Source organism: Coregonus lavaretus, assembly GCF_964263955.1.
Source record: "Coregonus lavaretus genome assembly, chromosome: 9".
In the NCBI taxonomy this organism is placed as follows: domain Eukaryota; kingdom Metazoa; phylum Chordata; class Actinopteri; order Salmoniformes; family Salmonidae; genus Coregonus; species Coregonus lavaretus.
The window spans coordinates 48683989-48786492 of record NC_139996.1 but is presented as its reverse complement, the minus strand read 5'-3'; the positions used below and the strand labels follow the sequence as shown (position 1 = coordinate 48786492).

The 102504-nt window shown below is 43.4% G+C and overlaps 2 protein-coding genes across 2 annotated transcripts; both read right to left on the bottom strand.

The window, feature by feature from the left end:
- Positions 1–8392: 8392 nt before the first annotated feature.
- hapln3 (hyaluronan and proteoglycan link protein 3) lies at positions 8393–26099 on the bottom strand. Its single transcript, XM_084168544.1, has 5 exons — positions 26008–26099; positions 13785–13930; positions 12822–13202; positions 10075–10377; positions 8393–9740 (listed from the first exon to the last, which is right to left on the bottom strand). Exons 2-5 carry the CDS (start codon positions 13897–13899, stop codon positions 9463–9465), a joined length of 1077 nt encoding a protein of 358 aa, XP_084024670.1. The 5' UTR covers positions 13900–13930; positions 26008–26099; the 3' UTR covers positions 8393–9462.
- Positions 26100–40900: 14801 nt separating this feature from the next.
- mfge8b (milk fat globule EGF and factor V/VIII domain containing b) lies at positions 40901–94240 on the bottom strand. The gene is made up of 10 exons (XM_084169168.1): positions 94101–94240; positions 71857–71979; positions 71045–71176; positions 51208–51321; positions 49065–49246; positions 48358–48513; positions 47753–47897; positions 44640–44842; positions 44083–44238; positions 40901–43689 (listed from the first exon to the last, which is right to left on the bottom strand). Exons 1-10 carry the CDS (start codon positions 94180–94182, stop codon positions 43546–43548), a joined length of 1437 nt encoding a protein of 478 aa, XP_084025294.1. The 5' UTR covers positions 94183–94240; the 3' UTR covers positions 40901–43545.
- Positions 94241–102504: the final 8264 nt, after the last annotated feature.

The following is a 102504-nucleotide window of genomic DNA, read 5'->3' as shown; positions in this document are numbered from 1 at the left end:
ATTTTTACGCACTACGCACTACAGCACTTGGTAGTCCCGTTCTGTGAGCTTGTGTGGCCTACCACTTCGCGGCTGAGCCGTTGTTGCTCCTAGACGTTTCCACTTCACAATAACAGCACTTACAGTTGACCGGGGCAGCTCTAGCAGGGCAGAAATTTGACAAACTGACTTGTTGGAAAGATGGCATCCTATGACGGTGCCAAGTTGAAAGTCACTGAGCTCTTCAGTAAGGCCATTCTATTGTCAATGTTTGTCTATGGAGATTGCATGGCTGTGTGCTCGATTTTATACACCTGTCAGCAACGGGTGTGGCTGAAATAGCCGACTCCACTAATTTGAAGGAGTGTCCACATACTTTTGTATATACAGTGCATTCGGGAAAGTATTCAGACCCCTTAACCTTTTCCACATTTTGTTATGTTACAAACTTATTCTAAAATTGATAAATCTTTTTTTCCTCATCAATCTACACACAATACCCCATAATGACAAAGTGAAAACAGGTTTTTAGAAAGTTTTTCAAATTTATAAAAAAAAAAATAACAGAAATATCTTATTTATATGAGTATTCAGACCCTTTGCTATGAGACTAGAAATTGAGCTCAGGTGCATCCTGTTTCCACAGATCCACCTTGAGATGTTTCTTCAACTTGATTGGAGTCCACCTGTGGTAAATTCAATTGATTGGACATGATTTGGAAAGGCACACATGTCTATATAAGGTCCCACAGTTGACAGTGCATGTCAGAGCAAAAAACCAAGCCATGAGGTTGAAGGAATTGTCTGTAGAGCTCTGAGACAGAATTGTGTCGAGGCACAGATCTGGGGAAGGGTACCAAAACATTTCTGCAGCATTGAAGATCCCCAAGAACACAGTGGCCTCCATCATTCTTAAACGGAAGAAGTTTGGAGCCACCAAGACTCTTCCTAGAGCTGGCCCCCCGGCAAAATTGAGCAATCGGGGGAGAAGGGCCTTGGTCAGGGAGGTGACCAAGAACCCGATGGTCACTCTGACAGAGCTCCAGAGTTATTCTGTGGAGATGGGAGAACCTTCCAGAAGGACAACCATCTATGCAGCACTCCACCAATCAGGCCTTTATGGTAGAGTGGCCAGACGGAAGCCACTCCTCAGTAAAAGGCACATGACAGCCCGCTTGGAGTTTGCCAAAAGGCACCTAAAGACTCTCAGACCATGAGAAACAAGATTCTCTGGTCTGATGAAAACAAGATTGAACTCTTTGGCCTGAATGCCAAGCGTCACGTCTGGAGGAAACCTGGCACCATATCTACAGTGAAGCATGTTGGTGGCAGCATCATGCTGTGGGGATGTTTTTTAGCGGCAGGGACTGGGAGACTAGTTGGATCGAGGCAAAGATGAACAGAGCAAAGTACAGAGAGATCAGACTGGGGCGAAGGTTCACCTTCCAACAGGACAACGACCCTAAGCACACAGCCAAGTCAACGCAGGAGTGGCTTCGGGTCAAGTCTCTGAATGTCCTTGAGTGGCCCAGCCAGAGCCCGGACTTGAACCCAATCGAACATCTCTGGAGAGACCTGAAAATAGCTGTGCAGTACTGCTCACCATCTAACCTGACAGAGCTTGAGATGATCTGCAGAGAAGAATGGGTGTGCCAAGCTTGTAGCGTCATATCCAAGAATACTCAATGCTGTAATCGCTGCCAAAGTAGCTTCAACAAAGTACTGAGTAAAATGTCTGAATACTTATGTAAATTTGATATTTCCGTTTTTTATTTATAATAAATTAGCAAACATTTATAAAAACCTGTTTTGACTTTGTCATTATGGGGTAATGTGTGTAGATTGATGAGGGGGAAAAAACAACTTAATCCATTTTAGAAAAAAGGCTGTAACGTAACAAAATGTGGAAAAAGTCAAGGGGTCTGAATACCTCCCGAAGACACTATATGTACATATATAAACTACCGGTCCAAAGTTTTAGAACACCTACTCATTCCAGGGTTTTTCTTTATTTTTACTATTTTCTACATTGTAGAATAATAGTGAAGACATCAAAACTATGAAATAACACATGTGGAATCATGTAATAACCAAAAAAGTGTTAAACAAATCAAAATATATTTATATTTGAGATTCTTCAAATAGCCACCCTTTGCCTTGATGACAGCTTTGCACAATCTTGACATTCTTTAGATTTGTAAAAATATATTTAGATTTGTAAAAAAAAAAATTGGTTACTACACGATTCCATATGTGTTATTTCATAGCTTTGATGTCTTCCCTATTATTCTATAGTGTAGAAAATAGTACAAATAAAGAAAACCCTGTAATGAGTAGGTGTTCTAAAACGTTTGACTGGTAGTGTATATATACTTTTTTGTTTATATGTCTGGTCACGGACCCCCTGCAGTACCTCGGACCCCACTTTGAGAACCCCCGTACTAGAGCATTAAGCAAGTAAACCTATATCAAAAATATCAAAAAGCCTATCAAGCTAGTCTTGCCAAGTATTGTAACCATCAAGATATTCTCTGATTACGAATAAGAGTGCCATTCAAATCAATCCACACCCATTTATAAACCAGTGGCACCTCACTTACCGTAGCTGTGTAAACAGACTCACTATTTAGTATATTTTTACCCCTCCTGGAATCTCAAAGTGAAAAAAGAAGCAAGTAATTATCTCTCTTAGGTCTCTACAGTGCATACCTTCATCGCCTGCAGGCTGACCCAAACAAGCCTGCCCTATGTGTGTATACATGAGTGCATGCATGCGTATCTGTTTGCATTCGTGTGTGTGGGGAGGGGGGAGGTCTGGGTGTGTGTGTGGGGTGAGGGGGGAGGGGGGAGGGGGGAGGTCTGGGTGTGTGTGTGGGGGGAGGGGGGAGGTCTGGGTGTGTGTGTGGGGGGAGGGGGGAGGTCTGGGTGTGTGTTCGCCCTCCACCCGTGTTTAGGCAGCAGTTGTAAGAGCGTCTGATAAATTACGAAAATAAATAAATGTGTATAAATTACGTAAATGTAAATGTGTAAAAATGCCTTTTTGGAGGCATAAAATTACAGGGACCTCTGTTTGCTCCTCAAGAGAGGGAGGGAGTGTGCTGGTGTAGTACTACCTACTGCCTTTGACTCCCTCTCCAACTCTGGCCCCCTCCATCTAAAGTGCTATGCCCAGACTGAGTGTCGCGTGCTGAGGAGGTTCTGTAGAGTGTGGAACGCAAGTACACACACACACATACAAGCACACGCATGCAAACACACCCACACCCACACACAGTGCCCCGTTTGTATGGGTCAGCGTGGCCCCTTTCACCTCTTTGCCCCATTAGGTTGTAGTACCCTACTGTGCGCCCAACAATGCACCTGTGACAGCAGCGCTCCCTAGTGGTGATTATATGAATCACACAGCAGGAGGATCTCTTTTGCAATCAGCAAGGTCATGTTCATTAGGCACAAAACGAAAGAAAACCAACTGAAACAGGGAAAGACTACCTAGACTTACGATAAACACTAATTTTTATTTTCCATTGAACAGGACCCAGGCACCATTGGCAGGCACACAGGATAGAAGTGCTATTATATTTTACAGTTTTTCTCAATTGCTAAAACACAAAACCCTATTGTCTGAACCAAATGCTCAGTTGCCTGAACCCACTGATTGAATCAATCACTCTTTTGGCAAAACCATAAGCACTTTTCACCTGTTTAGACATAACTTGCCAACACATTTTCATTGTGATGCACCCGTGCTGCATAATGGTGAGCACAGGTGACAAAAGTCAAACACAATTAGAGCACAGGTGTCACCACTTGAACACAACAACTCAAAATTGATCACACTTGTGGCTAATGATGTGAGGGAACATATACAGTAAGCCAGTTCAAGAGCACTGGTTTGTGAGGCCCTACAATGGATAGAAATCTGAGAGGAAGAGTTCGTGTGAGAGGAGGTCGAGGTGGTCAGCGAAGACAAAGAACAGTAATATCTGATGAAATCAGAGCTACTGTGATTGACCATGTTCTTGTCCATGGTATGAGCATGAGGGAGGCTGGACAAAGTATACAACCAAACATCAGTAGATTCACTGTGTCCACCATAATCCGAAGATTTAGAGAAGAGAACAGGTAATTACCTTTTTTTGACATTATAGTACACTATGTAAATGTTGACAGCAATTACTGTATGACATACTATATACTGTACCACAGTATACTGTAAGTAAATGTATGTTTCAGTACATCACTGTACCAATGTACTGTAGTATTGTAATGGAGGGTTGGTCTAACTGTTTGTAGGCCTAGTATTCCATGTATATTTTTTGTAACTCCATGTTCTCTTTTTGTAGAATTGAAAGACTGCCACATGGGGGTGGGAGGACAGGTATGTTCTCCCCACACCAAGAGACCCTAATTGTTGATATGGTCCGTGAGAACAATGCCATTAAACTGAGCGAAATTCAGCAGAAGATCATTGAGGACCATTTAAATTTTGAGGGTATCAACAGTGTCAGCCTCTCTACTGTTGATCGTGTCCTCAAGCGCAACAGACTGCGCATGAAACAGCTATACAGAGTGCCCTTTGATCGCAACTCAGACAGAGTCAAAGAGCAAAGATTCCAGTATGTACAGGTTGGCATATATCCAGACACATTCAATGTTGATTACTCTAAGTAGTGATTTACTGTAGTGGCCTAAATCACTTTTTCCGTATCACTTACAAAACTATATCTATTTCTACAGAGGTTTTTTTTAACTGGATGCAATGGAAAGACCCCATCAATACATCTACATGGATGAAGCTGGGTTTAATCTCACCAAAAGGAGAAGGAGAGGCCGTAATGTGATTGGCCATCGGGCCATTGTTGGTGTTCCTGGGCAGCGTGGTGGCAATGTCACATTATGTGCTGCCATCAGCAGTCATGGGGTTGTCCACCATCATGCCAACCTGGGGCCCTACAACACTCACCAGCTCCTCATTTTCCTCAATCACATGCGAGATGCTTTGTTAGGGCAGCAGGATGAGCATCCCATCTATGTTGTTGTTTGGGACAATGTGAGTTTTCACAGAGCCCTCCAGGTTAGAGAGTGGTACAATATGAACCAAGGTTTTATCAATCTTTGCCTTCCACCGTACTCCCCTTTCCTAAACCCCATTGAGGAATTCTTCTCCTCATGGCGGTGGAAGGTATATGAACGCCAACCTTACACCAGGGTAAATCTCCTGCAAGCCATGGGACTTGCCTGTGGTGACATAGGTGTGGAGGCATGCCAAGCCTGGATACGGCATGCCAGGGGTTTTTTCCCCCGTTGCCTGGCCAGACAAAATGTGGCCTGTGATGTGGATGAAGTCCTGTGGCCTGACCCAGTACGGAGACATGATGCTGTGGCTGAGTAATGCACTTATTTGAATATTCTTGTACTTTATTTTTACATGGGCTTACTGTACACAAGTGGCAAACACATAAGATTTCTGTTTGTTTTTACAAGTGCTACATGTAAATGCACAAGATTTCTGTTTTGTCTTTTTGTACAAGTGCTAAATGCACAGTTTTTTTTTGTTTTGCAACATGCATTTAGCCTACAGTGAACAATAAACATTTATTTCTCCAGCTTCATGTCCTGAGCATTGTGTTTTCTATTTTTCTACGTAGTGTTTAGTGACTGTTCAGTAGTGTTTTTTATTTTGATTGACTCGGGGCACGATTTGACAACATAGTTCAGTTTTGAGCACAGATCAGTGGCGGCTCCTGAAAAAATTCTCAGGGGGGGCAATTTTTCTGATGATTTAGGTGACCTACACACATTTTAAAAAAGATATGTCCAGCAACAACATGAAGACAGGGGCAGCATATAAGTCAATACCAGAAGCATTTATTGACTGATCTCAAAAGTGTTGGCTTACCAGGGTTGGTGGAGCCCTCAGTTTCATCTTTGCCTCGCAAAGCTAACTCAAACACTCCGCAAAACTTCACACACTGGATTAGCCGGCTGAGGATGTGGCGGTTCTTGCTAATGTCGTAGTAAATATATTTGTTATAGTGAATATGGAATATGATATGTTGAGTAAAATGTTGTGCTAAGATCTATTTAGGTCAGGAGCTGGTTATAAGTTATGTTCCTATCCAATAACAATGGACAAAAGGGTCCTATCTTGTCAGCCTTGTCAGCAGGTGGCCAAGGACAACACCCACGCCATAGGCCTCTCAGTTCTTCCAACTCACGAGTTCTTGCTCTGAGGACACACACACACACACACACAAACACACACACACACACATCATCACTGTTAAACACACACACACACACACACACACACACACACATCATCACTGTTAAACACACACACACACACACACAAAAATCCCCTCTCTTAGGCTGAACATTTGAAGACAGAGAACCCGACTCAGAGCCAATGCAACAGTGACAGTAGCCTGGAGGGGACCTCGCCCAACTCATCAGGACCAATCAGAAGATCAGAACTACTAGATTCAACCTACTTCATTTATTGCATAAAATGTCTGCACAGTGCACACAATGTTTCGGGGCTCTCTTCAGATAATAATAATATGCCATTTAGCAGACGCTTTTATCCAAAGCGACTTACAGTCATGCGTGCATACATTTTTGTGTATGGGTGGTCCCGGGGATCGAACCCACTACCTTGGCGTTACAAGCGCCGTGCTCTACCAGCTGAGCTACAGAAAGTGGATACTCATGGATGCGCATCGCAATTGTAAAATGTCAACACAATTGGAGACACCACGTCATTTTTGGAGACATGTTATTGACAGTAAACTATTGTAGATGCGACTGCTAACTAAATAAAACATTTTAGCTGGCTAGCTAATCATCTTAGCTAAATGTGGGGCAAACAATTCAGTTATTTACCGTTAATTTGAGGGATTGGGGTGAAAGAAATCGAGTTACATAGTGATACTTTACGATATACTGTATTGACAATATCGCAATATTTTAGCGCTAGTTGGCTGTACCTGCACCAAAACACCATTATTGTTCCTTCATAGCTTGTTCTCAATCTTTTCACATTGGGAGCCAATTTGTTTTCAGCACTTTTATTTCCATGACTGATCAAAACTCGTTCTCATGGCTTTCTGATCCCTCTGCAACAGACATATGGTGCGCAATAAAATCACAGTATCGAATCGCAATACGTATAGAATCATGAGACTCGCAATGCATATATCTTATCGTGAGGTTCCTGGCAATTCCCAGCCCAAGTTCATTTGCCACAACAAATCTCTTCGCTAGCAAACGCGATGTCTTCTCCAAAACGGCAATGTGTCTCCAGCAATGTTTACTTTTTTGACGTTCTATGGCATCTCCACTTTCCAAGCATCTATGACCACATGTAATATTTTGGTAAGTGATGCAAATAGTGAACTATGTAGGGCCAGGATGTAAAATATATGTAGCTGCAGCAATTTCTCTTATCTGATATGGTAAGTAATGGGGCTTAATGTATAGCTCCCTAAGAGTTTGACGAACGGGTCCGTGCACGCGATTCCAGATATCTTTACCTCTGAATAAACTGCCTTTATTATACCATATCCACCCTGTCCAAAGTCTCTACTTGGTCTCAGTTCTCCAGTAAACTTGTGATTATCAACACTAACCTCATCGTTGTGGCGGCGGACAGCTAGCCTGTATCCCTCATCCAGTTGAGTGGCAATGTTATTTTTTCGTTCGTACCAATTTTTGGAAAATCCTCGGGTGTAGGACTTTCCGCCTTTAGTAGAAACCTGTTGAATTATTAAATTTGGTCTGGGAGGTCCTAATTGTTTCGTTGCCAATTTATCTTCATTTGTTCGTCGACAAAAAGGAACTTCTTTCAAAGACACAATCCGCTCTTTTCTTAGTTACGTTCATGGTTACGTTACGTATGACGAAAGCGCGTAAGTGCAAGCCCTCAGACACCCATAGAGATTGTATTGAAAGCTCTGAGATTTGAAAAAAATAGATTTTACATGGGAGTCTATGACAGACTTCTGGGCGATTTTCAACCTGACTGAAATCGCCCCAAAAGGGGGGGTGGCCATTTGAAGCAATTGGACATTTAGTGGCAGTGTGGCACTGTGGCAGATCAGACGTCTAGATTACAACACTGATAACTACTGTTGCCGTGATATAATTGATTCGAAAAAAAATCCCTTCCTTTTCCCGTTTGGCAGTGCGTCGCCCATATCGCCCTATTGAACAGGCCGCCCCTGGCACAGATTGAACTGTTTTGAGGTGAAAGTTTGGTTTTGCAAGAAGAGTCTGAGGTTTTGTGAATGTAGCTTGAAAATTGGGTTTTGTGTTCACAGTTAAGAGAAAAGGAGAGCAGCTTTCAAGAAATGTGTCTTAGCAATCGAGAAAAACTGTAATTCCTGCAGTCAAATGACCAAATCGCCCTCTAGTGGCCTCATGGGTGAAATTTTATTAATATCTTTCATAATTTCATAATTAATTAACATTATTTAAAAAAAACTGCTGAAAATCCAGTGTTTCTATGTAAAACGGTTAGTTAGTTATATTTCAGTGCAAATTAGGATGCAGACTCAAACATGATTTTATTCAATTTAATAAATGCCATTTAGCAGACGCTTTTAACCAAAGTGACTTACAGTCATGCATGCATACATTTTACGTATGGGTGGCCCAGGGTATTGAACCCACAATCCTGGCGTTGCAAGTGATAACGTCAAGGAAGGGAGGATATCATTAATTTGTTAGAAAATGTTATTAATGTCATACAACTTCATTAAAGAGGCATAATATAGATGGAATACTTTAACACTGTGCTCTCTACAAGGGGTAGTCATAAAATACTGTCAAAACACCTTCCATCATGACATAGTCTATATACCATCACCCATCGTCATCAAATTCATCATTCCATTTTAATTCTTATACAAAACAAGACATGGAAAAACATTATAACATATAAGGATAATCCAGAAATCCAGAAAGGTGCCTAAAACTATGAATTACAAACATTGAACTGAAAGTGCAGTAGGAACAATGAGATAGCTACCTACAGTTCAACAAAACACCAAGGAAAAGAGCTTGGTTGGACAACAAAATCACTGGCAAAGCATTATGAGGGCGGCGGGCCTTGCAGTGGTTGAACACCTTCCCTGAGTTTGAACTGTAACGACCCTTTACTGTGAGTCAAACCTGGCAATACAAGACTAAATAGTCCGTTTGTGTATCAGTGCTGGTTGGAGTCTCAGTGGGGACTGGTATTATGTACAGTATGAGGAGATGAAGACAGTGCAGTAGTCGACAGTTCACTAGAACTATACAGTGGACACTATGAGAGCAGAACTGGCTAATGCTAACTAGCATCCAGGCTAGGGTCGTTTAACAGTGCACCGTTTGTGTTGAATGGAGAAGTTGACTAGTATGGGCTATCTGTTGTACTGTAGTTGTGCTCTTTACTATTATTGTCCTCTGGTTTTCGTAGAATGGAAGTTGAGGATAGGTTTACCGATTGCAGTAGACACTGTATTTCCGATGCAGAGGGGGGAAGCCCAAATTCCGCACCCCCGGTTCTGAGGTGCCGCAGTTAGGGCGAGCCTTTGCGATGGGGTAACGGATGCTCCCGTCAGCCAACCAGCCTGCGTCGCAGCGGTCCAATCCCATGAACCGCCAGGCGGCATAGAGCTGGCCCACCTTTGCGATGAGACCGCCGTCTGTGGTGCAGGCCGTCACCGCTTCGGTGAAGTTGAGCTTCTGGGGATGTTTCAGGAAGTATACTGTCCCTATGACAGAAAAGAGAGACAGGAGATAATAGTAAGTACTGAGCATGTCTAAGGAGGGGACAGATTAAAACAAAGTTTGACAATTCCAATCATTCACATTTCTCAATTACAAGTCCTGTTACACTTCTTTTTGCGGAAGTGTTTTGTATGTGTTTTGTTTTCATTTTACATTACATTTTAGTCATTTAGCAGACACTCTTATCCAGAGCGACTTTTACAGTTAGTGAGTGCACACATTTTCAAGGTGAGATGTTTTTTGGAGACCAATACGCACACACAAACACATGCACACACAGACACACACTCAGACCCACACACACACACACACACTGACCCTTTGGGGCGGCTGAGAAACAGAAGGCGTCAAAGAGGTGGAGGTGGCGGTGGCGTTGTCCGTAACTACGGAGACCGGGGGATAAGTCCACGCCCCCACAGGCCTCCCGCGGTGTGGTGATTGGGTACTGAGCAGTCCCGTCTGCCAACCAACCAGCGTTGCACCAGTCTAGCCCCTCCTCCCAGGTGGCAAAGAGCTGCTCAAAGGTGGCCAGGGTTGAGTCCTGCTCCTCACAAGCATGTTGGGCCCCCAGGAAGTTGAAATGGTAGCGTCCCTTCTTGGAACGGTAGGGAAATACCACTCCTATAACGGGGATAAAGTGAGACATTTGCTGGAGGGGTTAAAGTGCTATTGGATCCAGCAACTGTCCTTGCAGTGACAAATGCCAGTCATGACAGTCGTAAGGACAATAGGTTAAAGGTCATTTAAAAAACAGACCACAGCTTGAACTAGGGATGTGAACGTTTAAACGTTTAAACAAAATTGGGATCGTTACCGTTTAGATAAACTCCTTAACCGAATGTTGTTGTTTTTTTTACTAAATTAAAAACACAGTGCAGTTAAAAGGTCCCGATCATCATCATAAACGGAACATGTTTAATTAAACAAATACCTAATGCAACAAAGCTGTAAGGTTAGTAAAATATATATATCTTTCAAATTATTTTCCACGGATATAAAGCACTCCGCACTCCATCGTCGTTAACAGTTGGAAAAATAGCAGAGAGTGAGACAGGGAAGCGACAGCAGCGAAGTCCTGTATGGCAATACTTTGAGAAGTTAAATGAGAAGGTGGTGAAATGCAAACTTTGCGAGGTGGAATTGAGCTACAGTGGCAGTACAGGTGCAATGCTTAATCATCTGAAAGGGAGGCACTGTGAGACCCAAACCATTGCTGGCAGCAGCGCAGGCCCCCAACAATAGACATTAGAAAGGCTCTTCACTTCAAAGAAGTGCGATAAAGGACGGAGTGAGAAAATCACAGCGCTGATTACAGAAATGATGGCAGTTGATATGCAGCCATTGTCAATGGTAGAGGATGTCCCCTTCAATGCCCTGATGGCATGTACAGTGCCTTGCAAAAGTATTCATCCCCCTTGGCGTTTTTCCTATTTTGTTTCATTACAACCTTTAATTTAAATGGATTTTTATTTGGATTTAATGTAATGGACATACACAAAATAGTCCAAATTGGTGAAGTGAAATTAAGAAAATTACTTGTTTCCAAAAATTCTAAAAAATAAATAACGGAAAAGTGGTGCGTGCATATGTATTCACCCCCTTTGCTATGAAGCCCCTAAATAAGATCTGGTGCAACCAATTACCTTCAGAAGTCACATAATTAGTTTAAAAAGTCCACCTGTGTGCAATCTAAGTGTCACATGATCTGTCACATCCTCTCAGTATATATACACCTGTTCTGAAAGGCCCCAGAGTCTGCAACACCACTAAGCAAGGGGCACAACCAAGCAAGTGGCACCATGAAGACCAATGAGCTCTCCAAACAGGTCAGACAAAGTTGTGGAGAAGTACAGATCAGGGTTGGGTTATAAAAAAATATCAGAAACTTTGAACATCCCATGGAGCACCATTAAATCCATTATTTAAAAAATGGAAAGAATATGGCACCACAACAAACCTCCCAAGAGAGGGCCGCCCACCAAAACCCACAGACCAGGCAAGGAGGGCATTAATCAGAGAGGCAACAAAGAGACCAAAGATAACCCTGAAGGAGCTGCAAAGCTCCACAGCAGAGATTGGAGTATCTGTCCATAGGACCACTTTAAGCCGTACACTCCACAGAGCTGGGTTTTACGGAACAGTGGCCAGTAAAAAGAAAACAATAAGCAAACATGTTTGGTGTTCACCAAAAGGCATGTGGGATACTCCCCAAACATATGGAAGAAGGTACTCTGGTCAGATGAGACTAAAATTGAGCTTTTTGGCCATCAAGGAAAATGCTATGTCTGGCGCAAACCCAACACCTCTCATCACCCTGAGAACACCATCCCTACGTGGTGTGTGTGAACAGATGATCTCTGCATGTGTAGTTCCCACCGTAAAGCATGGAGGAGGAGGTGTTATGGTGTGGGGGTGCTTTGCTGGTGACACTGTCTGCGATTTATTTAGAATTCAAGGCACACTTAACCAGCATGGCTACCATAGCATTCTGCAGCGATACGCCATCACATCTGGTTTGGGCTTTCAACAGGACAATGACCCAACACACCTCCAGGCTGTGTTAGGGCTATTTTACCAAGAAGGAGAATGATGGAGTGCTGCATCAGATGACCTGGCCTCCACAATCCCCCGACCTCAACCCAATTAAGATGGTTTGGGAACTCCTTCAAGACTGTTGGAAAAGCATTCCAGGTGAAGCTGGTTGAGAGAATGCCAAGAGTGTGCAAAGCTGTCATCAAGGGAAAGGGTGGCTATTTGAAGAATCTCAAATATAAAATATTTCTGGTTACTACATGATTCCATATGTGTTATTTCATAGTTTTGATGTCTTCACATCATATATTCTACAATGTAAAAAATTGTAAAAATAAAGAAAAAGCCTTGAATGAGTAGGTGTGTCCAAACTTTTGACTGGTAGTGTATATATTATCGTTTAAATATTTAAACTATAAAAAAAATGGCTGTTTAAATGTCAAGAAAATGTTTACATTTGTCACTTCCCTATACTGAACGGAGTGACCCCTGTGATCTGTTGAGGGAGCAGACAGACAGACAAAAACACACACCTCGCAGCTCCAGCTCCACCGTCACGCTCTCGTCTTCCAGCCCGTCGATGACCTCACAGCGGTAGCGGCCCGTGTCGTTCTCGTGCAGCTCGTTGATCACCAAAGACATGTCCCCCGGCGCAGCCCGACGCAGGCGCACCCGCCCCTGGAAGCTGCCGTAGCTACGGTGACGGTTGCCCATGGCGACCATCACGTCTGTTTCGCGGGCGGTCTTACCGGCGCCGTTGGCGGGTAGCCAAGACCATTTGACCCGGGTCCGGCGGGGCCCGTTGATCTCGGGCTCGTAGCGGTAGTGACAGGGCAGGGTGATGTTACTGCCCCTGGCCGCCAACACCGAGGGCTGGGAGGACTCCACGTGGAGACGCACCCCGTTAAAGTAGACTGGAGAAGACACAGACAAGGACAGGACACAGGATAGATAAGAGTTATTTGGTACAGTAGATACTGGATAGGAACCAGGAATTATTCCTGACCATATGATCAGACCAGAGCCCCAGTAGAAAGTAGGAACTTGGGTCTGCCTTCAGTGTATTTGGGTCTTCCCAGGTAATCAGACCGTTTTTGGAACTCTTGGGAATGGTGCACCTATAATATCTAACCTGCTCTCAGTTGTGCAGCTGTATTTACAAAACATACTGTGTAGCACATGTTGAATAAATGAATACCCCTCCAGATGGTGTGTTGTCTGCTACACCTTAGGCATGGTCAGGCTTGTCACACTCAATGGAATGGAATTTGATCCTATATGTGAGTGGGCTCCACTTAAGATCATTATACCCTTTTAACATTTTCGTGCCAATCCAAACCAAACTGTGCTAGCTCTGATATTTTCTTTTCCAGCAGTTTCAGCAAACTTTGGTGGATGCATAATCAGGTCAGCCCAGTACAGCTTGGCTCAGCTTAGCTAGACTCTGTAGTGTGAACAGGGTATCTGTGTATTAATGAATATACTGTATTACATACTCTCTCCGTTGCCATCGCCATTCATGATGTTATGGTAGAAGAAGCCGTTGTTGTATATGGGGGCGGCATGGTTGCAGATCCAGAAGACCAGTAGGGGGTGTAGTGAGCTCAACATCCTCACAGTGGAGCACTGGATCTGACTTCTTCTGAAAGGGATGCATGTCAGCACAGGCTTTAAAGACACCATTTACAATTGGTGAAATGGATGGACTCGACTCGGACTCGATGGTCCAACATGGTTAATTCCACTCAATTGTCTCCTATCTTATCAAATCCATAGCCGCGGGAGTAGTTGGGGGTGGGTTATATTTGGTTTAAAGGTTTGTGGAATGGCGTGTACAATGTTATACTCAACCTCATCATACATAGGCTACATTGACTAATTTAGCCTACTTGTGGAACAGTGCAACATGAAATATATGCATAATATACACTATCAAGGCAAACTCCAAATACTGACATCAATGTGAAATATCAACATCAATGTGAAAGTAACCGGAGCATAAAACAGCTGCCAGCTAAATCCTACACATGCCCTGAAATAAAAGGCAAACACCAAAGGAATTACTCAGGCCTACAATCGACGAAGAGGTATAAAGACAAACAAACTCCACCAAGGAATGAAGACAGATCTACACATTAAGGCAGCGCCCGTGATTCAGCATCGCTGAATGGACAGCGCCTTGGTATAGTGGAGCTCTGTTGGGTGAATGGACAGCCTCTCTGTAGCTAAAATTAGGCTATTCAGTTTTTGGGCAATTATAAATTTTCTGGGCACAGTTCAGTAGCCAACAATGCTTATATGAAAATCATAACTGGCACGCAGATCTTTAGAAATTGTTGGATCAACTGTAAATTGTCACTCATATGAAAAAGACCCCCTGCTATAGGCCATATGAAGTCACCCTTGTGGAACGGCGCATACAGTGTACTATTACAGTGTACAATTACAGTGTCATTGTCTCGTGCTTTTCCCACCAACATTGTTGCTCTGCATTCAGAGATGTTCCTTATACAGTGAGGGAACAAATATATTTGATCCCCTGCTGATTTTGTACGTTTACCCACTGAAAAAGAAATTATCCGTTTATAATTTTAATGGTAGGTTTATTTGAACAGTGAGAGACAGAATAACAACAAAGAAATCCAGAAAAAATGCATGTCAAAGATGTTATAAATTGATTTGCAGGGGAATAAGTATTGGACCCCCTCTCAATCAGAAAGATTTCTGGCTCCCAGGTGTCTTTTATACAGGTAACGAGCTGAGATTAGGAGCACACTCTTAAAGGGAGTGCTCCTAATCTTAGCTTGTTACCTGTATAAAAGACACCTGTCCACAGAAGCAATCAATCAATCAGATTCCAAACTCTCCACCATGGCCAAGACCAAAGAGCTCCCCAAGGATGTCAGGGACAGGATTGTAGACCTACACAAGGCTGGAATGGGCTACAAGACCATCGCCAAGCAGCTTGGTGAGAAGGTGACAACAGTTGGTGCGATTATTCACAAATGGAAGAAACACAAAAGACCTGTCAATCTCCCTCGGCCTGGGGCTCCATGCAATATCTCACCTTGTGGAGTTGCAATGATCATGAGAACGGTGAGGAATCAGCCCAGAACTACACGGGAGGATCTTGTCAATGATCTCAAGGCAGCTGGGGCCATAGTCACCAAGAAAACAATTGGTAACACACTACGCCGTGAAGGACTGAAATCCTGCAGCGCCCGCAAGGTCCCCCTGCTCAAGAAAGCACATATACAGGGCCGTCTGAAGTTTGCCAATGAACATCTGAATGATTCAGAGGAGAACTGGGTGAAAGTGTTGTGGTCAGATGAGACCAAAATCGAGCTCTTTGGCAAACTCAACTCGCCGTGTTTGGAGGAGGAGGAATGCTGCCTATGACCCCAAGAACACCATCCCCACCGTCAAACATGGAGGTGGAAACATTATGCTTTGGAGGTGTTTTTCTGCTAAGGGGACAGGACAACTTCACCGCATCAAAGGGACGATGGACGGGGCCATGTACCGTCAAATCTTGGGTGAGAACATCCTTCCCTCAGCCAGGGCATTGAAAATGGGTTGTGGATGGGTATTCCAGCATGACAATGACCCAAAACACACGGCCAAGGCAACAAAGGAGTGGCTCAAGAAGAAGCACATTAAGGTCCTGGAGTGGCCTAGCCAGTCTCCAGACCTTAATCCCATAGAAAATCTGTGGAGGGAGTTGAAGGTTCGAGTTGCCAAACGTCAGGCTCAAAACCTTAATGACTTGGAGAAGATCTGCAAAGAGGAGTGGAACAAAATCCGTCCTGAGATGTGTGCAAACCTTGTGGCCAACTACAAGAAACATCTGACCTCTGTGATTGCCAACAAGGGTTTTGCCACCAAGTACTAAGTCATGTTTTGCAGAGGGGTCAAATACTTATTTCCCTCATTAAAATGCAAATCAATTTATAAAAATTTGGACATGCGTTTTTCTGGATTTTTGTTGTTGTTATTCTGTCTCTCACTGTTCAAATAAATCTACCATTAAAATTATAGGCTGATCATGTCTTTGTCAGTGGGAAAATGTACAAAATCAGCAGGGAATCAAATACTTTTTTCCCTCACTGTAAGGTGTGCACCCAACTCATTTTTGTATTTGCCTGTCTGCGTTATTCGCCAGGGAAGGGAAACATTCTGCGAATATTGAAGCATTGCATCAATAAGGTGTTTCTGAGAATATTGAAACATTTTGTATCAACAAGACTGCTCCGAGAATATTAATATTGCAGCCAACGCGGAGGCCGCCTGCAAAACATTTTCCTCGGGCCAACTTCTCTGTCGGACATTATTGTGTTGCCTATGCAGCATCTGGGTGCTCAATATATACCCCCCAAAAAACTGCCCTACATCCACACTATAGATAAATAACTTAGCAAAATGTAATGATGTTTTGCCAGCAAGATTGATCTGTTAGAATATCACATTTAATTCAGGAAGCTGGAGAAGTAAGACTGATAGAGTGAGAGGTGGAAATGCATTATACCAGAGGCAGGTAGGCTACAGGTAGGGATGAAGGCAGAGGATGATGATGTTGGCATACAGCAAGTAGTTAAAAAGTTAGCCCAACTAGGTGATCATTAACTATTTGCATTATCTCAATTGTCATTCTGTCACTGCATGACAATGCACAATTGTTATAGCCTACAACTGTTATTGTCTTTGAAGCCAAAAACAAGACATGTATTTTGGGGAAATGCTCTAAATAGCAAGTTGTTCAGTTGTTTATTTTCATACCAATAGGCCTACATGAAACCAAAATTGCACTAGCCTACTGGGCTTATTATTATTATTTCTGGCGGCAGGTGGAGAAGCCCCCAACCAAAACCCAAAGGCTATAGCCGGTGCTGCTCAGATAGAACATGGCATAAGCCATGGCAAAATGTGTAGAATAGCACGAGATGTTTTCCAATTTGTAAGTCGCTCTGGATAAGAGCGTCTGCTAAATGATGTAAATGTAAATGTAAATGTGCTTAAAAAAATAACCCTGGCCTACAGCACATGACAAAAAGTCACAAAATCACATACAGTATGTGCTTTCATGTTGAAGTATTACATTTCTGAAAAATAAAAAAAAAACAGTCCCATAATAAAAAGAAATCGAAATACAGGCTTGAATTGTTCAGTCACAGTGTATAGTCCAGCAGCTAATGCTGTTTTCACGTGCTATCGGAGTTATCGTCAGTTCCTATTTCGGACTGGGAAGTTTCACTTGACCCTCCAAGGGGGCACTGAGAAAATGTTGTTGCCCGAATTGCCGAGTGTCACCACTGACCTTTTACCCTTTCAACCAACGGATGACAACAAGTCGGTTTTTGACAATAATATGGGTAATGTAGCTAGTTTTGCCATAATGTCAATGTTAAGCAAGCTAGCTAACTTTACTATAAGCAATGTTAGCTAGCTTATCAAGCTAGTTAAAATCATATTGGGTGAATATACAGTGGGGAAAAAAAGTATTTAGTCAGCCACCAATTGTGCAAGTTCTCCCACTTAAAAAGATGAGAGAGGCCTGTAATTTTCATAATAGGGACACGTCAAGTATGACAGACAAAATTAGATTTTTTTTCTCCATTATTTGCAAATTATGGTGGAAAATAAGTATTTGGTCAATAACAAAAGTTTCTCAATACTTTGTTATATACCCTTTGTTGGCAATGACACAGGTCAAACGTTTTCTGTAAGTCTTCACAAGGTTTTCACACACTGTTGCTGGTATTTTGGCCCATTCCTCCATGCAGGTCTCCTCTAGAGCAGTGATGTTTTGGGGCTGTCGCTGGGCAACACAGACTTTCAACTCCCTCCAAAGATTTTCTATGGGGTTGAGATCTGGAGACTGGCTAGGCCACTCCAGGACCTTGAAATGCTTCTTACGAAGCCACTCCTTCGTTGCCCGGGCGGTGTGTTTGGGATCATTGTCATGCTGAAAAACCCAGCCACGTTTCATCTTCAATGCCCTTGCTGATGGAAGGAGGTTTTCACTCAAAATCTCACGATACATGGCCCCATTCATTCTTTCCTTTACACGGATCAGTCGTCCTGGTCCCTTTGCAGAAAAACAGCCCCAAAGCATGATGTTTCCACCCCCATGCTTCCCAGTAGGTATGGTGTTCTTTGGATGCAACTCAGCATTCTTTGTCCTCCAAACACGACGAGTTGAGTTTTTACCAAAAAGTTATATTTTGGTTTCATCTGACCATATGACATTCTCCCAATCCTCTTCTGGATCATCCAAATGCACTCCAGCAAAATTCAGACGGGCCTGGACATGTACTGGCTTAAGCAGGGGGACACGTCTGGCACTGCAGGATTTGAGTCCCTGGCGGCGTAGTGTGTTACTGATGGTAGGCTTTGTTACTTTGGTCCCAGCTCTCTGCAGGTCATTCACTAGGTCCCCCTGTGTGGTTCTGGGATTTTTGCTCACCGTTCTTGTGATCATTTTGACCCCACGGGGTGAGATCTTGTGTGGAGTCCCAGATCGAGGGAGATTATCAGTGGTCTTGTATGTCTTCCATTTCTTAATAATTGCTCCCACAGTTGATTTCTTCAAACCAAGCTGCTTACCTATTGCAGATTCAGTCTTCCCAGCCTGGTGCAGGTCTACAATTTTGTTTCTGGTGTCCTTTGACAGCTCTTTGGTCTTGGCCATTGTGGAGTTTGGAGTGTGACTGTTTGAGGTTGTGGACAGGTGTCTTTTATACTGATAACAAGTTCAAACAGGTGCCATTAATACAGGTAACGAGTGGAGGACAGAGGAGCCTCTTAAAGAAGAAGTTACAGGTCTGTGAGAGCCAGAAATCTTGCTTGTTTGTAGGTGACCAAATACTTATTTTCCACCATAATTTGCAAATAAATTCATAAAAAATCCTAGAATGTGATTTTCTGGAAAAAAAAATCTCAATTTGTCTGTCATAGTTGACGTGTACCTATGATGAAAATTACAGGCCTCTCTCATCTTTTTAAGTGGGAGAACTTGCACAATTGGTGGCTGACTAAATACTTTTTTTCCCCACTGTATATTGTTCAGACCAAAAAGCATGTCAAATTTGTGTGAAATCTGTGTCAAGTGTCAAATTTGAGGTGAATTGTGGACTTTGTGATAGAGGCACCAAATTTTATATGTTATGATAGAAGTCTAAAACCCACCCCCTTACCCCTTCAAAAAACAAACAAAGGCATATGGTTTTCAACCTGTCAGTTGGAGCTGTAGTCGGACCCTGAAAGCGACAAACTTCCACAGGTGTGTGGGCTACTTTGTTTTGTCATCAAAATACATCATGCATCCTAATTTGCTATATTATTGTTGTACTGTTTTCAATAAGTCACCAGAAGATGCAGACAGGTCCCAGAACAGCTGATAGAAGAATTAATGACTAATTATTAATGACTAATTATTACACCCTGAAACTGTGTGAAAAGTGTTAGAATCATAAGACTATAATCTGATAATGTGCGTAGCTTAGTTAGAAGTACAATGAGGCAGTCAGAATATTGTGAGAACGCAGATAACTGAGGAATGCAGCCTGCCCGAGCAGGGAGTAAACTATGATAAGAACATGTGTGTGTGACCTGATGGTCAGGAGAGCAGAGGAAAACATGAGCTAAACTCATGTACAGTGGAAATATACAGCCTGCCTAAAGCGGGGTGGGATTTTTGTATGACGTGTGTGTATAAAAGATGGACTCTGAAATTGTGATAACAGAATTCTCAATGAATAAAGATCTCTGACTATTGCAACTGGGAGCTCTGTCCGTTTCTTGATCCAAAAGCCTTACAACCTTTTGGGAGATGCACAGAGACACTGAAATAGTTGAGTTCAACCATTGAGAGTAAAAAATTATCTTAACAACAGCCTGTTTGCAGGGTGGACCATCGTGGCATAACCTGTCTGCTGTCTATTCATTACAGTAAACCATGATTATCTACAGGGCAGACTATAGGCCTAGGCGTCTCAATTTTAGCTAGCTAACGTTAGCATTACTAGCTATTTTTGACGAACTTGGCTAGCTAATAGCAACATTGTCATCGCTCTAAAATAAATTTGACAACATCATAATGATGGCATAGCTGTTTTCTTAAGTGATAATGCCCTCGAAGCCAGTGTTTGGAGGATATACAGCAAACCGTGCCAATATATCCTCCAAACACCGGCTTCAAGGGCATTATCTCTTTTATACAACGGGTTACCAACATATCAATCAAATTTATTTATAAAGCCCTTTTTACATCAGCAGATGTCACAAAGTGCTATACAGAAACCCAGCCTAAAACCCCAAACAGCAAGCAATGCAGATGTAGAAGCACAGTGGCTAGGAAAAACTCCATAGAAAGGAACCTAGGAAGAAACCTAGAGAGGAACCAGGCTCTGAGGGGTGGCCAGTCCTCTTCTGGCTGTGCCGGGTGGAGATTATAAGAGTACATGGCCATTTAAGGCCAGATTGTTCTTCAATATGTTCAAACGTTCATAGATGACCAGCAGGGTCAAATAACAATCAGTGGTTGTAGAGGGTGCAACAGGTCAGTACCTCAGGAGTAAATGTCAGTTGGCTTTTCAAAGCCGAGCATTCAGAGGTCGAGACAGCAGGTGCGGTAGAGAGAGAGTCGAAAACAGCAGGTCCGTGACAAGGTAGCACGTCCGGTGAACAGGTCAGGGTTCCCTAGCCGCAGGCAGAACAGTTGAAACTGGAGCAGCAGCACGACCAGGTGGACTGGGGACAGCCAGGAGTCATCAGGCCAGGTAGTCCGGAGGCATGATCCTAGGGCTCAGGTCCTCCGGGAGGGGAGGGAGAGAGAGAGAATTAGAGGGAGCATACTTAAATTCACACAGGACACCAGATAAGACAGGAGAATTACACCAGATATAACAGACTGACCCTACCCCCCCGGCACATAGACTATTGAAGCAGAGATACTGGAGACTGAGACAGGGGTGGGTCGGGGGACACTGTGGCCCCGTCCCCGGACAGGGCCAACCAGGCAGGATATAACTCCACCGACTTTGCCAAAGCACAGCCCCCACACCACTAGAGGGATATCAACAGACCACCAACCTACTACCCTGAGACAAGGCTGAGTATAGCCCACGAAGATCTCCTCCACCGCACGAGCCCGAGGGGGCGCAAAACCGGACAGGAAGATCACGTCTGTGACTCAACCCACTCAAGTGACGCACCCCTCCTAGGGACGGCATGGAAGAGCACTAGTAAGCCAGGGACACACCATGCATAATAGGGTCAGAGGCAGAGAATCCCAGTGGAGAGAGGGGAGCCGGTCAGGCAGAGACAGCATGGGCGGTCGTCAGATTGAAAACAGGTTGAAAACCACATATTCAAATAATGATTGACAATTTCATCCTTCCATGAGATATAGCCCATAGTCGACACAAATCTAGGGTTGTTACCCAAGGTGGCTGGTCGTTCATTCTATCGGTTAGGTTGCCAGAGACGCGACCCAGTTGTTAAGTATTTTTCTTCTAAATATATGGACACTACCCAGTCGTTTGTTCTAAATTTTCCATTGCCATGATGGCTGGCAAAGTTCTTATCCCTTGTTTGCTAGCTAGCCAACTTTGGCTAACATAGTCACGTCAAACACTGCAGCCAGAATAACAGTAAAGTAGCTGCATTTGCATTTGTTTAAGCTGTTTTCTATTGACATTTGTTGGTATACATACAGAAGAATCAGCTAATGATGCGAGATTTCGCCTGGCTTGTTTCCAAGCCACACTTTCGACTAAATCTTCCTCAGTGCCAATCGAAAATGCATTGAGTAGAACTTTTAGTCGGGCATCAGTCTTCAAAATAACGTTCAAAACGAAACGTGCAACCCATGAATAGCATGTTCTTTACGTTTAATAATATATAGATGAATAACTATCTCTAAACCAGTGTTTCCCAAACTCGGTCTTCGGAACCAAAAGGGGGGCACGTTTTGGTTTTTGCCCTAGCACTACACAGCTGATTCAAGTAATCAACTAATCATCAAGCTTTGATCATTTGAATCAGCTGTGTAGTGTTAGGGCAAAAAACAAAATGTCCACCCCTTGGGGTCCCAAGGACCGAGTTTGGGAAACTCTGCTCTAGACACTTACTTCTTGAATGGTTACTGCCGCTGCTGGGTGAAAGATGGATGGATGGAGGATCAAGCTGCTGGCAAATCCACGTATCTACATAGCCTGATTTGCAATGTAGTCCAATGCGAAGTGTGCTCAAATGCCCATGGATTGAATTTCTCTGGCCAAATCAGACGAAGTGATTGTTCGGATGGAAGACAGTGCAAAGAAACATTTGCTGCCTTGCAGCCAACACAATTTATCTTGGTTTTGCTCATTGCTTTAAAGTAGGAAGTAACTCCAGAAATGTTTGGTCTTTGGTAGCTTAACTCTGCACGCTGCCAACAATGAGGAATGGAATGTCAATATGATCGGGCGGGGCCAGCAGCAGTGTAACAGGATATTTAAGCAATAAGGCCTGAGGAGGTATGGTATATGGCCAATATTCCATTGCTAAGGGCTGTTCTTATGCACTACACAACGCAGAGTGCCTGGAAACAGCCCTTAGCCGTGGTATATTGGCCATATCCACAAACCTCTGAGGTTCCTTATTGCTATTATAAAACTGGTTACTAACATAAATAGACCAGGCACTGTATATGTATCCTTTAAGGTTTATGCAGAAATGTGGTGAAAATATAATAGTGATGCGCAGGTCAGCTCTTTGTTTACCCGCACCCGCACGCATTTGCTAAAAACCCATCCGCAACCGCCTGACTATATGTGAGAAAGTGAAAATCTGATGCTCGCACCCGGCCCTAACCCGCTAATATAGAAAACATGCTGTACAGTCGGAGATGCCAAAGCAATTTTTTGCCAGGGCTTTTTAGATAGGCCTATGTTGCTGCTTATATTTTCCAACAATTTGGTAGGCTATTTGTTTGTCAACTTGTCAATAATTAGATACATGCAGTTTGTCTTCTGTCATTACTTGCTGCTCTAGAAATAAACCCTTGCTTACCAGAATAATGGCATAAATCGATAGAATGAATCCTTGAATCTAGTTGACATTGGTAAAGTTCTCTCTCATCTCTTCTTCTCTCCAGCAGCAAAGACGTAGGTTTGACAAGTTTTAAGGAAATTAAAAGCTGTGAAAACTACCCAACATGTTTCTGATAAGATTTCAGTTAGACTTGGATGCATATTTTATGTGGTTGAAATACTATCAGCTTTTATAAATAAATGATAAACAGCTTCTATCTCCAGGCCATCAGACTGTTAAACAGTCACTACTAGCCGGTCTGAACCATAGTCACTGTTACTAGCCGGCTACCACTTGGCTACCCTGCACCTTACAGACTGCTTTGCCCTATGTACATAGAGTCATTGAACACTGGTCACTTTAATAATGTTTACATACAGTCCCTAACTGCACATTCATTCTCTCAAGATAAATAATATTTCTCCACGCCTGTTCCCAAGTCAAAATGTACATTTGGTGTATAATTTACTGCAAGAAATGCTTAATTCTGCAGGAGTTAATATTATATTAGGCTATGTGCAGTGGCGACCTGTCATTCAGGGCAGGTGGGGCAGAGTATATTATTTTGGCATTAAAACGTGTCACATGTCAGTTTGCAAACAATATACAAAATCAAAAAAATCATTGAGTTAATAAACCCACATACAAACAGTCAATTTTTTTGCTTTCTTGAGTAAGGCAGCTCCCAAATGCAGGTGTTTCAGCCTAGCTAAGTGCTTTCTGTGGTGGTGGGGCAGCTAGCGGAAAATACGGAGCGTAGGGGTTGGTAATGTTTTCTAGTTGCACCGTGATTGGCTCAATGTTCTGTCACTCATGGGGACACTACGTCACTGCAAAATCGATGGGTAGAACTCGAAAATTCAAGCCCCTTGGGTGCTGCCATAGAGTTACATTAGAAGTGCCAATCCAAGAAGGCACAAGGTCATTTCACCACTGGCTATGTCAGAGGTTACAGTCAGTGTCCAGATTTCAGGCTACTATTCAATTTAACCCATCTGAACAGTAGCCTACAGTTCCCTTGACGTGCCATATTTAAGTCAGTCTTGTGACTGTAGAATCTGTATAGCACCTCACAATCATTACATTTTAGTCACTTAGCAGACGCTCTTATCCAGAGTGACTTACAATTAGTGAGTGCATACATTTTTTTTTTTCATACTGGCCCCCCATGGGAATCAAACCCACAACCCTGGCGTTGCAAATGTCATGCTCTACCAACTGAGCTACATCCCTGCCTGCCATTCCCTCACCTACCCTGGACAACTTGTGCGCCACCCCATGGGTTTCCCAGTCACGACCAGCTACGACAGAGCCTGGATTCGAACCAGGAGCTCTAGTGGCACAGCAATGCAGTGCCTTAGACCACTGCGCCACTCACACATAACATAGCCAGCACTGCTTTTATCCTCTTTTACCACTTCACGACATTTTCCCCAAGCATTAGGCTACTGTTCTGGCACTCCCTTCCATTTATTTTCAACTCTCCATTTCACATCTTTTCTCTTACTGAATTCAACTCTTACATTGTTGTTTTTGCCTCAGTGGATGGATGTTAACTTTTTCTGCCTAAGTTCCAGGGCGTACAGTTAAACGCGTTGAAACTATACGCGTTGCATGGTCTATCCATATCTGCATTGACCATGCAGCATTTATGGTGATATGGCCTCTGCAGAAGTCAGGGCATTCATACTTCTGGTGCTTCACAGAAGTTGTCAAGGAAGTGAGTTTGTGTTTATACCTCCTGCCCTCACCTACGGTCAACCAATCATGTCAATGCGGAGCTATACAGAGCCCTCCGCATTGTTTCAAAATTTGAGAGGCGCACAGCGATGCGATGTGGTACCGAGCTCAATTTGGCCTATGGGTGCCCCCGGAGTCTAGGCAATTGTCAAGCCATCCATACCGGGCCTCCGACCACATTTTCGGATCAAGCATAAAATGGCTCTTAGGCCCTAAAGCTTAGGCTTAGGCTACGGAGAAACACCAGATAAAAATAATGAAACAAAAAGCTAAATGTAGCCTATTTATTTAATTGCACAATAGTTATATATTTATGGTTTTTTATGCATTGTTTTCACTTTATTCAACCCACCCGCAACCCAACCGCCCTTCATCCACAGAGTGCGAATTATATCGTGACATTCAGGGATTTCTATTTTTGTAAAGACATGCCATTTAATGGTAAAGATTTGGTGTATCATTTACTGCAAGAAATGCATAAATCTGCAGGAGTTAATATTATATTAGGCTATGTGCCGTGGCTACCCGTCATTCAGGGCAATACATGTTTTCACCTTATTCTTGTCAAACAAATCACTTCAAAATGGGAAATGTTCACCACTCCAAAATAATTCCAGCATCCAAAAGTGCACTGTGCACTCGCGCCATTTGATGAATGGAAAGAGATACCAGAAAAGTGTAATGACATTCGGCTTATAGCCTGAATTAATTGATTCATCTTGCTGACAAAGGACCTTTTTTGTAGAAAGAAAAGTTGGGACACCTGAAAGGGGGCTGATATACATGACTGTCCAGGGCTGACAAGTGCAGCCACATGGGACATATATTAAAAGCTATACATTATTCAATCATCTATTTGGCATCACTCAAAACAGTTTAGTTTAACGTAAAAATAAGACTACTTACAAATTTAAGTTGTTCTCCGGCCAGAAAACGGACAACGTCGTGTCAATTCATGTTCCCCTGATGTTACTTTGTGAGATCTACACTGTCTGTCTGGGCAATTCTTCCCATTGGCATTTTCAGGGAGAACACGAGTTGCGACGCATTGAGAGGAAAGTGACCTCATCGTTCGCAACAACAACAAAAAATCTGGCACAAAAGCATAAACGCTGCAAGACGTTTACTATTGCATTACAAAGTGATTTCACAACAATGAATGTACTTATTGATCTTTTCAATATTCCCTTTACTAGCCTACCCTAATTTACAGGTGAATTTAATGAAAAATGTAATCCAATGATTAATCAATCAGATGTATTTTATAAAGCCCTTTTTACATCAGCAGTTGTCAAAGTGTTTTACAGATATCAAGCCTAAAACCCCAAAGATCAAGCAATGGAGATGCAGAAGCACACACGCATCCAATAGTTTATGGTTTTCCCATTATCATTTTATACATCGGGGCAACCTCAATTAGGATATGTTTCTCATGACGAGCCACATACCTTAATGTTCCTATTCATATTAAATATGTAATATGTATATATGTAATTAACCAACTTTGTTTTATTACTTTGAAACAATATGCCTATGCCACAAAATAATTTCCAAAATGAATTAACTCAACTTCCAGATTAGAATAAATAGATATTAGGCCTATCAAATACTGACAAATATGAATGAGCGATCTGTATTCACATGTTCAAGACTCTCAATGAGGCTTTGGTTTATTGGTATTTTCTCTGAAAATGAAGTGGTTAGCTCAATCCTGTATTTCTGCTATGGTAAGGCAGGCTGATGAAATATATTATTTGATTCATGTTTTGCCTCGACCTTGAATAGCACTGTCAATATTGTAACTTTGGCTCATATTTCAGTGGAGTGCTGAAATAATAGCAGCAGTGGTGGAAAACAACGACAATTCCAGGTCTCCTCAGAGACCTCTGAAGTGTGTTGATTTTCCACTGTAAAGTATAGCAGTTATCATAGTGCAGATGTGGGATGTTTTCATACTTTCCTACACATGCTAAGCCCCATAGGGAGTTAGAAGGTATATAAACACAGCAAAAAAGTGTAAATATTTGTATGAACATAACAAGATTCAACAACTGAGACATAAACTGAACAAGTTCCACAGACATGTGACTAACATAAATTGAATAATGTGTCCCTGAACAAAGGGGGGGGTCAAAATCAAAAGTAAGTATCTGGTGAGGCCACCAGCTGCATTAAGTACTGCAGTGCATCTCCTCCTCATGGACTGCACCAGATTTGCCAGTTCTTGCTGTGAGATGTTACCCCACTCTTCCACCAAGGCACCTGCAAGTTCCCAGACATTTCTGGGGGGAATGGCCCTAGCCCTCACCCTCCGATCCAACAGGTCCCAGACGTGCTCAATGGATGTGAGATCCGGGCTCTTCGCTGGCCATGGCAGAACACTGACATTCCTGTCTTGCACGAAATCACGCACAGAACGAGCAGTATGGCTGGTGGCATTGTCATGCTGGAGGGTCATGTCAGGATGAGCCTGCAGGAAGGGTACCACATGAGGGAGGAGGATGTCTTCCCTGTAACGCACAGTGTTGAGATTGCCTGCAATGACAACAAGCTCAGTCCGATGATGCTGTGACACACCGCCCCAGACCATGACGGACCCTCCACCTCCAAATCGATCCCGCTCCAGAGTACAGGCCTCGGTTTAACGTTCATTCCTTCAACGACAAACGCGAATCCGACCATCACCCCTGGTGAGACAAACCGCGATTCGTCAGTGAAGAGCACTTTTTGCCAGTCTTGTCTGGTCCAGCGATGGTGGGTTTGTGCCCATAGGCGACGTTGTTGCCGGTGATGTCTGGTGAGGACCTGCCTTACAACAGGCCTACAAGCCCTCAGTCCAGCCTCTCTCAGCCTATTGCAGACAGTCTGAGCACTGATGGAGGGATTGTGCGTTCCTGGTGTAACTAGGGCAGTTGTTGTTGCCGTCCTGTACCTGTCCCGCAGGTGTGATGTTCGGATGTACTGATCCTGTGCAGGTGTTGTTACACGTGGTCTGCCACTGCGAGGACGATCAGCTGTCCATCCTGTCTCCCTGTAGTCTTAGGCATTTCACAGTACGGACATTGCAATTTATTGCCCTGGCCACATCTGCAGTCCTCATGCCTCCTTGCAGCATGCCTAAGGCACGTTCACACAGATGAGCAGGGACCCTGGGCATCTTTCTTTTGGTGTTTTTCAGTCAGTAGAAAGGCCTCTTTAGTGTCTTAAGTTTTCCTAACTGTGACCTTAATTGCCTACCGTCTGTAAGCTGTTAGTGTCTTAATGGTCGTTCCACACGTGCATGTTCATTAATTTTTTATGGTTCATTGAACAAGGATGGAAAAACAGTGTTTAAACCCTTTACAATGAAGATATGTGAAGTTATTTGGATTTTTACAAATTATCTTTGAAAGACAGGCACTTCTTTTTTTGCTGAGTTTACTACCTCTACACATGCACATACACACATAAAACCTATGCACACACACACACACACACACCCCTCTCTTTGCCACCCCACCTCAAGATCAAGAGCGAGACCCCTACACACGCTATGGTTTTCCCCGCTGCTTCCTCTGGGGCGAGCACTTTGTACATCCAGCTGTTATTTTAGTATCACTGGTGCCAGTTCTTCTAACACCTCAGTAGTAATGTCACATGATGTATTTAGTCACACGTTATAGTCACATGCACACACACAATAGAAACACTATACACAGCTACTGAGGGAAGGAGGAAAAAACCCATTGAAACTAGCAGGATGTCAGACTACAATCAACTCCCCCTCTCTCCCCATGGACAGACCCCCCCAACCCATCCCCATCCTAGACTCCACCACAAACACGCATGCACACACACTCACACAGAGAGGCATGCACACACGCACAACCCATCCTACACCCTCACCACAACCACCCCCCACCCATCTTCCTCGCTCTGCTTAATGCCCACAGCCCCCGGCTCTGTGCTGGCCTGGGCGACACCCATTTAACTTTGCCAATCTCACTGACACACAGCCATTACTGGTGCGTTTGAAGAGTCCCAGTTGCTGCTCTTCCCAAAGCCCAGATGAAAGCCTCTGCCTGGGGCTCCGAATACCAGGGCCCTATGAACTGAAGGGGTGACTGGATCCAGGGGTATAATTTCTACTGTCAACAGGGAAGCCAGTTTGTGTTGGATGAGGCACTTCCCCCCCCACACACACACACACGCAGTCACACACGGACACAAACACATACATACGCGTGCACGTGCATGTGTGTGAATAACACATAAGTAGCTCGGTGGCCACATTTGTTGACACTCAGAGGAGACACTCACAGACTGCAGGGTTCGTCACAAAGGATTTGTGAGTGTTGAGTTGGGAAGTATTTACAAAGTTAGATGATTAGAGGGTGATAGAGACAGGGGACATAATGGTGAGAAAGACATGAGGATAAAGCAATAAGCTGGATTTCTTCCAGCTTGCCTAAGTATAGAGAATAGAATGAGTCATTTCTTCGAGGGTAGTCTTTAGCAACAACATGTTTTAGATACACCATGTTGATTCATCAGAAATTCAGAGTCCTATACACCATTTCTTCCTCGGAAACTTAACATGCGATATGATGGAAAGGAAACTTAACTTGAGACCTACTTTCCTTGCATTTCTCAAATTTCTAAGGATGATGTGCATGCTTGTACATGGTTATGGATGATTATTACATGAAAGTAACAAGTTATTCACACATATCACAACTCTCTACATATGATACATAAAGACCTACTCACAGCACTGTTTTTATTTTAAACTTCTACCTGGAAACAAATTCCTGTAAATAACAGGAGAAAATAACTGAAGGATAATTTTCTGAGAGACAAAAATATGTGCTTTGGTGGCACATACAGTGCATTCGGAAACTATTCAGACCCCTTGACTTTTTCCACATTTTTTTACGTTACAGCCTTATTCTAAAATTTATTAAATAAATAAAAAATCCTCATCAATCTACACACAATACCCCATAATGACCAAGCAAAAACTGGTTTTTAGAAAATTTAGAAAATGTATTAAACATAAAAAACTGCAATATCACATTTACATAAGTATTCAGACCATTTACTCAGTACTTTGTTGAAGCACCTTTGGCAGCGATTACAGCTTCAAGTCTTCTTGGGTATGACGCTACATGCTTGTACGCCTGTATTTGGGGAGTTTCTCCCATTCTTCTCTGCAGATCCTCTCAAGCTCTGTCAGGTTGGATGGGGAGCGTCGCTGCACAGCTATTCTCAGGTCTCTCCAGAGATGTTCGATCGGGGTCAAGTCCGGGCTCTGGCTGGGCCACTCAAGGACATTCAGAGACTTGTCCCGAAGCCACTCCTGCGTTGTCTTGGCTGTGTGTTTAGGGTCGTTGTCCTGTTGGAAGGTGAAACTTCGACCCAGTCTGAGGTCCTGAGTGCTCTGGAGCAGGTTTTCATCAAGGATCTCTCTATACTTTGCTCCGTTCATCTTTCCCTCGATCCTGACTAGTCTCCCAGTCCCTGAAAAACATCCCCACAGCATGATGCTGCCACCACCATGCTTCACCGTAGGGATGGTGCCAGGTTTCCTCCAGACGTGACATTTGGCATTCAGGCCAAAGAGTTCAAATGTTGGTTTCATCAGAACAGAGAATCTTGTTTCTCATGGTCTGAGTCCTTTAGGTGCCTTTTGGCAAACTCCAAGCGGGCTGTCATGTGCCTTTTACTGAGGAGCGGCTTCTGTCTGGCTATAAAGGCCTGATTGGTGGAGTGCTGCAGAGATGGTTGTCCTTCTGGAAGGTTCTCCCATCTCCACAGAGGAACTCTGGAGCTCTGTCAGAGTGACCATCGGGTTCTTGTTCACCTCCCTTACCAAGGCCGTTCTCCCCGATTGCTCAGTTTGGCCGGGCGGCCAGCTCTAGGAAGAGTCTTGGTGGTTCCAAACTTCTTCAATTTAAGAATGATGGAGGCCACTGTGTTCTTGGGGACCTTCAATGCTGCAGAAATGTTTTGGTACCCTTCCCCAGATCTGTGCCTCAACACAATCCTCGGAGCTCTACGGACAATTCCTTCGACCTCATGGCTTGTGCCTTTCCAAATCATGTCCAAAGAATTGAATTTACCACAGGTGGACTCCAATCAAGTTGTAGGATGTTCAATGGAAACAGGATGCACCTGAGCTCAATTTCCAGTCTCATAGCAAAGGGTCTGAATTCTTATGTAAATACGGTATTTCGGTTTTTTATTTGTAATACATTTGCAACATTTTCTAAACTGTCACGAACGTTGAGAGACGGGTCAGACCAAGGTGCAGCGTGAAAAGCGTACATGTTTATTAACTAAATAAACATACAACGAAACAACGTAACATGAAGTCCTCCGGCTATAAACATACAAGCCAAAACGGAACAAGATCCCACAATACACAGTAGGCAATGAGCTACCTAAGTATGATCCCCAATCAGAGACAACGAGCGACAGCTGCCTCTGATTGGGAATCACACCCGGCCAAACCTAGAAATACACATCTAGATCCTAAACATAGAAATTCTAACATAGATCCTCACGCCCTGACCAAACCAACTAAAGACGACCGGCCTCTCAAGGCCAGGGCGTGTGTCATAAATACCGATGTGGATGTGGTGGAGGAGTCAGGCGCAGGACACAGAGGTAAAGTCCAACAGACTTTAATAGTCATCAAAAAGTAAGTGGAAAACCTCCGACCTCAAAACAAACAACGAGGCGAGGGAAAATTACGCACACGCGTAAAACTAATACACGAAACAAAACGGGAGCAAACACAAAGCTCCGACACAAAGGCAGGAAGCAACAACACACAAAATTACTAGAACAAACAAGGAACTTATAGGACACGTAATAATTACACAAATGGACACAGGTGATACAGACAGACAAAAACAATCAAATGCAGACACATAGAGCGGTGGCAGCTAATACTCCGGGGACGGCGAACGCCGAAGCCTGCCCGAACCAGGAGGAGGAGCAGCCTCGGCCGAAACCGTGACAGCGTGACATAAACCTATTTTCTCTTTGTCATTATATGGTATTGTGTGTAGATTGATGAGGATTTTTCTTATTAATCCATTTTAGAATAATGCTGTAACGTCACAAAATGTAGAAAAGGTCAAGGGGTCTGAAAACTTTCCGAATGCACTGTAGCTGGTCAGAAATAGCAATTGTTTTGGTAAAGAATCCGGGGTGGCCTCTTCAATCTTCCTGCCATTCTTTGGCCCTGTGTTCCACTCTCCCCAGCCACTCCACTGGGGCAACGGGTAGTGCAGTAGAACCTCCTGGTGTAGGAACGCTCATACTTCATCAGGACCTGGTCACTTACTGGGGTCTGCAGGTAAGAAGAACCGCTCGATCCAGGGTTGTATTGATGTGAGACGTTCTGAATGTTGCAGATATACTGAACAAAAATATAAAAACGCAACATGCAACAATTTCTACGATTTTACTGAATTACAGTTCATATAAGGAAATCAGTCAATTTAAATAAATTCATTAGGCCCTAGTCTATGGATTTCACATGACTGGGAATACAGATATGCATCTGTTGGTCACAGATACCTTAAAAAAAAAGTAGGGGCGTGGATAAGAAAACCAGTCAGTAACTGGTATGACCACCATTTGCCTCATACTGGATATTAGGGGGAAATGGAACACGCAGTCGTACACATCGATTCTGAGTATCCCAAACATGCTCAATGTGTGACATGTCTGGTAAGTATGGAGGCCATGGAAGAACTGTGACATTTTCAGCTTCCAGGAAATGTGTACAGATCATTATTAGGCTGATGGCGGCGGATGAATGGCACGACAATGGGCCTCAGGATCTCGTCACGGTATCTCTGTGCATTCAAATTGCCATTGACAAAATGCAATTGTGTTCGTAGTCTGTAGCTTATGCCTGCTCAGACCATAACCCCACCGCCACCATGGGGTACTCTATTCACAACGTTGACATCAGCAAACTGCTTGCCCATACGACGCCATACACGTGGTCTGCGGTTGTGAGGCCAGTTGGACGTACTGCCAAATTCTCTAAAATGACTTAGGAGAAGACTTATGGTAGAGAAATTAACAATCACTTTTCTGGCAACAGCTCTGGTGGACATTCCTGCAGTCAGCATGCCAATTGCACGCTCCCTCAAAACTTGAGTCATATGTGGCATTGTGTGTCTGACAAAACTGCACATTTTAGTGGCCTTTTATTGTTCCCAGCACAAGGTGCACCTGTGTAATAATCATGCTGTTTAATCAGCTTCTGTCAGGTGGATGGAATATCTTGGCAAAGGCGAAATGCTCACTAACAGGGACGTAAACAAATTTGTGCACAACATTTGAGAAGTAAGCTTTTTGTGCGTATGGAAATTTTTTGGGATCTTTTATTTCAGTTCATGAAACATGGGACCAACACTTTACATGTTGCGTTTATAGTTTTGTTCACTGTAGAAATAGAATAAATAGATCTGCCACGATTCCCTATTCTATCTGACAGACAATCATATCTGTTCTACACAATACATTTCTATCTGAATATTCTGTAATGTTACATCCTCCTTAACAGACCCCTGAGGGGTATCATACGAGGCAGGTTTGAAGAGTTAGCGAGGTAACTTTGGTAAACTCTGAGTTCATCTCGGGATAAACGATGACACGAAAGTGGCTCACCTTTTAGCCAGGTATATTTCTATGTCAATAAATCCTTCAGAACTACAGTGAGAGAAAAAAGTATTTGATCCCCTGCTGATTTTGTACGTTTGCCCACTGACAAAGACATGATCAGTCTATAATTTTAATGGTAGGTTTATTTGAACAGTGAGAGACAGAATAACAACAACAAAAATCCAGAAAAACGCATGTCAAAAATGTTATAAATTGATTTGCATTTTAATGAGGGAAATAAGTATTTGACCCCTCTGCAAAACATGACTTAGTACTTGGTGGCAAAACCCTTGTTGGCAATCACAGAGGTCAGACGTTTCTTGTAGTTGGCCACCAGGTTTGCACACATCTCAGGAGGGATTTTGTCCCACTCCTCTTTGCAGATCTTCTCCAAGTCATTAAGGTTTCGAGGCTGACGTTTGGCAACTCGAACCTTCAGCTCCCTCCACAGATTTTATATGGGATTAAGGTCTGGAGACTGGCTAGGCCACTCCAGGACCTTAATGTGCTTCTTCTTGAGCCACTCCTTTGTTGCCTTGGCCTTGTGTTTTGGGTCATTGTCATGCTGGAATACCCATCCACGACCCATTTTCAATGCCCTGGCTGAGGGAAGGAGGTTCTCACCCAAGATTTGACGGTACATGGCCCCTTCCATCGTCCCTTTGATGCGGTGAAGTTGTCCTGTCCCCTTAGTAGAAAAACACCCCCAAAGCATAATGTTTCCACCTCCATGTTTGACGGTGGGGATGGTGTTCTTGGGGTCATAGGCAGCATTCCTCCTCCTCCAAACAAGGCGAGTTGAGTTGATGCCAAAGAGCTCCATTTTGGTCTCATCTGACCACAACACTTTCATCCAGTTCTCCTCTGAATCATTCAGATGTTCATTGGCAAACTTCAGACAGGCATGTATATGTGCTTTCTTGAGCAGGGGGACCTTGTGGGCGCTGCAGGATTTCAGTCCTTCACGGCGTATTGTGTTTTCCAATTGTTTTCTTGGTGACTATGGTCCCAGCTGCCTTGAGATCATTGACAAGATCCTCCCGTGTAGTTCTGGGCTGATTCCTCACCGTTCTCATGATCATTGCAACTCCACAAGGTGAGAACTTGCATGGAGCCCCAGGCCGAGGGAGATTGACAGTTCTTTTGTGTTTCTTCCATTTGCGAATAATCGCAACTGTTGTCACCTTCTCACCAAGCTGCTTGGCGATGGTCTTGTAGCCCATTCCAGCCTTGTGTAGGTCTACAATCTTGTCCCTGACATCCTTGGAGAGCTCTTTGGTCTTGGCCATGGTGGAGAGTTTGGAATCTGATTGATTGATTGCTTCTGTGGACAGGTGTCTTTTATACAGGTAACAAACTGAGATTAGCAGCACTCCCTTTAAGAGTGTGCTCCTAATCTCAGCTCGTTACCTGTATAAAAGACACCTTGGAGCCAGAAATCTTTCTGATTGAGAGGGGGTCAAATACTTATTTCCCTCATTAAAATGCAAATACATTTCTAACATTTTTGACATGCGTTTTTCTGGATTTTTTTGTTGTTATTCTGTCTCTCACTGTTCAAATAAACCTACCATTAACATTATAGACTGATCATTTCTTTGTCAGTGGGCAAACGTACAAAATCAGCAGGGGATCAAATACTTTTTTCCCTCACTGTAACCTTCTCCGGGACAGGCTAACTCACGGCTAACTCCACTTACCGTAAATTAAATGACTGAGCCATGAGTTGAGGACCAATGAAATCAGTTTCCCTCCCTCTTGCATATACTGCTTCATCATCCCTTTCATTTGAGGATTTTATTAACTAAACGTTTTGTAGTGTAAAGAAATTGTGATGTTAAAATATATATCACATTCTGTGGCAACCCGTCATTCAGGGCAGGTGTTTTTTTTAATTATATATATATTTTTGCCAACTGGGAACTCTGAAAAAAATGAGCTCCAACTGGGAAAATAAGTTTTGAACGGTCATCCAACTCGGAATTGCAAGTCGGGAACTCTGGCCTCTTTCTAGAGCTCCGACCTGAAGATCACTAAAGAACAGCAGTAAACTAACGATAGTAAAATAACAATAGTGAGGCTATATACAGGGGGTACCGGCACAGAGTCAATGTGCGGGGGTACTGGTTAGTCGAGGTAATATGTACATGTGGGTAGAGTTATTAAAGTGACTATGCGTAGATAATAAACAGAGAGTAGCAGCAGCGTAAAAAAAAGGGGGGGGGGGGGGGGCAATGCAAATAGTCTGGGTAGCCATTTGATTAGATGTTCAGGAGTCTCATGGCTTGGAGGTAGACGCTGTTTAGAAGCCTCTTGGACCAAGACTTGGCGCTCCAGTAATGCTTGCCGTAAAGTAGCAGAGAGAACAGTCTATCACAAGGGTGGGTGGAGTTTTTGAAATTTTTAGGGCCTTCCTCTGACCCCCTGGTATAGAGGTCCTGGATGGCAGGAAGCTTGGCCCCTGTGATGTACTGGGCCGTACACACTACCCTCTGTAGTGCCTTGCGGTCGGAGGCCGAGTAGTTGCCATACCAGGCAGTGATGCAACCAGTCAGGATGCTCTCGATGGTGCAGCTGTAGAACCTTTTGAGGATCTGAGGACCCATGACAAATCTTTTCAGTCTCCTGAGGGGGAATAGCTTTTGTCATGCCCTCTTCACGACTGTCTTGGTGTGCTTGGACCATGTTTGTTTTTTGGTAATGTAGACAACAAGGAACTCTCAACCTGCTCCACTACAGCCCCGTCGATGAGAATGGGGGCGTGCTCGGTCCTCTTCTTTTTCCTGTAGTCCACAATCATCTCCTTTGTCTTGATCACGTTGAGGAAGAGGTTGTTGTCTATTCTTGTTCTGAGAAATGAAGGCTATTCCATGCGAGAAATTGCCAAGAAACTGAAGATCTCGTACAACGCTGTGTACTACTCCCTTCACAGAACAGCGCAAACTGGCTCTAACCAGAATAGAAAGCGGAGTGGGAGGCCCCTGTGCACAACTGAGCAAGAGGACAAATACATTAGAGTGTCTAGTTTGAGAAAGACACCTCACAGGTCCTCAACTAGCAGCTTCATTAAATAGTACCCACAAAACACCAGTCTCAACGTCAACAGTGAAGAGGCGACTCCGGGATGCTGACCTTCTAGGTAGAGTTGCAAAGAAAAAGCAATATCTCAGACTGGCCAATAAAAATAAAATATTAAGATGGGCAAAAGAACACAGTGTTAAGTGTTATGGACAGACGAATCGAAGTTTGAGGTGTTCGGATTACAAAGAAGAACATTTGTGAGACGCAGACCAAATGAAAAGATGCTGAAAGAGTGCTTGATGCCATCTGTCAAGCATGCTGGAGGCAATGTTTTGGTCTGGGGGTGCTTTAGTGGTGGTAAAGTGGGAGATTTCTACAGGGTAAAAGGGATCTTGAAGAAGGAAGGCTATCACTCCATTTTGCAATGACATACCATACCCTGTGGACGGCGTTTGATTGGAGCCAATTTCCTCCTACAACAGGACAATGACCCAAAACACAGCTCCAAACTATGCAATAACTATTTAGGGAAGAAGCAGTCAGCTGGTATTCTGTCTATAATGGAGTGGCCAGCAAAGTCACCGGATCTCAACCCTATTGAGCTGTTGTGGGAGCAGCTTGACCGTCAAGTGCCCATCAAGCCAACTTGTGGGAGGTGGTTCAGGAAGCATGGGGTGAAGTCTCTTCAGATTACCTCAACAAATTGACAACTAGAATGCCAAAGGTCTGCAAGGCTGTAATTGCTGCAAATGGAGGATTCTTTGACGAAAGCAAAGTTTGAAGGACACAATTAAAAATAATTATTTCTAACCTTGTCAATGACTACATTTCATATTCATTTTGCTTTATTTCCTATTCAAACTCATTTCATGTATTTTTTTCATGGAAAACAAGGACATTTCTAAGTGACTCCAAACTTTTGAACGGTAGTGTACATAGACCGACACCCCTTGTCTTACCAGAGGCTGCTGTTCTATCCTGCCGATACAGTGTATAACCCGCCAGCTGTATGTTATTCATGTCTTCGACTCGGTGAAACATACAGTATTACAGTTTTTAATGTCCCTTTGGTAGGATATACATGCTTGTAGTTCGTCCACTTTATTATCAAGTGATTGTATGTTGGCCAATAGTATCGATGGCAAAGGCAGATTAGCCACTCGTCGCCGGCTCCTTACCAAGCACCCCGATCTCCTTCTGCGATATCTCCTTTTCTTTCTACTGCGAATGACGGGGATAAGGGCCCTGTCGGGTGTCTGGAGCAAATCCCTCTCGTCCGACTCATTAAAGAAAAATTATTCATCCAGTTCAAGGTGAGTAATCGCTGTTCTGATGTCCAGAAGCTATTTTCGGTCATAAGAGACGGTAGCAGCAACATTATGTACAAAATAATTTACAAACAATGCACGGTTGGTTAAGAGCCCAAAAAATGGCAGCCATCCCCTCCGGCTCCATTGATACTGTAAGAACGGCCCATGTTCTGAATTCTGTCGCTGTACATTTCAAAAGTGCTGAACAAATTGTTATATTGACTACGTCCATCCTAGCTCGCTCAATAATGTCTTAATCCTAATCGAAATTACGGATTGCCTCTTATCCGCTCGTCGTCCCCTTATGCCATAGTTTGTGCATCTCAATTGTCAGTAGATGGTGTTCTTCGGCTTGCAAGCCGCCCCCCTATTTCCTCCAAACATAACGATGGTCATTATGGCCAAACAGTTATATTTTTGTTTCATCAGACCAGTGGACATTTCTCCAAAAAGTACGATCTTTGTCCCCATGTGCAATTGCATACCGTAGTCTGGCTTTTTTATGGCGGTTTTGGAACAGTGGCTTCTTCCTTGCTGAGCGGCCTTTCAGGTTATGTCGATATAGGACTTGTTTTACTGTGGATATAGATAATTTTGTACTTGTTTCCTCCAGCATCTTCACAAGGTCCTTTGCTGTTGTTCTGGGATTGATTTGCACTTTTCGCACCAAAGTACGTTCATCTCTAGGAGACAGAACGCTTCTCCTTCCTGAGCGGTATGACGGCTGCGTGGTCCCATGGTGTTTATACTTGCGTACTATTGTTTGTACAGATTAACATGGTACCTTCAGGCGTTTGGAAATTGCTCCCAAGGATGAACCAGACTTGTGGAGGTCTACAATTTTCTTTCTAAGGTCTTGGCTGATTTCTTTAGTTTTTCCCATGATGTCAAGCAAAGACGCACTGAGTTTGAAGGTAGGCCTTGAAATACATCCACAGGTACACCTACAATTGACTCAAATGATGTCAATTAGCCTATCAGAACCTTCTAAAGCCATGACATCATTTTCTGGAATTTTCCAAGCTTTTTAAAGGCACAGTCAACTTAGTGTATGTAAACATATGATCCACTGGAATTGTGATACAGTGAATTATAAGTGAAATAATCTGTCTGTAAACAATTGTTGGAAAAATTACTTGTGTCATGCACAAAATAGATGTCCTAACCGACTTGTCAAAACTATAGTTTGTTAACAACCTAAGTGTATGTAAACTTCCGACTTCAACTGTAGATAGGAGTGGGAAAAAAGGTGCTTGTTTATTGATAAGACGGCATTAACAATAAGTAATAAAATAAAGACGGCACTTCTAAAAGCCTATTTCACACCATAGCCTGCTGAATTTTCAAGAAAACGTTTATTTTCAGCACAAATTAAAAGATAGCACTGACTCGCCCAGCAATATCCACCGTCGTAGTGCTGATGAAGCCTGAGCTGGGATGTGAAGCTAACTGAAGCTGGTTAGCTTTAGAAAACCCTGAGTATATCTAGCTTGCTTCGTGGGATACACCTCTGGGGTGCTCTGTAGGGCTGTCTTAATTGTTTTAAAAAATCTGTCCTCTTCTCCCCTTCATCTGCAATGATTGGAGACTTGACAGGGGGAAAACCATACAGTACAAGCTTATAATTAGGCTAGCTTTCACCTAGTGAGTTCTTTAAGATCAGAGCAATGAAGAAGAGGAGGTGAGGATGGATTTTTAAGGCAATTGAGACAGCCTATGAGTACAATGACACCAATCTGACAACCTTTACACCAAATAGTGCAGGCAATGTTGACTGGCACACTTTTAGACAAGCACAAACACCACACCCACAGTACGTCTTTATCTGGTGGCTCCATCCATGTGATTCCACTGTAGTCGAACTGTAAACAGAGAAATGGAATGACAAAGGAACAGCCATAGGCACAATTAGTGAGACGTGTAAACAGAAATGTATAAGGTATGGAGGCTCTCTTCTGTGTGGAGACACTCTTCTGTCATTAGACACAGCTGTACCCGAAGAGAAAAAAAGTTGAATGGTGATTAAGCGTAGTAGTTTAATTTGTTATTTTTTTGAACCAACAGTGTTTTATTACCCTGGTATTTAGTCACACATTATTCGGGTACATGTTAATGACCTAATATTTACTAATTTCTTTGGGGTTCATTAAAATTAATGCTATTACACCATATTAGTACCATGTAGTTACCAATTGTGTTGAAATTCTTTAAAGCACCAGAAAGTATCCATTGTAATCACATCCTCTTAAATACCAGGTAAAAACGAATTTGAAACAGGACAGTCAAATAAAATGCTACATTTTGAGCACAATGGAATAAGAGGTGGCTATGAAACTATTCCTGTGATATTGCCATGAGACCATCCTCATAGGGATAGCAGTATAAATCTGTATCCATAACAGAGTTAACGTGTGTCCATCCATACAAGAGGATGGTACAGAGGAGGAAATTGCAGGGGGGGGGGGGGGGGGGGGGGTGGTAATGATTTAGATAATACCATGGTATAGGAAGGATAGATTAGCCTTCAGGGCGTAAAAATGCTAAACAGGCAAATTGATCCAAAGATTCCTGCCCTTTAGATCCTCTCCTTTTGAAGTGACAATGTCTGAAATGAATTCAAGTCTAATGGATTAAATGTTACTGTAGGGTTAAAGATACAATCTGGAATTTGATCAGCCCATATGAATGACCAAAAATGCCTGCAAATATCCCAGATTGCACCTTTAATCCAATGAAGGTGAAATGGAGACAGTGAAATTGAAACCAGTTTAGCTACTGCACAATATACAAGCTGTCTGATTTTAAATCCTTTATTATTTATGTCTTGAGAGTTAAGGGAATTCTCTTAAGAAACACCGAAAACAAGAACTGATCAATATTAATAATATCGCATAAAAACATATCAATTGTATATTTTTTCATGAATCATTTAAAACCAGGACATTGTGGAAATGAAATAACCAGAATAACTAGAGTCTGATGAACGAACAATCAGAAAAGTGTACAGAGAAAACAATATAATCAAAACTTCTATGTTGGAACTAAGAAATTATAGTCAATACAATGCATGCAGACATCAGATAATATCACTATTTTGGAACAGTCTACAAAGATCATAAATATAATGCAGTCTTTGACACTACAATCCATCCATAGCCTTGCAAATGCATCGTTATTCACATGCATTTAAAGAGGATATCTATCGCCCATGTTTCCAGCTGTTCATATCAAAACTATCTTATTGCACAAGCCCATAATTCATAATTGATGGGGGAGCTTTACAATGTTAGCTATGACCTAGGAGCAATATGCAGATTGCCATGTCATGTCATACGTTCAGTGCAACCATAGAAATCCTTTTTAATTAGATCTTTCTTTTCTATCTTATCAGTGTGGCCACAGCCTTCGAATTCTATGCATCATTTTGGTCCTCTTGTGATAAATGGATGGCATTTAATTGGTCTGCTGCAAAACATTTACATGTTACAACTTCTAGGAACACATTTTTACAAAAAGTATTTACATTAGGTAGGATAACCAGCTCAGAAGAAAACTGGCAGAAATGTGTTTTTTTGGTTGCTATTGTCTGTCAAAAATCTAAATTGCCCATTGATAACCTATGGAAGCCATATAACTGCTCTCCTATGCAGTGAATTGACAGATTTGTAGAATTACAAATCTTTGTTCTCAAACACTCAATCTACAGGTAACTGCCAAAATAAAGTAAACACCAATATAAAGTGTCTTAATAGGGCATTGGGCCACCAGGGGCTGACAGAACAGCTTCAATGCACCTTGGCATAGATTCTACAAGTGTCTGGAACTCTATTGGAGGGATGCAATGCCATTCTTCCATGAGAAATTCCATCATTTGGTGTTTGATTGGTGGTGGAAAACGCTGTCTCAGGCACCACTCCAGAATCTCCCATAAGTGTTCAATTGGGTTGAGATCTGGTGACTGAGACACACACACACCCTTTAAGCCCCCAATGCTCCTTTGAGACCTCTCTTTCAAAGTCACTGAGATCTCTTCTTCTAGCCATGGTAGCCAAAAATAATGGGCAACTGGGCATTTTTATACATGATTGGATGTTAATTGCTTAATTAACTCAGGAACCACACCCGTGTGGAAGCACCTGCTTTCAATATACTTTGTATCCCTCATTTACTCAAGTGTTTCCTTAATTTCGGCAGTTACCTGTACATGTCTGTCAACATCTGTGCTGTATTTCTTTAATGTAGAAAACTTTGAGGTTCCGCAACCAATAATACAGCTTTGACTCTGAAAGTGCCTTTTAAAGGGAAAAAACTACATCATATTAAGTTGAGCTGTGTATCATAAGGGTTATAACGACATTAGTAGCACATACAATATGAAAAGATCTGCCTGGTTCCAGATCTGTTGTGCCGTCTAGCCAACTCCTATGATCGTGTTTGTCAAGACAGCACAAACATCTCTGGGATCAGGCTAAAATGTATCTGCCTTAATCTGAAAAAGACATCTGGCAGCATCATCAACTTGCTAAACCCCTATTTTCTATGTCACTTTATAATACTAGTCAATTAGTAATAAATGCATTACATTGATGTCACAATCCACAGTGCATTCATTTATAAAATGATGATAGGACAGACATCACAATCAGAGTAAATCGAGTTATAGAACAACACCACACACTGTAGGAGTATTACTGCACTTTTAGATTCCCTTTGGCAAAAAATAATAAACTAAAATTGCATTGAACTATTTTGGGCTTTGAATATACCTGATTAAGAAGCCCAACTAAATATAACACAAACAAAAACTTTCGCAAAAAGCATCTCTTCCAGAGCACTGCAGAATCAAGGAAATGGCTAGGAGATAAGACTACACGAGGGTGTTCGATAATAACACTACTACGCACTTCAGTGTCTCTGGATGGTCAGGTGAAAAACATCTCAGCCAAGTTAGCTACTACTGTATTGTACATCACTAGCGATGGGTTTCAGGTTCAGTCTTCTGTGACCATATTCATAAAGCGTCTCACAGTAGCAGTGCTGATCTAGGATCAGTTTTGCCTTTAAATAATAATTATTAATAAGAGGGGGGACCGGATCCTATATCAGCACTCCTACTCTAAAATGCTGAATACAGGCCCTGTTCTAGGAAGGACAGGTTCAGAGTCCATGTAGTTCCGGCTGACACAGACCTAGGATCAGATTACCCCTACCTAATCCTACCTGTAACTATTAGGTGGGTGAAGCAAGATCTGATCCTAGATCAGTGGTTAGGGGCAATTTTGTACCTTCTCCAGTCGGGGCAGGGTTGTGGTGGTGGCGTGGTGTTTTGCTGCCATCTACGGGTGGGAGCAAGGCAGTGCAGGCGTGGCTCAGGAGGGTTTGGAAAGGAGGAGGAGAAAGAGGAGGAGGGGCGGGGAAAGAGGAGGAGATTTGGGCGAGGACGGGACTACTCATCGCAGCCCAACAGCTCCATTCGCAGGGTGATGCGCTCGTGCCACGCCCACGGCAGGATGCGGACAAATCGGGCATAGAAGGGTGGCTCGAACACATTCTTTTTGTGGACGTTGTTGTCGCTGTTACCCGGGAAGATCTGGAAGTTGGGGAGCCAAATCACAAGCACGGAACCGATGGAAGCTAGTTAGGGCAGGAGACACTGAACATCTATCATACAATGTAAAGAACATCATTAAACCTATGACATGTTGACTTTGCGTTTCAACCCCGTACTCAATAACCCCTACATTTAATATCCACAAAGTAATTCAATTTGGTCCATATTAGTATGCAGGCACACATTTGGTAGGTACATTCATGCTTGGCTCCCTTTTAAATGGATGTTCCACTCAAAATACATAAGGTACGGGAATCAACTCTACTTAAGGTTAGTGGAAAAAACATGTTAGGTTGTAATTTGGGTGGATCATCCCTTTAAGAACACCCTTAGAGAGCACACTACTTTGGAGGGACAGATTTAGCCACTGACCTTGTCTGTGCTGGTGACGTTGTCCTTGACTATGCTCCAGGACTGGCCGTCGTCGCTGTAGGCCACCTTGAAGGCAGAAACAAACTGGACTACCCCAAAGTCCTTGGCCCCCTGGGTAATGATGCCGGTGATCCTCTTGGGGGACTCCAGGTCCACCTGTTACAGAATAAGGAATTGTCAGAACAAGCAGGGTTCAGAGCCGGACTCTGGTCTAGTGGCAACGCTGCCGACTCCAGACTACAAATCCTCCTGGCGACAGGGGTTTGAGCCCTCTGTGTCTCTGCCACTTTCTCATCTGTGCCCTTATTTGTCTGTATCCCCCACTACATCTCCCCATCACACTGTTCTACCATGACAAATATGCATATTGTCTCATCGGAGCATCTTGGGCTTACCTAGATAAATCGAGTTCAAAACAAATTGTCAGTAATTTGTTGGTAAAGTAAACTTTCAGAGAGAATCTTTCAGAACTTCCACCAACACCAACTCTGACCTATCTCCCTCAGCTATAGACCCACACCACTTCCCACAGTTCCCTCTGAACCCCCTGCAGTTACCTGCAGCCACTCGGAGCGGTTGGTGGTGGCCGCTGTCCAGGCGTTGGTCTTGCCCTGCTTGTCCAGCCGGGCGTAGTGGGACTGCCAGGTGAATGCCTCAATGCCCCAAGTGCGGTGGACGCTGGAGGCCGAGATCTGGCGGTCGGAGAGCAGGCGCGACTTCATGCCCATGGGCTCAGAGCAACCTGCCATGTTTGAATACACTGAAGTGAGACGACGAGCACCGGGAGGGAAAGAGAGAAAGAAGTATGATAGACAAGGGACAGACAGGGTAGCAAGGCCCAAGCCAGCCAGCCAGTTAGCAGCACAGTGAAAGCACATGGATTATGACAGCCATTGATGACCAGAGTTGTGGTGAGGTGGAGTGAGTAGTGACAGCCCGTAGCCATACGGTACAGATCAGGGTTTCCGTTAGCCGGTAATAGCCGGCTTTTGGACAATAAAAAAGTAGAAAAAAACAATAAATAAAATTGCGGCGGGCCAATTGTCCGGGAAAATACTAAATATCCCATTGCGAAATAAGGCTTTTTATCCTATTCATTGATAAAAATACCAGTCGATGTAAATACATTTGACCGGTCATGCTTATCGGTGTATAGGTTAATTTGCATAATTTAGTGGAATAAAATTGGCGTGTGTATATTCATTATGCATCTTAGCATACATATACAGAGCCTTTGCGCAGAAAATCTGTCAGACAGCGCAAGAGCATGCTGCTACAGCTCCTCAAAAAGCTATTTCATTGCTGCTGGAGTGAAACATGATGTGCTTTTATAAGCCCAGTCATTGCACAACAATTCTAAATGCAATCCTGTGTTAAAAACAGTTGATGGCCACGATTAAAAAGAGCTACTATTTTTATTTCTCAACTGGTAATTGAAGCACGCTACCCATTTGCCATTCAAATGCATAGGCAACAGAAGGCAGGCTTCATCAGCGCGTCACACACCACTTTGCAATGAGCTGTATGCATTTTGAAAACATATTTACTAAATATTATGAGGCATGTCTTACCTTGCTTCAAAGTATCTAGCCAAAATCCGACCATATCCGTGATGGCAATTATTTTATAAAGACTTCCTTCCATATGCCATTGAAACCAGTAGCCTATTTCTCTCATGTGCTATTAATTTCAAATCAACTTTTTCATTGTCCAGTAGCCAAAGGCACAATCCTAGTCATATTAGCAACCCAAGCTAGTTTTTGCATCTTTAGATCTCCCCTCTTTCAACATTTCTAATGGATATTTTCATCTCGGTCACATGAAACATGTGCGATGAACTTTTCACAAATGGTGTTTTCCCGCTAATTGCATTATGGAACGAACATTCACGCGTAGCCTACTGCCTTGTGCGCATTACTGCTGCGCTTATAATGTGAATAAATAATATACTGTAGTTTATCAACATTTTAAGCTAAACGTTCTGATCTGCTGCATCAGACCCATTCTTTAAAAAATCTAAAAAAGAATGTAGCCTAGGCCTGCAAGTTGTATGTATTTAGGACCTATCATCCCACAACTGTCCCAAAGTCTGTTTGGAATAGGCTATTTCTTTCTTGACAAGCTGACCAATAAAATAAGTAAACTTCTCTACTATGGGGGATAGTAAATTGACATAGGCTTGTGATTTTGCTGTTCGTTACTCATCTTGTTGACTGAGGAAAAGTAAATGTGGACAGTTATTCTAACGTCTTCAAAGTGTGCATCGGAATTCGGTTAGGACGCATGTTGTTGCATCCTCGACCTGCATATTCTGTTAAGAAGCATTACCATAATCGAAATGTGATTTCTGTCATTCTGAACACTGTGGGTAGACGCTCTAATCAGGTTATACACCCAATACATATGGGTCCGGTAAATTAAAATGATGCCAGTCAATGGAAACCCTGGTTCAGCTATACAGCCATAGGGAATTGAGTTCAGCCAACCTGTCTTCCATGTTGGCACACAATGCTCTGTGGTGATGACATAAAAATGTGCATTCCAAGTATGCAAACAGAGTGCAATCGCATGCAGAATGAGAATGCAATTGTCTTGGGGTTTTTGGTGCCAAAATGCCCGCCATTCAAATGATACATCTCAACTCAAACTGAGTTGGCCGAAGTATGTTAATCTATGGCTCTAATGATAATGGGGGAGAGAGAGCAAGAGCGATGGATGCGGCAGCATGCTTGTAGTCTGGCTGAGCATCATTGAGTCGTACTGTGTGTAGAACATGCAAGCCTACAGTAGTACCAGCATGCGTGTCAGATGCCCAAGCGTGTCACTTGTGTACCATGCGGTTTGTATTGCAGGATGCTTTGTGTAACATGCATGTGTGTAAGGTGCCATGCAAATACCATAACCAAGCTCAAACTGGCATAGCATGCTCTGACAGTCAGTCACAGATGGACATTTTGGACCACTTTTAAAAAACACACACACACACACACACACACACAGACAGATCAGTTTCACTTAATTAAATTAAACAAAGCCAGTGTGTTGGCGAGAACTCATGGCATCATTATAAAACAAATAGAAAGTACAGAAACTTTTAACAGAAAGTTGTTACACCAGAGAGAACATAAAGGCACTCCAAAATATCCATCTAGTTCTACTGGCATGGGAAACAAGGCTGTGATGATGAACATGACTTGCATATTATTCCCTGTTACAATCCCAACCTATTTGAATCCTTTACACGACAGGTCTCTGCCAATATTTACGCTGCAAAAAATGTCCATATGTCCATCATTTTTCTATTGTTTTTCTTCCTCCCCCAACAAGACATAACTGATGCAAGGTGGAGAGTATGCATGAGCATCTGGACAGGTACTGAGTCAGACTGTATCAGACTCATTTCCCACAGTATAATTTCCCACAAAACAAACGTTGGTTTTTTTAACACTACTGAAACACTGTTTCAGCCAGACCTAAACCAAAAACCTTCTGGTAAAACTAAACACCTGGTAAAACTAAAAACCTTCTAGTGAAACTAAAAACATTCTGTGTGACGTAACCATCTGACACACACTGAAAAGCAAACCCCATTCAGCTTGTTGACGTTGTTATCAGTGTGTGTGTGTGTGAGCGTGTGAGTAAGTAGACGTGTGTTTGTGTGTGTGTTTACCATTGAGCTCACAGCCCACCAGCTCCATGCGCAGGGTGCAGGCCTTGCGGCAGACCACGGGGATGATGCGGAAGTACTGGCCGATGACGGGAGGGTCAAACAGGTTGGTCTTGGTGCTGTCGTTGTCCACGTTCCCCACAAACACCTGGAGAAATATAATAAATTAAGAAAATAATGTAGCTCAGTTGGTAGAGCATGGCGTTTGCAACGCCAGGGTTGTGGGCTCGTTTCCCACTGGGGGACCAGTATGAAAAAATTATAATAATGTATGCACTGACTAACTGTAAGTCGCTCTGGATAAGAGCGTCTGCTAAATGACTAAAATGTAAAATGTAATGAAAGACTGACTTGAGTGAGTGAAGTAAAAAATGCATTACTTGAATTTCACCTGAGCTTTACAAAACAGTGAATCAAATAGTAAACAGTATAGTTCACCACCCCCAACCAATCTATGCCGTTCATTCATTTACAGGGAAATGGCACCCTATTCCCTAAATAGAACACAAAAAAAGCTCACTACCCAGTGAAGAGGGTACAAATTCTACAACAGCCATTGTGATAGTATGTGTGTGCGCGCGTCTGTGCATGAGTGCGTGTTAACTCACATTGTCCTTCTTCTGTCCGTCCAGGCGGTACACGGTGTAGGTCCTCCCATCCAGACTCGATGCCACTTTGAAGGCCTTGATGAACTCTGCTGACCCCATGCGGCTGGCGCCCTGTGTCACGATGCCCGTAAAACGCATCTTCCTCTGCATGTTTATCTGCACAAAGGACAACACATATTGTTAGATTTATTGCAATATAATAGAGAATGTTTTTTTTAAAGCGTTTTGATTGGTCCTGTAGTCATGGACCTTTCACTGCACATGGAGGGGAATGACAAAAAATGTGGATACAAGGTCCACGCCAAAAACATGCATCCATGCAATGAGCAGAGTCTCCGAGAATTAAACACATTTTAAATCGTGTCAGAATTAAAGCATCTCCTTGTTGCCCGTCTTTCATCTGCACTGATATGAAATAACCAGACAGGTGAATGTTATTACCTTGTAGGCAGCCACAATATATTGCTTTCACCTATCCCCATGATTATGTTTTCAGATCAGTGCAGACAAGGGAGAGGAAGCCACTTTACTATGGAGATATCCTTTCTAGACTAGATTAGGGTTGTGTTCATAAGGAACACCAGATTTGTTTTGCTATGCAAAAAATTTTTTGTCTCTCAAGGTTTCAGTCAGTTTTCTTCCATTTGGTGCCTAATGAACACGAGCCAGACAGTGGTGTTGGAGCCAACCTGTTGTACTGTACTGACCTCTATCCATGGGTTCCTATCGTGGGAGGCAGAGGTCCAGGCATTTACCAGGCCTTTGTTGTGGAGCCGGGCCAGCTCGGGCCCCCAGCGCTGCAGGCCCAGGATGCCGTAGTGCACCGACGAGGCTGAGATCTGAGACTCTGCAATGCCTCCGCCCTCCATGCCCAACAGAGAGATACAGCCTGATCGACAGACATAGGTCAGAAAAAAGAAAACAGACAAACAAGGCAGAGAGAGAGACAGACACAGAGATACACAGAGACTGGAGGTTGAGGGAGTGAAGCAATGAAGGAGAAACTAGCAGGTAAAATGTGTGGTGAAGTTAGTCTGGTTTATTATTTCACATATATGTACACATACATGCCCCACAAATCTGGCAGACTGCTCCCTAACCATGCATAGTCCACTGACTGAACTACAGTGGCTCACACTGCCATTACATGATTCAAGCTTGCCGACAAAAGTATTGACTGTCTATCTAAAGCATCCAAACCCCTTTACTTAAGAGCATCAATTTATCATAATAACAACCAGGGCCAGCTTTGGACGGTCCCCAAATTACATTAAAGGTCCAATGCAGTCGTTTTTATCTCAATATCAAATCATTTCTGGGTAACAATTACAGTAAGTACCTTACTGTGATTGTTTTCTAATAAAATAGTCAAAAAGAAACCAAAATAGCTTCTTAGCAAAGAGCAATTTCTCAAGCAATAATTTTGCTAGGACTAGGGTTGCAAAGCTACCGGTAATTTATGAAAGTTACCGGAATCTTCAGTAAATTTGTAATTAAGAAAAAATCTATGGAAATCTATCGCAACTTTGCTAATTTATACTTTAATAACTTTTCAAATATGGATTCATATATAGTGTTCATTTATTATATCTGTGTCCATATTGTCCATGAGTTTCTAGTAGATAGGAAAAAAGGAATGCTTGCAACTCTGGTATGCTCCCATGGTGATTTAATCAGACGCACAATAAAGGCAACGTTTTGATCCGAGTAAACATTGTCTTTATTGTGTGTCTGATTAAATCACCATGGGACCATACCAGAGCTGCGAACATTTCTTTTTTCTTTGATACGTTCTTCTGTCTTGCACCTGATAATTTGGATGTGCATATTTTTCCTATTTTTTCTATTGTTTCTAGTAGATAGACCAGATGGTTCAAGAGAAAACAGTCTTATTAATGAAAAAAGCATCTAATCAACAATGGCATTATTTTCAGTTAACTCTGCGACTCTTCCAACTATTGACTTTTTTCACAACTGCCAACAGTTTGACGCCAAAACATTATCAAATATATATTGACATAGTAAAATGAATAAACGTTTTAAAAAAAATCTATAAAGGAAATGTCATGCTGAAACCCTCATAATAAACAATGGTATTCACTAAATTGATGGTTTATATTTAGGATAATGTTTTACAGCTTTGTCATTCTAGTTTTTATTTGTAAAATATTCTTAATTAATTATTTCATTTTTTTGACATGTGATAAGGACACACACTGAGGGACAGAGATTATTACAGACACCTGTGATAATCTGGAGTACCCAAATGGGCCACTAGATGGCTTGTGATAGATATTTATTATTTTATTTTATTTCACCTTTATTTAACCAGGTAAGCCAGTTGAGAACACTTCTCATTACATAGAATCCTTGAAAATTACAAAAATTCTGGTAGTTTACTTGTAAACTTAGAAGTTTCCAGTAATATACCGTCCCTTTGCATCCCTAGCTAGGACTGTCTGGGAGTGATCTGAGTGGGAAGCTGAAAACTGAAGACTAGCTGTTAATGGCAGAGAGGTTTGGAACTATATTTCTTATTGGTCTATTAACTAATTTACTGCCAGGCAGGCCAAAACTCCCTCCCACCAAAACAGGCTAACATTTCAAACACCTCTTGCACTAAAAGGGCATTATCATAAGTTTCACAATATTATCTTAACCTCATAGTGCAAATATATATAAAACACAGGAAAATCACGTTTTTGACTGCACTGGACCTTTAACATTGTGTTTTTCTTAATCACTTTCAGCCTAATGTATTTTATTGCTCTTAACAATATCATGGCGGACTAAGGCTAATAGAGAGCCAGTGTGTGTGTGTGTGTGTGTGTGTGAGTGAATGGTACTCACGCAGTTGGCAGTGCTTGCCCACGTAGGGGGACGGACAGCGGCAGTTGAAGTCTCCATTTAGGTCCCTGCAGGAGCCACCGTTCTTGCACGGCTGGCCGGAACAGTCATTCACATCTGTTGAGAGAAATGATGACCATTATCAGTCACTGGCATACAATCAACATAACAGAAAAATGAGTAATACGATTATATGGACAGGGGTGATCGGATCGTAAATCAGTCCTCCTACTCTTGAGATGCTTTTTGAGCACAGGCCCCAAACTGAATCGGAAAATATGTACATACTTAAAATGGATGATTAACTGAAGTTTCATACGGTTTTCAGATTACGTCGTTTCTTGATTTCATCCTATCGTTTTTTCCCTTAATCTACGTTCAGCATTTTACTATATGCGAATGAGCTATGATAAAGCCATTAGTAACAGCAACAACATAATTTCTGAACAATGGCCGCAATGGCTCAGATGAGCTGTTGTGTGGTCCAATTATATGCAATTCCTTGAACTACCCCTAGCTGGGGTAGTTTCAATAGCATACACTGCAAGAGGACATTTACATTTACATTTACATTTTAGTCATTTAGCAGACACTCTTATCCAGAGCGACTTACAGTTAGTGAATACATTTTTTTTTATACTTTTTTTTTTTTTTTTTTTTTTCACCTTTATTTAACCAGGTAAGCCAGTTGAGAACAGGTTCTCATTTACAACTGCGACCTGGCCAAGATAAAGCAAAGTAGTGCAATAAAAACAACAGAGTTACATATGGGGTAAAAAAAAAAAAACATAAAGTCAGAAATACAACAGAAAATATATATACAGTGTGTGCAAATGTAGCAAGTTATGGAGGTAAGGCAATAAATAGGCTATGAGGCTCATAGATGAGGCATGAGGCTAGCTAGCTAGCGGGTAGCTATTGGTAACGATTAGCAACGCTGGAGAGCTGGTTCCAACGGTAATGTACTCCTACCCAACGTTTAACTTTTGCTTAACCATGTATTAGATCGTAGGTAGGTAGCTAGCTGTAGTTAGGTATTGAATTTATTGTAGGTTAGTATTGTGGTTGTAGTAGCTTTCCATAGGTAATTGTGGACTAGTATCGAGGCACGAGGCTAGCTAGCTAGCGGGTAGCTATTGGTAACGATTAGCAACGCTGGAGAGCTGGTTCCAACGTTTAATTATTATTATTATTATTATTATTATTATTTTTTTTTGCTGCGTTGTGAAGGGAACTCGACACGGACTTGAATTGTCTGTTTGGTGTGCTGACACACTCTTGGCAGTTTGTTGTGGCCAGGTGTTGATGCTAAGTTGTGTGTTAATAGATGCTAGCTTGCAGGTTGGCTACGGCGTCATAGCTAGGCTTCGTGGGTTGTTGTGGGTAGTTACTGTGTCTTGGCAGTGTCCTCGGCCGTGCCAGCTGTAGCACGAAGCTAGCTAGCTAGCCGTTCTTCAAACAGAGTCGACACAGTGGCCATTGCTAGCTACCCAACATGACCATTTGGCTGTACTGTAGTAGCTAACCACAATTTACTTGTCCTAGCTAGCCAACGTCTAATCATTGCTGCGTCATATAAGGAACTTGACACAGACACGAATGATCTGTTTAGTGTGATATCACAATATTGGTGGTTTGTTGTGACCAAGTGTTGGCGCTAAACGGTGTGTTATTGTTATTGGATGCTAGTCTGCTAGTTGGCTATGGAGTCATAGTTGGCTAGCTGAACAAAGTGGGTTGAGTCTACTCCTTTAAACATTGAACCGCTGTGGTTCACAACAATTCTGATTTCCAAAGGCGGAAGTTGGGAGAGTTTTTGTTCGGGTGGTTCAGTGAAACAATTTTAGTTTCCGAGCTAGAAGATTTGGTGAGGGAGGCCCTGCTCTCTCCACTCCCAGATGCTTAGCCCATTTCATTCCGATCTCCTCTGCATTTTTGTAGCCATTTGCTACAGCCTGTCAACTATGCCTCTGCCTATCCCTGTTCTCTCCTCTCTGCACAGGCTACACAAACGCACCACACCGCGTGGCTGCTGCCTCTCCAATTTGGTGGTCCCTGCACGCACCACCCACGTGGAGTTCCAGGTCGCAGGCAGCCTCTGGAACTGCCGTTCTGCTGCCAACAAAGCTGACTTCATCCCAGCCTATGCCAACCTCCAGTCCCTCGACTTCCTGGCGCTGACGGAAACATGGATCACCACTGAAAACACCGCTACTCCTACTGCTCTCTCCTCGTCTGACCATGTGTTCTCGCATACCCCGAGAGCATCTGGTCAGAGGGGTGGTGGTACAGGAATCCTCATCTCTCCCAAGTGGACATTCTCAATTTTTCCCCTAACCCATCTGTCTATCTCCTCATTTGAATTCCATGCTGTCACAGTCACTAGCCCATTTAAGCTTAATATCCTTGTCATCTATCGCCCTCCAGGTTCCCTTGGAGAGTTCATCAATGAGCTTGACGCCTTGATAAGTTCCTTCCCTGAGGATGGCTCACCCCTCACAGTTTTGGGGGATTTCAACCTCCCTATGTCCACATTTGACTCATTTCTCTCTGCCTCCTTCTTTCCACTCCTCTCCTCTTTTGACCTCACCCTCTCACCGTCCCCCCCTACTCACAAGGCAGGCAATACGCTTGACCTCATCTTCACTAGATGCTGCTCCTCTACTAATCTCACTGCAACTCCCCTCCAAGTCTCCGACCACTACTTTGTTTCCTTTTCTCTCTCACTCTCCTCCCACACTACTCACTCTGCCCCTACACAGATGGTAATGCGCCGCCGCAACCTTCGCTCTCTCTCTCCCACTACTCTCTCCTCTTCCATCCTATCATCTCTTCCCTCTGCTCAATCCTTCTCCCTCCAATCTCCTGATTCTGCCTCCTCAACCCTCCTCTCCTCCCTTTCTGCATCCTTTGACTCTCTGTGTCCCCTATCCTCACGGCCGGCTCGGTCCTCCCCTCCAGCTCCGTGGCTTGATGACTCATTGCGAGCTCACAGAACAGAGCTCCGGGCAGCGGAGCGGAAATGGAAGAAAACTAAATTCCCTGCCGACCTGGCATCTTTTCACTCCCTCCTCTCTACATTTTCTTCATCTGTTTCTGCTGCTAAGGCCACCTTCTACCACTCTAAATTCCAAGCATCTGCCTCTAACCCTAGGAAGCTCTTTGCCACATTTTCCTCCCTCCTGAATCCTCCCCCCCCCCTCCCCCCCTCCTCTCTCTCTGTGGATGACTTCGTCAACCACTTTGAAAAGAAGGTTGACGACATCCGATCCTTGTTTGTTAAGCCTAATGACACTGCTGGTCCTGCTCACACTGCCCTACCCTATGCTTTGACTTCTTTCTCCCCTCTCTCTCCAGATAAGATCCTGCGACTTGTGACTGCAGGCCGCCCAACAACCTGCCCGCTTGACCCCATCCCCTCCTCCCTTCTCCAGACCATCTCCGGTGACCTTCTCCCCTACCTCACCTCGCTGATCAACTCATCCTTGACCGCTGGCCATGTCCCTTCCGTCTTCAAGAGAGCGAGAGTTACTCCCCTTCTCAAAAAACCAACACTCGACCCCACTGATGTCAACAACTACAGACCAGTATCCCTTCTTTCTTTTCTTTCCAAAACTATTGAGCGTGCCGTCTTTAGCCAACTCTCTTGCTATCTCTCTCAGAATGACCTTCTTGATCCAAACCAATCAGGTTTCAGGACTGGTCATTCAACTGAGACTGCTCTTCTCTGTGTCACAGAGACTCTCCGCACTGCTAAAGCTAACTCTCTCTCCTCTGCTCTTGTCCTTCTAGATCTGTCTGCTGCCTTTGATACTGTGAACCATCAGATCCTCCTCTCCACCCTCTCCGAAATGGGCATCTCCGGCGCGGCTCACTCCTGGATTGCGTCCTACCTGACCGGTCGCTCCTACCAAGTGGCGTGGCGGGAAGCTGTCTCCGCACCACGTGCTCTCACCACTGGTGTCCCCCAGGGATCGGTTTTGGGCCCTCTCCTTTTCTCCCTATACACCAAGTCACTTGGCTCTGTCATATCCTCACATGGCCTTTCCTATCATTGCTACGCTGACGATACACAACTAATCTTCTCCTTTCCCCCTTCTGATCACCAGGTGGCGAATCGCATCTCTGCATGTCTGGCAGACATATCAGTATGGATGACGGATCACCACCTCAAGCTGAACCCTGGCAAGACGGAGCTGCTCTTCCTCCCCGGGAAGGACTGCCCGTTCCATGATCTCGCCATCACGGTAGACAACTCCGCTGTGTCCTCCTCCCAGAGTGCGAAGAGCCTAGGCGTGACCCTGGACAACACCCTGTCGTTCTCCGCCAACATCAAGGCGGTGACCCGCTCCTGCAGGTTCATGCTCTACAACATTCGGAGAGTGCGACCCTGCCTTACACAGGAAGCGGCGCAGGTCCTGATCCAGGCACTTGTCATCTCCCGTCTGGACTACTGCAACTCGCTGTTGGCTGGGCTCCCTGCCTGTGCCATTAAACCCCTACAACTCATCCAGAATGCCGCAGCCCGTCTGGTGTTCAACCTTCCCAAGTTCTCTCACGTCACCCCCCTCCTCCGCACACTCCACTGGCTTCCAATTGAAGCTCGCATCCGCTACAAGACCATGGTGCTTGCCTTTGGAGCAGTGAGGGGAACGGCACCCCTGTACCTTCAGGCTCTGATCAGTCCCTACACCCAAACGAGGACATTGCGTTCATCCACCTCTGGCCTGCTGGCTCCCCTTCCTCTGCGGAAGCACAGCTCCCCCTCAGCCCAGTCAAAACTGTTCGCTGCTCTGGCACCCCAATGGTGGAACAAGCTCCCTCACGACGCCAGGACAGCGGAGTCACTCACCACCTTCCGGAGACATTTGAAACCCCACCTCTTTAAGGAATACCTGGGATAGGCTAAAGTATTCCTTCTAACCCCCCCCCCCCCCCCCCCCCCCCAAATTGTAAAGTGGTTATCCCACTGGCTATAGGGTGAACGCACCAATTTGTGAGTCGCTCTGGCTAAGAGCGTCTGCTAAATGACGTTAATGTGCCCTTGAGCAAGGCACTTAACCCTAATTGCTCCTGTAAGTCGCTCTGGTTAAGAGCGTCTGCTAAATGACTAAAATGTAAATGTATAGTGCAGAATAATTACAATAGTATTAACACTGGAATGCTAGATGTGCAAGAGATTATGTGCAAATAGAGATACTGGGGTGCAAAAGAGCAAAATAAATAACAATATAGGGATGAGGTAGTTGGGTGGGCTAATTTCGGATGGGCTGTGTACAGGTGCAGTGATCGGTAAGGTGCTCTGACAACTGATGCTTAAAGTTATTGAGGGAGATAAGAGTCTCCAGCTTCAGAGATTTTTGCAATTCGTTCCAGTCATTGGCAGCAGAGAACTGGAAGGAATGGCGGCCAAAGGAGGTGTTGGCTTTGGGAATGACCAGTGAGATATACCTGCTGGAGCGCAGACTACGGGTGGGTGCTGCTATGGTGACCAATGAGCTAAGATAAGGCGGGGATTTACCTAGCAGTGATTTATAGATGGCCTGGAGCCAGTGGGTTTGACGACGAACATGTAGTGAGGACCAGCCAACAAGAGCGTACAGGTCACAGTGGTGGGTAGTGTATGGGGCTTTGGAGACAAAACGGATGGCACTGTGATAGACTACATCCAATTTGCTGAGTAGAGTGTTGGAGGCTATTTTGTAAATTACATCGCCGAAGTCAAGGATCGGTAGGATAGTCAGTTTTACGAGGGCATGTTTGGCAGCATGAGTGAAGGAGGCTTTATTGCGAAATAGGAAGCCGATTCTAGATTTAACTTTGGATTGGAGATTCTTTATGTGAGTCTGGAAGTTGAGTTTACAGTCTAACCAGACACCTAGGTATTTGTAGTTGTCCACATACTCTAGGTCAGACCCGTCGAGAGTGGTGATTCTAGTCGGGTGGGCGGGTGCCAGCAGCGTTCGATTGAAAAGCATGCATTTAGTTTTACTAGTGTTTAAGAGCAGTTGGAGGCTACTGAAGGATTGTTGTATGGCATTGAAGCTCGTTTGGAGGTTTGTTAACACAGTGTCCAATGAAGGGCCAGATGTATACAAAATGGTGTCGTCTGCGTAGAGGTGGATCTGAGAGTCACCAGCAGCAAGAGCGACATCATTGATATACACGGAGAAAAGTGTCGGCCCAAGAATTGAACCCTGTGGCACCCCCATAGAGACTGCCATAGGTCCAGACAACAGGCCCTCCGATTTGACACACTGAACTCTATCTGAGAGGTAGTTGGTGAACCAGGCGAGGCAGTCATTTGAGAAACCAAGGCTATTTAGTCTGCCAATAAGAATGCGGTGGTTGACAGAGTCGAAAGCCTTGGCCAGGTCGATGAAGACGGCTGCACAGTACTGTCTATTATCAATCGCGGTTATAATATCGTTTAGGACCTTGAGCGTGGCTGAAGTGCACCCGTGACCAGCTCGGAAACCGGATTGCATAGCGGAGAAGGTACGGTGGTATTCGAAATGGTCGATGATCTGTTTGTTAACTTGGCTTTCGAATACTTTCGAAAGGCAGGGCAGGATGGATATAGGTCTGTAGCAGTTTGGATCTAGAGTGTCACCCCCTTTGAAGAGGGGGATGACCGCGGCAGCTTTCCAATCTCTGGGGATCTCAGACGTTATGAAAGAGAGGTTAAACAGACTAGTAATAGGGGTAGCGACAATTTCAGCGGCTAGTTTTAGAAAGAAAGGGTCCAGATTGTCTAGCCCAGCTGATTTGTAGGGGTCCAGATTTTGCAGCGCTTTCAAAACATCAGCTGTCTGAATTTGTGTGAAGGAGAAGCGGGGGGGGCATGGGCAAGTTGCAGCAGAGGGTGCAGAGTTGGTGGCCGGGTTAGTGGTAGCCAGATGGAAAGCATGGCCAGCTGTAGCAAAATGCTTGTTGAAATTCTCGATTATTGTAGATTTATCGGTGGTGATAGTGTTTCCTAGCCTCAGTGCAGTGGGCAGCTGGGAGGAAGTGCTCTTATTCTCCATGGACTTTACAGTGCTCTTATTATACTGGCCCACCGTGGGAATCGAACCCACAACCCTGGCGTTGCAAACGCCATGCTCTATCAACTGAGCTACATCCCTGCCGGCCATTCCCTCCCCTACCCTGGACGACGCTGGGCCAATTGTGCGCCGCCCATGAGTCTCCCGGTCGCGGCCGGCTGCGACAGAGCCTGGATTCGAACCAGGATCTCTAGTGGCACAGTTAGCACTGTGATGCAGTGCCTTAGACCACTGTCAGCGCTATAAGAGGACAGCATGCATCAGAACAAACTTTTTTATCTTTCACCCGCAAGATTTGAAGGCATGACTAAACTTCCTTTGAACACTGCCCTAGATTGACTGTGTTTACTGTTTACCATATTTTTGTAGAATATGACCCAAATCTCACTAATTGTCAGTGAACAGTATGATTAGTGTGATTCTATGCTCAGGGCCAGGCAGGAAGTCAGATGCCACTAGGGAGGCACCAATGATGTATATAAACCCAGCACCCTCTTCCTAAAGCCCACAGGGCATCCTGCTCTGAGATTAGGTTACTTCTCAAGAGACACACTCACAAACACACACAGAGTCACAAACACAATTACTCATAATACAGAATACTGGTACACACACTCACACAGTCTCATAACTAGGCCCAGAGTTTTTCCTAGCCAGGACGCATCAGGACAAACTCAAAGCCCTGTCGTAACACACACACACACACACACACACTCACCAGGAATGAGTCAAAAGCCAAAGCACCTTGGACTTAATTAGTAAGCTCAATCAAAGATTTACACGACTACAGCTGCTGTTTCTAAAAAGCTGAAAGCTCCTTCAAGCCATCTTACTGTCTCAAGGTATTTACGTGTGATGTAAACCTATCCCTATTCTGTTATGGAGGAGCAAATGGCTTAGCAGTATTGAAGGGCAACACCATAGTCTCTCGTGACAGACTTCACACCTTAGCTAGAAGACCTGGAGACACTCTTAATACACATGCATATCCTCCTTAACCCACATGCACACACACAAACCTACAGACGTACAGTGGCTTGCGAAAGTATTCACCCCCCTTGGAATTTTTCCTATTTTGTTGCCTTACAACCTGGAATTCAAATGGTTTTTTGTGGGGGTTTGTATCATTTGATTTACACATGCCTACCACTTTGAAGATGCAAAATATTTTTTGGGGTGAAACAAACAAGAAACCAAAAAACAGAAAACTTGAGCGTGCATAACTATTCACCCCACAAAGTCAATACTTTGTAGAGCCACCTTTTGCAGCAATTACAGCTGCAAGTCTCTTGGGGTATGTCTCTATAAGCTTGGCACATCTAGCCACTGGGATTTTTCCCCATTCTTCAAGGCAAAACTGCTCCAGCTCCTTCAAGTTGGATGGGTTCCGCTGGTGTACAGCAATCTTTAAGTCATACCACAGATTCTCAGTTGGATTGAGGTCTGGGCTTTGACTGCCATTCCAATACATTTAATTGTTTCCCCTTAAACCACTCGAGTGTTTAATTTTTTTTATTTTTTATTTTATTGTCTTTATTTTAGGGGGTAGATGAGCTTTTATATTTCAGATAGATTGTAACTTCCATCAATGTAATTGTCTGCATCACTTCCAATCCCCCATATGTTTTTTTTCTCGCAATATATATATATATATATATATATATATATATATACATACACACATACACAAACACACATATATATACATACATCCATACACACACATATCCTTTTTAAAATTATATTTCCCTTCATTACTTTCCAACCCCACCACCCCTTACCCAATTGGAATAAACTAGTGAACAACAACGCTTAGGCCTTTACTTCCAGCCCATACATACAATATACATTTTATGGACACAGTGAAATTCTACAATAATTATATATTTTTTGTTTTTACTCCTGAACTTCCTCCGATCATTTTCATTATGTCCACCTGGTTTGCTTCTATATGCCATATTTTTCTCTTTCACAAAAGCTCTCAACCTATAACCTACACTGCTCAAAAAAATTAAGGGAACACTTAAACAACACAATGTAACTCCAAGTCAATCACACTTCTGTGAAATCAAACTGTCCACTTAGGAAGCAACACTGATTGACAATACATTTCACATGCTGTTGTGCAAATAAATAGACAACAGCTGGAAATTATAGGCAATTAGCAAGACACCCCCAATAAAGGACTGGTTTTGCAGGTGGTGACCACAGACCACTTCTCAGTTCCTATGCTTCCTGGCTGATGTTTTGGTCACTTTTGAATGCTGGCGGTGCTTTCACTCTAGTGGTAGCATGAGACGGAGTCTACAACCCACACAAGTGGCTCAGGTAGTGCAGCTCATCCAGGATGGCACATCAATGCGAGCTGTGGCAAGAAGGTTTGCTGTGTCTGTCAGCGTAGTGTCCAGAGCATGGAGGCGCTACCAGGAGACAGGCCAGTACATCAGGAGACGTGGAGGAGGCCGTAGGAGGGCAACAACCCAGCAGCAGGACTGCTACCTCCGCCTTTGTGCAAGGAGGAGCAGGAGGAGCACTGCCAGATCCCTGCAAAATGACCTCCAGCAGGCCACAAATGTGCATGTGTCTGCTCAAACGGTCAGAAACAGACTCCATGAGGGTGGTATGAGGGCCCGACGTCCACAGGTGGGGGTTGTGCTTACAGCCCAACACCGTGCAGGACGTTTGGCATTTGCCAGAGAACACCATGATTGGCAAATTTGCCACTGGCGCCCTGTGCTCTTCACAGATGAAAGCAGGTGCACACTGAGCACATGTGACAGACGTGACAGAGTCTGGAGACGCCGTGGAGAACGTTTTGCTGCCTGCAACATCCTCCAGCATGACCGGTTTGGCGGTGGGTCAGTCATGGTGTGGGGTGGCATTTCTTTGGGGGGCCGCACAGCCCTCCATGTGCTCGCCAGAGGTAGCCTGACTGCCATTAGGTACCGAGATGAGATCCTCAGACCCCTTGTGAGACCATATGCTGGTGCGGTTGGCCCTGGGTTCCTCCTAATGCAAGACAATGCTAGACCTCATGTGGCTGGAGTGTGTCAGCAGTTCCTGCAAGAGGAAGGCATTGATGCTATGGACCGCCCGTTCCCCAGACCTGAATCCAATTGAGCACATCTGGGACATCATGTCTCGCTCCATCCACCAACGCCACGTTGCACCACAGACTGTCCAGGAGTTGGCGGATGCTTTAGTCCAGGTCTGGGAGGAGATCCCTCAGGAGACCATCCGCCACCTCATCAGGAGCATGCCCAGGCGTTGTAGGGAGGTCATACAGGCACGTGGAGGCCACACACACTACTGAGCCTCATTTTGACTTGTTTTAAGGACATTACATCAAAGTTGGATCAGCCTGTAGTGTGGTTTTCCACTTTAATTGTGAGGGTGACTCCAAATCCAGACCTCCATGGGTTGATAAATTTGATTTCCATTGATAATTGGAAATCAAATTCCTGAGTGGCGCAGTGGTCTAAGGCACTGCATTGCAGTGCTAACTGTGCCACTAGAGATCCTGGTTCGAATCCAGGCTCTGTCGCAGCCGGCCGCGACCGGGAGACTCATGGGCGGTGCACAATTGGCCCAGCGTCGTCCAGGGTAGGGGAGGGAATGGCCGGCAGGGATGTAGCTCAGTTGATAGAGCATGGGGTTTGCAACGCCAGGGTTGTGGGTTCGATTCCCACAGGGGGCCAGTATAAAAAAAATATGTATTCACTAACTGTAAGTCGCTCTGGATAAGAGCGTCTGCTAAATGATGTAAATGTAAATAATTTTTGTGTGATTTTGTTGTCAGCACATTCAACTATGTAAAGAAAAAAGTATTTAATATGATTATTTAATACTTACAGATCTAGGATGTGTTATTTTAGTGTTCCCTTAATTTTTTTGAGCAGTGTAAATACTTATTATGGACATAGTATGCTTTACATTAGTTCTCTTGATGTTATTAGTTGCTGTTATTAGTCCCATCCTTCAGCTCCATTCAACACCTCCCATCTATCTCTTACATTTTAGTCATTTAGCAGACGCTCTTATCCAGAGCGACATACAGGAGCAATTAGGGTTAAGTGCCTTGCTCAAGGGCACAGACAGATTTTTCACCTAGTCGGCTCGGGGATTAGAACCAGCAACCTTTCGGTTACTGGCACAACGCTCTTAACCACTAAGCTACCTGCCGCCTCAAAACTAAAGATTAACACAATCCATATTGGATTTCTATTTGCCATATATTTTTCAACTGTACTGTGATGTTTTATAAAAGTTCTGAACCTTTCTATTTTCATTGTTTCTACAGATCGTAAATTGAAAATCACTCGAGTGTTGCTTTAGCAGTATGCTTAGGGTCATTGTCCTGCTGGAAGGTGAACCTCCGTCCCAGTCTCAAATCTCTCGAAGACTAAAACAGGTTTCCCTCAATAATTTCCCTGTATTTAGCACCATCCATCATTCCTTCAATTCTGACCAGTTGCCGGTGAAAAACATCCCCACTGCAGGATGCTGCCACCACCATGCTTCACTGTGGGGATGGTGTTCTCGGGGTGATGAGAGGTGTTGGGTTTGCGCCAGACATAGCGTTTTCCTTGATGGCCAAAAAGCTCAATTTTAGTCTCATCTGACCAGAGTACCTTCTTCCATATGTTTGGGGTGTCTCCCACATGCCTTTTGGCGAACACCAAACGTGTTTGCTTATTTTTTATCTTTAAGTAATGGCATTTTTTTGGCCACTCTTCCGTAAAGCCCAGCTCTGTGGAGTGTACGGCTTCAAGTGGTCCTATGGACAGATACTCCAATCTCCGCTGTGGAGCTTTGCAGCTCCTTCAGGGTTATCTTTGGTCTCTTTGTTGCCTCTCTGATTAATGCCCTCCTTGCCTGGTCCATGAGTTTTGGTGGGCGGCCCTCTCTTGGCAGGTTTGTTGTGGTGCCATATTCTTTCAATTTTTTTATTATGGATTTAATGGTGCTCCGTGGGATGTTCAAAGTTTCAGATATTTTTTTTATAACCCAACCCTGATCTGTACTTCTCCACAACGTTGTCCCTGACCTGTTTGGAGAGCTCCTTGGTCTTCATGGTGTCGCTTGCTTGGTGGTGCCCCTTGCTTAGTGGTGTTGCAGACTCTGGGGCCTTTCAGAACAGGTGTATATATACTGAGATCATGTGACAGATCATGTGACACTTAGATTGCACATAGGTGGACTTTATTTAACTAACTATGTGACTTCTGAAGGTAATTGGTTGCATCAGATCTGATTTAGGGGCTTCATAGCAAAGGGGGTGAATACATATGCACGCACCACTTTTCCGTTATTTATTTTTTAGAATTTTTGGACTATTGACAGACATCCTATTTTTCCTTCTGCGTGACACCCTAGGTGACAGACGCTCTCTATTTTGCGTCAGCTGTGGCCCCTCTGCATAAAGAGGATTTGGCACACCTTAGACCAGTGGTATTCAAAGTCGGGGTTGCGACAAGAAACTGCAGTGGAGTAAAAAAAAAAAAACTATAGATTATTGTATGGGACAATATATACTGAGTGTACAAAACATTACGAATACCTGCTCTTTCCATTACAGACTGACTAGGTGAATCCAGGTGAAAGCTAACATCCCTTATTGATGTCACTTATTAAATCCACTTCAATCGGTGTAGATGAAGGGGAGGAGACAGGTTAAAGAATGATTTTTAAGCCTTGAGACAATTGAGACATGGATTGTGTATGTGTGCCATTCAGAGGGTGAATGTGCAAGACAAAAGATTTAACGGGGTATGGTAGTAGGTGCCAGGCGCACCGGTTTGAGTGTGTCAAGAACTGCAACGCTGCTGGGTTTTTCACACTCAACAGTTTCCCGTGTGTATCAAGAATGGCCCACCACCCAAAGGAGATCCAGCCAACTTGACAATTGTGGGAAGCATTGAAGTCAACATGGGTCTGTATCCCTGTGGAATGCTTTCAACACCTTGTAGAGTCCATGCCCCGACGAATTGAGGATGTTGAGGGCAAAAGGGGGTCAACTCAATATTAGGAAAAAAATACAATTTTATTAAGTAAATCTATTTATTGGAATTAAAAGGTTATTTGTTGATATAAAAATCTATATGTACCGATTTTAAGGTTGTGTCATTAGATTTGGGGTGGGGTCGCGATAAATTCTTGGGGGAAAAAATGGGGTGCCCAGAAATTCTGGCAGAAAAAATGAAATGGGGTCCCCACTGAAAAAGTTTGAATACCACTGCCTTAGACCATGCTACAGCCTGGCAGGTTACCACAAGAGCCATACAGACGCTGTAACCTGCCATGTACTTAGAGAGAGGGTAAGGTAGAAAAGGTGGCCTGAGGAGGAGGAAGGATGGAGGACAATAGTCGTGGGACACTACCCATCCTGGGACATCTGGTGCTCCAGAATGACATGGTGTGTGAAGGAGGTTGGAGGCCAAGGACCAACTGGAGCAACAGGTCACAGGAGGCCAAGGACCAACTGGAGCAATGGGTCACAGCAGAACACAGGGAGAGAGTTGTTTTTGTCTCAGTCAGAAATGCTTTTTTATCTCTAGTTCAAAATGCTACACAACAGAAATCTATGGCAATAACTTATTCAATAGAACATCATACTGTAACTCTCTCACATGTCCCGGTATGGATTTCAGCTAACAGTGTGGCAATTGTATAGATAGATGTATGGCCCCAGTATAGACATATGAAAAGGTTGAAGCTATTGAGTGCACGAGCGCACACACGATCATCAATACTCAGGCTTTGTTTGTGCACGAAGCGAAAACCAATACAGATCTAATTCTCATTGTTTGTAACATGACCCAGATAGATGAATGAAGAGCAAGGTCAGCTGGCAGCGTTGCATGTGACAGAGGACACAACACAGCATCTGAGCTAGTAGGCAGCGCTAGCGGCATGAGGTGTACACAGAGGCGTCAAGCCCATAGGGGGCACAGGGGCACGTGCCCCCTCAGATTTGTCCTGTTAAAAATAATTATAATCACATTTTTTTTGTTTCATTTTTTGTTGTTGTTTCTCTGTAATACTAATAGCCACCTAGCAATTTTATGAAGTTAGCTTTAGCTAGCCCAGATACAGTAGGTTCCCGAACTTATAAATAGCTACCAAGAAGCCATTTCAGGCTATCAATCAAGTTTGAGTAGCTAGCTTGTCTAACTATCTTAGCTGGCATGCCTGCTGGCAAGGTTGGTAGACTTTAGAAAAGCAAGCAATAACTAAATGTACTGAATAAGTCTCACATTCCTTGCAATATTTTACCCAGATTTTAGCAGAGTAGCATATTTAGTTTCTTAAACAAAATAAGCACCAGTCAGGAAGATATAGACAGCTCAAGAGGTATGCATAGATATACAGAAAAATTAACATTTACATATAATTAAATATAATGATTATGGCTCTAGATTGCAGGAAAAAGCTGTTTCCGGTGTTTGAAAAATGCAAAACTTTCCTACGGGGGCCTAGCCCCCTCCAGACCACTCCCCAGCCATCCTCACGTACTTTGTGCGCCCTCAGATTTTGGGGTGCATGACACCCCTGGGTGTACAGTACAGTTAGTGCCTGCTTTTGTGCTCTGCTGTAGGCCCCTGAGTAATGGCTTCCTTATACAGTATGTTTGCCTTGTGATCCATTGATGTGGATGTGATCCATTGCCTCATGCCCGCTGATGGTCAGTTAAACTGGCAGTTCCTCCATCAGTCTTTAAAGGGGCAATCTGGGATTTGGTACATCCATTTTTTTACTTTAAAATTCATGATATAGCCATTGATTCTTGAAGAATGTAACTTATAAATGCCTCATGAGCTGAGTTCAACTGTGAGAGTGGTCACATTTCTCCAGCCCCACCCCTCAGCTGTTTACCAAAACAAATGACAGGGTGGCGGTTTTGTTATATTTCCAATCCCAGATTTCCCCTTTAAGGAATCCAGGACAGAAAAGTTCCTGGCATGGGGCACGGGGCACGGGGCACTGCGACAAACACCGGAAGAATTATAACTGTGAATCATTGTAATGTTGTATCATGTAATGTTTGTTTATGTGTAAATTAATCCCATAAAGGATGGGCTGCCAATTGGCAATTGGCAATTTGACACCAAATAATTGAATAAATTATTTCATTTATTTCGGAAGGGCCCCAATGGCAATATAGTGCCAGGTTTAGCCACAGAGCTGCTAAATTAAGTGTATGGTTAGGGTATGATAAATTGTAATTTGCTCAGTGAAAACCTTTTGGGGACTGGCAGAAGTCCATAGAGATCCTCTAGAATGTCCAAGAATAGCCCTGGTTCCAGACTTTGCCAAACCTTGGTGTGGGATCGTTATGTGTTGTGGCTGAGGGTTTTAAAAAAAAAGGTTCTTAATGAATGTTCTGAGATTTGACAGTAGAGATTTGTAGTCATAGAGATCCTATAATTCAGGGTTATATGCTTCTTTCTATATGTAATTCTATGATTGTAGTATTGTAGGTGGTCTGGCTATAGAGAACACTGTGCGACAGAATGCTACAAGATTATAACAACAGAAACATAATTGGGTTGATTAGTGCAACGGACCTGACCCCATTACTGTCTGGTGTTCTATCACCAATTTAGTAAATGACCTCCCCTGTTCAAACGCTACTAGAAACTACTGTAAACAGAGCAGTGTGTGACCAGTTGAGTCACAAAAACTGTCACACAAAAATGCACTCACAGAGCTCAATCTGACCACTTTAGACTAGCCACATCCTGGGTGTGGTTGAGGCACCTCTTAAAACAAGCAGAAATCTGTCTGCCACACACACACACGCACACACACATACACACAACCCTAATTACAGACATACACACACACTAATCTGTTGACAAACACCTCAAAATAGCCAACACAGAATAAATCAGAGGTCATCACCAGTTTAACATTTAAGCTCTCAGAGGCCATTTCAGCAGGGCCATTTCAGTCTCACAGTTGCAGTCGTCTGAGCCTATTTAGGAGCTGACACTAAAGTGAGTAAACAGCATAGGACACGTCTTTCAGCATTGGACACTGCCTTCCCATTGAGGCTTTCAGGCCAATTTCACACAGCTGGTAGAAGTGCTGCTGTCAAACCTGAGTGGAGGCTGTGACATTGTCGGGGCAGACTTAATTCACTTTTCCGCCTCTTCCCAATTTACCCCGGCAACAGGGCCGCTGACGTCGTGGGAGTGCTGCGCTCGGGACCACTTTCTGTTGGCTGGATGAGCATGAGAGAGCCCGGTTTGTGTGTCTGTGTGTTTGCCAAGTATGTGTGTGTTTTCTCTAAGTGTGTGTGAGCTCGCCAACTGTATCTGTGTGTGTGTGAATGTATGGGAGCTCGCCGAGTGTGTATGTGTGCCAGTGTGTTTTAGCACGCAAGTGTGTATGTGTGAGTGCGTACACAAGTGTCACCTTCAAAGAGTCACCTTCACTGAGCCTACCTCACCCTGCTCCTACCACACACTTTGAACAGAGTTTGCAAGAGCTGCCGAGGATGCGCCTCGCTCACACACACCCTCCCGCTCCCCAATACACACACACCCTCCCTCTCCCCAACACACACACACCCTCCCTCTCCCCAACACACACACACCCTCCCGCTCCCCAATACACACACACCCTCCCGCTCCCCAATACACACACACCCTCCCTCTCCCCAACACACACACACCCTCCCTCTCCCCAATACACACACACCCTCCCTCCCCCCAATACACACACACTAAATACAGAGCAATAAAAATGTTCAAACAGGCATCAGGAATTCAAAATGAGTAGGGAAGTTGGGAGACAAAGAAAGAATAGCCCAAGTACATGAGAAGCACTTAGGGACCTCACATACTTCTGCAGTCAAATGAATTATCTTTACAGTCCCCCCCATGACATTATTTAATTAGCGTAAAAGCTAGCTAGCGCTTAAGCTTTTATTTTCTGGGAAGTGGGTAATGTACTATGGAGTCAGGGCTTGGCTAAGCACTGTTTTGTTGTGCACATAGATAAGCATGGCCGTGAACTTTTAAAGTCATATTAAATTATTTATGGCATATAAATAGGGTCATGAATATTTAGAGTCGAAATTGCCTGCAAAGCATATAATGGTGTCACTGGCTAAAAAGCTAAGAGGCTGAAATCATGCACCTCCCAATTGAACCGCGTATTGCCCAACCACAGTACATCCACTTTGGTGTGGGAGGGTAAAACTGAGTCAGTGTTGCTGACGTGATCGGACTCTTTCTGGTTTCTGTGTGCACGCTGAAAGCGGATGACTTTGCAGACCATTCTCTCTCTTTCTGTGTGGTATGTAAACTCAGCAAAAAAAGTCCCTTTTTCAGGATCCTGTCTTTCAAAGATAATTTTGTAAAAATCAAAATAACTTCACAGATCTTCATTATAAAGGGTTTAAACACTATTTCCCATGCTTGTTCAATGAACCACAAACAATTAATGAACATGCACCTGTGGAACGGTCGTTAAGACACTAACAGCTTACAGATGGCAATTAAGGTCACAGTTATGAAAACTTAGGACACTAAAGAGGCCTTTCTACTGACTCTGAAAAACACCAAAAGAAAGATGCCCAGGGTCCCTGCTCATCTGCGTGAACATGCCTTAGGCATAATGCAAGGAGGCATGAGGACTGCAGATGTGGCCAGGGCAATAAATTGCAATGTCCGTACTGTGAGACACCTAAGACAGCGCTACAGGGAGACAGGACGGACAGCTGATCGTCCTCGCAGTGGCAGACCACGTGTAACAACACCTGCACAGGATCGATACATCCGAACATCACACCTGCAGGACAGGTACAGGATGGCAACAACAACTGCCCGAGTTACACCAGGAACGCACAATCCCTCCATCAGTGCTCAGACTGTCCGCAATAGGCCTGTTGTAAGGCAGGTCCTCACCAGACATCACGGGCAACAACGTTGCCTATGGGCACAAACCCACAGTCGCTGGACCAGACAGGACTGGCAAAAAGTGCTCTTCACTGACGAGTCGCGGTTTTGTCTCACCAGGGGTGATGGTCGGATTCGCGTTTATCGTCGAAGGAATGAGCGTTACACCGAGGCCTGTACTCTGGAGCGGGATCGATTTGGAGGTGGAGGGTCCGTCATGGTCTGGGGCGGTGTGTCACAGCATCATCGGACTGAGCTTGTTGTCATTGCAGGCAATCTCAACGCTGTGCGTTACAGGGAAGACATCCTCCTCCCTTATGTGGTACCCTTCCTGCAGGCTCATCCTGACATGACCCTCCAGCATGACAATGCCACCAGCCATACTGCTCGTTCTGTGCATGATTTCCTGCAAGACAGGAATGTCAGTGTTCTGCCATGGCCAGTGAAGAGCCCAAATCTCAATCCCATTGAGCACGTCTGGGACCTGTTGGATCGGAGGGTGAGGGCTAGGGCCATTCCCCCCAGAAATGTCTGGGAACTTGCAGGTGCCTTGGTGGAAGAGTGGGGTAACATCTCACAGCAAGAACTGGCAAATCTGGTGCAGTCTTAATGCAGCTGGTGGACACACCAGATAATGACAGTTACTTTTGATTTTGACCCCCCCCTTTGTTCAGGGACACATTATTCAATTTCTGTTAGTCACATGTCTGTGGAACTTGTTCAGTCAGTTTATGTCTCAGTTGTTGAATCTTGTTATGTTCATACAAATATTTACACATGTTAAGTTTGTTGAAAATAAACGCAGTTGACAGTGAGAGGATGTTTCTTTTTTTGCTGAGTTTATGTATGTATGTGTGTGTCCCGTTGCCCCCACAGGCATTGTCAGCCAGCAGAAGGACTGAACACATCGAGCAAAGCACCTGGGTCCAAACAAAGGGACATTCACTCATTTAAAAAGCCCTTACAGTCATTTCATTTTTTGCTCTATATTTGGGAAAGTACATGTACAGTATATGACTACTTCCTTTCAAACTAAATTAGCTTTTTGCATATTTTCGGTTGCTCCATTTTCCATTTTCTGTTAGATAGCAGCACACAGTCACCATCTGTCTCTTATGTGCAGCGCTTTAGGCTGCTCAGGGCCAAGCACATGCTGCCAGTTGGGAGTTAAACCTTGCCATATCCGGAGAGACGCTCCCGTAAGGACAACAGCTGCTTGGGTTGAAAAACTCACTCACTGCCTCCTGTGCTTCTGTACCAACATGTCAGAATAACTGGTTTTATTGTATCACATGCTGCATTTACACAGGCAGCCCAATTCTGAACTTCTGGCAAATTACTGGCAAAAGAGCTGATCTGATTGGTCAAAATACCAATTAGTGGAAAAAGATCAGAATTAGGCTGCCTGTGTAAACACAGCCTTGTTTCTCTATGTCTAAACTATTACAACAACACCTCCAACCGCTGTACCTCCATTGTTTCCATCACAGGGGCTCAGTTCTTGTGAGTGCACCACAATGAGGTGGTCATTGTGGTGGTCAGGTTGAGTGTGTTGAGATGTCCATTTTAATCCACTTTTTAAATAAAGTTTGATATGATTAAAATGAGACATCAATTTGGATAATCCACCGTTCTGCCTAAATAACATTCAAAGTGAATAATGCCAAGCATATTCAATTAGCATTTTCAAATGAATATTGGCAGCTTAATGCTTCCATACTAAACAGCTTGTCTAATAGATTCTATGTGAATTTAAACTGGGCAACTTGTAGTTGTGGAGTGGCTCTCATAAATGAATATTGGCAGCTTAATGCTTCCATACTAAAACAGCTTGTCTAATAGATTCTATGTGAATGTAAACTGGGCAACTTGTGGAGTGGCTCTTACTATTCTGGCAGTGGACTCCGTCAAAGCCATCTTGGCACTTGCAGATGTACTCGCTGAAGACGTCCCCTCGGCGTGACTGGCCAGTCACCTCACAGATGGCATCGTTCTTGCAGGGGTTGGGGTTGCAGGGCCCTGGGAAGCAAATATAACTTATTATTAACCCTTATTGTACCAGGTAGGCTGACTGCGATCAAATTATATTTTTACAGCAATGACCTAGGGCAGAGATGCAAGGGAGGGGGAGAGGGAATGATAGTATTAGGGCCAGATTGGCAATACAGTGTAGTACAGAGACAGCCTCTCAGACATTTCCTCTAACACTGTCTATGTACCATCTGTCGGTGTATAACACCTTTATGAAGCCTCCGAAAACACCCATACTGCATCAGAAGACTTACTATAAGCATTCATAACAGCTTGGGACTTTATTAGGATTACCATTAACTGACGTCATAACGACAGCTAGTCTTCCTGGGATCTGACACATAATGAAAAAATACATTACAGACAAAAATACTTCACAATTTACTTTTTAAAAAGTATTAACATGTAGACATTACAGACAGTTTAAATACCTGAAAGGTAACATTTAATAATAATATTCAGGGATCAGTATCTGTCCAGTCATGTTTGATCTCATTAGATGTATCTTTAATGTTTTCTTGAATGTGAATTTACTTTTTGCTTGGGAAATATGAGTTGGTATAACTGGCTTACATATAACTTTACAATTTAATAACTATACTTGATACTCAATTCAAAGACCTATAATAGCTATAATGTAGATATGAATACTGTTATTTTCTCCGTACCAGCCTCTGTGTCGTTGCAGGTGTCCCCGGTGTATCCGTCGGGGCAGATACAGATGAAGGGGGCTCCGGCCCCGGTCACACAGGTCCCCCCATTACTGCAGACGTTTATCTCACAGTAGTCACCTGGGGGAGAGAGGAACAGTCAGCATTATTGAAGTCAAAATACCTCTTTCTCAAGGGAGAAAGGCCATTGTTTATTCAACAATGTATACAGATCGGCATTGACACAATGTTTTCCCATAGTGAACAATGTTTCTAGCCTGGTAATTCCTACAAAGTTAATACATTAACCTTTATATGTCAAAGGATCAAAAGATCCTAACTTATTGGGAAAGCAAATATAATGTACATTTGCCTGTTACACTGTGTGACGATTTCACATTCATAAATGTTTTAGCATAGCAATATGGCCAGTTGGCTTTCCCTGAGAGGAGAGAGAGAGCGAGAGAGAGAGAGGGAAAGGGTCTGATTGTTTGGCATTTCCTGTCTGTGGTGACACAGAGCGATTGAGTTAACACACTGACACCACACCGTATACTCCTATTACATTTAAGTCATTTACAGTGAGGGAAAAAGGTATTTGATCCCCTGCTGATTTTGTACGTTTGCCCACTGACAAAGACATGATCAGTCTATAATTTTAATGGTAGGTTTATTTGAACAGTGAGAGACAGAATAACAACAACAAAATCCAGAAAAACACATGTCAAAAATGTTATAAATTGATTTGCATTTTAATGAGGGAAATAAGTATTTGACCCCTCTGCAAAACATGACTTAGTACTTGGTGGCAAAACCCTTGTTGGCAATCACAGAGGTCAGACGTTTCTTGTAGTTGGCCACCAGGTTTGCACACATCTCAGGAGGGATTTTGTCCCACTCCTCTTTGCAGATCTTCTCCAAGTCATTAAGGTTTCGAGCCTGACGTTTGGCAACTCGAACATTCAGCTCCCTCCACAGATTTTCTATGGGATTAAGGTCTGGAGACTGGCTAGGCCACTCCAGGACCTTAATGTGCTTCTTCTTGAGCCACTCCTTTGTTGCCTTGGCCGTGTGTTTTGGGTCATTGTCATGCTGTAATACCCATCCACGACCCATTTTCAATGCCCTGGCTGAGGGAAGGAGGTTTTACATTTACATTTTAGTCATTTAGCAGACGCTCTTATCCAGAGCGACTTACAGTTAGTGAGTGCAAACATTATTTTTTATTTTTCATACCGGCCCCCCGTGGGAATCGAACCCACAACCCTGGCGTTGCAAACGCCATGCTCTACCAACTGAGCTACATCCCTGCCGGCCATTCCCTCCCCTACCCTGGGCCAATTGTGCGCCTCCACATGGGTCTCCCGGTCGCGGCCGGCTACGACAGAGCCTGGATTCGAACCAGGATCTCTAGTGGCACAGCTAGCACTGCGATGCAGTGCCTTAGACCACTGCGCCACTCGGGAGGTCTCAAGGCAGCTGGGACCATAGTTTTCACCCAAGATTTGACGGTACATGGCCCTGTCCATCGTCCCTTTGATGCGGTGAAGTTGTCCTGTCCCCTTAGCAGAAAAACACCCCCCAAAGCATAATGTTTCCACCTCCATGTTTGACGGTGGGGATGGTGTTCTTGGGGTCATAGGCAGCATTCCTCCTCCTCCAAACACGGCGAGTTGAGTTGATGCCAAAGAGCTCGATTTTGGTCTCATCTGACCACAACACTTTCACTCAGTTCTCCTCTGAATCATTCAGATGTTCATTGGCAAACTTCAGACGGCCCTGTATATGTGCTTTTTGAGCAGGGGGACCTTGCGGGCGCTGCAGGATTTCAGTCCTTCACGGCATAGTGTGTTACCAATTGTTTTCTTGGTGACTATGGTCCCAGCTGCCTTGAGATCATTGACAAGATCCTCCCGTGTAGTTCTGGGCTGATTCCTCACCGTTCTCATGATCATTGCAACTCCACGAGGTGAGATATTTCATGGAGCCCCAGGCCGAGGGAGATTGACAGTTCTTTTGTGTTTCTTCCATTTGCGAATAATCACACCAACTGTTGTCACCTTCTCACCAAGCTGCTTGGCGATGGTCTTGTAGCCCATTCCAGCCTTGTGTAGGTCTACAATCTTGTCCCTGACATCCTTGGAGCACTGTATGGTCTTGGCCATGGTGGAGAGTTTGGAATCTGATTGATTGATTGCTTCTGTGGACAGGTGTCTTTTATACAGGTAGCAAGCTGAGATTAGGAGCACTCCCTTTAAGAGTGTGCTCCTAATCTCAGCTCGTTACCTGTATAAAAGACACCTGGGAGCCAGAAATCTTTCTGATTGAGAGGGGGTCAAATACTTATTTCCCTCATTGTAGCAGACGCTCTTATCCAGAGCGACTCACAGGAGCAATTAGGGCACATCAGATCTTTCATCTAGTCGGCTCAGGGATTTGAACCAGCGACCTTTCGGTTACTGGCACAACGCTCTTAACGGCTAGCCTATCTGCTGCCCCTATTAGGCCAAGGGACAGGACAAGAGATGATACAGCACTGACTGTCATGAGTGGCTTGGCTGCGCTGGCCTAGCCTGCTGACACTGTAATACTAGACACACAGACACTGGATGTTTCCAGTCACTAGTGCATCTGGCTCCACTGTGATCAGTTAGCCCACAGCATATCAAGCTTTAGGCGTGATGCCCACAGGGGCAAATCAGACCCTGCGTCCCAATAATCTTTACTTTCTCCTGAAGTGTGTACTTGTACACTCCTCCCCACAAGTGTAAAACCATTGGATTGGTCTAGAAATGGGCGACATGGAGTTTCCAATATATTTCTCATTGAGGGAATACAGTGTCACTAGGGAAAAAGAAAGCAATGAGGGGAAATTTGTGCTTAAAAAATGCTGATTGTAGATTAGACAACTGGAAAAAGTGTAGAGTCTCCAGTATAGACAGTGATAATTTAGAAGGAACTTTGACACTACGAAGAATTGTGATTTGTGAAGGAAGTGGGGAACACTAGATTGCTGTGAACTGTTGCTAAAGACACTGTAGACTTGGCACTTTACCAAATGGACACTGACCATTTGGATAATGTTCAATTAAATTGAGGTAAGAAATATAGACAAACTGTATATAGGCCATCCATCTTTGGTTAAAACCAATTGCTAATTATGGGTTCAACATAAAGTGAAAATAAGCTCATGTTCACAATAATACAGTGAGTGCCCTAAACAGACTCTTCCAGACTTCTGCCTCATATTTAGTTCCCAGACGCCCACCTCAAACATAGGTTGGAAAGTCGTAGGAGTAGTAGAGTATGTTTGGAAAGCTACTGTAAACTCCTGGAGACTGTCATTTTGCTGAGGTTATAGTAGTTCTCAGCGGTCCTGGCCTCCCACAAGGCCATGGTGAAAATGGCACGTTTACGAGAGACTCCAAACTTCCTGTGTCACAATCTTCCCCCTCTCTATTTCTCTGGCATCAAAACACACCAGAACCTCTGTGCAAAGTTTATCCAGGGTGAACACGGCTCAAAGACGTGCCAGTGGAGCTCACATCTTCATATCCTGTTTTGGGAACAGACTAAATGTGGTTTCAGTACAGTAGCTCCCCTGTTCAAATACTTTAAAGCCCACCCATCCTTCCTCATTCTAGAGGTAATCACAGATCATAAGTGTTTGATTTCGATAGGATGAAGAAAATCTGCCACCTAATTGCTTTCCCCAATCCAAATATGAGGGAAGGATGCATTTCAAAGTATTCAAAGAGGGCCATCATCCAATACCTTTTGGTCTTCCTCAGTCGGATCTTCATTTTTAGGAGGGGAATTACAAATGCCATCCATCTTCTTTTTCACAATGTACTGTATCTCTATTTGGCAAGAACCTGCTAATAGGGATAGATACTGAACAGATGTGAGTGCGTGATACATTTGCACCAACATCCTGTTTTGCGATGTAGCCTAAGGCCAAGTCATCAACATGCATTTCCCAGAGGTATCAGTGTTACAGTGGTGCCATGGCCTTGATGTGTTTTGAGTCTCAGTCTCTGGAAGTTGCAAAATGGCAAAGCCTTGGCTGGCATCACCCACACGGCCTTATCTAAATGTTTCAGTTCATTTATCTTTAGGAAGGAATGAAACCTCCCTCTTCCTACCACGCAGCAGACAGCTCCTTCAGAAAAACCTTGATTGCCAAGCAAAATGTAGGCCTAGTCCATGTTGAAAGAGTGACCTTCTGAACGATGACCTAATTTGTGCAGATAGTACATTCCCGTTTCACAGAGTTTTATTTTCTTTTGTGCCTACTGAGCACAGCCCTGGTCTTACAAGCTGAACTGTGGATCATGTGCTACTTACAGGGTTTGTGAGGAAATTCAATTAGGGACACAATTATTGTCAAATGGTTACAGCTTAGAAACGGTGGTCTAACCACAATGGTTCCCTTAAGCTAACATATATCATTGTTTTAAGACGGTCATATCATGGATCATTTAACTATTTGATTTTCGGTATATTTATTATTATATGATACAAATTGAATTTGGCCTTTACTACTATAGTCCATAGAAACGTACTGAATAACACATTCATAAAATGGCAAAAAGACAGTCAAAAAATTAATCATAAGAAATAAGGTTTTTAAGTGGCTGTCCTATATCTAGGAGATAAAAACAAAAATATTTCCTGAGCTTTCTTAAGGACACATATTTAACCCCTTATTTTTGTTGGCACAAAACTACCTCCATACTTCCATTCATTTGTATGGGTTACATTCAGACAAGTTTTGTGGGGGTCGTAGAGCGAAACGGAGAACACCATTGTGTTCGTGAGAGTCTTCCCTTTCCACAATGCGGTCATATTAGTTTGTAGCCCAAACGGTTCCGACGCTACAGACAGAAGATGTCACATCGGCGTTACCGACTTCAGACTTTTCGTGAGAAGACTGATTTTTCGGGATGTCTCATGGTCTGACAAACACCGGTTGTTTTTCTACTTACCCAGAGTCAGACGAACTCATGGATACCATATTGATGTCATCTGAGTGTAGAAAAACGCAGTATACCTTTAAGATATTTTGTTTACATTTTTATAGCAGCTTTGAAATTGGATCCCACTGCTGCCACCAAATGTGACACTATTGTTATTGCAATACATTGGAGTATGAGAAGGTGTGTCCCCTCATTATAAACCAACCAGAGAATCATTCAGCTCAGTGTGGCAGCTAGGGTTGGCGCCTGCTGGCAGGCACACAGGACATTGTGTTATAATGAACTCTGGTGAGTAACAGCCCAGGCCTTTCCCATGTCCCAGGTCCCTGCTGGACCAAATACCAGACAAAGGCTGTGGCGTCCCAAATGGCACCCTATTCCCTACATAGTGCACTCATTTTACCTAGAGCCATATGGACCCTGGTCAAAAGTAGTGCACTATATAGAGAACAGGGTGCCATTTGGTACGAAGCCAAAAAATACCCTGAGCCACAGCCACATGACTCTAACCAGGAAGTACACAGTTTGAGACAAAGAGTGGATTTGAGTTCACTGACGGATCAGCAGCACGGGATATAAGGCAGGCTGAAACACTCCCGACTCACATTAACTATATAGTGAGGGGTGTGAGTTGGCAAGGCTAGGTATTTGGTATTTTATTAGGATCCTCAATAGCTGTTGCAAAAGCAGCAGCTACTCTTCCTGGGGTCCATACAAAACATGACATAATACAAGAACAGCTCAAGGACAGAACTAAAAAAAAAAAAAAATGGCACCCATAGCCTACATATCAATACTGTAAATACATACAAAATATCGAGGTCAAATGGGGGAGAGGTGTTGTACCGTGAGGTGTTGCTTTACCTGTTTCTTTTAAACCAGGATTGATGTTCATTTGAGCAATATGAGATGGAAGGGAGTTGCATGCAATAATGGCTCTATATAATACTCTACGCTTTCTTGAATTTGTTCTGGATTTGGGGACTGTGAAAAGACCCCTGGTGGCATGTCTGGTGGGGTAAATGTCAGAGCTGTATGTAAGTTGACTATTCAAACAATTTGGGATTTTCAACACATTAATGTTTCTAATAAAAAGAAGAAGTGATGCAGTCAGTCTCTCCAACTTTTAGCCAAGAGAGACTGGCATGCATAGTATTTATATTAGCCTTCTGATTACAATGAAGAGCAAGACGTGCTGCTCTGTTCTGGGCCAGCTGCAGCTTAACTAGGTATTCTATGCAGCACTTAACCACATGACTGGACAATAATCAAGATAAAACTAGAGCCTGCAGGACTTTGGAGTGTGGTGTCAAAAAAGCAAGGCATCTCTTTATTATGGACAGACCTCTCCCCATCTTTACAACCATTTAATCTATATGTTTTGACCATGACAGTTTACAATCTAAGGTAACACCAAGTAATTTAGTCTCCTCAACTTGTTCACCAGCCACACCACTCATTACCAGATTCAGATGAGATCTAGAACTTAGGGAATGATTTATACCAAATACAATTCTCTTAGTTTTAGAGATGTTCAGGACCAGTTTATTACTGGCCACCCATTCCAAAACTGACTGCAACTCCTTGTTAAGGGTTTCAGTGACTTCATTAGCTGTGGTTGAATCATCAGCATACAGTGCATTCGGAAAGTATTCAAACCCCTTGACTTTTTCCACATTGTGTTACCTACAGCCTTATTCTAAAATAGTTTTTTCCCCCCACTCATCAATCTACACACAATACCCCATAATGACAAAGCAAAAAAAGGTTTAGAAGATTTTCGAATTTATAAAAAATAAAAAACTGAAATATTATAATTACATAAGTATTCAGACCCTTTACTCAGTACTTTGTTGAAGCACCTTTGGCAGTGATTACAACCTCGAGTCTTCTTGGGTATGACGCTACAAGCTTGGCACACCTGTATTTGGGGAGTTTCTCCCATTCTTCTCTGCAGACCCTCTCAAGCTCTGTCAGGTTGGATGGGGAGTGTCGCTGCCCAGCTATTTTCAGGTCTCTCAAGTCCGGGCTCTGGCTGGGCCACTCAAGCACATTCAGGAGACTTGTCCCGAAGCCACTCCTGTGTTGTCTTGGCTGTGTGTTTAGGGTCGTTGTCCTGTTGGAAGGTGAACCTTCGCCCCAGTCTGAGGTCTAGAGCAGGTTTTCATCAAGGATCTCTCTGTACTTTGCTCTGTTCATCTTTCCCTCGATCCTGACTAGTCTCCCAGTCCCAGTCCCCCACAGCATGATGCTTCCACGACCATGCTTCACCGTAGGGATGGTGCCAGGTTTCTTCCAGACGTGACGCTTGCATTCAGGCCAAAGAGTTCAATCTTGGTTTCGTCAGAACAGAGAATCTTGTTTCTCATGGTCAGAGTCCTTTATGTACCTTTTGGCAAACTCCAAGTGGGCTGTCATGTGCCTTTTACTGAGGAGTGTCTTCCATCTGGCCACTCTACCATAAAGACCTGATTGGTGGAGTGCTGCAGAGATGGTTGTCCTTCTGGAATGCTCTCCCATCTCCTCAGAGGAACTCTGGAGCTCTGTCGGGTTATTGGTCACCTCCCTGACTAAGGCCCTTCTCCCTCGATTGCCCAGTTTGGCCGGGCGGCCAGCTCTAGGATTAGTCTTGGTGGTTCCAAACTTCTTCCATTTGAGAATGATGGAGGCCACCGTGTTCTTCGGGACCTTCAATGCTGCAGACATTTTTTGGGTACCCTTCCCCAGATCTGTGTCTCGACACAATCCTGTCTCGGAGCTCTACGGACAATTCCTTCAACCTCATGGCTTGGTTTTTGCTCTGACATGCACTGTCAACTGTGCGACCTTATATAGACAGGTGTGTGCCATTCCAAATCATGTCCAATCAATTAAATTTACCACAGGTGAACTGCAATCAAGTTGTAGAAACCTGAGCTCAATTTCGAGTCTCATAGCAAAGGGTCTGAATACTTATGTAAATAAGTTATCTGTCAGGCTCACATGCTGACTACACCAGCCACGCGTGTGCATCTGCCATCGCGTTCATGTTGATTTTCACCATCCACACCAGAGGCGATCATGACACGTAGGTTAAAATATCAAAACCAACTGTGAACCAACTTTATTCATTTGGGGGCAGGTCGAAACACATGACACATTCATGGACATTTAGCTAGCTGTTGCGAGAAACATTGGGTTGGTATTTCACCGGTCGTGCATAACATCCTCTTTTTAGCTGGTTCTTTGTAGAATTTTGACCTGGAGTCATACAAAATAATGTGTTTCTCTACTCTGACGCTTAATCCACAGATAAAAAGGGAAACCTAGTTAGTTATCTTTAAATTAATCTCTCCTTGTTTGTCTTTCAAGCATCCACGTGGGTTTGTAGCTTCCTGATATCCAATAAGGACGGGACTTGCAGCGCGTGACACGTTTCAAATATAACCAAGTTATATTTTAGCGCTTGGCTACCCAGACGCTCATTACATTTACATTTTAGTCATTTAGCAGACGCTCTTATCCAGAGCGACTTACAGGAGCAATTAGGGTTAAGTGCCTTGCTCAAGGGCACATTTACGTCATTTAGCAGACGCTCTTATCCATTTAGCAGACGCTCTTTTTTTTTTTTTTTGGGGGGGGGGGGGTTAGAAGGATTATTTTATCCTATCCCAGGTATTCCTTAAAGAGGTGGGGTTTCAAATGTCTCCGGAAGGTGGTGAGTGACTCCGCTGTCCTGGCGTCGTGAGGGAGCTTGTTCCACCATTGGGGTGCCAGAGCAGCGAACAGTTTTGACTGGGCTGAGCGGGAACTATGCTTCCGCAGAGGAAGGGGAGCCAGCAGGCCAGAGGTGGATGAACGCAATGCCCTCGTTTGGGTGTAGGGACTGATCAGAGCCTGAAGGTACGGAGGTGCCGTTCCCCTCACTGCTCCATAGGCAAGCACCATGGTCTTGTAACGGATGCGAGCTTCAACTGGAAGCCAGTGGAGTGTGCGGAGGAGGGGGGTGACGTGAGAGAACTTGGGAAGGTTGAACACCAGACGGGCTGCGGCATTCTGGATGAGTTGTAGGGGTTTAATGGCACAGGCAGGGAGCCCAGCCAACAGCGAGTTGCAGTAATCCAGACATGTGCAAGCAACGTAGGTGAAATTATTGAATAACATGTATGTGTACATTTATTTTTCAATGCTCATGCACACAACGTGGCCAGTGAGGTTTGCATGTCAGGCTGCTTGGGCCAACAGACACCGACAGGGGTGATCACATTAGTAGGGCAGGTGGAAAACAAAAACAACAGACTCCGACTGGAGACAGTGGCGTCATTTAAAAAAGACCTGGGACTGTTTACGCGAGCCAGGTTCCCTACAAGTGGGCAGTCTTCTAATCGAATTGATGTCCAAGAACATCCACTGCAGACTAAGTTTATTCTTGCTGTGTGTGTACGTTCAATGACAAAATGTGCATTAGTAAGCACAGCATGCTATGCAACCAAGGGCAAAATCATGTCTCCTTTAAAAAGGCAGTCGAGAACACTCAAGTTATCATCAAGCATGACATGAAGCTAATCAGGGGTATAAAAAAAATAATACCCTGACACAATAAGAGGGCTTGAAGGAGTTAGTTACTTTTTAAAAAGGCAACTATGGAAATAGTCTGGTTTGTTCGAAAACGAGATTACAAAGCCAAAAGTGCACTGATTTATGAACACACTATTCCTGTTGTATATCTTATGTGTACATATGTGTGTGTGTGTGAGTACATGACCTGCTGCCATAGGCAACAAATAGGAACCGGGGAAAATCACACTTCAGGGTCGTATTCATTAGGCACCAAACAAGAAGAAAACATTCTGAAACAGTGGGACTATACTGGAAAGAAACACTAATTTTTGTTGCTACAGTGTGTCCTAATGAATACAACCCTGATGTGTGACAGAGTCCAATTCCTTCCTATGTGTGTGTGACAGACTTCTTAGAGGACTTGCCAGGCCTAACATGAGTATTACTGTAAGCCTGGGAGGCTACAGCTGCAGGTGAGATTTAAGTAATCTGCAGACACTTCTCCAGAACACCAGAGCCATCTGTTATCCAAAATAAACTACAACTTCTATAAATACACATGCAAAGCTATTCTCAGAGGTAGGCTAACTCACGTAGGCTATAGTACTGTAGCTTCTATGAACTTTGTGTTATTGGCATAGCCTTATAGTCTGAATGACTACCATTTCTACTTGTTACACTTTAGATGGTGTATAATCACTGATCAGAAACTGTGCTAAGGTTCTAATCAAGTGAGTCTCTTTGCTGGCCACAAAAGGATGCTGCGAAGTTTGAATGGAGTTTGGCTGCATGTATCAGAACATAGGATGGCATTTAATTTAAATATTTAACACAACAGATTGGAAAGTGGGACGAGCGACACCGAGGCCCAAATTTGAATGTTCCATATTGCGAAGAAAGATTGATTAGCCAGTCGCTATAAAAAATTAATACGAGGCCCTCGGAAAGAGTTGACATTAAACGTGAAGTCATCAGAACAACATGAGACAGGTCCCCAAAGGCAGGACCCTACTGGCACTGCAGATGGCAAAGGCTATGGCAGGCTGCAGCTTTTTGAATGGTTCATAGGACACACGTGCACATGCACACACACGAGTCGAGCATTTGGCCCTGCATCCAGCTATATTTAGCCCTGGCTCCCTCAGCTGCCCAGAGTGGTCTTGTTGTGAGAAAAAGTATTCCTCAGCATGACACAAATCATGGCTTTGCACTTCCCTTAACCACAACACTGAACACAATGGACCAGCAACTCTGAAGCCTGACCCAGCTAACAATTCTAGGGAGAGAGAACGTTTTTGTAATGTTACCCTGATGTTTGAGTGTCCAGTTTTCCGTTAGTTAGGGGAACATTCTATGCATGTTAGCAAAAACCTCCTGAGAACCTATTTAGCATGTTTTGGCGTTAGAGTTAGGAGAACATTCCCTTACTGTCAAACAAAACTTGAAAAATGTCTTTAGGGACGTCGCGGGAACAAGCTGGGAACTAGACAAAAACCTCCACAGGACTATGACAGAACGCCCTGTTTTAAACGTCATTGGACATCGGAATGTTCTTGCAACGTTCCCATGAAACGTGTCTAGAACATTCATATCTTTATTCTGAGAACATGGCAATTTCTGTATATGTTTGGTATGATGTTGATGCAATATTCTCCTAACCCTCAGAAACTGGACACTGGATTATTCTTGCAACGTTCCAATGAAACAGGTCTAGAACATTAATGCTGAATATTCGAGAACATGGAAACCACGTTTTAGGTCAATTCTGTTTGATATTTAGGAAATGGTCTCTTGGAAACAGTCCTTCCAATGAAAATGTTAGGTAATTACCTAATGAGACTCAAGGGAACGTCCTCTAATGTTGTGGCAACGTTTGTTAGCTGGGGATTCACACCATACAACTGACCCAAACCATACTGTGCTGGCTCTGATATTTTCTTTTCATATGATCCTTTCTAGCAACAATTGTGGATGTACAGTATAACAAGGCCAGCCAAGTACAACTCTGATCGTGTACATCTGCATTAGTTACAGCATTGAATCTTACTCTGAGCCTTCCCAATCAAAGCTACCCCTAACAAAAACCCAGAAAACCTGCCTTAGTTCCCAGAATTTTCAGCTCTTCCCTAGTCTTGTAAACATTTTGTATGACACTGCTAGGGCTGGATGCAGACCAAAACAGTGGCTCTTCCTTGCCTCCCTTGCTCTCTCACTGGTGCAGCATTCTGTCTGTGGCATTCATGGCCTTCGCCAGCCACATCCAGAGAAGTGACTCAATATTTTTGTCCCTGCAGCCACCACACCTATTTACCGTAGCCCAACTGGCCGCAAGATCGCAGTATTATTCCTTTTACGTTGTTTGTCATCTTAAGTCCGACTTTAATGTGTACAGCCGGCAATACACTCGTGTCCCCCGTGGACCGGCTCGTATATAAAACATCCTCCATTCTGGCTGCAAAGGTGGCGGTTTCCTCCTGAAAAAAATTGGGAAAATATACATACTGCCTTAATAAATAAAAAAATCCACCACTATGCTCGAGTGGATAATGCTACACCTGGATGTTGTGCACCGCGTTCAATCAATCAGGTAGCAGCAGTCTGTTTTTTCACCCCTGATCTGTTTCAAAATAAAAGTGGCGCTTACTGAACAAGCATTTTTCATGTATTGGAACTCGTTTTAGAGTAGAACGAGATTTAGATTTTCACCCCAGATGCAATTAATGTAATGATTGTATTGATTACAGGTTTATTAAATGACATGTTCATAAACTTGTGCAATCTGAAAAGTCTAATTAAGAGTCAATGAAATGGGCCCAATATCAGTACTTTGACTTTGAGATATGTGTATTTACCGCTGCTAGCTTTATGCCCCTGGGAAGAAAATCATGAGTTTGACTGCATTTTAGGGCAGGGAATTTCTCCTTTAAAATGAATATAGCTAAATTACACAGTCAAATAAACATGTGCAGCATTAAAATTGAGCGTAAATTAGATCTGAGAAAAGCATATGGGCAATTCCGTAACAGAATGATGCTGAGATTTTTCACAAACTGTCATTGTTACAAAACTTTGCATCTTCACTGTTCTTCAAGTAAAGGTGTTTTTGTTAAATTTTCTGTGGAAATTGTGAAAAGTAGTCCTTGTGCATAGAGTTGGATGGTTTAGTGTTGGATGGTATACCGAAACTTTGGTACTTTTTCCCTATACTACTTCTGTCAAATGTGTATCACGTTGTCTATTGATAGAGAGAGGATCAAGTCTGTCTAGCAGCGCAGTCGATGTGTACCCTTATAGCACGAGAGCACAGTGCCTGCTCCACTTACTCATTGCTAGCTCTAGCCTGTCCTGAGTAACCACTGCACTCACTGGGAGTCTGGGCTGCATCATGTTATCTCCCCACACATGTTGCACTAAGCACACTTGAATAATACAACACGGCATGTAGAAATGTTGCAGCTGTTAAATACTGTTTGCAAAACAACTTGTATTACAGGCTAGAACACTTTAAATAATAAATAATAATAATATGCCATTTAGCAGACGCTTTTATCCAAAGTGACTTACAGTCATGCGTGCATAATTTTTTTTGTGTATGGGTGGTCCCGGGGATCGAACCCACTACCTTGGCGTTACAAGTGCCGTGCTCTACCAGCTGAGCTACAGATGACTTTACAATGCAAGATTGAAGATACCGGTTGCTTCCAGCTTTGTAGGCTAACTTTCCTTGCTAGCTTACAGCTGAAGCTAACATCAATTCATAATTGATTAATTCATGCATACACGTCTTTCTCTGAAAAATTTACATAACATTTCAAATGTAATGATATTAAACTCAAAAGATCTGTCTGGTTCAAGTGCCATTCTGTGACATTGGCTTATACGGCTTATTTTTTTGCAGTGGTATCGTTTTGGTATTGTGATGGTATCGAGTATCATGATACTAAACCTGGTATCGAAGTCAAAATTCTAGTATCGTGACAACACTAGTATGGTTTGTTTAACTTAGCAATCATTGGTTTTTGTTTGACATTCAGTACATTTTAAAGTGCAAACTCTGTCTCAGAATCATTCTGTTATCATGGAATTGCCCATATCCAATATGCTTTTTTTGTTGTTGTTGACATTTCAAATGCTTGTCAAATGTGTTTTAGTCCGAAAATGCAGGGAATATGCAGGGAACAAGTGAATGCCGTAATGTTATGTACAAATATTTTATGATTGCTGAAAGGCATTTCCAAGGTTTTTTGACATGTTAGCTAGCATGCCTAATGTGAAAAATGCTAGCTCAATCTTCCCCTTGTGAGTGTCGCAGCCAACTTGGCCCACTCAAGATAGCATGCTACGGACCAATGAAATCAGGCTGGTTTAGACACAAAATAATTAGCTAGCTAGCTAGTAATACAGTACTATAAAGCTGTCATTTACAATCAACGATGTAGTTATGAACACAAGTGATCCGATTTTCATTTTGTCTAAAGGAATGGAGCTAAGTTTTGTCCATTCGTAACGATATTCACACTTTTATCACCGATGTAATTTGCTTGCCTTGATTGGTGGTTATTAGCTGCCCAAAATAACAGTATTCCAGTAATTTATGCAGTTCAGATTTACTTCGATTTTAGGTAGTAATCAATCGATATTCTATCGTAAACTTGTTGAAAGCGAGAGGTAGCTTTAGTCATCTTCCGTCCTTTTTGAGCCGCATCCCATTTCTTGCTACGCGCTGCCACTCGTCTTCACTCCCCTCAAAGATGTCAAATCATTGGATAGGTGTAGATGAAATGTCTACCAATACAGTTACACCAATCCATTGCTTTTAAATCTTTGAGGGGGTGTGAACGAGTGCACAGGCGAGAAGGGGTGCGAATTGGGATTGGGCTCCTGTCATCCTATAGTAGCCTAGCGCACCAAGTCTTCCCGCTTTCTCAGTCATCAATCATCTTTGAAGCTAACAGCTGACTCATAAATAGCGATGTTGCTATTAGTTGTCATTACTAAGTAGTTGTGATTACTATGAGTAATGATGTCAGTACACTCTGAATTACCAGCAAGCAAATCAATGATTATATTACGAGTGGTCCCAACGATTGTCAACAAATTGAGGAATTCAATCCAGTCCCGTCATCATGAATAGATGGAAAGATCATCTTCAACTATGAGCAAGCAAGGTAAGCTAGCTAGTTAAGTACACAACTTCATTAGCTTAACCGCTAGGCTACCTGCCTGCCCTCTGAGCAGAGCAGGAAGGCCCATTGCCCTAGCAACTCCAGACTCCACACAGACACATCGTGTACACATGTTGCTCCAGAGCCAGTGCTGTTCTTCCTTCAGACAAACATTCGTAAAAGATGTGCTCATTTCCACAATGTCTCTAGTTCATATTCGCTTGTTAATGTCCAAACTCACCAAGTAGCTACTACCTACACTCGTATAACTTTATGAGCTGGATTGCCTGTCTTTACAATTAGTTTATTTCGTTTGCGGTCATTAGCATATTTAGGACCAGGAATACGACTTTCCCGAAGCAGATCCTTTGTTTGCTCTCCCCAAGGCAATTGAACTGATTCCAGCGGCCGACCCAAAACATTGCCGGCAGAGGAGAGGCACTCGGAGCAGCCTGCTGGTTCGACTTAGGAGGCGCGCACACCACCCACCGCTACCAAGTATATTACTCGCTAATGTTCAGTCTTTGGATAACAAAGTCGAGGAGCTCAGGGCAAGGATTTCTTTCCAGAGAGACATCAGGGCCTGTAACATGCTCTCTCAGGATATTCTGCCGAAATCGGCCCAGCCAGATGGGTTCTCAGTTCATCGCGCAAACAAAAATAAATATCTCTCCGGGAAGCAGAAGGGCAGAGGTGTGTGTTTCATGATTAACGACTCATGGTGTAATTGTAGTAACATACAGGAACTTAAGTCCTTTTGTTCACCCGATCTAGAATACCTCACAATCAAATGTCGACCATATTATCTCCAAAGATAATTTTCTTCAGTTATAGTCACGGCCGTGTATATCCCCCCTAAAGCCGATTCCACGACAGCCCTCAAAGAACTTCACTGGACTTTATGCAAACTGGAAACCACATATCCTGAGGCTGCATTTACTGTAGCTGGGTGATTTTAACAAAGCAAATTTGAGGACTAGGCTGCCGAAGTTCTATCAACATATCGACTGTTGTACTCGGGCTGCTAAAATTCTCTACCATTGCCATTCGAAATTCCGGGATGCTTACAAGGCCCTCCCCGACCCTCCTTTCGGCAAATCTGACCACGACTCCATTTTGCTCCTCCCTTCCTATAGGCAGAAACTCAAACAGGAAGTACCCGTGCTAAGAACTATTCAACGCTGGTCTGACCAATCGGAATCCACGCTTCAAAATTGTTTTGATCACGTGGACTGGGATATGTTCTGAGTAGCTTGTGAAAATAATTTAGACGAATACACTGAAACGGTGACTGAGTTTATCAGGAAGTGTATACGAGATGTTGTGCCCACTGTGACTATTGAAACCTATCCTAACCAGAAACCGTGGATAGATGGCAGCATTCGCGCAAAACTGAAAGCGCGAACCGCCGCATTTAACCATGGCATCAGTATAGAGACAAAGTGGAGTCGCAATTCAACAGATCAGACATGAGACGTATGTGGCAGGGTCTACAGACAATCACAGACTACAAAAGGAAAACCAGCCACGTCGCCAACACCAACGTCTTGCTTCCAGATGAGCTAAACACCTTCTTTGCCCGCTTTGAGGATAACACAGTGCCACCAACGTGGCCCACTATCAAGGACTGTGGGCTCCCCTTCTCCGTGGCTGACGTGAGCAAGACATTTAAGCACGTTAACCCTCGCAAGGCTGCCGGCCCAGACATGAAGTGCTTTGAGAGACTAGTAAAGGATCACCTCTCCTTACCTGTCACCCTAGACCAACTTCAATTTGCTTACCGCCCCAATAGATCCACAGACGATGCAATCGCCATCACACTGCACACTGCCCTATCACATCTGGACAAGAGGAATACCTATGTAAGAATGCTGTTCATTGACTATAGCTCAGCATTCAACACCATAGTATCCTCCAAGCTTACCATTAAGCTTGAGGCCCTGGGTCTGAACCCCGCCCTGTGCAACTGGGTCCTGGACTTCCTGATGGGCCGCTCCCAGGTGGTGAAGGTAGGAAACAACACCTCCACTTCGCTGATCCTCAACACTGGGGCCCCACAAGGGTGCGTGCTCAGCCCCCTCCTGTACTCCCTGTTCACCCATGACTGCGTGGCCAAGCACGCCTCCAACTCAATCATCAAGTTTGCAGACGACACAACAGTAGTAGGCCTGATTACCAACAATGACGAGAAAGCCTACAGGGAGGAGGTGAGGGCTCTGGGAGTGTGGTGCCAGGAAAATAACCTCTCACTCAACGTCAACAAAACGAAGGAGATGATCGTGGACTTAAGGAAACAACAGAGGGTGCACCCCTCTATCCACATCGACGGGACCGCAGTGGAGAAGGTGGAAAGCTTCAAGTTCCTTGGCGTACACATCACTGACAAACTGAAATTGTCCACCCACGCAGACAGTGTGGTGAAGAAGGCGCAACAGAGCCTCTTCAACCTCAGGAGGCTGAAGAAATTTGGCTTGGCACCTAAAACCCTCACAAACTTTTACAGATGCACAATTGAGAGCATGCTGTCGGGCTGTATCACGGCCTGGTATGGCAACTGCACCGCCCGCAACCGCAGGGCTCTCCAGAGGGTGGTGCGGACTGCCCAACGCATTACCGGGGGCAAACTACCCGCCCTCCAGGACACCTGCATCACCCGATGTCACAGGAAGGCCAAAAAGATCATCAAGGACATCAACCACCCGAGCCACTGCCTGTTCACCCCGCTATCATCCAGAAGGCGAGGTCAGTACAGGTGCATCAAAGCTGGGACCGAGAGACTAAAAAACAGCTTCTATCGCAAGGCCATCAGACTGTTAAATAGTCATCACTAGCACCTTAGAGGCTGCTGCTGCCTATAGAAATCACTGGCCACTTTAAGAAATGGAACACTAGTCACTTTAATAATGTTTACATATCTTGCATTACTCATCTCATATGTATATACTGTATTCTATAATATTCTACTGTATCTTAGTCCATGCCACTCTGTCATTGCGCGTCCATATATGTATATATTCTTAATTCCATTCCTTACTTAGATTTGTGTGTATTGGGTATATGTTGTGAAATTGATATTACTTGTTAGATATTACTGCACTGTCGGAGCTAGAAGCACAAGCATTTCGCTACACCCGCAATAACATCTGCTAAACACATACAGTGGGGAAAAAAAGTATTTAGTCAGCCACCAATTGTGCAAGTTCTCCCACTTAAAAAGTTGAGAGAGGCCTGTAATTTTCATCATAGGTACACGTCAACTATGACAGACAAAATGAGAAAAAAATTCCAGAAAATCACATTGTAGGATTTTTTATGAATTTATTTGCAAATTATGGTGGAAAATAAGTATTTTGTCAATAACAAAAGTTTCTCAATACTTTGTTATATACCCTTTGTTGGCAATGACACAGGTCAAACGTTTTCTGTAAGTCTTCACAAGGTTTTCACACACTGTTGCTGGTATTTTGGCCCATTCCTCCATGCAGATCTCCTCTAGAGCAGTGATGTTTTGGGGCTGTCGCTGGGCAACACAGACTTTCAACTCCCTCCAAAGATTTTCTATGGGGTTGAGATCTGGAGACTGGCTAGGCCACTCCAGGACCTTGAAATGCTTTTTACGAAATCACTCCTTCGTTGCCCGGGCGGTGTGTTTGGGATCATTGTCATGCTGAAAGACCCAGCCACGTTTCATCTTCAATGCCCTTGCTGATGGAAGGAGGTTTTCACTCAAAATCTCACGATACATGGCCCCATTCATTCTTTCCTTTACACGGATCAGTCGTCCTGGTCCCTTTGCAGAAAAACAGCCCCAAAGCATGATGTTTCCACCCCATGCTTCACAGTAGGTATGGTGTTCTTTGGATGCAACTCAGCATTCTTTGTCCTCCAAACACGACGAGTTGAGTTTTTACCAAAAAGTTCTATTTTGGTTTCATCTGACCATATGACATTCTCCCAATCCTCTTCTGGAGCATCCAAATGCACTCTAGCAAACTTCAGATGGGCCTGGACATGTACTGGCTTAAGCAGGGGGACACGTCTGGCACTGCAGGATTTGAGTCCCTGGCGGCGTAGTGTGTTACTGATGGTAGGCTTTGTTACTTTGGTCCCAGCTCTCTGCAGGTCATTCACTAGGTCCCCCCGTGTGGTTCTGGGATTTTTGCTCACCGTTCTTGTGATCATTTTGACCCCACGGGGTGAGATCTTGCATGGAGCCCCAGATCGAGGGAGATTATCAGTGGTCTTGTATGTCTTCCATTTCCTAATAATTGCTCCCACAGTTGATTTCTTCATACCAAGCTGCTTACCTATTGCAGATTCAGTCTTCCCAGCCTGGTGCAGGTCTACAATTTTGTTTCTGGTGTCCTTTGACAGCTCTTTGGTCTTGGCCATAGTGGAGTTTGGAGTGTGACTGTTTGAGGTTGTGGACAGGTGTCTTTTATACTGATAACAAGTTCAAACAGGTGCCATTAATACAGGTAACGAGTGGAGGACAGAGGAGCCTCTTAAAGAAGAAGTTACAGGTCTGTGAGAGCCAGAAATCTTGCTTGTTTGTAGGTGACCAAATACTTATTTTCCACCATAATTTGCAAATAAATTCATTAAAAATCCTACAATGTGATTTTCTGGATTTCTTTTTCTCAATTTGTCTGTCATAGTTGACGTGTACCTATGATGAAAATTACAGGCCTCTCTCATCTTTTTAAGTGGAAGAACTTGCACAATTGGTGGCTGACTAAATACTTTTTTTCCCCACTGTATGTGACAAATAAAATTTGATTTATGTGTTCTTTCATAATTTTGATGTCTTCACTATTATTCTTCTGTAGAAAATAGTAAAAATAAAGAAAAACCCTTGAATGAGTACAGTTGAAGTCGGAAGTTTACATACACTTAGGTTGGAGTCATTAAAACTCGTTATTCAACCACTCCACAAATTTCTTGTTAACAAACTATAGTTTTGGCAAGTCGGTTAGGATATCTACTTTGTGCATGACACAAGTAATTTTTCCAACAATTGTTTACAGACAGATTATTTCACTTATAATTCACTGTATCACAATTCCAGTGGGTCAGACGTTTACATACACTAAGTTGACTGTGCCTTTAAACAGCTTGGAAAATTCCAGAAAATGATGTCATGGCTTTAGAAGCTTCTGATAGGCTAATTGACATAATTTGAGTCAATTGGAGGTGTACCTGTGGATGTATTTCAAGGCCTACCTTCAAACTCAGTGCCTCTTTGCTTGACATCATGGGAAAATCAAAAGAAATCAGCCAAGACCTCAGAAAAAAAATAGTAAGTCTGGTTCATCCACTGCCCCAAAACTGCCATAAAAATGCCAGACTACAGTTTGCAACTGCACATCGGGACAAAGATCGTACTTTTTGGAGAAATATCCTCTGGTCTGATGAAACAAAAATAGAACTGTTTGGCCATAATGACCATTGTTATGGTGTGAGGAAAAAGGGGGTCCTTGCAAGCCGAAGATCACCATCCCAACCGTGAAGCACGGGGGTGGCAGCATCATGCTGTGGGGGTGCTTTGCTGCAGGAGGGACTGGTGCACTTCACAAAATAGATGGCATCATGAGGAAGGAAAATTATGTGGATATATTGAAGCAACATCTCAAGACATCAGTCAGGAAGTTAAAGCTTGGTCGCAAATGGGTCTTCCAAATGGAAAATGACCCCAAGCATACTTCCAAAGTTGTGTCAAAATGGTTTAAGGACAACAAAGTCAAGGTATTGGAGTGGCCATCACAAAGACCTGACCTCAATCCTATAGAAAATGTGTGGGGAGAACTGAAAAAGTGTGTGCGAGCAAGGAGGCCTAAAAACCTGACTCAGTTACACCAGCTCTGTCAGAAGGAATGGGCCAAAATTCACCCAACTTATTTTGGAAACTTGTGGAAGGCTACCCGAAACGTTTGACCCAAGTTAAACAATTTAAAGGCAATGCTACCAAATACTAATTGAGTGTATGTAAACTTCTGACCCACTGAGAATGTGATGAAATAAATCATTCCCTCTACCATTATTCTGACATTTCATATTCTTAAAATAAAGTGGTGATCCTAACTGACCCTAAGACAGGGAATTTTAACTAGGATGAAATGTCAGGAATTGTGAAAAACTGAGTTTAAATGTATTTGGCTAAGGTGTATTTTAGCAGATGAGATTGTTCCACCTGACCACGGAGATGTCGGCAACTCGTTCCTGTACCTGCAAGCTGAATTTCAATTATTGTCATTATTTTGGGCCTTATTTCTGCCATCTTGCATGCCATCCAGTGTTGTCTATTAGTGTTTATTTTTAAGGATTTGTTGTTTACCGTTCATAAATCGCATGAAATGTAAATAATTTTGTCTCCAATTCAAATATATGTATATATTATTGTTCAGTGTAATAATTAGTTATAGTAATGATTATTTAATACAAACAACACCAGCAGTTGCAGGTTTTAAAATAATAAATAGTGACAATCTCTTGAAATTTCAAGCTTGAGTGTTGGTGTTTCTCTCATGCCTCTCAATGGAGTTAGAATGAAACAGAATAGAATATTTGAATGTGGTTCTCACTTTTTACTTTTTGACTGAAGCACACTTTAAAAGCTCATAACTTGGGTTCTGGTAAAGATAGCTCAGTGATTTATACAGATCTGGATTGGGGACAGTGTGTAGTTTGAAGAAGAAACAAATGCCACAATGTGAGTGGTTTTCCCAGGCCGCCACACATATGTCCTTTCTATTCATCCACACATGTCCTGGGTGCAAAGAAAGCAGAGTGCCAACGGCATGAAGATGGGACTTGGGCAAGCATAATGGGCACTACTGTGAGGAGCACTTTGAACAGAATACCCTTAGGTGTTAGTTCTTTCATGAGGAGGTTTTTATACCTACTTATGCCTAATCCAATTCTAAATAGCTATATAAAAATGTTCTGCCTGGTTTGTGAGGCACTCTGTGACAAATAAATGCTTATGTTATCTTTATACCTATAGAATGACAATTAGCCTAGTTGGTTGATATGGAAATGCTTTTTTAAGCACCGTTGCTACAGAGGGAGTGATTAGAATTAGATTAACCACGTCAATCACGCTTAACCAAGCACTAGATAACAACAACTGTGTTCAAAACTGTCCATTGCATATTGTTAGGTTAAGTACTAAACAAACAACAAATTATATATATATATATATATATATATATATATATATATATATATATATATATATATATATATATATATATATATAATGATTCCATGCAGCAATGTATTCCCATGCCTCACTCAAGGACCTCTCCAAATTCCCAAAACAGGAATGCGCTGTTACTTTGCGAAACTGAATTGGTAGTGGCACTTATGCCAGCCTTGGAATGTCCAGCTCATACCCACACACTGTAAAAAAATATTTCAATTGCATAGAAAAAAGGACACCACTTTCCAATATATACATTATATATATTAAACTCGCATGACACCACCGCCCAATATCCACCTCCAAACGACACGGCTTGCTCAGCGCATTATATAAAGGCTTACTAGGTTAACTGTAAACAAAACAAAAACAACTTACCATTCACTGTGGAAATGGCACCAACCAGAAAACAAACTGCAAAGAATGGTATGGAGAACCCGAAACGAATTTGGGTCTTCATTGTGGCCTCTTTCACTCTCTCTTTGAACTCTAGGACAAAAACACAGCTGCTCGGTGTGGTGTTGCTGCGTTGGTTGTTGCGATTGAAATATAGGAGGTGTCAGAGTGAGAGCGCGTGTATCTCTGCTTCCATCCAATTACATTCTGTTTTATAATTGTATGCCCTCCCTGGGGGTGTGATTTGAAAAACGGTTTAAAGTAAATATAGCACGGTGTGCGCTGGAACTGTCCGAGTAGTAATGAGTTATTGATGCATAATTATGTATCCTATAAAAACTGTTCAGTTTGGAAGTCTGTTGTAAGGTGTGATCAACTGCCATTTTTTTTTTTTTTTACCAGCCAGGGATTTGGTGGAATGATATTTAACTTCACGCATTATAATAGCATAGAACAGCATGGAATGGGAATAGCATGGAACAGAACAGACAGTGGTGGAAAAAGTACCCAATTGTCATACTTGAGTAAAAGTAAAGGTACCTTAATAGAAATGACTCAAGTAAAAGTGAAAGTCACCCAGTAAAATACAACTTGAGTAAAAGTTTTAAAGTATTTGGTTTTAAATATATTTAAGTATCAAAATAAATGTAATTGCTAAAATATACTTAAGTATCAAAAGTCAAAGTAAAAGTATAAATAATTTCAAATTCATTATATTAAGCAAGCCAGAGGGCACAATTGTATTCCTTTTTTCATTTGAGGCTAGCCAGGGGCACACTCCAACACTCAGATATAATTTACAATGAAGCATTTGTGTTTATTTAGTCCGCCAGATCAGAGGCAGCAGAGATGACCAGGGATGTTCTCTTGATAAGCGTGTGAAATTGACCCCTTTGCTGTCCTGCTAAGCATTCGAAATGTAACAAGTACTTTTGGGTGTCAGGGAAAATGTATGGAGTAAAAATGTACATTATTTTCTAAAGTTGTCAACAATATCAATAGTAAAGTAAAGTACAGATACCCCAAAAAACTACTTAAGTATTTTTAGTTAGTTACTTTACACCACTGGGAACAGAACCGAATGGAATGGATGGAACAGAAGAGATCAGATCAAATCAGAACAGAACAGAATAATATATAAAGAAATATAATAACATTGAAATAGATCCTTAATTGTCCATTTGGTTAGAACTGAATAAATCTTGAGTGTCAATCAATTAATTATGGAAAGGTGAAAACATTGTCATTATAAAAATAAACAATGTTTATGCAAAGCTCTTCGAATGTGTTTTGTATCTGATAAGCCAGGTGTGGTTGCAAACCAACTTTTGATTAAAATGTTGCTTATAACATTGCCTCCATATAGACACAGACCATGGCATCATTCCTACACCACAATATTGTTAAAAGACCATGTTGTTTTCCAAGATTTAGTCTGACAGCTGCAACAGATGTTTACATTTGAAGAATTTGAGGATCATTTTTTAAGTCTCTTGTGAGGGTATGCTAGAGAAGTCAGCTGCTGGGTATGCATAAATGGTCATTTGGTGGTGGTGGGTCTAACTAACTACTCCACTCACTCACACACACACACACACACACACATACACACACACACACACACACTATAAGACTGAATGTGGGTGTTATACAGGCTGAGATCCATCCGTGGTGTCAGAAGTGATTTGTGTGTTGATAGAGTAAGTGGGTGTAAGTAAACTGAACTCACTATGTTCTCTCTTTGATACATTTTCTTATTATTCTTATGTGAGTGTACATCATTAACAGTAGATGTATCATTTTGAGATCCAATCTTTACTAGAAAACAGGGGGAAAAATGTAAAAATGTTTGAGATACATGACCCAGCTAGCGCATAACGTTTCTTAAAGGTTGGTGAGTGTCACGCCCTGACTCAGAGGACGCGTGTATGTTGAGTCAGAGTGTGTAAAACATTTTTTGGGGGGGGCACACGGTGTGGACGACGAGGCAGCAGGAGGCCGTTAAAGGGCGGATCTGCAGGTTAGGAGAGGAGGCCACGATGTTACGGGGGCTATTGGTTCAGATGGAGCAGGAGTTATTCGGTCAGAGGGAGGCGCTACAGGAGGCTATAAGGGAGAAGGAAAGTGTAGAGGCACGGCGAGAGGAGCTGGTTAGGCAGCAGAAGGAGCGGGGGTTAATAAAGGAACCCAGTCCCGCTCCTCGCACCAAGCAAGTGGTGCGTGTCGCCAGCCCGGTCCGGCCTGTTCCTGCTCCTCGCACCAAGCCAGTGGTGCGCGTCGCCAGCCCGGTCCGGCCTGTTCCTGTCCCTCGCACCAAGCCAGTGGTGCGCGTCGCAAGCCCGGCCCGGCCTGTTCCTGCCCCTCGCACCAAGCCAGTGGTGCGTGTCGCCAGCCCGGTCCGGCATGTTCCTGTCCCTCGCACCAAGCCAGTGGTGCGCGTCGCCAGCCCGGCCCGGCCTGTTCCTGCCCCTCGCACCAAGCCAGTGGTGCGCGTCGCCAGCCCGGTCCGGCCTGTTCCTGCTCCTCGCACCAAGCCAGTGGTGCGTGTGTCCAGCACGGCCCGTGCCTGTTCCACCGGTGCCTAGTTCGGCACCGGTCAGCTGCTTTACTCCGGAGCCAGAGCAGTCCGCTCCACCGGTGCCCAGTTCAGCTCCGGTTAGCTGCTCCACTCCGGAGCCAGAGCAATCCGCTCCACCGGGGTCCAGTCCAGCTCCGGTCAGCGGATCCACTCCGGAGCCAGAGCAGTCCGCTCCACCGGTGCCCAGTTCAGCTCCGGTCAGCTGCTCCACTCCGGAGCCAGAGCAATCCGCTCCACCGGGGTCTAGTCCAGCTCCGGTCAGCGGCTCCACTCTGGAGCCAGAGCAGTCCGCTCCACCGGTGCCTGATCCAGCTCCGGTCAGCGGCTCCACTCCGGAGCCAGAGCAGTTCGCTCCACAGTCATCGGGTCCAGCTCCAGTCAGCGGTTCCAGTCCAGACCCAGACGTCAGCCCCTCTCCAGGTTTGGGGTCTCCCACACCAGGGTCCAGACAGGGCTTGGTACATCGTGGGAGGAAGGAGAGGGGAAGCAGCGCGCCGAGGTCCAGACCAGACCAGGGGCGTAACGGGGAGCCTGAGAGTAAGAGGTCGTCACGCCCGGAGCCGGATCCGCCTACGAGGCGGAATGCCCACCCGGCCCCTACCCTGTTATGTTTATGTTGTGCGGTCGGAGTCTGCACCTTTGGGGGGGGGGGGGGGGGGGGGGGGGGGTACTGTCACGCCCTGACTCAGAGGACTCTTGTATGTTGAGTCAGGGTGTGTATTTTCCTTGCTGTGTTTTGTTCTATGTTGTGAATCTAGACTTTCTAGATCTATGTTGGCCGGTGTGGTTCCCAATCAGAGGCAGCTGTCGCTCGTTGTCTCTGATTGGGGACCATACTTAGGCAGCCTATTGGCACTAGTGGGTTGTGGGATCTTGTTCCGTGTTAGGTATGTTGTTTGTGTACCTTGGACTTCACGTTTCGTTTCTTGTTTTGTCGTTGTGTTTAATAGTCTAATAAACATGTATGCATATCATGCTGCGCCTTGGTCTGACCCGTTCATCAACGATCGTGACAGTGAGAGCGTGGTTGTCCTATGGTTATTTTGCATACAACCTTCCCACAATGTTCTGGGAAAGGTGCAGGATACCCAGCTAGCACATAACGCACTGAGAACCATATTTTTCTTAGGTGGGAATTTCAGTACTTCCGCATAACGTTTCCTACAGATTTCCTCATGGTTTTATTCAAGTAATGTTCTCTAATTGTTCAGAGAACTTTAAGAAACAACATTCTTCTGTGTGAATTTCAGTACTTCCACATAACGTTTCCTACAGGTTTCCTCCTGGTTCTATTTAAAGTAATGTTCTCAAATTGATCCCAGAATGTTAAGAAACAATGTTCTTCTGTGGGAATTTCAGTACTACAGCATAATGTTTTCTGCAGGTTTCCTCATGGTTCTATTTAAAGTCATTTTCTCAGAATGTTCAGAGAACATTAAGAAACAACGTTCTTCTGTGGGAATTTCAGTACTTCAGCATAATGTTTTCTGCAGGTTTCCTCATGGTTTTATTTAAAGTCATGTTCTCAGAACATTAAAACTGTAAGAGTCCATACCAGCTTTAGGACTCTCTGATATACTAATTTATAAAAAATAAAAAAAGACAGTCAGGCTTGTGGTAATAACCAATAAACCACAATTTCCATGAATAGAATTGGTAAGTACATTTTGATTGACTGACACAAACATTACATTTACTGACACCACATAGAATGACATCACCATTTATTGTAACCTAGTAACTGGGAGAGTTCTGATCTAAAAATGAATTTCTCAAAACATGACCATTGCGGAAGGGATTCGGTGCATTTTCCATTACAGAGCTCTCCAGTAAAGCTCTTTGTTGACCCCTTATAAGAACTTCAAACATGTATTCCTGATCTCTCCTATAGTAGGCCTATGATATGAAAGCTCCATATGCTCCTCAATAGCATAAGATTAGCATCAGGTCATGGAGAGGGTCAGCATGTTTACTGCATGGGGAATCTGTAATTACTCCTGTTTCTAACTGATACTGAGAAACGACGAAGAGGTTTTCAGATGTGATTTTCAGATGAGAAACCCATTACATTTTACATTTACATTTTACATTTTACAGATGTAGGATCTTAATTTGATCCCTCTTTTGTTGCTGAGAATCAAAAATATCCATTAATTATAATCCACCAAATAATTCACATTTCCTGTTGCTGCAGGATTATGTTCCTTCTGTAGCAAACTGTAGTCATTTAGCAGACACTCTTATCCATACAATTAGTGCATTCATCTTAAGATAGGTACAGTGGGGAAAAAAAGTATTTAGTCAGCCACCAATTGTGCAAGTTCTCCCACTTAAAAAGAAGAGAGAGGCCTGTAATTTTCCTCATAGGTACACGTCAACTATGACAGACAAAATGAGAAAAAAAAATCCAGAAAATCACATTGTAGGATTTTTAATGAATTTATTTGCAAATTATGGTGGAAAATAAGTATTTGGTCAATAACAAAAGTTTCTCAATACTTTGTTATATACCCTTTGTTGGCAATGACACAGGTCAAACGTTTTCTGTAAGTCTTCACAAGGTTTTCACACACTGTTGCTGGTATTTTGGCCCATTCCTCCATGCAGATCTCCTCTAGAGCAGTGATGTTTTGGGGCTGTCGCTGGGCAACACAGACTTTCAACTCCCTCCAAAGATTTTCTATGGGGTTGAGATCTGGAGGCCACTCCAGGACCTTGAAATGCTTCTTACGAAGCCACTCATTCGTTGCCCGGGCGGTGTGTTTGGGATCATTGTCATGCTGAAAGACCCAGCCACGTTTCATCTTCAATGCCCTTGCCGATGGAAGGAGGTTTTCACTCAAAATCTCACGATACATGGCCCCATTCATTCTTTCCTTTACACGGATCAGTCGTCCTGGTCCCTTTGCAGAAAAACAGCCCCAAAGCATGATGTTTCCACCCCCATGCATCACAGTAGGTATGGATGCAACTCAGCATTCTTTGTCCTCCAAACACGACGAGTTGAGTTTTTACCAAAAAGTTATATTTTGGTTTCATCTGACCATATGACATTCTCCCAATCATCTTCTGGATCATCAAAATGCACTCTAGCAAACTTCAGATGGGCCTGGACATGTACTGGCTTAAGCAGGGGGCCACGTCTGGCACTGCAGGATTTGAGTCCCTGGCGGCGTAGTGTGTTACTGATGGTAGGCTTTGTTATTTTGGTCCCAGCTCTCTGCAGGTCATTCACTAGGTCCCCCCGTGTGGTTCTGGGATTTTTGCTCACCGTTCTTGTGATCATTTTGACCCCACGGGGTGAGATCTTGCGTGGCGCCCCAGATCGAGGGAGATTATCAGTGGTCTTGTATGTCTTCCATTTCCTAATAATTGCTCCCACAGTTGATTTCTTCAAACCAAGCTGCTTACCTATTGCAGATTCAGTCTTCCCAGCCTGGTGCAGGTCTACAATTTTGTTTCTGGTGTTCTTTGACAGCTCTTTGGTCTTGGCCATAGTGGAGTTTGTAGTGTGACTGTTTGAGGTTGTGGACAGGTGTCTTTTATACTGATAACAAGTTCAAACAGGTGCCATTAATACAGGTAACGAGTGGAGGACAGAGGAGCCTCTTAAAGAAAAAGTTACAGGTCTGTGAGAGCCAGAAATCTTGCTTGTTTGTAGGTGACCAAATACTTATTTTCCACCATCATTTGCAATTAAATTCATTAAAAATCCTACAATGTGATTTTCTGGATTTTTTTCCCTCAATTTATCTGTCATAGTTGACGTGTACCTATGATGAAAATTACAGGCCTCTCTCATCTTTTTAAGTGGGAGAACTTGCACAATTGGTGGCTGACTAAATACTTTTTTTCCCCACTGTAGGTGAGACAACAACACATCACAATCGTATCAAGTACATTTTCCCTCAACAAAGTATTTATCAGCAAAGTCGGTGCTAGTAAGAAAAAAAAGTGCCATTTTGAGGCATCCTGAGAGTTATTTAAAATAATCTTCAAAGAGGTTAAGTTTCAGACATTTTTGGAAGATGAGCAGGGACTCCGCTGTCCTGACTGTAGGGGGAAGCTTTTTCCACCATTGAGGTGCCAGGACATAGAAGATCTTTGACAGGGTTGAGCGGGCGCTGCCCTCCCGTAGGGGTGGGAGTGCCAAGAGACAAGAGGTGTCTGGTTATATATCTGTCATAGCTTACTGGATATATTGTTATACTGAAGTTCACTACTGACAATATATTCTACTCTCTTCTATTCTGATCTGTTCTATTCTATTATATCTTTATCTGAGCTGTAAAAGATAGGTTATCTGTTGTGTATCAGTTGTGTATCAGTAACAATTAAATAGCCTATTTCTCCAGCCTATCATTCGGTGAGAGGGGTCCACAGTTTGAATGCATGAGAACCACACCAAGGTATTTCCTACCCTGTGACTAAGCCATGTGGCTTTGAAACCTTGTCAAGAGTCATTATTGTATGCACAGAGCTATAGAAAGTGAATGGGTAGCAATGGCATGGCACATTGTGCATAGTCGGCTTGGATAAGTCAGTCAGGCAATTTCAAACAAATAGTCAGGTATGGTATGAGTCATCACATAAGTTTCCTATGATGTTCACCTCTTGTCTAAACGGGCTTTTCCTCATGACTTAACTCTCCAGTATCAGGCCTCTCCAAGGGGCTTAATTCGAAACAGACTGGCCATAGGGCAGTTCTGGCAAATGCCAGATTGACTGGTTCATCTTTAGCCCAGTGGGCTGGTCTAAAGTTGGTGGTAATTTTTGTGCAGAATTACCATTACTTTGCTAATAATGGCGGCCTCAAGGTAAGAAAATCGTCCGCTGTGGGGGCCTTGAGGGAAAAATGAGGGCGGTGTGTTAGAAATGCCCTGGATGATTTCTGGCCCCAGTCTGTCCCTGGGTTTAATTGGTTCATTAAAAAGTATATATATATTATATAATCACTGATTCCTTGGTCCAGTTTATTTTTGGTGGGTTAAATGAATAAGAAGTGAATCTTTATTGTAATGTTTGAGTTAATAATTCTGAGTCAGTATGGAAAGTTTGATTTTTTTATACATTTTTCATTTGATTTCAATGTACTCGAAAACAGTATAGTTATTGCTCATGTCAATAGGCTTTGTATGTTATTTCCTGTATTTCCTATCTGTGTAAAACCTTTAGTCTTTTTCTGACCCCTGATGTGTGCAGAGAATAAATAATAATTTGTTTTGCAATATTTCACACATTTGTATTCATTATACAAATATGTTTTATTAAGATACAGCTTTTCTCAATATTAAGGCAATTTCTAACTTCATTTACTTTTATTTGGTGCAGCAGATTGCCCTCATTCTCATAAGCAATGGTTGAATTCTTACATTGAGTGAATAGTCTACTTTAGTAAATGCCAATGTCGCCTCGAGGTGGCTAAATTGTATTGATTAGAAACGATCAACTTCACTGAAAACCCACTGATACTGAAATGAAAATAATCCATTCATCAAACCCTGAGATTCAAATAACTGAGAAACAAACAACCTACTGATTCACTGTATTATTAGGCTTACTTATACAACGGGTGGGTCTAACCCTGAATGCTGATTGGTTAAAATCGTATTCCAGACGGTGTCTATTACACAAGTTACCACCGGCTAAAGCTATGACGTTGAAATATCTATTTACTCTGTTCCATCTGACTGCGCAATCCACTGTCTCATCAGCCCAGCAGACAATTTATAAACTTGATCTCCACTATAAGAAGCATGTAGACATTATCTCCCATTTCTTTTAGACTAGCATTTGCTTTTCAACAGC

Excerpts from the sequence above, each read along its gene's own strand:
- hapln3 (XM_084168544.1), bottom strand. The coding sequence starts at position 13,899 with ATGTTGAGCTCACTACACCCCCTACTGGTCTTCTGGATCTGCAACCAT. Across the intron at positions 13,203-13,784 it reads TGGCGATGGCAACGGAGAGA|TCTACTTTAACGGGGTGCGT; the intron begins GTATGTAATACA and ends TGTCTTCTCCAG. Across the intron at positions 9,741-10,074 it reads TTTCTCAGCCGCCCCAAAGG|GGACAGTATACTTCCTGAAA; the intron begins GTCAGTGTGTGT and ends TTTCTGTCATAG.
- mfge8b (XM_084169168.1), bottom strand. The coding sequence starts at position 94,182 with ATGAAGACCCAAATTCGTTTCGGGTTCTCCATACCATTCTTTGCAGTT. Across the intron at positions 71,177-71,856 it reads CTGCAACGACACAGAGGCTG|GGCCCTGCAACCCCAACCCC; the intron begins GTACGGAGAAAA and ends TTTGCTTCCCAG. Across the intron at positions 48,514-49,064 it reads ATAGGAACCCATGGATAGAG|ATAAACATGCAGAGGAAGAT; the intron begins GTCAGTACAGTA and ends TCCTTTGTGCAG.